The 143,752-nt window shown below is 44.7% G+C and overlaps 8 non-coding genes and 13 pseudogenes across 8 annotated transcripts; all 21 read left to right on the plus strand.

Annotated features, from left to right (window-relative positions):
• Positions 1-5,639: 5,639 nt before the first annotated feature.
• LOC122942772 lies at positions 5,640-5,843 on the plus strand (annotated as a pseudogene).
• Positions 5,844-22,536: 16,693 nt separating this feature from the next.
• LOC122942889 lies at positions 22,537-22,710 on the plus strand (annotated as a pseudogene).
• A 1,443-nt stretch (positions 22,711-24,153) lies between these two features.
• LOC122942865 lies at positions 24,154-24,274 on the plus strand (annotated as a pseudogene).
• Positions 24,275-25,341: 1,067 nt separating this feature from the next.
• LOC122942868 lies at positions 25,342-25,484 on the plus strand (annotated as a pseudogene).
• A 1,370-nt stretch (positions 25,485-26,854) lies between these two features.
• LOC122942692 lies at positions 26,855-27,050 on the plus strand. The gene has a single exon (XR_006390648.1). It is a non-coding gene; the product is annotated as a U2 spliceosomal RNA (small nuclear RNA).
• A 1,039-nt stretch (positions 27,051-28,089) lies between these two features.
• LOC122942872 lies at positions 28,090-28,232 on the plus strand (annotated as a pseudogene).
• A 1,183-nt stretch (positions 28,233-29,415) lies between these two features.
• LOC122942643 lies at positions 29,416-29,603 on the plus strand. The gene has a single exon (XR_006390611.1). It is a non-coding gene; the product is annotated as a U2 spliceosomal RNA (small nuclear RNA).
• Positions 29,604-30,518: 915 nt separating this feature from the next.
• LOC122942903 lies at positions 30,519-30,661 on the plus strand (annotated as a pseudogene).
• A 9,551-nt stretch (positions 30,662-40,212) lies between these two features.
• On the plus strand, positions 40,213-40,421 carry LOC122942765 (annotated as a pseudogene).
• A 10,327-nt stretch (positions 40,422-50,748) lies between these two features.
• On the plus strand, positions 50,749-50,867 carry LOC122942852 (annotated as a pseudogene).
• Positions 50,868-51,949: 1,082 nt separating this feature from the next.
• LOC122942892 lies at positions 51,950-52,124 on the plus strand (annotated as a pseudogene).
• A 5,448-nt stretch (positions 52,125-57,572) lies between these two features.
• Positions 57,573-57,772, plus strand: LOC122942631. The gene has a single exon (XR_006390605.1). It is a non-coding gene; the product is annotated as a U2 spliceosomal RNA (small nuclear RNA).
• Positions 57,773-63,907: 6,135 nt separating this feature from the next.
• LOC122942660 lies at positions 63,908-64,102 on the plus strand. The gene has a single exon (XR_006390623.1). It is a non-coding gene; the product is annotated as a U2 spliceosomal RNA (small nuclear RNA).
• Positions 64,103-71,532: 7,430 nt separating this feature from the next.
• LOC122942749 lies at positions 71,533-71,724 on the plus strand. Its single transcript, XR_006390687.1, has one exon. It is a non-coding gene; the product is annotated as a U2 spliceosomal RNA (small nuclear RNA).
• A 6,294-nt stretch (positions 71,725-78,018) lies between these two features.
• On the plus strand, positions 78,019-78,225 carry LOC122942804 (annotated as a pseudogene).
• A 1,027-nt stretch (positions 78,226-79,252) lies between these two features.
• LOC122942887 lies at positions 79,253-79,464 on the plus strand (annotated as a pseudogene).
• An 8,539-nt stretch (positions 79,465-88,003) lies between these two features.
• Positions 88,004-88,190, plus strand: LOC122942672. The gene has a single exon (XR_006390633.1). It is a non-coding gene; the product is annotated as a U2 spliceosomal RNA (small nuclear RNA).
• Positions 88,191-89,249: 1,059 nt separating this feature from the next.
• On the plus strand, positions 89,250-89,393 carry LOC122942883 (annotated as a pseudogene).
• Positions 89,394-99,529: 10,136 nt separating this feature from the next.
• LOC122942656 lies at positions 99,530-99,718 on the plus strand. Its single transcript, XR_006390619.1, has one exon. It is a non-coding gene; the product is annotated as a U2 spliceosomal RNA (small nuclear RNA).
• A 14,578-nt stretch (positions 99,719-114,296) lies between these two features.
• On the plus strand, positions 114,297-114,485 carry LOC122942931. The gene has a single exon (XR_006390769.1). It is a non-coding gene; the product is annotated as a U2 spliceosomal RNA (small nuclear RNA).
• Positions 114,486-125,435: 10,950 nt separating this feature from the next.
• Positions 125,436-125,609, plus strand: LOC122942775 (annotated as a pseudogene).
• The last annotated feature ends 18,143 nt before the right edge of the window (positions 125,610-143,752 follow it).

Here is a 143,752-nt window from a genome sequence, read left to right on the forward strand (position 1 = left end):
AAGTGTTTGGATATCACCTAAATGCAGTTTTTGGACCTCCACTCCGTGCACCTCTCTTTTGATTTGGGCCTGTTGTGCACACCTGGGCAGTCTGCTGAGTTGTTCCTTTGAATTGACCCTTTTGTAGCAAGTTGGCTTGATGTAACCAATTTTGTTTTCCTAGTGCTTTATTAAATAAGTAAAGTGTGTTTGCCTGTTTTTTCCTTTTTGTGGATCTTTGAAACTGGATGACTTGTAGGCTAAAATGTAGTCCAGCACTTCCTATGTATCAGCAACAGCTGGACCTACCTTGTCTGGCCAATGGACGGAACACTGCATGTGTCACAAGAGGCCTGTCAGGTCAGAGGTCAAGTAAGTTCAGGTCACTGGATGACATCACAAGGGCCCTGACGGAACACTCAACAATGGGGCAGTGACATCACAATCAACAATGCATACAGCCTTTCTTTTATTTTATTTTTTTCTTCACACTACTACTCTCCATTCACTCCTCATGCGTGTTTCTGCTTGGCGTTCTTTGGCACCAGGAATTGCGTGCGACGAAAAGGCGTGACCAGAAGTTGTGGGCGGAGCTATGCAGATACGAAAAACACGAAGTAGAGCATGCTGCTGATTCCAGCGCGTTGGACGCACGTTTTCCCTGGTTTGTGAGAGAAAGAAGCCTCCCGGACTGTGTTTGGGGCTGAGGCCTGTAGACTGTTGCCTTGAGAAGTGCTCTGCGTTTGCGAACAGCGGCCCCGTTGTCGAGACCGAGCGGGTTATCGCTTCTCGGCCTTTTGGCTAAGACCAAGTGTCTGGTCAGAAGGATTCCTACCATGCTCTTGGCCCTGTAGCTTTGGGAGAAGGTTAGATTCCTGGAAGGCGATCTGAAAATGGGCGTAAGGATCGAGTACGCTGGGACCAGAGACTTCCGGGTCCGAAATGCTTTTGGAATTACCGTCGATGAGGAGAGAAAGGACAAGTTTACAGACGACTATCTTGTGAAGGAGGTACTTTTTAAAACCTTGCACGTAAATATGTCGGATGTTCTTTGCTTACAAGACAGAATGGGTGGACGACGTGTGCTAGTCCTAACATCTATTGGAGCTTGCCACAATTTGTATTTGTTTCTGGAATCAAATAAGAATAACCCTAATTTGGACGGCTTGACATTTACTGTTTTATATAACAGGGATGTGCATTTAGTTGTTTTTATGTACAATCCTTATGTTGACACGGACGATATTTTTCTTTTTCTGACGAAAAACTGCGAAAAAGTGGTGTATTCGCATAAAGTAATTGGGACTCATGGCTTATGGACAGGCAAACATAAGTACTTTGTAAGGTTCCGCCCTGACCCGCTGAGTCCTGGTGGAGTGAATCATCCGCCTCAGAGCTTCACCATTGGCAAAGACAGAGGTCTTATTTTCTTTCAGGACGCACCAGCGTATTGCCGAAAGTGTCAATTGTACGGACATGTGCAAGCAAACTGTGAGCGTCTCTCTGTTGTTTGTTCAAAATGTCGCAAAGAGGGGCATGCTACTACGGACTGTACTAACCTAATTGTGTGCAACCTGTGTGAGAAAGAAGGCCATGCATTTTCAGAGTGTCCTTCACGTGGTTTCAGAGCAAGACCTACCTCCTATGCAAATGCAGTCAGAGCAAGGGCTGCTGGGCCGCAACAAAAGAGCGTGGTGCAAGTGCCGCAGACTTCAGCACAGGAGCCTGTTCAGCCACAGACCAGCGTACAGCCGAGTGAAAGTGTCCAGCAACTTACTCCTCCTGTAGTTCCTGAGAATGCGGAAATGGATGTCTTTCGCGCAGATGATTTTCCTTAGCTGTTTGGATCTAGTGCACTTCTTCATGGAGAGGGGGAGGCGCTCTCTCCCTTGTCCGGATCTCCGCCTGCTAGCTGGGATGGAATGGAGGAGCAGCGTGAGGAGGCGGGGCAGGGAGATTTTGCTTCCCCTAGTGATTTCATATCGCCAACTATGAGACCGGCAGAAGACAGACTGGACAATACAGCAAAGAAACCCCGCTTGTCACCTCCACAGTTCAGCGGGGAGGAGCAGAGCCTGATAAGGCATGAGGAGTACCCAGCTCCTTGTATTCCGGACAATGCGGTTTTCTTGGACGAGGCAAGAACCAGAGACTTTGCGTCCGGAGGGCAGCCCCCAGGCGGGATTGGCTAAAAAGACAGTGGGGCATGGGTAATTGTACCCAAATCAAGATCCTCCAATGGGGAGAAAAACTGAAATATCTTTCCTATCTTTGAATGTGAGGCTATTAAAGTCTAAAACTAGACGAACTGCTATTCTTGATTGGGTTAAAAATCAAAGCCCAGATATAGCCTGCCTTCAGGAATGTGGCATTTCGGAACCGGTGCCTGCTGGTGAGTGGTCTTATGGGGACACTTTGTGGTCAGGTTCTTCTGTAAATAGGAACGATGGTGTGGGGATATTATTGTGTCACAAGGATTGTTTTTTTGAGAGTCACACGGTTGTGGAGGCGGGGAGGTGTGTGGTTGCTATAATTAATTATAAAGGGTGGAGGATTAGAGTTATTAATGTCTATTGCCCTGCCAAGAAGAATGAGCGGTTAGAGTTGCTAGAAAAATTAAATATGTTTCTGTTAGGCAGGATGCCGACTATTTTGTTAGGTGACTTTAATTGCACAATGGAGGGGGAGAAGAGGGATGTGACGGGGAATAAGTTATGTAAAATGATTGCAGATTTTTCTTTTATTGATGCTGCTTTGATCTTGGGAAAGCCACTACCTGCTACTTATAAGGCAGATAGGGGGGGTATTACTTCAAGAATCGACTTTGTCCTGTTGTCAAAAAATTTTACTTGTAAAAAAATGTCACAATTTGATGTCTTATTTTCGGATCATATGTGTTTGTCTTGTTGTGTGGAAGGGGATGAAGAGGCTATGTATGGTAGGGGTGTGTGGAAATTGAATGTGGTTTTGTTGGAGGAGGAGATAGTGATGAGAGTTTTTAAGTATCAGTATGAGAGGTGGAAACTGAGAAAGAATGATTTTGTGAATGTGTTACTTTGGTGGGAATGGGTAAAATCGAGAAATAAACTTTTTTTAAAGAAATGGGCGTATAAGAGAGCGAGAAAGCTGAAGAATGAGTATGAGAATCTAAATCATAGGATTGAGTGGTTGAGAAAATTGAATGCTATGGGAGTGGATGTGAGAGTTTTGTTAGATGAAGTGAAGAAGGAAAGGATTTTGTTTATGGATAAAAAGGGAAAGGGGATTATATTTAGGACGAAAGTTGAGGTGATTGAGAAGAATGAGAAGTGCTCTAGATTTTTCTTTAAGAAGGTCTGTGATAAAAGAAAGGACATGTGGGAATTGATGGATAACAGTGGTACGTGTGTCAGTGGTAAAAGTGTGATTGGGGTAGTGGAAGACATGGATTGATGAAAGTTTAATGTGGGAAGTGTTGAAAGCGTTGGATGAGAAACTTTGTGTGGATAGTCGTGAATTGTTGTGTGCGGATATTTCCATAGAGGAAGTAAGAAAGATTTTTTGGAGTTTTAAGAAAAACAAGACGCCTGGTAAGGATGGACTGCCGATAGAATTTTATGTGAGAGTGTGGGAGTGGATAGGAAAGGATTTTTTGGAAGTTTGTGAATACATGTGGAAGAAGGGTGTAATAGGTAACTCAATAAAGGATGGTGTGGTCGTTCTGATTTTTAAAAAAGGTGATAGGAATAAGGTAGAGAATTGGAGACCTATCACTTTATTAAACGCGGATTATAAAATCTACGCTAAGTTGTTGGCAACTTGGATGCGTGATGTAATTGGTGAGGTTGTGAATGAAGACCAGGTTTGTGCGGTGCCAGGTAGGAGTATGAATGGGAATTTAGTTTTGTTGAGAGATGTGATTGGGGATTGTATGTATAGAAAACAGAAGTGTATGTTACTATCAATTGATTTTGAAAAGGCGTATGACAGAGGGGCTCATCGATTTATGTTTATTGTACTGGAGTGGATGGGGTTTCCAAGAATGTTTGTAGAGAGTGTGAAGAGTTTATATAGGAATGTGTCGAGTGAATTCTTGATTAATGGATGGTTGAGTAAAAGGGTGAGTGTGCAAAGTGGTGTGAGGCAGGGCTGCCCTATGTCGCCTGTGCTTTTTATTGCTGTGATTGAAGTGTTGCTGTGCTTGGTGAGAAAGGATAAAGTGATGAAAGGTATGTTGATTCCAGGGAGTATGGGGAAAGTCGTGAAGGTATTAGGATATATGGACGATGTTGTGGTGGTAAGTGATAATCAGGCTAGTATGAGGAGAGTGAGGTTATGGCTGGATATGTTTTGTAGTGTGTCAGCTTTCAAAGTTAATTGGAGTAAGTTTAGTTTCAAATGTTTTGGTGATAGGAGTATCTGTTTCGAGAATGTGAAGAATGAGAGTGGTGATATGAAGGTGTTGGGTATCCGTTTCAATGATGATTTGAAAGGAGATGAGAGTTGGGATGAATGTGGAAGAAAGATTGAGAAAAAACTAAACTTTTGGAGAATGAGAGACCTTTCGCTTACAGGGAAAGTGCTGATAATTAAGGCAGTTATTCTACCAATAATTCTTTTTGTGGCTGGGGTGTATCCTGTATGTTCAAAAAAAGTTATGAAAGCGGAGAGATTAGTGTTTACGTTTCTGTGGGGAAGTCGTATGGAAAGATTAAAAAGAGAGTATGTGTATAAAAGTAGTATGAATGGTGGTTTGAATTTCCCTAAGTTTGAGTTGTTTCTTGGTTTAAATTATATTAAAAATTTTGTGTGTTTAGTGGGAAAACAGAATAAGTGTGCTTATATGGTAAAATATATGGCTGGTTGGATGATGTATGGATTGAAGTGGCGTGAAAGGGATGCTAGAGTGCCTGTGTCTTTCAAGTGCCCGGTATGGTATGAGGTGATCGAAAGGTTTATTAGAAATTTTGATTTGTGGGATGTAGGAATGAATGATTTTAAGGATAAGCGAAAAGTGATGATGAAAATTGAACAAAGAGAGATTGCGTGTGATATTGTGGGGTTGAGGTCGAATGAGGCAGTGAGTGTGTGGAAAAAAGTGTTGATATGTGGTGTATCAAACAAACAGAAAGATGTTGTGTGGATGGGGCTACATAATATCTTGCCAGTTAGAGAGTTCCAGAAAAAAGGGATCTAATTAGAACAGAAATTTGTCCAAGGGAAGGGTGTGGGGGTAATGAATCTGTAAGGCATTTGTTCTGGGAATGTGAGTATGCATCTGAAGTATGGGGTAGTGTGAGTGGGCTAGTAAAAGAATTGACAGGTGTGGTACGTATGGATTGGAAAGCGGGGATGTTCGGTATTGGGGCAAGAGGTAGGGTGAATGAAAGAATGTTGTGGTTCATTATGGTTTGTATTATGGAGTGTTTGTGGGATGTGAGAAATTTGTTAGTCTTTAAAAAAGGATGTGGTGTCAGAGTGTGAGTGTGTAAAGTTATTTTTGTCCAGACTTTATATAATTTATATGTGGGATAAGCAGTATGGTAGTGGCTTGGATTCAGAGGGAATTTGGAAAGTCAAGAAGTGGAGATTTCTGATTAAGTATTGATGTAAATGTATGTTTTCTTTATATGGTAATGCCTGATATTTTGTTTTTGCTTGTTCTGTTCTGTATATATGCATTAACTTTTGTCTTAAAATAAAATTTAAATAAAAAATAAAAATAAAAAAATCTGTTTTTTATCAGTTTAATATCTGATACGTCCCCTATCTGGGGACCATATATTAAATGGATTTTTCGAACGGGGAGATGGAAAAAGAGCTTGCTCTGTCCACTCCACGCATTGACCTGGTATTGCAGTACCTCCAGGACCGGTGCACCCCTTCTATTCCAGTATGAAAAAACAGAATGAAATTGAGTGATGGAGTTCAAGGATCCTTCCAGCAAGCAAGTGGAAAGTTGCTGTGCCCTGCCTGCCTCAGCAGTCCTGCACTTCAGCTTCTCCTTCCTCTGTGAGGTTTTTGCTGTGCTGCATTCTGCATCCCTGGTGCTGCTGCATCTAGCCTGTCAATCTCTTAATTGCATCACCTGTGTGTGGGTTTGTTCCAGCATCAAGCAACCCAGCCATCCAGTCAGTCACCTCTCCTCACAGTCCAAATCCAATCAAGATTGATGGCTTAATTGTTGTGTTAATTGGCTTATCACCTGAATGCAGTTTTTGGACCTCCTTCCACTCTGTGCACCCCTGTTTTGATTTAGGCCTGTTGTGCACACCTGGGCAGTCTGCTGAGTTCCTTTGAATTGACCCTTTTGTAGCAAGTTGGCTTGATGTAACCAATTTTGTTTTCCTAGTTCTTTATTAAATAAGTAAAGTTTGTTTGCCTGTGTCTCCCTCTTGTGGATCTATTAAACTGGATGACTGTGTAGGCTAAAATGTAGTCCAGCACTTCCTATGTATCAGCAACAGCTGGACCTACCTTGTCTGGCCAATGGACGGAACACTGCACGTGTCACAAGAGGCCTGTCAGGTCAGAGGTCAAGTAAGGTCAGGTCACTGGATGACATCACAAGGGCTCTGACGGAACACTCCACAATGGTGCCGTGACATCACAATCAACAATGCATAGATACCTTTTTTTTTTTTTTTTTTTTTTTCTCTCGCTACTCTCCATTGACTTCTTATCTATCATTCTGCTTGGCGCGCTTTGGCACCAGGAATTTCGTGCGAAGAAAAGGCGTGACCAAAAGTGGTGGGTGGAGCTATGCAGATACGAAAAACACGAAGTGGAGCATGCTGTTGATTTCAGAGCGTAGGACGCACGTTTTCCCTGGTTTGTGACAGAAAGAAGCCTCCCGGACTGTCTCTCTCTCTGCAGCTGGGGCCTGTAGCCTATCGCCTTCACAAGTGTTCTGCATTGGGGACCATCGGCCTGTAGGGCGAACCCTTTTCTGGTTATCGCTTCTCGGCCTTTTGGCAAGATATTTCTTGCCTGAGGTTACCTTAGTCATGCCCTTGGCCTTGCAGCATCGCCTTTTTTAAAGGCTTAAGCTGCATGCTGCTTTTGGGGGTAGACGGCGGTTAATAGCGATCATGGGAGTGTGCATTCGTCACGCCAGGGCCGGGGAACCCCGGGTCAAGCACGGATTCGGAATTGCGGTGGAGGAAGCCAAGAAGAACCTTTTTACTTTGGAGTTCCTTGTCCAAGAAGTCCTGTTCAAGACCCTGCTCGTCAGAAGAGAAAATATTGTCTGCCTACAAGACCCCAGGGGAGGTATGTACACGCTGGTTTTGAGCTCTATAGGCGCTTGCCAGAATTTGCATTATCATTTGAAAGAAAATGAGAATAACCCGGCTTTGGATGGTTTATCCTTTATCCTGCTTTATAATGATGTTCCTAAAGAACTATTGCTCATACGTGCATTATTCGCATGCGGTCAAAAACTCACAAGGGTTATGGACTGGAAAATACAAGTACTATGTACGTTTTGCCCAGGACCTGGATGGGCCGGGCGGTTTGCGATATCCCCCCAAAAAAATTGCTATTGGGAGGGATGCCGGAATCTTGTTTTTTTCTAATGCTCCAGAATTTTGTCGTCGGTGTAAAATGTACGGTCACATTCAGGAGAGGTGTACCGAAACTTCCCTGAGATGCAATAGGTGTGGAAAAATTGTTAATTTATCGGGATCATGTACAAACCTCCCAGTATGCAATGTGTGTGGCCAGGAAGGGCATGTTTTTAGTAACTGCCCGGCAAGGAAAGGTAGTCGCCTCTTTACTGATGTGGTAAGAGGGGTAAAGGCTGAAACTTCTGAGGAAGGGGGCGGTACACCCATAGGCCCCATGCACACGGCCGTTGTTCACGGCCGTGTGCGGGCCGTGGAACCGCGGCCTGGATCCCTTCCTGTGAGCTGGAGCGCACGGCGTCACTGGTTGCTATGACGCCGTGCGCCCCCTGCTGCCGGCACAGTACAGTAATACACTGGTATAGATCATACCAGTGTAGTACTGTATTGCGGCGGCAGCAGGGAGCGCACGGCGTCATAGCAACCAGTGACGCCGTGCGCTCCAGCTCACAGGAGGGATCCAGGCCGCGGTTCCACGGCCCGCACACGGCTGTGAAACACGGCCGTGTGCATGGGGCCTTAACCATAGATCGAGGAAGTACAAGAGGAAGGGGAGATGGACCTTTCCCTTGTGGAGGACATGATTCCTCAGGTTTCCGACATTCAGACGGGTTTGCAGGGGGAAGGGGAGGGTTATGTGGACGCATTGCTTTCCAGAACCCCTGTAGTCGGATGGGATGGAGCTGCAACACCTCAGGACGAGACGGGTGGACAAGGGGAGTTCACAAGTGTCACAACGAGACCAGCAGACAAGAAGGTGGGGATGACGCCGAAAAGACAAAAACTTCTATCGTCCCCGGAAGGTGAGGATGTGGCGAGCCCTATTCGGACAGGGGTATACCCAATATCACAAATCCCAGATAATGTTCCTTTTAGAAGATCCCGGGACTGGAATCTTTATCTCAGGTTGCCAGCCTCCCGGAAGTATAGGCTGAGGAAATTGTGGGGCACCGGTAACTATGTGAGAGCCCGAATCAATTTATGGCTACCAATGTTACTCTGAATGCATTATCCTTGAATGTAAGACTTGTTAAGACAAGACCTAGGAGGGTAGCCATTTTTGATTTTTTGAAGAACCAGAAAACAGACATTATTGCTTTACAGGAATGCGGAATTGTGGACAATTCCTGTGCAAGTGATTGGACAGGTGGTGACTAGAGTTGAGCGAACACCTGGATGTTCAGGTTCGAGAACTTCGGCCGAACTTCCCGAAAATGTTCGGGTTCGGGATCCGAACCCGATCCGAACTTCGTCCCGAACCTGAACCCCATTGAAGTCAATGGGGACCTGAACTTTTCGGCACTAAAAAGGCTGTAAAACAGCCCAGGAAAGGGCTAGAGGGCTGCAAAAGGCAGCAACATGTAGGTAAATCCCCTGCAGGGAAATGAATAAAAATAAAAATTAAATAAATAAAAATTAACCAAAATCAATTGGAGAGAGGTCCCATAGCAGAGAATCAGGCTTCACGTCACCCACCACTGGAACAGTCCATTCTCAGATATTTAGGCCCCGGCACCCAGGCAGAGGAGAGAGGTCCCGTAACAGAGAATCTGTCTTCATGTCAGCAGAGAATCAGTCTGCATGTCATAGCAGAGAATCAGGCTTCACGTCACCCAACATTGGAACAGTCCATTGGCATATATTTAGGCCCCGGCACCCAGACAGAGGAGAGGTTCATTCAACTTTGGGTAGCCTCGCAATATAATGGTAAAATGAAAATAAAAATAGGATTGAATGAGGAAGTGCCCTGGAGTACAAAAATATATGGTTAAGGGGAGGTAGTTAATGTCTAATCTGCACAAGGGATGGACAGGTCCTGTGGGATCCATGCCAGGTTCATTTTTATGAACGTCAGCTTGTCCACATTGGCTGTAGACAGGCGGCTGCATTTGTCTGTAATGACGCCCCCTGCCGTGCTGAATACACGTTCAGACAAAACGCTGGCCGCCGGGCAGGCCAGCACCTCCAAGGCATAAAAGGCTAGCTCTGGCCACGTGGACAATTTGGAGACCCAGAAGTTGAATGGGGCCGAACCATCAGTCAGTACGTGGAGGGGTGTGCACACGTACTGTTCCACCATGTTAGTGAAATGTTGCCTCCTGCTAACACGTTGCGTATCAGGTGGTGGTGCAGTTAGCTGTGGCGTGTTGACAAAAGTTTTCCACATCTCTGCCATGCTAACCCTGCCCTCAGAGGAGCTGGCCGTGACACAGCTGCCTTGGCGACCTCTTGCTCCTCCTCTGCCTTGGCCTTGGGCTTCCACTTGTTCCCCTGTGACATTTGGGAATGCTCTCAGTAGCGCGTCTACCAACGTGCGCTTGTACTCGCGCATCTTCCTATCACGCTCCAGTGCAGGAAGTACGGTTGGCACATTGTTTTTGTAGCGTGGATCCATCAGGGTGGCAACCCAGTAGTCCGCACACGTTAAAATGTGGGCAACTCTGCTGTCGTTGCACAGGCACTGCAGCATGTAGTCGCTCATGTGTGCCAGGCTGCCCAGGGGTAAGGACAAGCTGTCCTCTGTGGGAGGCGTATCGTCATCGTCCTGCCTTTCCCCCCAGCCACGCACCAGTGATGGGCCCGAGCTGCGTTGGATGCCACCCCGCTGTGACCATGCTTCATCCTCATCCTCCTCCTCCTCATCCTCGTCCTCCAGTAGTGGGCCCTGGCTGGCCAAATTTGTACCTGGCCTCTGCTGTTCAAAGAGACTGGCCTGAAAGTGCTAAAAATGACCCCTCTTCCTCCTCCTCCTGGGCCACCTCCTTTTCCATCATTGCCCTAAGTGTTTTCTCAAGGAGACATAGAAGTGGTATTGTAACACTGATAACGGCGTCATCGCCACTGGCCATGTTGGTGGAGTACTCGAAACAGCGCAACAGGGCATACAGGTCTCGCATGGAGGCCCAGTCATTGGTGGTGAAGTGGTGCTGTTCTGTAGTGCGACTGACCCGTGCGTGCTGCAGCTGAAACTCCACTATGGCCTGCTGCTGCTCGCACAGTCTGTCCAGCATGTGCAAGGTGGAGTTCCACCTGGTGGGCACGTCGCATATGAGGCGGTGAGCGGGAAGGCCGAAGTTACGCTGTAGCGCAGACAGGCGAGCAGCAGCAGGATGTGAACGCCGGAAGCGCGAACAGACCGCCCGCACTTTATGCAGCAGCTCTGACATGTCGGGGTAGTTGTGAATGAACTTCAGCACCACCAAATTCAGCATATGCGCCAAGCAAGGGATGTGCGTCAAACCGGCTAGTTCCTGAGCTGCAACGAGATTTCGCCCATTATCACACAGCACCAGGCCGGGCTTGAGGCTCACCGGCAGCAACCACTCGTCGGTCTGTTGTTCTATACCCTGCCACAACTCCTGTGCGGTGTTGGGCCTGTCCCCCAAACATATGAGTTTCAGAATGACCTGCTGACGTTTACCCCGGGCTGTGCTGAAGTTGGTGGTGAAGGTGTGTGGCTGACTGGATGAGCAGGTGGAAGAAGAGGAGGAGGAAGCCGAGTAGGAGGAGGTGGCAACAGGAGGCAAAGAATGTTGCCCTGTGATCCTTGGCGGCGGAAGGACGTGCGCCAAACAGCTCTCCGCCTGGGGCCCAGCTGCCACTACATTTACCCAGTGTGCAGTTAGGGAGATATAGCGTCCCTGGTCGTGCTTACTGGTCCACGTATCTGTGGTTAGGTGGACCTTGCCACAGATGGCGTTGCGCAGTGCACACTTGATTTTATCGGATACTTGGTTGTGCAGGGAAGGCACGGCTCTCTTGGAGAAGTAGTGCCGGCTGGGAACAACATACTGTGGGACAGCAAGCGACATGAGCTGTTTGAAGCTGTCTGTGTCCACCAGCCTAAATGACAGCATTTCATAGGCCAGTAGTTTAGAAATGCTGGCATTCAGGGCCAGGGAACGAGGGTGGCTAGGTGGGAATTTATGCTTTCTCTCAAATGTTTGTGAGATGGAGAGCTGAACGCTGCCGTGTGACATGGTTGAGATGCTTGGTGACGGAGGTGGTGGTACATCCCCTGTTGCTGGGCGGCAGGTGCCAACGTTCCTCCAGAGGCGGAGGAAGAGGCCGAGGCGGCAGCAGCAGAAGAGGCCGCAGGGGGAGCCTGAGTGACTTCCTTGGTTTTAAGGTGTTTACTCCACTGCAGTTCATGCTTTGCATGCAGGTGCCTGGTCAAGCAGGTTGTGCTAAGGTTCAGAACGTTAATGCCTCGCTTCAGGCTCTGATGGCATAGCGTGCAAACCACTCGGGTCTTGTCGTCAGCACATTGCTTGAAGAAGTGCCATGCCAGGGAACTCCTTGAAGCTGCCTTTTGGGTGCTCGGTCCCAGATGGCGGCGGTCAGTAGCAGACGGAGTCTCTTGGCGGCGGGTGTTCTGCTTTTGCCCACTGCTCCCTCTTTTGCTACGCTGTTGGCTCGGTCTCACCACTGCCTCTTCCTCCGAACTGTGAAAGTCAGTGGCACGACCTTCATTCCATGTGGGGTCTAGGACCTCATCGTCCCCTGCATCGTCTTCCACCCAGTCTTGATCCCTGACCTCCTGACCTCCTGTTCAGTCTGCACACTGCAGAAAGACGCAGCAGTTGGCACCTGTGTTTCGTCATCATCAGAGACATGCTGAGGTGGTATTCGCATGTCCTCATCATCAGGAAACATAAGTGGTTGTGCGTCAGTGCATTCTATGTCTTTCACCGCTGGGGAAGGGCTAGGTGGATGCCCTTGGGAAACCCTGCCAGCGGAGTCTTCAAACAGCATAAGAGACTGCTGCATAACTTGAGGCTGAGACAGTTTCCCTGGTATGCATGGGGGTGATGTGACAGACTGATGGGGTTGGTTTTCAGGCGCCATCTGTGCGCTTTCTGCAGAAGACTGGGTGGGAGATAATGTGAACGTGCTGGATCCACTGTCGGCGACCCAATTGACTAATGCCTGTACCTGCTTAGGCCTTACCATCCTTAGAACGGCATTGGGCCCCACCATATATCGCTGTAAATTCTGGCGGCTACTAGGACCTGAGGTAGTTGGTACACTAGGACGCGTGGATGTGGCAGAACGGTCACGTCCTCTCCCAGCACCAGAGGGTCCACTAACACCACCACGACCATGTCCACGTCCGCGTCCCTTACTAGATGTTTTCCTCATTGTTATCGTTCACCACAACAACAAAAATATTATTTGGCCCAATGTATTGTATTCAAATTCAGCTGAATATAAATTTGAGGCCTAGTATTTAGGCGCTGGGTGACAGGTATAGATTTACTGACAGAATTAGACTTGGAAATGCACAGTAGCGTGTGTGTGAAGTTATTCAGAATGACCCTATCAGCACCTTGATTCTGATATACCCTTTTAGGGATGTATTTAAAGTAGGCCTGATACAGCAGAAACCACTAAATTAGGAAATTGCTAAAATAAATGCACTTGGTGTGACAGCTTGACCAACCACACTACTGAGGGTTAAATGCACTTGGTGACAGGCGCAGCTTGCCCCTGATGTAGTATATGGCTAAAAAATAAACAGACTATTGCTGGTTAAATGCACTTGGTGTGACAGCTTCACCCTGATGTAGGCTTTAGCCAAAAAGCAACCACACCATTGAGGGTTAAATGCACTTAGTCGCAGCTTGTGCTGGCGCACCACAAGACACGAAATGGCCGCCGATCACCCCAGAAAAAAGTGACTGACAAACGGTCTGGGCAGCCTAAAAACAGTGAGCAATTGAGTATCAGCAGCTCAATGATCCACAGCTGCAGATCGATCAATTAATCAAGTCTTTTGGAGGAGTTAATCAGCCTAATCTCGCCCTACTGTCGCAGCCGCAACCTCTCCCTACGCTAATCAGAACAGAGTGACGGGCGGCGCTATGTGACTCCAGCTTAAATAGAGGCTGGGCCCCATGGTGCTCTGGCCAATCACAGCCATGCCAATAGTAGGCATGGCTGTGACGCCCTCTTGGGGCAAGTAGTATGACGCTTGTTGATTGGCTGCTTTGCAGCCTTTCAAAAAGCGCCAAGAAAGCGACGAACACCGAACCCGAACCCGGACTTTTACGAAAATGTCCGGGTTCGGGTCCGTGTCACGGACACCCCAAAATTCGGTACGAACCCGAACTATACAGTTCGAGTTCGCTCATCCCTAGTGGTGACTCTATTTGGTCCGGATCACCTGGAAATAAGAATGATGGGGTTGGGATCCTGCTAAATGGCAAAAAATTTAGTTTTGAAAGTTATACGGTGGTAGAGATAGGTAGATGTATGATTGCGATAGTGAAATATAGAAAATGGAAAGTGAGAGTGGTGAATATGTATGGTTCAGTAAGAAAAGAAGAGCGCCTGGAATTGTTAGAGAAATTGAGTGTTTTTTTGTCTGGAAGAATGCCTACTATCTTGCTAGGTGATTTCAACTGCACCATCGAAGGAGAGAAAATGGATATAACAGGAAGAAGACTACGTCAGATTTTTAAAGACTTTTCCCTTTCAGATGCTGCAGCATCTAGGAGAGGGTCTCTTTTGCCAACTTATCAGTCTGATGTGGGCAGTGTTTGCTCTAGGATTGACTTTATTTTTTTCAATAAGGGTGTGGTATGTAGGAACTTTGTGCAGGTTGATGCTTTTTTTTTCAGATCACATGGCTTTGTTTTGTTGTATGGAAGGAGATATGGAAGTGATATATGGACGGGGTGTGTGGAAAATGAATATTAGCCTGTTAGAGGATGAAAGTGTAATGGTTGCCTTTAAGAAAGAATATTTGCATTGGAAAAAAAGGAAAAATGAATATGTGGATGTTCTAAAATGGTGGGAGTGGGTGAAATGCAAGATTAAGTCTTTCTTTAAAAAATGGGGTTATAAGAAAGCTAAAATGAGAAGAGAAGAATACAAGGATTTGAATGCAAGGTATGAATGGTTATTAAAATTACGATCAATGGGAGTGGAAGTGAATGATTTAGTGGATGACGCAAGAAAACAAAGAAAAAAGATAGTGGAAAAAAAAGGGAAAGAGATCATTTATAGGTCTAAAGTAGAATATTTGGACAAAAATGAAAAGTGCTCCCGGTTCTTCTTTAAAAGAATATGCAGTACAAAAGCTGATATGTCTGAGTTATTAGGTAAAAATGGGGAATGTATAAGAGGTAAAGAGATAATGGATGCTGTTGAAGGGTTTTACCAGGTTTTATTTTCCAAAAAATGGGTGGACAAAAATGTAATGAATGAAATCTTGTGTCATATGGGGAAGAGGCTCAGTGAGGAAGAATGTGCTGCGATATGTGATGAAATTTCCTTAGATGAAGTTAAAAATGTGGTGATGAGTGGGAAAAAGAATAAAACGCCTGGGATGGATGGTATACCAGTTGAATTGTACATAAAAGCGTGGGAATGGATGGGGGAGGATCTGATGCAAATTTGTAAGTATATGTGGAAGTATGGGGTTCTAAGTGAAAGTATGAAAGAGAGTGTTGTGGTGTTGATTTATAAGAAAGGTGAAAGGAGGAAGTTGGAGAATTGGAGGCCAATTTCCTTATTAAATACAGATTATAAAATTTTTAGTAAATTACTAGCGTTTAGAATGAGGGAGGTAATTGGAAGGGTTGTGGATGAAGATCAAGTGTGTGCAGTGCCAGGTAGAAGTATGTATGATAATTTGGTGTTATTAAGGGATTTGATTGGAGACAGTATGGTTAGAAAACAAAAGTGTATGTTATTTATGATTGATTTTGAGAAAGCTTTTGACAGGGTGGCGCATGAGTTTATGTTTATGGTTTTGCAAAGGATGGGGTTTCCACCCGTCTTTTTAAATTGTGTTAAGTGTTTATATAAGGATGTTAGGAGTAGGTTTTTGGTGAATGGTGTGTTAAGTAAAGTGGTTAGGATTGAGTCTGGAGTGAGACAAGGATGTCCGATGTCACCTATGTTATTTATTTGTGTGATTGAGGTATTATTAGTCTTGATGAGGAAAGATAAAGTTATGCATGGTTTATTGATTCGAGGGAGTATGGGCAAACGTGTTAGTGTTTTGAGTTATATAGATGACGTGGTGATCATAGATGATAGTATGGCTGCGATTAGAAGGGGAAGATTGTGTTTGGATTTCTTTTGTGGTGCGTCGGGTTTCAAAGTTAATTGGGAGAAGTGCATTTTTAAATGTTTTGGGGACAAGAATACTAGGTTGGAGGGTGTAAGGAATGAAGAGAGTGCGGTCAAGGTTTTGGGTGTGTTTTTTAATGAAGATTTAAGAGGGGATGAGAGTTGGGATGAATGCGGCAAAAAAATTGAGAGGAAGTTGAATTTTTGGAGGATGAGAGAGCTAACGTTATCCGGCAAAATTTTGATTATTAAGTCAGTGATTCTACCTATTATTCTTTTTGTATTTTCTATGTATCCGGTAGATGTAAGGAATGTAAGGAGAGTTGAGAGAATGATTTTTACCTTTCTGTGGGGAAGTAGAATGGAAAAATTAAAAAGGGAGTATGTGTATATGTTGGAAGAGAATGGTGGATTAGGGTTGATGAATTTGTATTTCTTTCTAGGTGTTAAATATATTAAGATGTTTCTGTCTGTCTTGGGTAAGAATTGTAAGAGTTCATGTATGATAAGGTATTCAGCTGGATGGATGTTGTACGGTTTAAAGTGGTGTGTACGTGATGCGAGAGTTCTGGTTGCTTTTAGATGTTCGGTGTGGTATGTGGCGATTGAAACTTTTAGAAAGAATGATCTATTATCCATAAGTATGAATGAATTTAAAGATAAGAATAGTGTGGTTAAAAAATTTAGACAGAAAGAGATTGCGTGTGATATTTTGCTCTTGAGAGCGAGTGAGGCTGTGAAGGTGTGGAAGAAGTTATCAATTGGGGGTGTTTCTAATAGGCAGAAAGATATCGCATGGATGAGTTTTCATAATATTCTACCGGTTCGTGAAGTGCAAAAGAGGAGAGATTTGGTGAGGTCTGAGATGTGTCCAAGAGAGGGATGTGGGGAAAGTGAAACGGTTAGACATTTGCTTTGGGAATGTGGGTATGGAAGAGGAGTATGGAAGAAATTGGGTGGTTTGGTTGAGGATTTAACAGGTGTTGCACAAATAAATTTAAAGGTTGCTATGTTTGGAATGGGAGCATGTGGAGCGTTGAAATCAAGAATATTGTGGTTTATTGTAATGTGTGTTATGGAGAGTCTGTGGGACGTAAGAAATTTAGCGGTTTTTAAGAGGAAAGAGGTGTCTATGGCAGAGTGTGTTAAATTAGTATTATCAAGATTGTATGTGATTTACTTATGGGATTGTCAGAAGAAAGGAGTGGATTCCGAGGGTGTATGGAAGCACAAAAAATGGAGATTTTTGGTTAGAGTTTAAAAAAGATTTTTTTTTTTAGTATAGGTTTTCCTTTTGCTTTACCGAAAATAAAATAAAGTATACCATAATGATGATTGATCTGAGCAATAAGTAACTTGTTTTTTATTTTTTTCAATAAGTTATAACGATTGCAACGGTTAACCTGAATGGTAAAAAAAAAAAAAAATCTGTTCTTATCAGTCTGCCTTTTCTTGCCGGCCCAGGTCCTTGTGGGTACCCTCTGCACTCTGCCTTTAAGCATCGTTGATTAAATTCAGCTTCAGCTCACTGCTGCTATTGGGTGTAGGGCTATTCCCCAGGGAACAAGAGTGCTCTGGTCTCCGACCTCCTCTTGGCCTGTGGCTTAATAGTCTTGGTGTACGACGTTAGACAGTGCTTACTTGGATCTCGACAGCCCGAAAACGGCGCCTGGAAGAACTTCTCCGACTGCGATTCAGGAGAAGACTTTACGAAGACTCGACGAGGAACCCCGACGACGAGGACTGAAGACTCCAGCCTCAGGGAACCCCGACGAGGAATAGAGGCACGGCGAAGCCCTCCCCCCCGGAAGAAGCTCCGCCCTTCCCCGGAAGAAGCTCCGCCCAGCAAGAAGACGTTTCTGGGAGACGAAGGCAGGAAGAAGGAAGAAGCCATGGCCTCAACCGCCAAGCCTCCCAAGAACAAGACCAAGACCAAGAAGCCCACCACAGAAGGAAGAAAGGCCACGGAAGAAGCCCTCCAGGCCCCTTCAGCCTCCACTTCATTGGCTACTGACCCGGCGGCGCCCGGTCCTCCTCCGAAACAGCGGGAAGGCCAGAAGCCCGGCCCCGACTCCCCCCCCCTGGAGCCCTGGATGAGGCAAACGGTCGTCCTGAAGTTGAAGGAGGCGGACGGGAGAGTGCCGGACATGAGCCAGGATGTGTTTGGCAAAAAGATGGTCCTGGAACAGGGGTTTGCGAAGCCAGAAGTGGTATCCAGCCATGCATTCTTCACAGGGGTGTTCTGGATCACTTTTGCTTCCGTGGCCATCTGCAAAAGGTACTGGGAGATGGTGAAGCAGCGAGACCGGAATCCCCTTTCATGCGCTTCGTGGGCAGCTGCCCCGTACAGAGGGAAGAAAGGAGAGTGACCATCGCTATGCGGAATCCACACGTCCCAGGCAAAGACATCGCTACCTTCCTGAAGTGGTTCTGCACCGTGGTGAGGGATCCCACCCACATCTTGGATGGAAACGGATTCTGGACCGGCAAGTTGTCCGTCATCGTCCGTCTCAACAAGGACCCTTCAGACCCGGATGGCGTACAGCACCTGCCACAGTCATTTTCCTTGGGCAACTCTTCGGCCCTCGTCTACTACCCCGATATGCCGCAGGTCTGTAGGAAATGCAGCAAGAAGGGTCACCAGATGAAGGACTGCAAGGAGGACGCATGCAGGATCTTCCACGTGGCAGGGCACGACTTCAAGGACTGCCCCAAGAAGACAGTATGCAATCTGTGCGGTCTGGCCACCCACGTCTACAAGGACTGCCCGACGAGGGAGCGCACCTGGGCAGCCGTTGCAGCCAGAGCCCCAGCCCCGACTCTGGTGGCGACCAAACCCAAGGCGAAACCACCAAGGAAGGAGGGTAAGCAGACACCTGCCCTAAGCCATGCTCCCGTCCCCCCCCTCTCCCGCCCCGACTCTGGTGGCGACCAAACCCAAGGCGAAACCACCAAGGAAGGAGGGTAAGCAGACACCTGCCCTAAGCCATGCTCCCGTCCCCCCCTCTCCCGCCCCGTCATCACCACCACTGAGGATTCTCAAATCCAACTGCCCATCACCTCAATGGCACCACCCACCGCCCCCAGCCCAACCCGCCCCACTACCACCACTGCAGCAGCCCTATCTTTGGAGGATTTTCCCCCTCTTGTCTCTCCAGAGGTCAGCCCGAGGAAAGGGAAGAGGAAGGGGAGGGACAGCCCCTCCACCGACCACTCCAAAAAGAAGATGGTCGTTGCCGAGGTAGAGGACGTGGCCTCACCCAACAAAGAGGAAACAGATCAGCAGACGGAAGAACCGGTGGCTACCAACGAGGACCCCCAACAGCAAACCCTCCACCCCCCCGTTAGCCTCGATGAGACCGAGGTGGAGGAAATAGTGGCCAACGGAGCAACCGCCGACCCGATACGGCTACAGATCACTCTAGAAGAGATCGTAGCCAACTTTGCGGTGCTGCAGGGGCAACCCCCAGGCAGCGGACAAGAAACCGAGAAGCCGCCGGACGACCGGAGTGGTAACTAAGATGTATCGTTTCCGCTAACCTCTTTCTTTCTCTCACATGATGGCGAATTTTAACCTTTTTACCATCAATGTTAGGAGCATCAGGGACAGGTTCAGACGTCAGACGGTACTAACCTTTCTTACTGCACAGGTTGCCGACGTGTTTATGTTGCAGGAGTGTTCTTTGCCCCCCTCTAGGTCACACAACCATCTGGCCAGGGAGTAGTCCCACGGCCCCTCCTACTGGTCCGGCGGTGGCGACTGCAAGTCGGCCGGGGTTGCCATCCTCCTCAGGGGAAACGCGTTCACACTTGACTCCGTCCAGGAGCTCGTCTGCGGCAGACTACTTGTCGTAGACGGCTCCTGGGCGGGAGAGCCGGTTAGGCTCATCAACGTGTACGCCTCCCCTGACAAGAATGAGCGACTGGAGCTTTTCCAGGCCCTCCGACTGCAACTCTCTACCACCAGGACCGTAGTGATGGCCGGGGATTTCAACTGCCCGATCGAGGAGGACGGAAGAAGCTCCAGCACTACAAGCAGGCTCGACGTCACTTCCAAGCTGCTCATTGAGATGGTGACTGAAGCATCCTTACAGGACGTTGTGGGATCCATGGGGAAAGGCTCCATTAACCATACGTGGTGCCGACCCAATGGCTCGCTCCGTTCTAGGATTGACTTTGTGTTCACCTCTCGGGCAGTCAGGCTGTGTGGGCACTCTATGGTCCCTTGCTTCTTCTCCGATCACAGGGCCATTCAGGTCCAGTGTACCCTAGGCACCGGGTTTCCCCCCGGCCGAGGGTCCTGGAAACTGAACTGCGCCCTGCTGAATCGCGAGGATGTGCTTGCGGAACTTAGAGAGGTCTACACGGCCTGGCGGAATGTCAAATGCTTGTTTCAACGGACTAGCGACTGGTGGGAGTATGTTAAAGTCCAGTTTCGTTGTTTCTTTCAGGATAAGCAACAACATCAGGCGTGTGAGAAGAAGAAGGCCTTCAGAGCACTGCAACGTGAGTTGCGGTCCCTGCAAGACCTCCACCGGTGCGGCTGGAAGGTTAGAGAGGAGCTGGAGGAAGCAAAAAGAGCCTGAAAAGGCAATTGAGGAGGAATCCAGGCAAATCGTCTTCCGTTCCAAAGTGGAAAACCTGGAGAAGGGTGAGAAGTGTAACTCGTTCTTTTTCAGGAAACTCCACGCCGGCCACACGCCCCTGAACGAACTCCGAGACAAAGACGGCAACATACGTTCGGGGAAGGAGGAAGTAATGGGAGTCGTCACAGACTTCTACAGCGACCTCTACTCCCTGAAGAACACCGACCAGAAGGCTGCCGATAAATTCCTGTCAGGTATCACTAACCATCTTCATCCGGCAGATGCTGAGGCCATGGATGACCCTCTGACGGTGGGGGAGCTGCTCTCTGCCGCTAGATCCTTTAGGTCCGGCAGGACCCCGGGCAGTGACGGCCTCCCAGCGGAGCTCTATGTAGCGCTGGGGGACCTGATCTGTCCGGACCTGTTGGAACTCTATGAGGAGATGGTGGTGGAGGGTACAATGCCCCCATCCCTGAAGGAAGGAATGATCACGATCCTGTATAAGCGGAAGGGGGAGAGATGTGACCTGAAAAACTGGCGCCCCATCTCTCTCCTGAACGTGGACTACAAGATCCTCGCCAAGGTACTGGCCAACCGGCTGAAGGTCGTCATCGGCGGAATCGTCCACCCGGAGCAGACCTGCGGCATCCCCGGCCGCAGGATCGCAGACAGCCTCGCTCTTGTGAGAGACACGGTGCACTACATCCAGGACCGCCGTGTTCATGCCGCCCTGGTCAGCCTGGACCAGGAGAAGGCATTCGACCGGGTCTCTCATGAGTTTATGGGCAAGGCGCTGCGCAGGCTAAGTCTAGGCAGGAGGTTCTGTTCTTTTGTTGACCTAATGTACCTTGATATTTGCAGCACGGTGTTGGTGAACGGTTGCAAGACTGACCCCTTCCCTGTCCTCTCTGGGGTCAGACAAGGCTGCCCTCTTTCACCTCTCCTTTTTGTTTGCGTTATAGAATCCTTCGCGGAGGCTATCCGACAGAATGGGGAGATCAGAGGGATCACCACAACGGGACCAGGACACTACGAGGCCAAGTGCTCGCTGTACATGGACGACGTGACCGTCTTCTGCGCTGACAGGCGTTCGGTGACTGTACTCGTCCAGACCTGCGAGGAGTTCGGACAAGCTTTAGGGGCCAAAGTCAACTGCGGCAAGTCAGAGGCCATGCCCCCTTTCCATTCAACATGAAATCAGACTTCATCAAAATCCTCGGAGTCTGGTTTGGGAAGAAAGGCGCAGCCCTCAAGTCTTGGGAAGAACGCTTGGCCAAGGTGAATCAAAGAATTGGACTGTGGAGCCTCAGACTCCTCACGATCGAAGGGAAAGCACTCGTCCTGCGTAATGAAGTTTTGCCTGTGCTACAGTATACTGCACAGGCATGGCCCCCTCTTGCCACCGTTTTCAGGGCCATCACCAGGACAGTGTTTCGCTTCATCTGGGGATCTAAAATGGACAGAGTGAAGCGAGCCATCATGTACAAAGAGCCCTGCAAAGGCGGAAAGGGCATACCGTTTGGACTAATGTGTCGTCAAACAGGTTAATCAAACGGGCACAAGGACTTGTCATGGATGGCCATTCAGAGAGGACTGCCAATTCGGTCATTCATGCACGCCCGCAACCTGAGCAAAACCCGGCACTGCCCCAGGTGCCCATTCAAGGAGGAAACATCTTATCACTTGTTTTGGGAGTGCCCCTTTTCTCAGGGTCTGTTGGACGCCCTGGAACTTGAACTCAAAGACTCTGTACCCAGGAACAGCCTGCAATACACTTCGGTGCTGTACGGACTATTTCCTGGGATTCACACTGTTGGAGCCATCCAGGAGGCCTGGTGCCTTATGAACTGTGATAAGGACGCTTTATGGCTTGCCAGGAATCGGCTCGTACTGAGGAGGGAGCAGATGTCCGTCCTAGACTGCCGCAGACTTATCCACAGTCTGCTGCGGGATTACAACATCTCCGAGGACGTCGAAGAAGAAGAGGACTGAACCCCTCTCCTCCCCCCCCCTCTCCCTCCGTGTGTTTTTTATGTCAATAAAGCTCCGGGCACGTGATTTCCCTCTCTCTACCCCCTTCTTCCCACCCCCCACACCCACATCACTGTCTGAATGCTTTGTTGAAAGGTTTATGGTGATTGAATAGGTATGATAGTGTAGCATTCATTGAGATGTATAGTGTAGGATAGCCTGTGCTCTACATAACAATGACATGCTCGCAAAGACGAATACTTGTAATTTATTGAGTGCTGTGCTGCGTCACAGCACCAAAGTATGTATGTAAGATGACTGATTGTAATAAAGACGTTTCAATCAAAAAATCTGTTCTTATCAGTTTAATATCTGATACGTCCCCTATCTGGGGACCATATACAGGGAGTGCAGAATTTTTGGGCAAGTTGTATTTTTGAGGATTAATTTTATTATTGAACAACAACCATGTTGTCAATGAACCCAAAAAACTCATTAATATCAAAGCTGAATATTTTTGGAAGTAGTTTTTAGTTTGTTTTTAGTTTTAGCTATTTTAGGGGGATATCTGTGTGTGCAGGTGACTATTACTGTGCATAATTATTAGGCAACTTAACAAAAAACAAATATATACCCATTTCAATTATTTATTTTTACCAGTCAAACCAATATAACATCTCAACATTCACAAATATATATTTCTGACATTCAAAAACAAAACAAAAACAAATCAGTGACCAATATAGCCACCTTTCTTTGCAAGGACACTCAAAAGCCTGCCATCCATGGATTCTGTCAGTGTTTTGATCTGTTCACCATCAACATTGCGTGCAGCAGCAACCACAGCCTCCCAGACACTGTTCAGAGAGGTGTACTGTTTTCCCTCCTTGTAAATCTCACATTTGATGATGGACCACAGGTTCTCAATGGGGTTCAGATCAGGTGAACAAGGAGGCCATGTCATTAGATTTTCTTCTTTTTTACCCTTTCTTGCCAGCCACGCTGTGGAGTACTTGGACACGTGTGATGGAGCATTGTCCTGCATGAAAATCATGTTTTTCTTGAAGGATGCAGACTTCTTCCTGTACCACTGCTTGAAGAAGGTGTCTTCCAGAAACTGGCAGTAGGACTGGGAGTTGAGCTTGACTCCATCCTCAACCCGAAAAGGCCCCACAAGCTCATCTTTGATGATACCAGCCCAAACCAGTACTCCACCTCCACCTTGCTGGCGTCTGAGTCGGACTGGAGCTCTCTGCCCTTTACCAATTCAGCCACGGGCCCATCCATCTGGCCCATCAAGACTCACTCTCATTTCATCAGTCCATAAAACCTTAGAAAAATCAGTCTTGAGATATTTCTTGGCCCAGTCTTGACGTTTCAGCTTGTGTGTCTTGTTCAGTGGTGGTCGTCTTTCAGCCTTTCTTACCTTGGCCATGTCTCTGAGTATTGCACACCTTGTGCTTTTGGGCACTCCAGTGATGTTGCAGCTCTGAAATATGGCCAAACTGGTGGCAAGTGGCATCTCACTTTTCTCAGTTCATGGGCAGTTATTTTGCGCCTTGGTTTTTCCACACGCTTCTTGCGACCCTGTTGACTATTTTGAATGAAACGCTTGATTGTTCGATGATAACGCTTCAGAAGCTTTGCAATTTTAAGAGTGCTGCATCCCTCTGCAAGATATCTCACTATTTTTGACTTTTCTGAGCCTGTCAAGTCCTTCTTTTGACAAATTTTGCCAAAGGAAAGGAAGTTGCCTAATAATTATGCACACCTGATATAGGGTGTTGATGTCATTAGACCACACCCCTTCTCGTTACAGAGATGCACATCACCTAATATGCTTAATTGGTAGTAGGGTTTCGAGCCTATACAGCTTGGAGTAAGACAACATGCATAAAGAGGATGATGTGGTCAAAATACTCATTTGCCTAATAATTCTGCACTCCCTGTATTAAATGGATTTTTCGAACAGGGAGATGGAAAAAGAGCTTGATCTGTCCACTCCACGCATTGACCTGGTATTGCAGTACCTCCAGGACCGGTGCACCCCTTCTATTCCAGTATGAAAAAAACAGAATGAAATTGAGTGATGGAGTTCAAGGATCCTTCCAGCAATCAAGTGGAAGTTGCTGTGCCCTGCCTCTGGAGTCAGTCCTGCACTTCAGCTTCTCCTTCCTCTGTGAGGGTTTTGCAGTGCAGCTTTCTGCATCCCTGGTGCTGCATCTAGCCTGTCAATCTGTTAATTGCATCACCTGTGTGTGGGTTTGTTCCAGCACCAAGCAACCCAGCCAGTCACCTCTCCTCACAGTCCAAATCCAATTAAGATTGATGGCTTAATTGTTGTGTTAATTGGCTTATCACCTGAATGAAGTGTTTGGATATCACCTGAATGCAGTTTTTGGACCTCCACTCCGTGCACCTATCTTTTGATTTGGGCCTGTTGTGCACACCTGGGCAGTCTGCTGAGTTCCTTTGAATTGACCCTTTTGTAGCAAGTTGGCTTGATGTAACCAATTTAGTTTTCCTAGTGCTTTATTAAATAAGTAAAGTTTGTTTGCCTGTGTCTCCCTCTTGTGGATCTTTGAAACTGGATGACTTGTAGGCTAAAATGTAGTCCAGCACTTCCTATGTATCAGCAACAGCTGGACCTACCTTGTCTGGCCAATGGACGGAACACTGCACGTGTCACAAGAGGCCTGTCAGGTCAGAGGTCAAGTAAGGTCAGGTCACTGGATGACATCACAAGGGCCCTGACGGAACACTCAACAATGGGGCAGTGACATCACAATCAACAATGCATACAACCTTTCTTTTTTTTTTTTCTTCACACTACTACTCTCCATTCACTCCTCATGCGTGTTTCTGCTTGGCGTTCTTTAGCACCAGGAATTGCGTGCGACGAAAAGGCGTGACCAGAAGTAGTGGGCAGAGCTATGCAGATACGAAAAACACGAAGTAGAGCATGCTGCTGATTCCAGCGCGTAGGACGCACGTTTTCCCTGGTTTGTGAGAGAGAGAAGCCTCCCGGACTGTGTTTGGGGCTGAGGCCTGTAGACTGTTGCCTTGAGAAGTGCTCTGCGTTTGCGAACAGCGGCCCCGTTGTCGAGGCCGAGCGGGTTATCGCTTCTCGGCCTTTTGGCTAAGATCAAGTGTAGTATCGAGAGGTGCTGCCTTGGTCTTGGCCGGAGGTGCCCCGGGTACCCGGACCCTCGGCCTCTGGCGGAAGCCGCAGTTTATAGCTGCGGTGGAAGCCAGTGCTGCTATTGGGGGGACGGCTTAGTCCCGGGGCAACGAGGAGCGATCACCCCTGCCACCACACATAGGTGTGGGGGGCAGTATTTGGACCTGTGAGGAACCTGGAATTTTGAGACCCTGAAAGAGGATTTTGGGCCTTTGTTACTGCACATAGCTGCGGGGGCTCTGAGGATTTGCAGAATCTGGAATTTGAGCCAGGAGAAGAAATTCTGAAAAATGGATTTCGGGCAGAAAAGGAACTGTCTGCGCTTTGTTTGCATAGCGGATACTTTGAAGGACTGGAGCGAAGGATACGTATGTGAGTTATTGAAGAAAGTTGGAAGAATTGAAAGAGAAGATATTTTTTGTATGCAAGGGAATGTTAAGAAGAGACTGTTTGATGTTACGTTGGTATCTGAAAATAAATGCTTGGATTTTTTTGTTAGCTGGAATGAAGTGACTGATGTGTACCCAGGAGTGGAAGTATTTGTTTCGTGTTTTGGTATTGCAAGGAAATTGGTGATTGGGATGGAAGATCCTTTTGTGGAGATGGAGGAAGTCAAAAGTTTTTTGGAAAGGCATGGATTAATTGTGAAGTTTGAGAAGAGATTTTTGAATGGAATGGGAATTTGAAACGGGAAAAGAAGATTTTGGACTTGGTCAAAAGGTGGAAAGATTGAGTTTATTGCCGGGAAGATTAGTATAAATGGAAAGAATGGGTTTTGTTACTGGGAAAATGGAAAGAAGATGGATGAAACTGGAAAATGTAGTAAGAAAGAAGTGAAAGAAGAAGAAGTACTTGTAGTTGAAGAGAAGAAAATTGAAAGTGAAGAGGTTGTAAGTAAAGAGAATGCAGAAGTAAAGAGAAAGGTGAAGAATGGGAAAAGTACAGGGAAAGAGGAAATTGTAAGCAAAGAAAAAGATGGAAAGAAAGAGGGAAAAGAAAAGGAAATAGGAAATATGTCTTGTTATATTAAAGAATCTGTATGGGAAGAAGTTAAACAGCCGGTGGAAAGAAAAGATAAAGAAGAAAAAGATTATCAAGTTGTAGCAATGGAGACGTTATGGGACTTGGTTCCAATGACTTGTATTTGGGGAGATTATGAAGTTGTTGATGGGAAAAGGCTGGAAGATAAGGAAAAGAAAAAGGCAAAAATGAAAAGTTAAGAGGATGAAGAGTTAAGAAGAAGAATTAGAGTCTTGTTGGTTTTGTGTTTATAAGATGGATTTAAAAGAAGAGAAAGTTTATGTTATGTCATGTTATGTTTGTCTTTCATGTTTAATTTGTAATTATTGTAATTATTATTTTTAAAGAAAAAATAAGGAAAATATAATTAAAAAGTAAAAAAAACTGTTGATCTGGATGATGAGACGCAATACATATTTTGGTTTGAATATAAATATGTGGCGTCTTCTGACGCTATCAACTTAAAAAAAAAAATCTGTTCTTATCAGTTTAATATCTGATACGTCCCCTATCTGGGGCCCATATATTAAATGGATTTTTCGAACAGGGAGATGGAAAAAGAGCTTGCTCTGTCCACTCCACGCATTGACCTGGTATTGCAGTACCTCCAGGACCGGTGCACCCTTTCTATTCCAGTATGAAAAAACAGAATGAAATTGGATGGCAAGGATCCTTCCAGCAAGCAAGTGGAAAGTTGCTGTGTCCTGCCTCAGGAGTCCTGCACTTCAGCTGCTCCTTCCTCTGTGAGGGTTTTGCAGTGCTGCTTTCTGCATCCCTGGTGCTGCTGCATCTAGCCTGTCAATCTCTTAATTGCATCACCTGTGTGTGGGTTTGTTCCAGCACCAAGCAACCCAGCCAGCCAGTCACCTCTCCTCACAGTCCAAATCCAATTAAAATTGATGGCTTAATTGTTGTGTTAATTGGCTTATCACCTGAATGCAGTTTTTGGAACTCTATCCACTCCGTGCACCTCTGTTTTGATTTGGGCCTGTTGTGCACACCTGGGCAGTCTGCTGAGTTGTTCCTTAGAATTGACCCTTTTGTAGCAAGTTTGCTTGATGTAACCAATTTTGTTTTCCTATTTCTTTATTAAAGTTTGTTTGCCTGTGTCTCCCTTTTGTGGATCTATTAAACTGGATGACTTGTAGGCTAAAATGTAGTCCAGCACTTCCTATGTATCAGCAACAGCTGGACCGACCTTGTCTGGCCAATGGACGGAACACTGCACGTGTCACAAGAGGCCTGTCAGGTCAGAGGTCAAGTAGGGTCAGGTCACTGGATGACATCACAAGGGCCCTGACGGAACAGTCAACAATGGGGCCGTGACATCACAATCAACAATGCATAGATACCTTTTTTTTCTTTTTTTTGTCTCTCACTACTCTCCATTGACTTCTTATCGGTCATTCTGCTAGGCGCGCTTTGGCACCAGGAATTTCGTGCGAAGAAAAGGCGTGATCAAAAGAGGTGGGTGGAGCTATGCAGATATGAAAAACACGAAGTGGAGCATGCTGTTGATTTCAGAGCGTAGGACGCACGTTTTCCCTGGTTTATGAGAGAAAGAAGCCTCCCGGACTGTTTCTGCAGCTGGGGCCTGTAGCCTATTGCCTTCACAAGTGTTCTGCATTGAGGACCATCGGCCTGTAGGGCGAACCCTTTTCTGGTTATCGCTTCTCAGCCTTTTGGCTAAGATCAAGTGTAGTATCGAGAGGTGCTGCCTTGGTCTTGGCCGGAGGTGCCCCGGGTACCCGGACCCTCGGCCTCTGGCGGAAGCCGTAGTTCATAGCTGCGGTGGAAGCCGGTGCTGCTTTTGGAGGGACGGCTTAGTCCCGGGGCAATGAGAGGCGATCATCCTGTCACTTCACATAGCTGAAGAGGCAGTTATTTGGACCTGCTAAAATGGATCTGAGAAAGAAGAGGAATTGCCTACGGCTGATTTTGAAAGAGGATGTGTTGGAAGAAGACCGGGATTATTTTGTCCTGAATTTTTTTGAAGAGTCTATGGGAATTGGAAAAGGAGATATCTACTGCATGCAAGAGAACCGTCTAAGAAGGTATTTTGATGTGAGATTAAATATTGAAGAAATGTGCAGGAACGGTTTTGCAAAATGGACAGAGATAGAGGGAAAGATGAGAAAGTATTGTGTATTGCAATCGTCTATGGTCAGTAAGAAGAGAAATTTAGTAGTTGCTATGGAAGATCCCTTTATTGAAACTGAAGAGATATTAGACTATTTAAAGACTTGTTTTCAGTTTGTAATTTTTCAGAGGTGTTTTTTGAATAGAGATGGAGTCTGGAACGGCAAAAGAAGGTTTGTTATTTGGGGAGAAAAGCAAAAAGATGATTTTTTGGACAGTAGGATCGTTATTAATGGAAAAGCTGGTTTTTGCTTTTGGGAAAAAGAGGTTGAGAAACTGCAAGTTCCTAGAAGAGTATTAAGAAAATACGTTTTGGAAAAAGAATGTAAAGAAGTAAAACATGAGGTGGAGATGGAAGTCAAAGGAAAAGAAAGGAAAACAGATGAAAGTGCTAAAGTTAAGAAAGTAAAGTTTTTTTCTGATGTTTTGAAAGAGGAGGAAAAAGTTAAAGAGAAAGGGAAAGATGATGTAAAGTGTCCTCTTATGGGGAAGCTGGTGTGTTTGAAAGCCAATTCTGATGAGTTGGAGCTGGAGAAAGTGGTTATGAAAGCAACACAGGTTGTGGAAGAAATAGAAGAGAAAGATGGAAATGAAGAAAAAGAAGGAATTTCGGCTTTTGGAAAAATGTGGGAAATTTGTTCTGTAGAAAGGAAAAAGAAAAAGGCAAAAATGAAGACTTAGAAGAATAGGAGGTTTATGTTAGAAGAATAGAAAGTTTATGTAATGTTATGTTTTGTGTTTATTTATGTTTGTTAATAATTTTTTAAAGAAAAATAAGAAATATAAATAAAAATTAAAAAATAATAGTTGGTATGGATGATGAGACGTGGGACAAGATTTGTCCAATTCAATTATGCCGCGTCTTCTGACGCATCAACTTAAAAAAAATCTGTTCTTATCAGTTTAATATCTGATACGTCCCCTATCTGGGGACCATATATTAAATGGATTTTTCAAACAGGGAGATGGAAAAAGAGCTTGCTCTGTCCACTCCACGCATTGACCTGGTATTGCAGTACCTCCAGGACCGGTGCACCCTTTCTATTCCAGTATGAAAAAACAGAATGAAATTGTGTAATGGATGGCAAGGATCCTTCCAGCAAGCAAGTGGAAAGTTGCTGTGCCCTGCCACAGGAGTCCTGCACTTCAGCTTCTCCTTCCTCTGTGAGGGTTTTGCTGTGCTGCTTTCTGCATCCCTGGTGCTGCTGCATCTAGCCTGTCAATCTCTTAATTGCATCACCTGTGTGTGGGTTTGTTCCAGCACCAAGCAACCCAGCCAGCCAGCCAGTCACCTCTCCTCACAGTCCAAATCCAATTAAGATTGATGGCTTAATTGTTGTGTTAATTGGCTTATCACCTGAATGAAGTGTTTGGATATCACCTGAATGCAGTTTTTGGACCTCTCTCCACTCTGTGCACCCCTGTTTTGATTTGGGCCTGTTGTGCACACCTGGGCAGTCTGCTGAGTTGTTCCTTTGAATTGACCCTTTTGTAGCAAGTTTGCTTGATATAACCAATTTTGTTTTCCTAGTTCTTTATTAAATAAGTAAAGTTTGTTTGCCTGTGTCTCCCTCTTGTGGATCTATTAAACTGGATGACTTGTAGGCTAAAATGTAGTCCAGCACTTCCTATGTATCAGCAACAGCTGGACCTACCTTGTCTGGCCAATGGACGTTACACTGCACGTTATCGGTCATTCTGCTAGGCGCGCTTTGGCACCAGGATTTTCGTGCGATGAAAAGGCGTGACCAAAAGAGGTGGGTGGAGCTATGCAGATACGAAAAACACGTTGTGGAGCATGCTGTTGATTTCAGAGCGTAGGACGCACGTTTTCCCTGGTTTATGAGAGAAAGAAGCCTCCCGGACTGTTTCTGCAGCTGGGGCCTGTAGCCTATTGCCTTCACAAGTGTTCTGCATTGAGGACCATCGGCCTGTAGGGCGAACCCTTTTCTGGTTATTGCTTCTCGGCCTTTTGGCTAAGATAAGGTGTAGTATCGAGAGGTGCTGCCTTGGTCTTGGCCGGAGGTGCCCCGGGTACCCGGACCCTCGGCCTCTGGCGGAAGCCGTAGTTCATAGCTGCGGTGGAAGCCGGTGCTGCTTTTGGGGGGACGGCTTAGTCCCGGGGCAACGAGAGGCGATCATCCTGTCACTTCACATAGCTGAAGGGGCAGTTATTTGGACCTTCGGTGCTGCACTTGTTTCTGCATCAGAAGGTAGGACCCGGGTACCCTCTCTCTCGGCCTGGGGGGATCGTTCAGGTTCATTGCCTGGACTTCACCCCCCTGCTGCTATTGGGAGAGAGGCTTAGTCCCGGGGACGTCGAGTTGCGATCCCCCGAACCTCTGTATATCCCAGGACTTGCAGGGGAGCATTCGTTTTTTTGCTCAGCAGAGAGAAAAAACAAGAACGCCAGATAACACCATGGCAGAAGACCCCGGTGGAGGAGGAGGAGGGGACCCGATGGAGGAAGGAGGAATCGGAGGAGGAGGAATCGGAGGAGGAGGAATCGGAGGAGGAAAAAGTTCGGAAACCAGAAGTTATGCAGCAGTAGCAAAGGAGAAAGAGGAACCCCAAAAGAAAAACCCTATTGATGGAAGAACCCAAGGAGGAGAAGGAACCAGTGGAGGAGGAACCAGAAGCAGTAAAGAAGAAGGAGATGACCACCAAATCCCAGAATACGCAAGAATAAAAAATACAGTCCGTTTTTATGTTACAGAAAGGAAAAAAGAGCAATATAATTTGATGTATTTAGTTGATGAAGTCCTGTGTGGCGTGTTCGGCATTCAGAAACATGAGATCCTAGCCATACAGGACTATCCTAAGAGAAGAGTATATGATATAACCTTTGAGCAAGTCGGTGTTTTTAAAGATTTTATGGCCAAAATTCCATCCAAATTGAATGATAGTCGCTTAGAAGGTTTGAAAATATATGAGCATGAAACGGACGAAGTTAAAAATATAGTTATTAAAATGTATTGCCCCTTTGCGGATCTTAACGATGTTTTTAACTTTTTATCTCCCCATTTTAAGAAGATCATTTCTGTAAGAAAGGTTTTTAATGCGGCTGGGATTTGGACCTCCAAGTGGGTGTTTAAAGTGATCTGTCGCCGTGACCCAAACCATCCTGGAGGCTTTGAGTTACCCCCTGCCCGTTTTAAACTGGGAGACATGGTAGGTGACATGTTCTTTGATAGAATGCCGTCATACTGCCGAATCTGTAAAAAATATGGCCATGATAATATTAACTGTCCAGGTACGTGTAAGAGATGCGGAAGCACAGCACATGAGAGCAACAGCTGTTCAGCGGGAAGAAAATGTTTTTATTGTGCCAACTTTGGACACTTTGCTCGTAACTGTCCCCAAAAAACAGGTTCCGGGGCGCAACCAGGGCAGCGGAGGCAGCCGGAGGAGCAGACGGAACCGCAACCCCAGAGGGAAGAGCAAGAGAAGCCACGAGAGCACGGAGAGGAGCCAGAGCAGATGGAGGTAACAAGTGGTCCCCCGCAACCAGGTGAACCCAGGGAGAGGCGGCACAAACAGAAGCGAAAGTCCAGTGATCGGCGGACGAGTGACCCCGCCCCGGAAACGGGGAGCGTGGGCCACCCGGATGATGCTGATCCGCCTGGCCCGCACTTAGTCCCTGGGCAGCCTGCAAGCCTGCCAGAGGATCCAGGTGGGGTCGCGGTGTCCAAAAAACGGAAGGACAATGGTAAAGTGGTGGAAGAAGGCCCAGGGGAGAGTGCTGTTGGGGGACCTGAGGTTTGCACCGAGGGTGTCCCACAGATTTCTCTTCCCCGGTCAGACGGTGAGAGAAACACACCAGAGTATACAGTCCCAGAGACAAGTCTGGAGGGGTCCCCCGCCCAGGAGTGGGGGGGGGGGCCCAGCGCCGTGACCCCGATACCTGAGGAAAGGCTGATGAGATCAGTCTGGACTGGCGGGGTGAGGCAAGAGGGGGGACCAGCTGAGTGACGGTAGCTCCTCTCCTGCGAGTACAATGATGTCGGTAACATCTGGGGTTGCGGGCGGTGAGAGTGAAAGGGACTCCTTCGGTGAAGCCGATGCTGTCTAAAGTCATGCCCAGGTAAGAAGAAAAAGCTTCTCTTTTAATTTTTTATCATGGCCATTTTAGAAGGAATTTCCCTGAACACTAGAAGCGTGCACTCGAAGACAAGGAGAATCGCGATTTTTAATTATTTATCTGTTCTTGCCGCTTCAGTGTTCTTTTTACAGGAATGCTGCATCCCCCATAGACGAAACTATAAAAAATACAAAGAAGACTGGAAACCCGGGCCATCAATTTGGTCCGGGTCAAACGAAAACAGTTCGGGGGGTGTAACCATTTTATTCAAAGGGAATGTTTTAATAGACCATGTATGTGAAATTTTATCGGGGAGAATTTTGATAGTAAAGGCTTTTATTGATGGTGTTAGGTGGCAGTTTTTAAATTTTTACGGTTTTACAGAGAAAAAGAAAAGAATAGAAATGCTAGAGATGTTACCTTATTTTATTAATGACTCTGAACCTCAGATTTTAGCAGGCGATTTTAACTGTATTTTAAGAGGTGAGCGCCGGTTCTCAAACGCAGTAAGTAGAAATTATGAGGCCTCCTCCTCTCTGCTAAAAAATATTATTTTAGATTTTAAACTTACTGACGTTTTTAAAAAATGTAACAATACACTACCAGAAGAGGCCGGCGCCACCTGGAGTAATAGAAATTGTAAATCAAGAATTGATTTTATTCTCTGCTCTTATCAGATACTGTCATTTTATTGTAAGCTTTTATCTAATATCTTCTCGGACCATAAGTTATTGTCTTTTAAGGTGCAGTATGGCGGCAAGTACAAAAAGAAAAGAACATGGAAACTAAATGTCTCCCTTTTAAAAGATCCAAAGATTTTATTACATTTTATAAGCGCTGCAGGCGGGTAAGAAACCCTAATATACCTATTGTTAAGTGGTGGGAAAAGATGAAGATCAAAATCAAAACATTTTTTATAAATACAGGGAAATGCAAGGCCCAAGAAAAAAGAGAGCGCTATGAAATGTTAAATACCCGTCTGCAGACGCAGTATAAGCTCTGAGATCTGGGTATGAACATGGAAAAAGAGATCTTAGATAGTAAAAAAGAAATAGCTCAGTACCTGAAGGGAAAAGAAATAATCTTCCGTTCTAAGATTAAACATCTAGAAGAGAACGAGACCTGCTCCAGGTACTTTTTTAAAAAAATACAAGATAAACGTACCCAGATCGAGGAGCTTGGGGGTGAAAAAAATATAGAGGGAACTTAAAAAAAGCCCATGATTTTTATTCTAATTTATTTAATGAAAAGAAAATTGATAAATTCTTTTTAAAGGACTCACTGAAAGGGATCGAAAGTATTTTAGACTGTGAATTACAACAATTTTTATTACAGGATATTACCGAAAAATAAGTCTTAGAAACTATCAAGAGTTTTAAGAAGGAGAAAGTTCCTGGCCCTGACGGTATACCCATTGAGTTTTATGTTACCTTTTATGGCATTTTAAGAGAAGATTTATTTTATCTTTTTAAGGATGTTTTTAGGTCCAAGACTCTCCCGGGATCCTGGAAAAAGGGTGATGTGTCTCTGTTATACAAGAAAGGGGATAAGACGGACATTAAGAACTGGAGACCCATCACCCTTTTATGTTGCGATTACAAGATAATGGCAAAAATATGCGCCAACAGGATGAAGAAGGTAATAAGTAAAATCATCCACCAGAACCAAGTCTGTGGGGTACCCGGGAGATGTATTTGGGACAATTTGAACCTTTTAAAGGATATTATTAATGATGCGAATGAAAGGAAAGTGAAACTGGCTATTTTATCTTTGGACTTCGAAAAGGCCTTTGACCGAGTGTCCCATTTTTACCTTTTTAAAGTTTTAAAGAAAATGGGTATACCGGAGGGGTTTTTACAGTCTTTAAAAGCATTTTATGACCATTGTTCTAGTAAAATTTTAATAAATGGTTTTAGGACTCAGGATGTCATTTTAAAATCGGGAGTGAAGCAGGGGTGTCCCTTGTCCCCACTACTTTTTATATGCGCCATTGAGCCTCTTTTAATCATGCTGAGGAAGAATAAGCAAATACGCGGTGTCCCCCTGCCAGGCGGAGGGGGACTGGAGGCTAAAGTAGTGGGGTACATGGACGACGTTGCGATAATTTGCAGGGACACCCCATCAGTTCAAAAAGCTTCGAAACAGGTAGAACATTTTTGTTTTACCTCCGGTTTTAAAGTTAATTTTAATAAAAGTAGTGTTTTAAATGTTGGCGATATGGTATTAAATGACATTGACATCCCTGAGTCCGAGTCTGTAAAGATTTTAGGGATCTCTTTCAGTGAGTCAAATGATGGCCTCAGGAACTGGGACACGGTGACAGAAAAGGTAAATAAGAAACTGTGTATGTGGAACTTGAGGAAGCTGACGATGGAGGGAAAGGTTTTAATTATCAAAATGATAGTTTTACCTATTTTATTATATTTAAGCATGGTGTTCCCTCCATCGGACCGTATTTAAAAAAAAATCAATAAAGCTTGTTTTTATTTCTTTTGGGGTTCCAAAATGGATAAGTTACAGAGGAATCTGCAACTGGGGCCTGTTTCTGCAGCTGGGGCCTGTAGCCTATTGCCTTCACAAGTGTTCTGCATTGAGGACCATCGGCCTGTAGGGCGAACCCTTTTCTGGTTATCGCTTCTCGGCCTTTTGGCTGCGATCATGGCTTGTCCGGACGCAGCCAAGGCTGAGGCTTGAGAAGGCGATCGACGGACGGACGGCGATCGACGGACGGACGGCGATCGACGGACGGCGATCGACGGACGGACGGCGGACGACGGACGGACGGCGGACGACAGGCGGTGGAGTACGAACGGACAGCTGGAGGATGGGCGTCATCATACGCTCGGCGGGGGACGGAGATTTCCGGGTCCATAATGGCTTTGGCATAGATGTGGCGGAGGAAAAGAAAGGAATCTTCACGATGAAGCACCTTGTGCATCAGGTACTGTTCAAGCTGTTACATGTAAGCCGTGAAGACATATTATGCTTACAAGACCCAAGGAAAGGGCGCTATACCCTGGTGTTAACGAGTGCTGAGGCTTGTCATAACTTACACATGTGGTTGAAAAGCCATGAGAATAATCCGGAGTTGGATGGTTTGTGTTTTACATTGATATATAATGATGATGTGCCGTTAGTTGTATATATGTACAGTCCTTATGTGTCTGTTGACATTATTACACTCTTCCTGAGTAGATTTTGCGAGGTGGTGAGGTACTCACACAAAATCCTAAACTCTGAGAGTTTATGGACCGGGAAGCACAAGTGTTTTGTTAAGATCAGAGGTGACACCTCATGTGCCGGTGGAATGTGCTACCCACCTGAATCGTTTTCTATCGGAAGAGACAGAGGCTTACTGTTTTTTGATGGTGCTCCGAGCTTTTGCCGGAGATGTCGGATGTACGGCCACACTATGGAGAATTGCAGTGTTGCAAGTAAGGTGTGCACCAAGTGTAATAAGGAGGGGCATTTTGCCAGCTCCTGTGTGAACCCGGTGATATGTAATGTATGTGGAAAGTCGGGCCATGTGTTTAAAGATTGTCCGCTGAATCCACGGCCGAGGAAAAAAACCGATGCGGATGCCGCCCAGGGAGTCTCTGGGGGATCAGTTACGGTAATTGCTAAGGTTACGGCGAGATTTCGGAAATCTCAGGAACCTCACCAGGCTCCGGTACCACTGCGGGTGGAGGTGGGTGAGGAGGAGGGAGAGATGGAATGCTCCCACGAGGTGGGGAATCTTCCCCTTCTGTCTGATGAGGCGACTGGCCTCCGGGGGGTCGGGGAGTCAGAGATTGCGGACCCTATGACGCCTATTGTGTGGAGTGACGAGAGCCCTATGGGTGTTACAGGTGAGCAAGGTGATTTCACCAAAGAAAAAAAGTCCGAGGAGGAGGAGGATCAGGCTGGCATAAAAAAAGCCAGATATGCATATTCCCCTCAGAGCGACTTCGGCAGCTCTGGGGATGAGAGAATCTACCCGTCGTCTGACGCCGCTAACGAGATAGCTTTTTTAGACGGAGCCGGGACTGGGGATTATACCTTAGGTGGCCACACTCCCGAAGGGTTCGGATGATTTCCAGATGGAGGATCGGGAAATACATCAATAGATGGCTCAAAGCATGGAAGGACGAACTTCCTTACATATCATATCCTTGAATGTGAGACTGTTGACTTCTAGAGCCAGGAGAGCTGTAGTACTTGATTTTGTCAAAAAATCAAGGCGCGGATATTATTTGCCTGCAGGAATGCGGGATTACAACATCGTTAAGCGCGGATGAGTGGCCTTATGGCGAGTCTGTGTGGTCTGGGGCGGGTGGGAATAGGAATGTGGGGGTGGACATTTTGTTAAATAATAAATGTATGAGTGTGGAATCATATACGGTGGTGGAGCCTGGGAGATGCTTGATGGTGGTGGTAAAGTTTAAAAAGTGGAGGATTAAAGTGGTGAATGTGTATGGATCAACAAAAAAAGAAGAGCGTGTGAATCTATTGAGTAAGTTGGGGGTGTTTTTGGTAGGGAGGATGCCGTGTATGTTAGTAAGTGATTTTAATTGTGCAGTTGAGGGTGAAAAGAAAGATACGTCAGGTGTGCAATAGAAAAAATTGATGTGATTTTTCTCTTCTAGATATGGCTGAAGCAGTAATGGGGAAACCACCACCGAGCACATTCATTTCGGATAGATGGGGTATAGAGTCCAGGATAGACTACATTTTTATTTAAAAAAATCTTAGCTGTATAAGTTTTTCACAGAGCGGGGTGTTTTTCACAGATCATGAATGTCTAAGAGTTGGAGTGGAAGGTGGGTGTAAAAATATGTATGGTAAGGGTGTTGGGAAACTAAATGTAAGTTTGTTAGAGGATGAAAGAATGATGGGTATTTTCAGATTTTAATATGGGGAGTGGAAGAGGAGAATGGGGGAGTTTGATGATATCCTGAAGTGGTGGGAATGGTTGAAAGGGAGGATGAGAGTTTTTTTTAAGAGTTGGGGATGTCAAAAAGCGAGGATGATGAGGAATAAATATAATGAATTGAATATGAGGTTGGAATGGCTGAGTAAATTAAAGGAAATAGGTGTGGAAGTGAATGATTTAATCAAGAATGTTAGGGAAGAGCAAAAACAGTTCATTGAAAGAAAAGGAAAATAAATAATTTTTCGGTCAAGAGTTGAGTGGATGGAGAAGAATGAGAAATGTACGAGATTTTTCTTTAAAAAGGTGTGTGGGAAAAAGGAAGATATGTGGGAAATTTTGAATAAGGCTGGGGTATGTGTGAGTGGGGAGGGAATGATGGGAGAGGTGGAGGAGTTTTATGCAAATCTGTATGCAAATAAGGGGATAGACAAGAGCTTGATGGGTAATGCATTGAATTGTATAAAAAACACTCTATGTAAGGAAGATAGGGAACTGTTGTGCGAGGATATTACGGATGAGGAGATTAAGAAGATTGTGTGTGGGATAAAAAAGAATAAAACTCCAGGGAAGGATGGAATTCCGATAGAATTGTATGTGGCTGCATGGGATTGGATGGGGGAGGATTTGTGTAATGTATGCAGATATATGTGGATAAATGGAGTCCTGAGTGACTCAATGAAAGATGGAGTGGTTGTGCTGTTGTTTAAAAAGGGTGAGAAAAAATGTTTGAGTAATTGGAGACCAATCACTTTGTTGAATGTAGATTATAAAATTTTTAGTAAATGTCTGGCGAATCGTATGTGTGAGGTGGTTGGTAAGGTGGTGCAAGAGGACCAAGTGTGTGCGGTGCCTGGGAGGAGTATGTTAGAGAATGTGTTTTTATTAAGGGATATGATTGGAGATTGTAAAGAAAGGAAAAGTAAATGTATGTTGTTATCAGTGGATTTTGAGAAAGCATTTGACCGAGTGGTGCATGTATTTATGTTTGAAGTATTGAGGAGAATGGAGTATCCTGAGAGGTTTTTGAAATGTGTGAGGATGTTGTATGAAGGAGTGGGAAGTGAGATTCTAGTGAATGGGGAATTGAGTGCTAAGATAAGGGTTGCATCCGGAGTGAGACAAGGGTGTCCAATGTCTCCGGTTTTGTTCATTAGTGTGATTGAGGTTTTGCTGTGTATGATACGGAGTGATAAAGTAATGAGAGGGTTGTTAATTCCAGGGAGTATGGGAAAGTGTGTAAATGTATTAGGTTATATGGATGATATAGTGATATTAAGTGATAACATGGCTGCAATGAGGAGAGGTAGATTGATTCTGGATTTGTTTTGTGGAGGGTCAGGGTTTAAAGTGAATTGGGATAAATGTTTGTTTAAATGTTTTGGGGATAATAGAGTAAGAATGGAAGATATAAGATATGAGGAAGGACCGATCAAAATATTGGGGGTGTTATTTAATGATGATATGAAAGTTGGGTTGAGTGTGGGAAAAGGATTGAAAGAAAGCTGAATTTTTGGAAATTAAGAGAGCTGACTATGACTGGTAAAATTTTAATAGTGAAAGCAGTGGTATTGCCAATCATATCTTTTGTGTTTGGTGTGTATCCTATGAATGTTGTGATGTTTAAAAAGGTGGAGAAAATTGTGTTTTCCTTTTTATGGGGGAGCAGAATGGAGAAAGTGAAAAGGGAGTATGTGCAAAAGTTAAGGGAGAATGGTGGGTTGGATCTTCCGAAATTTGAAGTGTCATTTGGTATAAGTTATGTTAAAAGTCTTGTGGTTCTGATTGGGAAAGAGAGTAAGTGTGCATATATGATGAGATACATGGCAGGGTGGATGTTGTATGGGTTGAGATGGGAGAAGAGGGATGCTAGAGTTCCGGTGGCTTTTGTATGTCCAAAATGGTATATGGTAATAGAGGTTTTTATTAAGAAGTATGATTTGTTAAGTGTTAAGATGAATGAGTTTAAGAAAAAGAAATATGTGTTGAATGTATGGCGAAAGGAAGAGATTGCATGTGATATTGTGGGTTTGGGTTCGGGTGAAGCTGAAAGGGTATGGAGGAATTTTTCAATTAAAGGTATGTCAAATAGGCAAAAAGACATAGTGTGGTTGAGTTTGCAGAATGCGTTACCGGTGAGAGAGGTTCAGAAAAGGAGAGGTTTGATTAGATCTGAATTGTGTCCAAGAGAAAGTTGTGGTGAGAGTGAAAGTGTAAGACATTTGTTTTGGGACTGCAGGTATGCACAAGAAGTATGGAAAGGGGTTGGAGGTTTGGTGAAAGAACTGACGGGTGTTACGCGTATGAGTTGGAAAGTGGCGATGTGTGGTATTGGGGCGAGTGGTAAACAGAACTCTAGATTATTATGGTTTATAATGTTTTGTATGATGGAAAGTTTATGGGATGTGAGGAATTTGTGGGTGTTTAAGAGAGAGGCTATAGATGCGGAGGAATGTGTGAAACTTTTTGTATCTAAATTGTATTTTGTTTATAAATGGGATAGTCAGTACGGTGGTGGTTTAGACAGTGAGGGGGTGTGGAAGTATAAAAAGTGGAGATTCATTCTTGATTGATTAATTAAATAAAAGACCATGATGATGAAGTAGAAGGTACTCTTTATAGATTTGGTGTTTTTAAAGATGCCGAGATGATGTATACTGAGTGCTGTATACGTACTGAAAGGTCTATAATAAAAAATAAAAAAATAAAAAAAAAATCTGTTCTTATCAGTTTAATATCTGATACGTCCCCTATCTGGGGACCATATATTAAATGGATTTTTCGAACAGGGAGATGGAAAAAGAGCTTGCTCTGTCCACTCCACGCATTTACCTGGTATTGCAGTACCTCCAGGACCGGTGCACCCTTTCTATTCCAGTATAAAAAAACTGAATGAAATTGTGTGATGGATGGCAAGGATCCTTCCAGCAAGCAAGTGCAAAGTTGCTGTGCCCTGCCTCAGCAGTCCTGCACTTCAGCTTCTCCTTCCTCTGTGAAAGTTTTGCAGTGCTGCTTTCTGCATCCCTGGTGCTGCTGCTGCTGCATCTAGCCTGTCAATCTCTTAATTGCATCACCTGTGTGTGGGTTTGTTCCAGCACCAAGCAACCCAGCCAGCCAGTCACCTCTCCTCACAGTCCAAATCCAATTAAGATTGATGGCTTAATTGTTGTGTTAATTGGCTTATCACCTGAATGAAGTGTTTGGATATCACCTGAATGCAGTTTTTGGACCTCTCTCCACTCCGTGCACCTCTGTTTTGATTTGGGCCTGTTGTGCACACCTGGGCAGTCTGCTGAGTTGTTCCTTAGAATTGACCCTTTTGTAGCAAGTTTGCTTGATGTAACCAATTTTGTTTTCCTATTTCTTTATTAAATAAGTAAAGTTTGTTTGCCTGTGTCTCCCTCTTGTGGATCTATTAAACTGGATGACTTGTAGGCTAAAATGTAGTCCAGCACTTCCTATGTATCAGCAACAGCTGGACCTACCTTGTCTGGCCAATGGATGGAACACTGCACGTGTCACAAGAGGCCTGTCAGGTCAGAGGTCAAGTAGGGTCAGGTCACTGGATGACATCACAAGGGCCCTGACGGAACACTCAACAATGGGGCCGTGACATCACAATCAACAATGCATAGATACCTTTTTTCTTTTTTTTTCTCTCTCACTACTCTCCATTGACTTCTTATCGGTCATTTTGCTAGGCACGCTTTGGCACCAGGAATTTCGTGCGAAGAAAAGGCGTGACAAAAAGAGGTGGGTGGAGCTATGCAGATATGAAAAACACGTTGTGGAGCATGCTGTTGATTTCAGAGCGTAGGACGCACGTTTTCCCTGGTTTATGAGAGAAAGAAGCCTCCCGGACTGTTTCTGCAGCTGGGGCCTGTAGCCTATCGCCTTCACAAGTGTTAAGCATTGAGGACCATCGGCCTGTAGGGCGAACCCTTTTCTGGTTATCGCTTCTCGGCCTTTTGGCAAAGATTTCTGGCTTGTCCGGACTTTGCTGAGAGGTTGTCCAAGCTTCCTGCGAAGAGTGAGAAGGCGATCCCGTACCAGAAGAAGATGATGGCGATGCACAACGTCCGCTTCGCTTATGACAACGAGATGAGGATTCGTAATTCCGTCTTGGTTGAAATTTCTGAAGATGTGAAAGAGAAAGGAGAGCTGGAGTTTTTTGTGGAAACTATCCTGGAAGGAACTTTGAATGTGAGAAAAGGGGAATATCTTGGCACTGCACGATTCAAAAAAAGGTGTGTTTATTATAACTTTTGACAGCCTTTCGGATTGCCAGAATCTTTATGAACAATTGAAACTGCATTATAAGGATCCAATTCTAAATGGAATAAAGTTTGTTTTGCTCTACTCAACGGGGGAAGTACCCTTGGTTGTACATATGTATAGCCCATTGGTTGAACTGTGTGACATTGAAACTTTTCTATCCGGATATTGCCTAAATATAAAGTCATCTAAAAAATTGATGAACAGACTAAATATATGGACTGGAAAATATCAGTTCCTTGTCACCTTCAAGACGGACCCTGAGAGAATTGGAGGTCTGAAAAATCCTCCATCCAACTTTTCCATTGGACGAGATAGAGGATATTTATACTACCCTGGCATGCCTAGATATTGCCGGAAATGTCAAGAATTTGGGCATGTGCAAACAGAGTGCAAAAATGATAGTCAAAGAACTGGACATAAAACTATGGACTGTCCAAACACAATCATATGCAACCTGTGCAGATCTGAAGGACATGCTTTTAAAGACTGCCCTAAGCGGACAAAGTCTTATGCAGAAGCTGCAAAGCTAAAAAAAACAGAGACTGCTGGGAAACCTACAGCTGGAGTCCCTGTATTAAAGCAACCTGTGACTACAACCTTACCTAAAAAGCTGCCTGAGGCTGGTCCATCCAGAGTGCGGAATAATGAGACCAAAGAGGATCCTGGGAAGATTGCTCCTGAGAGTGCTGTCTCTGCAAAAGTGGTAGGGGAACCTGTTACTGGAGCAGGGATGAAAGGGAGAACTTCTGGAGAGGATGGCATGGAGCTGGAGACTAAAGAGACCAAGAGAAAGGGGAGTAATCCTGAAATCTTTAACAGTAAAAGACCAACTCGACAGAGTGCAGATGAAAGTGATAGTGGCTTAAAGCAAAGTGTGTCCTTATCAAATCCTGCCAATATTCACCAATTTCCTAGTCCAACGTCATCAGAGTTGATTCCACCTTTGTCAAGTAGTTCATCGGATGAAATGACCTAATGCTTAGTATGTCTTCACAAAGTTATCTCACAAAAAGTGAGAAATTCAAAGGGCTCAAGAGAGCTGCTTGTGTATATAAAGAGACTTTTTTGTTATTTGAATCTTATTTGAATGATGGCTGAGTCGTTAAAAAAGCCGTTCCAAAGTAGAAAACCTGGATAAGGATGAGAAGTGCAACTCGTTCTTTTTCAGGAAACTCCACGCCGGCCACACGCCCCTGAACGAACTTCGAGACAAAGACGGCAACATGCGATCGGGGAAGGAGGAAGTAATGGGAGTCGTCACAGACTACTACAGCGACCTCTACTCCCTGAGGATCACCGACCAGAAGGCCGCCGATAAATTCCTGTCAGGTATCACTAACCATCTTGATCCGGCAGGTGCGGAGGCCATGGATGACCCTCTGACGGTGGGTGAGGTGCTCTCTGCCGCTAGATCCTTTAGGTCTGGCAGGACCCCGGGCAGTGACGGCCTCCCAGCGGAGCTCTATGTAGCGCTGGGGGACCTGATCTGTCCGGACCTGTTGGAACTCTATGAGGAGATGGTGGTGGAGGGTACAATGCCCCCATCCTTGAGGGAAGGAATGATCACGATCCTGTATAAGCGGAAGGGGGAGAGATGTGACCTGAAAAACTGGCGTCCCATCTCTCTCCTGAACGTGGACTACAAGATCCTCGCCAAGGTACTTGCCAACCGGCTGAAGGTCGTCATCGGCGGAATCGTCCACCCGGACCAGACCTGCGGCATCCCCGGCCGCAGGATCGCAGACAGCCTCGCTCTTGTGAGAGACACGGTGCACTACATCCAGGACCGCCGTGTTCATGCCGCCCTGGTCAGCCTGGACCAGGAGAAGGCATTCGACCGGGTCTCTCATGAGTTTATGGGCAAGGCGCTGCGCAGGCTAGGTCTAGGCAGGAGGTTCTGTTCTTTTGTTGACCTGATGTATTTTGACATTTGCAGCACGGTGTTGGTGAACGGCTGGAAGACTGACCCCTTCTCGGTGCGCTCCGGGGTCAGACAAGGCTGCCCTCTTTCACCTCTCCTTTTTGTTTGTGTTATAGAATCCTTTGCGGAGTCCATCCGGCAGAACGGAGAGATCAGAGGGATCACCGCACCAGGACCTGGACACTACGAGGTCAAGTGCTCGCTGTACATGGATGATGTGACCGTCTTCTGCGCTGACCGGCGTTCGGTGACTGCACTCGTCCAGACCTGCGAGGAGTTCGGACAAGCTTCAGGGGCCAAAGTCAACTGCGGCAAGTCAGAAGCCATGCTCTTCGGGGACTGGCAACTGGCCTCTTCTGCCCCCTTCCCATTTACCATCAAACCAAACTTCATCAAAATCCTTGGAGCCTGGTTCGGGAAGGAAGGCGCAGCCCTCAAGTCTTGGGATGAACGCTTGGCCAAAGTCAACCAAAGAATCGGACTGTGGAGCATTAGACACCTCACGATCGAGGGCAAAGCACTCGTCCTGCGAAATGAAGTTTTGCCTGTGCTCCAATACACCGCACAGGCATGGCCCCCTCTTGCCACCGTTTCCAGGGCCATCACCAGGACAGTGTTTCGCTTCATCTGGGGATCTAAGATGGACAGAGTGAAACGAGCCATCATGTACAAAGAGCCCCGCAAGGGCGGAAAGGGCATTCCGGACCTGCCCACTTTACTGCGGATCGCCTTTGTTTGTGACAGCGTTCGTCGGACTCTGAGAACTGCTAACGGCTCTGCGGGCAAGGCTATGTCCCGTTTTTTCCTCCTGCCTCTCTGGAGGGGCATGGGCTGGGACAAGTGGGACAGCTCCATCCCTTACAACTGGCACGCTCCCTGGTTCTACGGGGACGTCGTCAGGTTTGTGAGGGAACACCAACTGGAGGGCCTCAAACCCGACTTGTGGAAGCCAAAAACTATCCACAAGCTCATCAGAGCAAAGGACGTGGTGGAGTCAATTCCAGGGATCCAGGACGACACCGTAGAGACAGTTTGGACTAATGTGTCGTCAAACAGGTTGACTAACGGGCATAAGGACTTGTCATGGATGGCCATTCAGGGCGGACTGCCCATCCGGTCATTCATGCATGCCCGCAATTTGTGCAAAACCGGGTACTGCCCCAGGTGCCCTTTCGTGGAGGAAACATCTTACCACCTGTTTTGGGAGTGCCCCTTTGCACAGCGCCTGTTGGACGCCCTGGAACATGAACTCAAAGACTCTGTGCCCAGGAACAGCCTGCAATGCACTTCGGTGCTGTATGGACTATTTCCTGGGATTCATACTGTTGGAGCCATCCAGGAGGCCTGGCGCCTTATGAACTGTTTTAAGGACGCTATTTGGTTTGCTAGGAACCGGCTCATCCTCAGGAGGGAGAACAAGTCCGTCCTGGACTGCCGCAGACTTATCCATAGTCTGTTGCGGGACTACAACATCTCGGACGTTGACGAAGAAGAAGAGGACTAAACCCCTCTCCTTCCCCCCTCTCCCCCCGTGTGTATTTGTCCTCTCAATAAAACTTTGGGCATGTGAATCCCCCTCCCTACCCCCTCCTTCCCACTTCCTCTTCCCTCATCACTGTCTAAATGCTTTTGTTGGGAGGTTTTGTGATTGAATAGGTATGCTAGTGTAGCATTCATTGCGATGTATAGTGTAGGGTAACCTGTGCTTTACATAACAATGCCATGCTCGCAAAGACGAATACGTGTAATTTATTATGTACTGATTTGTGGCCTGTGCTGCGACACAGTACTAATGTATGTATGTATAACGACTGATTGTAATAAAGACGTTTCAATCAAAAAATCGGATGAAATGACCTAATGCTTAGTATGTCTTCACAAAGTTATCTCACAAAAAGTGAGAAATTCAAAGGGCTCAAGAGAGCTGCTTGTCTATATAAAGAGACTTTTTTGTTATTTGAATCTTATTTGAATGATGGCTGAGTCGTTAAAAATATCCTCCCTTAACATGAGGAGTATTAAGGGAGCAACCAGAAGAGCTGCCATGTTTGCATATTTGGAATCAGTGAATTGTGATGTCATCTTTGTGCAAGAGTGCGGAATAGAGTATTCCTTAAACTATGCAGACCTTAGAGAGAGCTGGTCACATGGCCCTTCATTGTGGTCTAGAGAAAATAACAATAAATCTGCAGGAGTGGGAATATTATTCAAGGGAAATAAGTGCCAAGTGAATTCATATATGCAACTTGTCCCTGGAAGAGCATTGCTTGTAAACATCACTGTTAATGGGAAAGAAATGAGACTGTTAAATGTATATGCCTCACCAGATCTTCATGAAAGAGCCGAGCTGGTAGAGGACTTGCAACCATTCATTGTTGGGCAATCACCAATAATCATAGCTGGAGACTTCAATTGTGCTTTAAAAGAAGAAGACATGTAAGGTGATACTGTAAGGAGGAAAGACAAAACAGTGCAACAACTTAAAAATGTGATTATGGACTTTAACCTAATTGATGTATGGAGTAATATGAAAGACAAAGACCCAGGATACACGTGGGGCAACTCCGCAGTTCAATCCAGGTTAGACTATTTCTTTATTTCTAAAACTCTGAAGCCCATATCTATGTCCTTAGAAGAAAACATCTTTTCCGACCATAAGCTGTTACTAACACAAATCCAAATAAGTGAAAGTGGAAAAGGCAAAGGTGCATGGAGGCTAAATGTGAACTTATTAGATGATGAGCAAGTAAAGAAAGACTTTGTCCAAAACTACAAAAGATGGACTTGTTGTACAGAAAAGTTCACATCAATATTACTGTGGTGGGAGTATGTCAAAACCAAAACAAAATAATTTTTCCTTAAAGTTGGGATTAAAAAAGCAAGAGAAAAAAAGCAATGGTTTAAGAATCTGAATACCAAATTACAAACTTACCTGAAGATGAGGAATGGAGGCATCAATGTCTCTAACCTGATTGAGAAAACAAAAGGAGAAATTAAAAAGGCAATTTATCAAAAAGGTAAAGAAATAATATTCAATACAAAAGTGAAACAGTTGGAAGCTGACAAAAAGTGTTCACGATATTTCTTCAAAAAAATAACTGGGCAAAAATCAGTGATATCAAATATAAATGGAGAAACAAAGAAAGAAGGGATGTTGGAAAAAGTGGAACAGTTCTACCAAGAATTTTTTGATAAAAAAACAATAGATGAAAACTTTGTGGAAGATGCCTTAGACGCCTTGGAAAATAAATTGGAAAAAGAAGAACAAGAAATGCTCTGTAAAGATATCTCTATTGAGGAACTGCATACTGTCTTCAAAGGTTTTGAAAAAATAAAACTCCAGGATCTGATGGACTTACAGTAGAATTTTACCTAACCTTTTGGAACATATTGAAAGAGGACTTATTGATCATCTTTAAAGAAGCCTTAAAGTCAGAAGTGTTGCCAGAATCCTGGAGACAAGGTATTGTGACTTTACTGTATAAAAAGGGTGATAGGTCGCAGCTGGAAAATTGGAGGCCGATCACCCTCTTAAATATGGACTATAAGGCAATGGCCAAAGTGTTAGTAAATCGCATTAAAAAGGTGATTGGTAAGGTGATTGGTAAAGTGATAAACAAAGACCAAGTATGTGCAGTCCCAGGTAGAGGAGTGTGGGAAAACCTTAATATAATAAGAGACTGTATTTGGTATCAGAGTGAGAGGAAATAAGATCTTGCCATATTGTCTTTGGACTTCCTTAAAGCTTATGACAGAGTGTCGCATGAGTTTTTGTGGATGGTGCTGAGGAGAATACATTTTCCAGAGGTTATAATAAAACAGATATCACTGCTTTATAAGGAATCCTTCAGCCAAATCCTTGTCAATGGTTTTCTGTCAAAAAATGTTACTTTGTTTTCTGGAGTTAAACAAGGATGCCCCCTGTCACCCATTTTGTTCATTTGTGTTTTAGAGCCGTTACTGTCATTATTACGAAAAGACAAGGTAATTAAGGGTGTTGCAATACCAGGAGGTAATGGACTTGCTGTCAAAACAGGGGCATATATGGATGATGTCACAATTATGTGTACATCAATACCTGTGTTGCGAAGAGCTGTTCAAGTGACGGAATTCTTTTGTCAAGCATCAGCTTTTCGACTTAACAGAGCAAAATGTGACTGTTATGCCATCGGTGACTGGAGTGAAGCCAATATTCCAGACCTTAAAATACAGAAGGAACAAATAAAAATACTAGGAGTTATTTTTGACGATAATAACAACGGACAGAAAAGCTGGGAAGAAGTTAAAGTAAAGGTTCAGAAAAAAGTGGATTTCTGGAAATTGCGCAAGTTAACAATAGAAGGGAAAAACTTGATTATCAAAGCTTTGATCATTCCAATTCTGTTATACCTTAATGTAGTCTTCCCTCCAAGTGAACAATGTCTTGAGTTTTTGCAAAGAGTTATGTTTCAGTTCATTTGGAATTCAAAAATGGATAAAGTTAACAGGGAGACTATGTATAAACAAAAAAAGCATGGAGGAAAAGAGATACCAAACATAAAGAAAATCCTGCATCTACAGTTCTTCTCTCTCTGTTACAGGACGATTGTTAAAGCTGAAAATACATGGTCCTTTTTTCTGAAATATGCAGCAGGTCATCTGTTTCGTAGGCGCCAATGGATACAAATTCCTTTAACTGTGCCTGTATTACTTGTTCCACCAAAACAATATGTATTGGTTGAGAAGACTATTCAACAGTATTCTTTAGAGAACTGTGAAAGGCAATGTTTGGGTAATGCGCAAAAGATCATGCAATATCTGAAGTGTAATGAACAAACTTCTTTGGTGTCAAATTATACAGAAACTAAGTCCATGGAATGCTGTAAGTTATGTAACTGTTCTTACCTTTCTAATTGTTTGAAAGACTTAGCCTGGATGGTGATGCAAGACTGTTTGCCGACAAGGGCTTTTCAACATAGAAGAGGTTTGGTGTCAACAGCGAAAAGTCCTAGGAGAGACTGTGCTATGGACGAAACATCACTTCACGTAATGTGGAACTGTAAATATGCACAAAATTTATGGAAGAGGGTGGGGGTGTTGTTGAAACATACCTGTGATCTGGGTTATCTGAACCATGAATTGGTAATGTATGGACTTTGTTCAGTACCGCAGGCAAGTAAAAAGAGAGTGTTATGGACTATGGTAAACTGTTTAAAAAATGCATTATGGAAGGTTCGCAGTATTTTGTTGTTCCAGGGAGACTTGATTATTGAAAATGAGTGTGTTAAACTTGCTTTAAGTGAAGCTTATGTGTTTTATTTGAGAGATAGAAAATACAGGGAGTGCAGAATTATTAGGCAAGTTGTATTTTTGAGGATTAATTTTATTATTGAACAACAACCATGTTCTCAATGAACCCAAAAAACTCATTAATATCAAAGCTGAATATTTTTGGAAGTAGTTTTTAGTTTGTTTTTAGTTTTAGCTATTTTAGGGGGATATCTGTGTGTGCAGGTGACTATTACTGTGCGTAATTATTAGGCAACTTAACAAAAAACAAATATATACCCATTTCAATTATTTATTTTTACCAGTGAAACCAATATAACATCTCAACATTCACAAATATACATTTCTGACATTCAAAAACAAAACAAAAAAAAATCAGTTACCAATATAGCCACCTTTCCTTGCAAGGACACTCAAAAGCCTGCCATCCATGGATTCTGTCAGTGTTTTGATCTGTTCACCATCAACATTGCGTGCAGCAGCAACCACAGCCTCCCAGACACTGTTCAGAGAGGTGTACTGTTTTCCCTCCTTGTAAATCTCACATTTGATGATGGACCACAGGTTCTCAATGTGGTTCAGATCAGGTGAGCAAGGAGGCCATGTCATTAGATTTTCTTCTTTTATACCCTTTCTTGCCAGCCACGCTGTGGAGTACTTGGACGCGTGTGATGGAGCATTGTCCTGCATGAAAATCATGTTTTTCTTGAAGGATGCAGACTTCTTCCTGTACCACTGCTTGAAGAAGGTGTCTTCCAGAAACTGGCAGTAGGACTGGGAGTTGAGCTTGACTCCATCCTCAACCCGAAAAGGCCCCACAAGCTCATCTTTGATGATACCAGCCCAAACCAGTACTCCACCTCCACCTTGCTGGCGTCTGAGTCGGACTGGAGCTCTCTGCCCTTTACCAATCCAGCCACGGGCCCATCCATCTGGCCCATCAAGACTCACTCTCATTTCATCAGTCCATAAAACCTTAGAAAAATCAGTCTTGAGATATTTCTTGGCCCAGTCTTGACGTTTCAGCTTGTGTGTCTTGTTCAGTGGTGGTCGTCTTTCAGCCTTTCTTACCTTGGCCATGTCTCTGAGTATTGCACACCTTGTGCTTTTGGGCACTCCAGTGATGTTGCAGCTCTGAAATATGGCCAAACTGGTGGCAAGTGGCATCTTGGCAGCTGCACGCTTGACTTTTCTCAGTTCATGGGCAGTTATTTTGCGCCTTGGTTTTTCCACACGCTTCTTGCGACCCTGTTGACTATTTTGAATGAAACGCTTGATTGTTCGATGACCACGCTTCAGAAGCTTTGCAATTTTAAGAGTGCTGCATCCCTCTGCAAGATATCTCACTATTTTTGACTTTTCTGAGCCTGTCAAGTCCTTCTTTTGACCCATTTTGCCAAAGGAAAGGAAGTTGCCTAATAATTATGCACACCTGATATAGGGTGTTGATGTCATTAGACCACACCCCTTCTCATTACAGAGATGCACATCACCTAATATGCTTAATTGGTAGTAGGCTTTCGAGCCTATACAGCTTGGAGTAAGACAACATGCATAAAGAGGATGATGTGGTCAAAATATTCATATGCCTAATAATTCTGCACTCTCTGTATTTAGGTGTTAAAGCTGCTACATTGTGGAAAATTAACATGTGGAATGTGCTTCTTGAGTAATTTTTGTTGTATTGTAATGTAAGTTTTTATAGTTTTATAATAAAAATGTAAAAAAAATATCTGGGGACCATATATTAAATGGATTTTTCGAACAGGGAGATGGAAAAAGAGCTTGCTCTGTCCACTCCACGCATTGACCTGGTATTGCAGTACCTTTAGGACCGGTGCACCCTTTCTATTCCAGTATGAAAAAACAGAATGAAATTGTGTTATGGATGTCAAGGATCCTTCCAGCAAGCAAGTAGAAAGTTGCTGTGCCCTGGCTCAGCAGTCCTGCACATCAGCTTCTCCTTCCTCTGTGAGGGTTTTGCTGTGCTGCTTTCTGCATCCCTGGTGCTGCTGCATCTAGCCTGTCAATCTCTTAATTGCATCACCTGTGTGTGGGTTTGTTCCAGCACCAAGCAACCCAGCCAGCCAGTCACCTCTCCTCACAGTCCAAATCCAATTAAGATTGATGGCTTAATTGTTGTGCTAATTGGCTTATCACCTTAATGAAGTGTTTGGATATCACCTGAATGCAGTTTTTGGACCTCGCTCCACTCTGTCCACCCCTGTTTTGATTTGGGCCTATTGTGCACACCTGGGCAGTCTGCTGAGTTGTTCCTTAGAATTTACCCTTTTGTAGCAAGTTTGCTTGATGTAACCAATTTTGTTTTCCTGGTTCTATATTAAATAAGTAAAGTTTCTTTGCCTGTGTCTCCCTCTTGTGGATCTATTAAACTGCGTGACTTGTAGGCTAAAATGTAGTCCAGCACTTCCTATGTATAGCTGGACCTACCATGTCTTGCCAATGGACGGAACACTGCACGTGTCACAAGAGGCCTGTCAGGTCAGAGGTCAAGTAAGGTCAGGTCACTGGATGACATCACAAGGGCTCTGACGGAACACTCAAAAATGGGGCTGTGACATCACAATCAACAATGCCTAGATACCCTTTTTCTCTTTCTTTTTTTTTTTTTCTCTCTCTCACTACTCTCCATTGACTTCTTATCGGTCATTCTGCTTGGCGCGCTTTGGCACCAGGAATTTCGTGCGAAGAAAAGGCGTGACCAAAAGTGGTGGGTGGAGCTATGCAGATACGAAAAACACGAAGTGGAGCATGCTGCTGATTTCAGAGCGTAGAACGCACGTTTTCTCTGGTTTGTGAGAGAAAGAAGCCTCCCGGACTGTGTTTGTGGCTGAGGCCTATAGACTGTTGCCTTCACAAGTGTTCTGCATTGGGGACCATCGGCCTGTAGGGCGAACCCTTTTCTGGTTATCGCTTCTCGGCCTTTTGGCTAAGATCAAGTGTAGAGATACATAGGATCTTGGCTGGAAGGTGCCTGGGGTACCCGATTCCTTGGCCTTGGGGGACAGCGTGGGTTTATAGCCTGAGTTGTGCCCCCTTACTGCTTTAGGGGATAGGATTAGTCCCCAGGCAACGGGAAGCGATCGCGCCTTTTTGCAGTCTTCGGACCAGAGAGGGCGTACTTTCGGAGTGTTGATTAAGAGCGTGAGGGCGACATTCTTCTCCGGCTTCGTAGCCTGGATCTAGTGTGGCACCGAGAGGTGCTTCCTCGATCCCGGGTGAGAGGTAGTCCGGGGTTCCCGGATCTCTGGCCTCGGGGGTGGGTCCTGGAGGGTCTAAACCCCTGTCGCTGGAGGTGACGGTCGAACCCCTGGACGTCGGACATTTTTGTTGGGCCTGCGATTGCGATCATTCAAGATCTTGACGGTCAGTTTTTCGGTGGCTTAGCGTTTGGAGAGGGCCTGGAAGTGCCTGGGATTCTCTGATCCTTGGCCTGGGGTGAGGTCCCCTGCTTTACAGGGCGGGGTGCTGCACCTGGGGTTTCGAGGTGAAGGGCTTGTCCTCCCCGGGTTACGGAAATGCCTTTCTCCTTCGGTTTCGCAGCCGGGGAGACCCGGTTGCGACAGTCAATTAGAGTTGTGGTAGGGCCAATGGCAGCAAAAGGACCTCCGCTATATAGTAGCAGAGGTCTTGCTAGGCTTCTTCGGGTTCCAAAAAACTGACATCCTGTGTCTGAGAGACCAGGAAATGTATGGAACATACACAATAACCTTTGTTGCCGCGAGTTGTTGTGAGAATATGTTCGAGAGTTTGGGCGTGGCGGATCCTAATGATAAGATGTTGGATGGCCTCGATTTCTCCTTTCTCTACGGTGAGGAAGAGAGATCCTTGATTGTTGGCATGTATAACCCCTTCTTTGCGGAGGCCGACATTCAGACCTTCCTTGGTCGGTACTGTAGTTCCGTTCGCCTCGATAGAAAACTTATGAACGGAGAAGGTCTGTAGAATGGCAAACGAAAATATTGGGTCATCCTGAAAAAGGACCCTAGCGGTATAGGAGGTCTGGCGCACCCACCAGCGCAGTTCTCGATAGGAAGCCACCGTGGCTTCCTCTACTATAACCAGATGCCCACCTTTTGCCGGAAGTGTCTGCGTTTTGGGCACGTTCAAGGGAACTGCGTGAACGCGAAAAAGGTGCGTTGTAATAATTGTGGCAGACTCGGCATGTTGCCGCTAATTGCACAAGTGAAAAGATGTGCTCCCTATGCGGGATGAAGGGACACATTTTTCGTGATTGCCCTGATAGGGCTAGTAAGAAGTCTAAGCCCGACCAGCAGTCAGCAGGGGGTGCGCACTCTTCGGTAAAAGCCCTAGGTATGTGCGTTATTGTTAAGCCCGGAGCTCCAAGGGTGGACTCTGAGGCTGGGCGAGAGAGTGCTTCTGGCCCCTCTGATAAAGCGGTGGATCCAGTAGCGAGATCGGAGCGTGAGTCGGCAGGTGATGTGGTTCATGAACCACCTACGGAAGGTCTGCAAAGACTTTCAAGAGAGAGACGAAGGTCGAATGCGGGTTTAAAACAGGGCCCACCTACCCCAAGAGGGGGTCCTGTGAAAGAACCTGGCGAGATCTTTTCCGAACTCTTTTCGACCCCTACAAGTGGTAAGACGAGAAGTCTGGAGCAAGGACTACCTGCATCCTCAGCAGGAAGTCATGCGAGGAAGGACGGGAGGCAGAGTCGAAGTCAATCATGGGAGAGGCCTGAGCCACAGTCTGGGGCAGCGGTTGCGTCAGACAAAGCGATGAAGACCTCTCGAGACAAATTGGGTTCCGTCTCGAGGAGAGTCTTGTTAGGCTCTTCACAGCCGGCTGGAACATCCCTAAGTGCGGAGACGGGGGCATCGGCAGATGATGACGGGACGACCACTTTACGCGATGAGGATGGAGAGCGGATGGACAGCAGCAATTCTACGAAGAGGCCGAGAGAGGAGGCGGGATCTAGGAAGCAGAGGAAAATTCGAAGTATGGAGGGCCCAGAACCCCGGTCGGACTTCACGCCTGATCCTGATTCTGCTGGTATTTCAGAGTTCCTGACCCCCGGAATTGGAGATGGCAGATCACGGAGAATTGACTACTTTAGCTCACCCGAATCGGACTTTGACTTCTAATGGTTGTCCCCATCAATGTGGTCTCACTTAATGTGAGATCCCTAAAGAGCTCTATTCTGCTTTGTTTGCTTATTTAGAGACTGTGAACTTCGACATTTGCTTACTACAAGAATGCGGGATTGAGAGTGATTTAGAATACGTAAAACTGAAAAAAGATTGGACATTGGGCTCCTCGGTGTGGTCAGGCGCAAACGATTGTCGTTCTGCTGGAGTGGGTTTATTATGCCACAACCGCCAAATAGTAATACAATCTGTTTTAGAAATTATGCCGGGTAGAGCAATTTTAGTTTATTTATCTTTTAAAGGTTTTACTATTCGTGTTTTAAATGTGTATGCACCACCCGCAAAACAAGAGAGAGCGGAATTATTTGAAATTTTACCTTTATTCTGTGTTGACACTTCCCCTTTGTTGGTAGGTGGAGATTTTAATTGTATACGTGATGGAGAGCGCCGACAGGGGGGGAGTGCCACCTCTGGAGACCGTACCTCTTACCTGCTGAAGCATATTTTAGAAGATTTTAAGTTAAAGGATTGCTGGAAGGAACTCTCGCCGTCTGACCTTGCCCCCACGTGGTCCAGCGGGAGGGTAAGTTCCAGAATTGATTTTATCTTCGTCTCGAATGCTTTTAATCCCAAAAGCTGTACCGTCTTGTCTAACATTTTTTCAGACCACAAACTCCTCTCATTTAAGTTGGATCTAGAGGGAGAGTTGAAAACTAAGCAGGGTCCCTGGAGGCTGTATGTTATGCTTCTAGAGGACCCTGGGATAAAGGAGGAGTTTGTGGTTTCCTACCAGTTGTGGCAGTCCCAGAGGCCATCAGATTAGACAGTGCTACACTGGTGGGAAAGTATTAAACCTAAAATTAAAAAGTTTTTTTTAGAAGCAGGTAAGAGGAAGGCCAGAGAGAAAAAAAAAGTGGTATTATGTTTTAAATAAACGGTTGCATGTGCTTTTTAAATTAAAGGAAATTAGTATGGAGGTGACTGATGATATTTTAAAAGTTAAAACTGAAATAAAAAAAAGCTGTGGACGATAAAGGAAAACAAATAATTTTTAACTCACATGTACAATACTTAGAAGAAGGTGAGAAGTGCTCTAGGTTTTTCTTCAAGAAGGTGATGGATAAACGCGAGGCAATTCAGAACCTAGAAGGTGAGTCCACAATAAATGGTATGTTAGATGCAGCTTTTAACTTTTATCAGTCACTCTTTGCTAAGAAAAATATTGATTCATCCTTTTTAGAAGATGTTCTTAATGCCCTTAATTTTAAGCTAGATTTTTTAGACCAAGAAGTTTTAACCCGTGACATTATTTTAGAGGAACTTTTAGTTGTTTTTAAAAGTTTTTCTAATGGTAAAGCCCCCGGAGTAGATGGTCTACCTATTGAATTTTATCTAGCTTTTTGGAACATTTTAAAGGATGACTTACTTTTATTATATAAAGAAGCTTTTATAACTAACAAACTACCCCCCTCTTGGAGACAGGGTATAGTGTCCCTAATTTTTAAGAAAGGAGACAGGAACAGTCTTAAAAACTGGTGCCCCATTACATTGCTAAATGTTGATTATAAAGTCCTGGCCAAATTAATTGCTATGCGTTTTAAACCTTTTATACCCAAAATTATTCATCCTAGTCAAGTGTGTGGGGTGCCAGGTAGATCCATTGCCGAATCCTTAAATATTTTACGAGACATTATATGGTATTTTAAAGACAGAAACCCAAATTTAGTTATTTTATCCCTAGACTTTGAAAAGGCGTTCGACCGAGTGTCCCACAAATACCTTGTCCTTGTTCTTAAAAAGTTAGCTGTCCCTGATAAAATTTTAAGTCGTATTAAGCTTTTATACCAGTCTTGCTTTAGTCAAATTTCTATTAATGGGTTTTTAACAAAAGAAGTGCCACTTTTATCTGGGGTTAAACAGGGATGCCCTTTGTCTCCTCTCCTTTTTATATGTGCAATGGAGCCCCTGTTGGCGCTCCTCAGGAGGGACAAGGTCGTTAGGGGAGTGCCAATACCGGGAGGGAGAGGAGACCGGGTAAAAGTCTTGGGCTACATGGATGATATAACTATTTTATGCTCAGATTCCCCATCCCTGCGTAGAGTCCTTAGGACTACAACCTTCTTTTGTGAGGCCTCGTTTTAAGCTTAATATAGATAAATGCGACTGTTTTAATATCGGTTCCTGGGACTCCTCCATAACCCCTGGAGTCAATGTACAGCAGAACAGTATTAAAATTTTAGGGATAATTTTTAACCAAGCTAACGATGGGGATTTTAAATTGGGATTTGGCAATAGGAAAAATGGAAAAGAAAATTTTAATGTGGAATCTAAGAAATTTAACTATGGAAGGGAAGGTTTTAATAATAAAGGCGGTTTTAATTCCTATAATGTTATATGTGGCAATGGTGTTCCCTCCTTCATCTTTGTATATTAAAAAGCTAACCAGATTATGTTTTACTTTTTTATGGGGGTCAAATATGGAAAAGTTAAGGAGGGAACTAATGTATAAGAATAAATATAATGGGGGAAGAGATGTGCCGAACCTTTTTACCTTCTTTTATATTAAGTATTTCTGTTTCTGTTTTAGATTGTATAATTCCAAGGGCACTTTTAGTTATTTTTTAAGATATGCTGCGGGAATGGTTTTCAAAAGATGGTTTAGAATCCCTCTAGACTCTCCTGTGCTTCTGTGTCCCCCAAAACATTATGCTGTGCTTGAGAAAACTGTCAGGCTCCTGGGGCTCCAGGAATTGGAGCCTGGCATTTTGGGGGACCAGAAGAAAGTTTCCTTGATTTACAGGGAAAAGGAGGAGGTGCTGACTGTCTCAAACTTTTCGCAGGCAAGATCTAAGACGGTATGGCGCAATGTCTTTGGAAATTTCTAGCGAATGTTCATAAAGATCTTGCCTGGGCAATCGTCCACCAGTGCCTCCCTACTCGTGAGTTCCAGCATAGGAGAGGACTGGTGGCGAGAGCCAGGTGTCCGAGACAAAGATGTGGGGACGAAGAGTCAGTCATGCACCTCTTCTGCAATTGTCCTTTTTCACAGGAGGTTTGGAGGAAGATGGGCCCACTTTTAAAATGGATATGTGGTTTAAAAGATTTGAATTTTGAATGTATTTTTTATGGTCTTTTTACCTGCCCTAGCCCAAAGCAGCAGATTTTATGTTGGACAATTATTAACTGTTTTAAAAGTGCCCTATGGAAAGTTAGAAATATTTTAATTTTTAAACATGATTTTATTAATTTGAATGACTGTATTAAAATTGCCTTGAGTGAAATGTATATTTATTATTTGAGAGATAAAAAGGACCTTGGTCAAAGAGAAGCAACAACAATGTGGTGTCTGTCCATTGTACAATAGTAATGTATCCTCAAATTTTATCCTTGTTTATATATATGTTTGTAATTTTTTACAGTTATGATATTTATTTATGTCTTTCTGATTAATAAAATTGAGTTGAAACCTTATCTGTTCTTATCAGTTTAATATCTGATACGTCCCCTATCTGGGGACCATATATTAAATGGATTTTTCGAACAGGGAGATGGAAAAAGAGCTTGCTCTGTCCACTCCACGCATTGACCTGGTATTGCAGTACCTCCAGGACCGGTGCACCCTTTCTATTCCAGTATGAAAAAACTGAATGAAATTGTGTGATGTTTGTCAAGGATCCTTCCAGCAAGCAAGTGGAAAGTTGCTGTGCCCTGCCTCAGCAGTCCTGCACTTCAGCTTCTCCTTCCTCTGGGAGGGTTTTGCTGTGCTGCTGCATGTAGCCTGTCAATCTCTTAATTGCATCACCTGTGTGTGGGTTTGTTCCAGCACCAAGCAACCCAGCCAGCCAGTCACCTCTCCTCACAGTCCAAATCCAATTAAGATTGATGGCTTAATTGTTGTGTTAATTGGCTTATCACCTGAATGAAATGTTTAGATATCACCTGAATGCAGTTTTTGGACCTCTCTCCACTCTGTGCACCCCTGTTTTGATTTGGGCCTGTTGTGCACACCTGGGCAATCTGCTGAGTTGTTCCTTTGAATTGACCCTTTTGTAGCAAGTTTGCTTGATGTAACCAATTTTGTTTTCCTAGTTCTTTATTAAATAAGTAAAGTTTGTTTGCCTGTGTCTCCCTCTTGTGGATCTATTAAACTGGATGACTTGTAGGCTAAAATGTAGTCCAGCACTTCCTATGTATCAGCAACAGCTGGACCTACCTTGTCTGGCCAATGAACGGAACACTGTACGTGTCACAAGAGGCCTGTCAGGTCAGGTCACTGGATGACATCACAAGGGCTCTGACGGAACACTCAACAATGGGGCCGTGACATCACAATCAACAATGCCTAGATACCCTTTTTCTCTTTTTTCTTTTTTTTTTCTCTCTCACTACTCTCCATTGACTTCTTATCGGTCATTCTGCTTGGCGCGCTTTGGCACCAGGAATTTCGTGCGAAGAAAAGGCGTGACCAAAAGTGGTGGGTGGAGCTATGCAGATAAGAAAGAAGCCTCCCGGACTGTGTTTGGGGCTGAGGCCTATAGACTGTTGCTTTCACAAGTGTTCTGCATTGGGGACCATCGGCCTGTAGGGCAAACCCTTTTCTGGTTATCGCTTCTCGGCCTTTTGGCTAATATCAGGTGTAGATCTAGCTGAGGGGCCATGGATCCAGAATTACCCTTTTAAGGGGACACCTGGGAGCCAGCTGAAGACGATCCATCTGCACCATGGGTGTGACTATTGAATTCGCCAGGGCCGATGAATATTGGGTCCGCAACGCATTTGCCATTTACGTGAATGAAGAAAAGAAATCAAAGTTTACTGATGAGTACTTAGTTAAGGAGGTTTTATTCAAGACACTGCACGTGCAGAAGACGGACATCTTATGTCTCCAAGATCAGATTGGTGGACGCCGTACTTTAGTGCTGACCTCCATTGCTGCCTGCCAGAATTTATATTTATTCCTGGAGGCGAATCGGAATAATACGGAATTGGACGGACTCACTTTCACCGTGCTATACAACCGGGATGTGCACCTAACAGTTTTTATGTACAACCCTTATGTGGATATCGACGACATTTATTTGTTCCTGACAAAGTTTTGTGAAAAAGTTGTCTATTCGCATAAGGTCGTGGGCAGTCATGGACTGTGGACTGGGAAGCACAAGTTTTTTGTCCGGTTTCGCCCGGACCCGACTGGACCTGGTGGAGTGCGACATCCGCCGCAGACCTTCACCTTGGGAAAGGACAGAGGGCTAATTTTCTTCCAAGATGCACCTAGCTACTGCAGGCTGTGTAAAATGAACGGACATATACAGGAGAATTGCACGCAGGTGGACCGTGTGTGTCAGAAATGCCTGAAATCTGGACATGTGGCAAGAGTTTGCCCTAATCAGCTTGTGTGCAACCTGTGTGATAAGGAAGGACATGCCTTTAACAACTGCCCTGTCCGAGGATACAGAGCGCGGTCCTATGCAGAGGCTGCCAGGTCCAGACCAGAAGAACCGGCTCAGAGGACTGCCAGTGCGACCCAGAATGAGGGAGAAGACCGGATCCATATCCCCAGACCAGTACAGCAGGACGCCGCCCAGCAGAGCCCAGCAGTGAGCCTGAGGTCGGAGGCACAGAGGATCGTATCTGCAGGGGTCTGTACACCACCAAATCTATCCCTCCGTGCTGCCTCAGCATGAACACAAGACAGCACCGCCCCCTTCACAGTCAGAGCGGCGGGAAAGTGAACAGCTCGGCTCCTTTACTGAGCTTCAGGAGGCCACGCCCCCCCGGTCACAGCAGCGTACACGCCCCCTCCTCACTCAGGATGGACGGCAGGAGCGTCTGCAGTCTGTGATTCAGTATGCTGATTTACGACCCTTATCTTCACAGGCTGGATCGCAGCTTGTCCTTGCCAGTGAGTCACAGCAGGAGACACAGCAGAGTTTGTTTAACACAGCTGAGGATTATATCGCCCCAACAATGGAGCAAGCAGTGGAGATGGTTGCTGCAGATCTGGCTCTGCTCCTAGAGCCCAGTGGAGTCTTACAGGGAGAAGGTGAGAGTGGGCTTATGTCTGATACCCCTTCAGTGTTTAAATGGGATGATATAGAGGAGGGAGGTGAAGAGGACATGGCTACCAGCAGTGCTTTGCCCCTTTCTTGTACAAGAGCAGCTGAGGATGTTACTGACTCTGTTGTAAAGAGACCTCGTCTGCTGCCACCAGAGGGCAGGAGGTGTACCCCCAGCCCCTGATTGCTGAAAACACAGTGTCTTTTTTAGACGTCGACGGACCCTTAACCTCCTGCGCATCAAGAAACATGCCTCCAGGAGGGATAGGTTAAAGCTTTGATGGGGTATTTACAATTATACCTATAATAAAATCCTGCAATGGGGGGACAAACTCAGTGTAATGTCCTATCCATGAACGTTCGTCTTCTTACTTCAAAAGTTCACCGCGCGGCTATTTTGGACTTTGTTCACAACCAGAATCCGGACATTGCATGTTTGCAGGAATGTGGTATTGGTGCACCTGTTTCCGTAGGGGAATGGCCATATGGTGATGCAGTATGGTCAGGCTCCAGCGAAAATAAAAATGATGGGGTGGGTATTTTGTTAAAAACTACGTGTTTGATAGTTATACTGTGGTTGAGCCGGGTCGCTGTGTTATAGCAGTTATTAAACATAGGGGATGGCGATTCCGTATTGTCAATATGTACTGTCCTGCAGTTAGGAAAGACAGGATGGCTTTGCTTGATAAAATTCCGTTTTATTTAGTTGGCAGGTTGCCCACGTTATTATTGGGGGATTTCAACTGTACTAGTGAGGGTGGGAAAGTTGATGGTACTGGCCAAAAATTGAAAAAGATCATATTGGATTTTTCTTTGTCTGATGCGGGGAGGGTGATGGGGAATCCGCGCCATACACATTTAAATCTGATATGGGTGGAATTCAGTCCAGAATTGATTATATTTTTATGTCCAAGAATTTGAAATGCACACAAATGTCACAATGTGAAGTTATCTTCTCGGACCATGTGTGTTTGACTGCGAGGGTGGAAAGTGATGTGGAATGTATGTATGGCAGGGGTGTGTGGAAGATGAATATGAGATTGTTGGATGAGGAGAGAGTGACAAAGGATTTCATGTGTCAGTATGCTAAGTGGCAGGAGAGAAAGGGTGAGTTTGCTGATATACTTGGATGGTGGGAATGGGTGAAATCGCGTTTTAAATTATTTTTCAAAAAGTGGAGCTTTAGGAGGGCAAGGGAGAAAAAGCGCCAGTTCAAGTCGCTTCATCAGTGTTTGGACTGGTTGTGGCGTTTAAGGGATATGGGGGTGGATGTGACGGAGATGCTGGAAGATGCCAGACGGGAGAGGGACTCTGAAATTGACAAAAGAGTGAAGGAAATAATCTTCCGCTCTAAAATTGATACTTTGGATAAGGATGAAAAATGTTCTAGATTTTTCTTTAAAAAAACATGTAGTAAGACTGGGGATATGGATGGATTGCTTAATTGTGAGGGTGAATGTGTTATGGGAAAAGACATAATTGGAGTGGCTGAACAGTTTTATAGGGCTTTGTATGCGACAAAATGGGTAGATGAATCTCTGAGAGCGGATGTGATAAACGCGTTGGATGTGAAGTTAGGAACGGCTGATCAGGATGTTTTGTGTGAGGGTTTTACCGCGGATGAGATTAGGTATGTGGTGCATGCGTGTAAAAGGAATAAAACGCCTGGTAAGGATGGTTTGCCTGTGGAATTTTAAGTGAAAATGTGGGATGTGATTGGTGAGGATTTTTGTGTGGTATGTAAATTTATGTGGGAGAATGGTGTGATTGGTGCGTCAATGAGAGAAGGTGTGGTAGTGCTTATTATAAGAAGAAAGGTGATCGTAACAAGCTGGAAAATTGGCGTCCAATTACGTTGTTGAATGTTGATTACAAAGTGTATACTAAGTTGTTGGCAAATAGAATGCGGCGAGTGGTTGGTACGGTAGTGGATGAGGATCAAGTGTGTGCGGTGCCCGAGAGACGGATGAGTGAGAATTTGTTTTTGTTGAGAGATTTGATTGGGGACTGTCTGGTGAGGAAGCAGAAGTGTATGTTGTTGGCTTTGGATTTTGAGAAAGCGTATGATAGAGTGGCTCATGTTTTTATGTTTGGGGTTCTTGAGGCAATGGGTTTTCCTCAGAAGTTTGTGGATGCGGTTAAAAGTTTGTATAAAAATGTTTCAAGTGTGATTTTGGTGAATGGTTTTGTGAGTGGAAAGGTGCAGGTTGGCAGTGGTGTGAGGCAGGGGTGTCCGCTGTCCCCTGTTTTGGTAATTTGTGTGATTGAGGTGCTGTTGTGTTTGTTGCGGAAGGACAAGGTGATGAAAGGTTTGCTTGTGCCGGGTAGTATGGGTAAGACTGTGAAGTGTCTGGGTTATATGGATGATGTGGTGATTGTCAGTGATAATTTGGCAACTATGCGGAGAGGACCTTTGTGGTTGGATTTATTTTGTGGTGCGTCTGCGTTTAAGGTGAATTGGGGTAAGTCTGTTTAAATGTTTTGGGGATGACAGTGTGATGCTGGAGGATGTGCAGAATGAAAAGGGTGCGGTGAAAGTGTTGGGTATGTGGCTGAATGATGACCTTAAAGGGAATGAAAGTTGGGATGAATGTGCTAAGAAAGTGGAACGTAAGTTGAATTTTTGGCGACTGCATCAGCTATCCTTGACTGGTAAGGTCCTAATAATAACAGCTGTCGTTTTGCCTATTGTTTTTTTTGTGGCGCAAATTTATCCTGGCCGTACAAGAAATGTTAAAAAGGGGGAAAAATTGTTTTTCACATTTCTGTGGGGAAGTAAAATGGATAAGTTAAAGAGGGAATACGTTTATAAAAAATTGCAGAATGGAGGGTTGGACTTTCCAAATTTGGAAGTGTTTTTGGGCCTTAATTATATTAAAATGTTCGTTGTCTTGCTTGATAAACAAACGAAAAGTGCGTGTATGGCGACATACTTGGCTGGGTGGATGCTGTATGGTTTGAGATGGAGTGTGATGGATGCGACTGTACCTGTGTCTTTTATATGTCCTGAATGGTATGCTGTGATTGAGAGTTTTGTTCGGAAGTATGATTTGCTGTCTAAGCTGATGAAAGAGTTTAAAGATAAGAAACGAATGCTGCAGGGTATGAGAGATGTGTGTGTGAATTGACGGGTTGGCGATTAAGGGAGTGTCAAATAGGCAGAAGGATGTTATGTGAATGGGATTGCAGAATGTGTTGCCTGTGAGAGAGGTACAGTAGAAAAGGGATTTGGTAAGAGTGGATGTATGCCCGAGGCCTGGATGTGGTGAGCCTGAATCGGTTAAACATTTGTTTTGGGACTGCGCATATGCGAAAGGTGTGTGGAAGAAAATGGGTGGACTGGTGACTGCTTTGACTGGTGTGACGGTTTTAAATTGGAAGGTGGTGATGTATGGAATGGGTGCAAGGGGTCGTGTAAATGTTCGTATGCTGTGGTTTATCACAGTGTGTGTTGGAAAGTCTGTGGGATGTTAGAAATATTGTTTTTAAGCGGGAGGAAGTGTCAGTAGATGTATGTGTGAACATTGCGTTATCCCGACTGTATGCCATTTACATGTGGGATAAACGGAAAGGTGAGGATATTGACGCAGAAGGTATTTGGAAAGCGAAGAAGTGGAGAGAATTCCTCACTAATTGAGTTGTACTACATATATGTACCTAGTTTTGTACTGATTTGAAAAGTGTTTTTCTTTCATGTATGTACATGCTTTTTTATAAAAATAAAGTTAAAAAAATAAAATAAAAATCTGTTCTTATCAGTTTAATATCTGATACGTCCCCTAACTGGGGACCATATATTAAATGGATTTTTTGAACAGGGAGATGGAAAAAGAGCTTGCTCTGTCCACTCCACGCATTGACCTGGTATTATAGTACCTCCAGGACCGGTGCACCCTTTCTATTCCAGTATAAAAAAACTTAATTAAATTGAGTAATGGATTTCAAGGATCCTTCCAGCAAGCAAGTGTGAAGTTGCTGTGTCCTGCCTCAGGAGTCTTCACTTCAGCTTCTCCTCTGTGCGGGCTGTGCTGTGCTGCTTTCTGCATACCTGCATCTAGCCTGTCAATCTCCTAATTGCATCAGCTGTGTGTGGGTTTGTTCCAGCACCAAGCAACCCAGCCAGCCAGTCACCTTTCCAAACACCCCAAATCCAATTAAGATTGATGGCTTAATTGTTAGGTTAATTGGCTTATCACTAGGGATGAGCGAACCCGAACTGTATAGTTCGGGTTCGTACCGAATTTTGGGGTGTCCGTGACACGGACCCGAACCCGGACATTTTCATAAAAGTCCGGGTTCGGGTTCGGTGTTAGTCGCTTTCTTGGCGCTTTTTGAAAGGCTGAAAAGCAGCCAATCAACAAGCGTCATACTACTTGCCCCAAGAGGCCATCACAGCCATGCCTACTATTGGCATGGCTGTGATTGGCCAGAGCACCATGTGACCCAGCCTCTATTTAAGCTGGAGTCACATAGCGCCACCCGTCACTCTGCTCTGATTAGCGTAGGGAGAGGTTGCAGCTGCGACAGTAGGGCGAGTTTAGGCTGATTAACTCCTCCAAAAGACTCCATCCAGTGATCGATCTGCAGCTGTGGGTCATTGAGCTGCTGATACTCAATTGCTCACTGTTTTTAGGCTGCCCAGACCGTTTGTCAGTCACTTTTTTCTGGGGTGATCGGCGGCCATTTTGTGTCTTGTGGTGCGCCAGCACAAGCTGCGACCAAGTGCATTTAACCCTCAATAGTGTGGTTGTTTTTTGGCTAAAGCCTACATCAGGGTGAAGCTGTCACACCAAGTGCATTTAACCAGCAATAGTCTGTTTATTTTTTGTCCATGTACTACATCAGGGGCAAGCTGCGCTTGTCAACAAGTGCATTTAACCCTCAGTAGTGTGGTTGGTCAAGCTGTCACACCAAGTGCATTTAACCAGCAATAGTCTGTTTATTTTTTGGCCATATACTACATCAGGGGCAAGCTGCGCCTTTCACCAAGTGCATTTAACCCTCAGTAGTGTGGTTAGTCAAGCTGTCACACCAAGTGCATTTAACCATCAATAGTGTGGTTATTTTTTGGCCATATCCCAGTCTAATTCTGTCAGTAAACGTATACCTGTCATCCAGCGCCTAAATACAAGGCCTCAAGTTTATATCCAGCTAAATCTGTCGTTACTGCTGTACTGTTGTGGCTGGGCAAGTTATTTAGTGTCCGTCAAAGCACAGTTTTTGTTCTGGGTTGAAATACAATTCCCAATTTCCTAATTTAGTGGTTTCTGCTGTATCAGAGCTATTTGAAATCTATCCCTAAAAGGGTATATAATATTCAAGGTGCACATAAGGTCATTCAGAATAACTTCACACACATGCTACTGTGCATTTCCAAGTCTAATTCTGTCAGTAAATCTATACCTGTCACCCAGCGCCTAAATACTAGGCCTCAAATTTATATCCCGCTAAATCTGTCGTGGCTGGGCAAGTTATTTAGTGTCCGTCAAAGAACATTTTTTGTTCTGGGTTGAAATCCAATTCCTAATTTAGCAATTTCCTAATTTAGTGGTTTCTGCTGTATCAGAGCTATTTGAAATCTATCCCTAAAAGGGTATATAATATTCAAGGTGCATATAGGGTCATTCTGAATAACTTCACACACACACTACTGTGCATTTCCAAGTCTAATTCTGTCAGTAAACCCATCCTCGTCACCCAGCGCCTAAATACTAGGCCTCAAATTTATATTCAGCTGAATTTGAATACAATACATTGGGCCAAATAATTTTTTTGTTGTTGTGGGGAACGATAACAATGAGGAAAACATCTAGTAAAGGACGCGGACGTGGACATGGTCGTGGTGGTGTTAGTGGACCCTCTGGTGCTGGGAGAGGACGTGGCCGTTCTGCCACATCCACACGTCCTAGTGTACCAACTACCTCAGGTCCCAGTAGCCGCCATAATTTACAGCGATATATGGTGGGGCCCAATGCCGTTCTAAGGATGGTAAGGCCTGAGCAGGTACAGGCATTAGTCAATTGGGTGGACGACAGTGGATCCAGCACGTTCACATTATCTCCCACCCAGTCTTCTGCAGAAAGCGCACAGATGGCGCCTGAAAACCAACCCCATCAGTCTGTCACATCACCCCCATGCATACCAGGGAAACTGTCTCAGCCTCAAGTTATGCAGCAGTCTCTTATGCTGTTTGAAGACTCCGCTGGCAGGGTTTCCCAAGGGCCTCAACCTAACCCTTCCCCAGCGGTGAAAGACATAGAATGCACTGACGCACAACCACTTATGTTTCCTGATGATGAGGACATGGGAATACCACCTCAGCATGTCTCTGATAATGACGAAACACAGGTGCCAACTGCTGCGTCTTTCTGCAGTGTACAGACTGAACAGGAGGTCAGGGATCAAGACTGGGTAGAAGACGATGCAGGGGACGATGAGGTCCTAGACCCCACATGGAATGAAGGTCGTGCCACTGACTTTCACAGTTCGGAGGAAGAGGCAGTGGTGAGACCGAGCCAACAGCGTAGCAAAAGAGGGAGCAGTGGGCAAAAGCAGAACACCCGCCGCCAAGAGACTCCGCCTGCTACTGACCGCCGCCATCTTGGACCGAGCACCCCAAAGGCAGCTTCAAGGAGTTCCCTGGCATGGCACTTCTTCAAACAATGTGCTGACGACAAGACCCGAGTGGTTTGCACGCTGTGCCATCAGAGCCTGAAGCGAGGCATTAACGTTCTGAACCTTAGCACAACCTGCATGACCAGGCACCTGCATGCAAAGCATGAACTGCAGTGGAGTAAACACCTTAAAAACAAGGAAGTCGCTCAGGCTCCCCCTGCTACCTCTTCTGCTGCTGCCGCCTCGGCCTCTTCCTCCGCCTCTGGAGGAACGTTGGCACCTGCCGCCCAGCAAACAGGGGATGTACCACCACCACCACCACCACCTCCGTCACCAAGCTTCTCAACAATGTCACACGGAAGCGTTCAGCTCTCCATCTCACAAACATTTGAGAGAAAGCGTAAATTCCCACCTAGCCACCCTCGTTCCCTGGCCCTGAATGCCAGCATTTCTAAACTACTGGCCTATGAAATGCTGTCATTTAGGCTGGTGGACACAGACAGCTTCAAACAGCTCATGTCGCTTGTTGTCCCACAGTATGTTGTTCCCAGCCGCCACTACTTCTCCAAGAGAGCCGTGCCTTCCCTGCACAACCAAGTATCCGATAAAATCAAGTGTGCACTGCGCAACGCCATCTGTAGCAAGGTCCACCTAACCACAGATACGTGGACCGGTAAGCACGGCCAGGGACGCTATATCTCCCTAACTGCACACTGGGTAAATGTAGTGGCAGCTAGGCACCAGGCGGAGAGCTGTTTGGCGCACGTCCTTCCGCCGCCAAGGATCGCAGGGCAACATTCTTTGCCTCCTGTTGCCACCTACTCCTTTTCTTCCACCTGCTCATCCAGTCAGCCACACACCTTCACCACCAACTTCAGCACAGCCCAGGGTGAACGTCAGCAGGCCATTCTGAAACTCATATGTGTGGGGGACAGGCCCCATACCGCACAGGAGTTGTGATGGGGTATAGAACAACAGACCGACGAGTGGTTGCTGCCGGTGAGCCTCAAGCCCGGCCTGGTGGTGTGCGATAATGGGCGAAATCTCGTTGCAGCTCTGGGACTAGCCGGTTTGACGCACACCCCTTGCCTGGCGCATGTGCTGAATTTGGTGGTGCAGAAGTTCATTCACAACTACCCCGACATGTCAGAGCTGCTGCATAAAGTGCGGGCCGTCTGTTCGCGCTTCCGGTGTTCACATCCTGTCGCTGCTCGCCTGTCTGCGCTACAGCGTAACTTCGGCCTTCCCGCTCACCGCCTCATATGCGACGTGCCCACCAGGTGGAACTCCACCTTGCACATGCTGGACAGACTGTGCGAGCAGCAGCAGGCCATAGTGGAGTTTCAGCTGCAGCACGCACGGGTCAGTCGCACTGCGGAACAGCACCACTTCACCACTAATGACTGGGCCTCCATGCGAGACCTGTGTGCCCTGTTGCACTGTTTTGAGTACTCCACCAACATGGCCAGTGGCGATGACGCCGTTATCAGCGTTACAATACCACTTCTATGTCTCCTTGAGAAAACACTTAGGGCGATGATGGAAGAGGAGGAGGAGGAGGTGGCCCGGGAGGAGGAGGAGGAGGAGGTGGCCCAGGAGGAGGAGGAGGAGGAGGAGGTGGCCCAGGAGGAGGAGGAGGAGGAGGTGGCCAGGAGGAGGAGGTGGAGGAGGAGGAGGAGGTGGCCGAGGAGGAGGAGGAGGTGGCCGAGGAGGAGGAGGAGGAGGTGGCCGAGGAGGAGGTGGCGAGGAGGGGAGGAGGAGGAGGAGGAGGTAGGGAGGAGGAGGAGGAGGAGGAGGAGGTGGCAGGAGGAGGAGGAGGAGGAGGAGGAGGAGGGGTGGAGGAGGAGGAGGAGGTGGACGAGGAGGAGGAGGAGGAGGAGGAGGTGGAGAGGAGGAGGTGGAGGAGGAGGAGGTGGCCGAGGAGGAGGAGGTGGCCGAGGAGGAGGAGGTGGCGGAGGCCGAGGAGGAGGAGGGTGGCCGAGGAGGAGGAGGAGGAGGGGCGAGAGGAGGAGGAGGAGGAGGAGGAGGTGGCCGAGGAGGAGGGGGAGGAGGTGGCGAGGAGGAGGAGGAGGAGGTGGCCGAGGAGGAGGAGGAGGAGGGGGCCGAGGAGGAGGTGGCGAGGAGGAGGAGGAGGAGGTGGCGAGGAGGAGGATGGTGGCCGAGGAGGAGGATGGAGGGGTGGCCGAGGAGGAGGAGGAGGAGGAGGTGGCCGAGGAGGAGGAGGAGGAGGTGGCCGAGGAGGAGGAGGAGGAGGTGGCCGAGGAGGAGGAGGAGGAGGTGGCCGAGGAGGAGGAGGAGGAGGTGGCCGAGGAGGAGGAGGAGGAGGTGGCCGAGGAGGAGGAGGAGGAGGGTGGCCGAGGAGGAGGAGGAGGAGGTGGCCGAGGAGGAGGAGGAGGAGGAGGTGGCCGAGGAGGAGGAGGAGGAGGTGGCCGAGGAGGAGGAGGAGGAGGAGGAGGTGGCCGAGGAGGAGGAGGTGGCGAGGAGGAGGGAGGAGGAGGTGGCCGAGGAGGAGGAGGAGGAGGAGGTGGCCGAGGAGGTGGCCGAGGAGGAGGAGGAGGCCGAGGAGGTGGCGAGAGGAGGAGGAGGAGGAGGAGGAGGGTGGCCGAGGAGGAGGAGGAGGAGGAGGAGGAGGAGGAGGAGGAGGAGGAGGAGGAGGAGGAGGAGGTGGCCGAGGAGGAGGAGGAGGAGGAGGAGGAGGAGGTGGCCGAGGAGGAGGAGGAGGAGGAGGAGGTGGCCCAGGAGGAGGTGGCCCAGGAGGAGGAGGAGGAGGAGGAGGAGGAGGTGGCCAGGAGGAGGAGGAGGAGGTGGCCCAGGAGGAGGAGGAGGAGGAGGAGGAGGTGGCCCAGGAGGAGGTGGCCCAGGAGGAGGAGGAGGAGGAGGTGGCCCAGGAGGAGGAGGAGGAGGAGGTGGCCCAGGAGGAGGAGGAGGTGGCCCAGGAGGAGGAGGAGGAGGAGGTGGCCCAGGAGGAGGAGGAGGAGGTGGCCCAGGAGGAGGAGGAGGAGGCATGGTCACAGCGGGGTGGCACCCAACGCAGCTAAGGCCCGTCACTGGTGCGTGGCTGGGGGGAAAGGCAGGACGATGACGATACGCCTCCCACAGAGGACAGCTTGTCCTTACCTCTGGTCAGCCTGGCACACATGAGCGACTACATGCTGCAGTGCCTGCGCAACGACAGCAGAGTTGCCTACATTTTAACGTGTGCGGACTACTGGGTTGCCACCCTGCTGAATCCACGCTACAAAGACAATGTGCCCACCTTACTTCCTGCACTGGAGCGTGATAGGAAGATGCGCGAGTACAAGCGCACCTTGGTAGACGTGCTACTGAGAGCATTCCCAAATGTCACAGGGGAACAAGTGGAAGCCCAAGGTCAAGGCCAAGGCAGAGGATGAGCAAGAGGTCGCCAAGGCAGCTGTGTCACGGCCAGCTCCTCTGAGGGCAGGGTTAGCATGGCAGAGATGTGGAAAAGTTTTGTCAACACGCCACAGCTAACTGCACCACCACCTGATACGCAACGTGTTAGCAGGAGGCAACATTTCACTAACATGGTGGAACAGTACGTGTGCACACCCCTCCACGTACTGACTGATGGTTCGGCCCCATTCAACTTCTGGGTCTCTAAATTGTCCACGTGGCCAGAGCTAGCCTTTTATGCCTTGGAGGTGCTGGCCTGCACGGCGGCCAGCGCTTTGTCTGAACGTATATTCAGCACGACAGGAGGCGTCATTACAGACAAACGCAGCCGCCTGTCTACAGCCAATGTGGACAAGCTGACGTTCATAAAAAAGAACCAGGCATGGATCCCACAGGACCTGTCCATCCCTTGTGCAGATTAGACATTAACTACATCCCCTTAACCATATATTATTGTACTCCAGGGCACTTCCTCATTCAATCCTATTTTTATTTTTATTTTACCATTATATTGCGGGGCAACCCAAAGTTGAATGAACCTCTCCTCTGTCTGGGTGCCGGGGCCTAAATATATGCCAATGGACTGTTGCAATGTTGGGTGACGTGAAGCCTGATTCTCTGCTATGACATGCAGACTGATTCTCTGCTGACATGAAGCCAGATTCTCTGTTACGGGACCTCTCTCCTCTACCTGGGTGCCTGGGCCTAAATATATGACAATGGACTGTTACAGTGGTGGCTGACGTGAAGCCTGATTTTCTGCTATGACATGCAGACTGATTCTCTGCTCACATGAAGCCAGATTCTCTGTTAAGGGACCTCTCTCCTCAGCCTGGGTCTAAATATATGACAATGGACTGTTACAGTGGTGGGTGACGTGAAGCCAGATTCTCTGCTATGGGACCTCTCTCCAATAGATATTGGTTAATTTTTATTTATTTTATTTATATTAATTTCCCTATCCACATTTGTTTGCAGGGGATTTACCTACACGTTGCTGCCTTTTGCAGCCCTTTAGCTCTTTCCTGGGCTGTTTTACAGCCTTTTTAGTGCCGAAGTTCGGATCAGGTTCGGATCCCGAACAAAAACTTTTTCGGGAAGTTCGGCCAAACTTCTCGAACCCGAACATCCAAGTGTTCGGTCAACTCTAAACGCCTTTTATGTGCCACAAGTGGTTTTTAAGGGAATGGGGCTCAGTCATATGATTTTAAAAAAACCTGTAATTTTTTGTTACCTGTAAAAACGGTTTTATAATTCTTATGTAATGTAATATTGTTATAATTTTAATAAACGATTTTTACCCCTTGATGGGTAAATATCAACTTAAAAATATATATATCTGTTCTTATCAGTTTAATATCTGATACGTCCCCTATCTGGGGACCATATATTAAATGGATTTTTCAAACAGGGAGATGGAAAAAGAGCTTGCTTTGTCCACTCCACGCATTGACCTCGTATTGCAGTACCTCCAGGACCGGTGCACCCTTTCTATTCCAGTATAAAAAAAACAGAATGAAATTGAGTGATGGATTTAAAGGATCCTTCCAGCAAGCAAGTGGAAAGTTGCTGTGTCCTGCCTGCCTCAGGAGTCTTCACTTCAGCTTCTCCTTCCTCTGTGAGGACTGTGCTGTGCTGCAGCTGCATCTAGTCTGTCAATCTCTTAATTGCATCACCTGTGTGTGGGTTTGTTCCAGCACCAAGCAACCCAGCCAGCCAGTCACCTCTCCAAACACCCCAAATCCAATAAAGATTGATGGCTTAATTGTTAGGTTAGTTGGCTTATCACCTGAATGAAGTGTTTGGATATCACCTGAATGCAGTTTTTGGTCCTCCACTCCGTGCACCTCTCTTTTGATTTGGGCCTGTTGTGCACACCTGGGCAGGCTGCTGAGTTGTTCCTGTGAATTGACCCTTTTGTAGCAAGTTGGCTTAATATAACCAATTTTGCTTTCCTAGTGCTTTAGTAAATAAGTAAAGTTTGTTTGCCTGTGTCTCCCTCTTGTGGATCTTTTAAACTGGATGACATGTAGGCTAAAATGTAGTCCAGCACTTCCTATGTATCAGCAACAGCTGGACCTACCTGGTCTGGCCAATGGACAGAACACTGCACGTGTCACAAGAGGCCTGTCAGGTCAGATGTCAAGTAAGGTTAGGTCAGTGGATGACATCACAAGAGGCCTGTCAGGTCAGAGGATGACATCACAAGGGCCCTGACGGAACACTCAACAAAGGGGCCGTGAGATCACAATCAACAATGCATACCTTTTTTCTTTCTCTCACTACTCTCCATTCACTCCTTATCGGTCTTTCTGCTTGGCGTGCTTTGGCACCCGGAATTTCGTGCGAAGAAAAGGCGTGACCAAAAGTGGTGGGCGGAGCTATGCAGACACGAAAAACACGAACTGGAGCATGCTGTTGATTTCAGAGCGTAGGACGCACGTTTTCCCTGGTTTGTGAGAGAAAGAAGCCTCCCGGACTGTCTCTGCAGCTGGGGCCTGTAGCCTATCGCCTTCACACGTGTTCTGCATTGAGGACCATCGGCCTGTAGGGCGAACCCTTTTCTGGTTATCGCTTCTCGGCCTTTGGCTAAGATCAAGTATATGTGTTTCTGATTCTGCACTTGGTCTTAGTTGAGGGCACTCGCGTACTCCTCTCCTCGGCCTTGTGGGATCCTCCGGGAATTTATTCCTGGGCTTCACCCACTTGCTGCTATTGGGGAGAGGACTTAGTCCCAGGGTAACGAGTTGCGATTCCCCGGCCTTCTGGTAGTTTTATACATACCAGAGGGTGCAGCTTCGGTTTTGCGGTTGCGACCATGGATGGCGAACCCGGCTCCGTGCCGGAATACGCCAGACTAAAAAACTCAGTGAGGATTTTCCTCACTTGAGGTGTCCGCCAGGATTCTAAATCGGAAGGGTTGCGCTATGTTGTAGATACGGTCCTGAGAGATCTCTTACGGGTTCAGGGAAATGAGATTCTCGCCATTCAGGATTACCCCAAGCGAGCCATTTACGACGTTACTTTTGTGGGAGACGGCATTTTCCGTGATGCTTTAATACAAGCTGAGAAAATAAAGGATGATCCCAGGCTTGGGCGTACCCGCATCATTGAGCACGCTTTTGAGGAAAGAAAACTCGTCGTGATTAAAATGTACTCCCCTTTTGTGGACCAGAAAGAATTGGAGAAGTTTCTATCTTTGTACTTCAAAGAGGTCCAATACAAGGGGAAGGTTATGAACGAGTACAACATATGGACATCTAAATGGAAATTTTTAGTGACTTATTAAAGATGCCGCCTTTTCCTCCGGGATTAAATTGCCACCTGCCCGTTTTAAACTAGGTCAAATTAATGGCGACCTCTTCTTTATGGGAATACCTAATTTCTGCAAATTCTGTGGGGTATATGGACATACAAATGAGAACTGTGATGCCCAGTGTAGGAACTGTGGAAGCACTCAACACACAAATAAAGAATGTCCTAGCGCAAAAAAATGCACTGTCAGAGAACTGGGCATCTATACAGATTTTGTGCCCACAGGAAAGAAGAGCAACCCAAGGCGCCCCCACAGGAGTCAGCTGACCAGACCCGCCCTCAAGGAGAGGAACAAACAATGGATGAAGAGGTAAGGCAGGAGTCCGAAGCCCCTGATGCGAGCGATGTAGGGGCTGAGGCGGAAGCTATGGAGCAGGATTGCTCGGGTGATCCTACAGACGCAAAAGAAAAGCGGAATGCCAAGCGAAAAGCGGAGCTGGTGGCGCGACTTAAAAAATCTAGAACTCCCCAAAAGAGCGATTGTTCTGGGGAGTCCAGACAAGCTCCGCAACCTGGGTCCCCTAAGCCTGACGATAACCCTGACGAAGGTCCGTGGGAAATACAAGGGAAAAAGAGGTGGGGGAAAAAAGGGCGTTCTCCGAATAGAGAGATGGAGGAGCCGATGGAAACATCCGGCCATCACGAACAGGCGGATGTGGCTCCTCCGGCAGCTTCCCCCCCACCGGATAAGGTGGTTGGGGAGGTGAGTACCTCCCTGGAGACGTCCGATTCCCTGCCTTGTGCACACCCTAACCCTGAGAGGCCTGGGACCTCCCAGTGCCAGGGGGGAGGAACGGATCCGGTCGGTGACCCACCAGACGAAGGCGATGAGGACCTAAATGGTCAAGGTATGGGGACCCAGGTGAAGCTATCAGAGGCTGGCTTACCCGATTACCCGAGCATGACAGCGGGCTCCTGCCTGAGTGATGGAAGTTCCTCTCCGGAGGGCTCCCTTATAACGATTAGTTATGAAGAGGGCGGGAATGGAAGTTGAAACGAGTTTTCTGGACATGCTGAATCCTCCTAGAGAAATCATCATGGATTCTGTAATAAAAGGGAGTTTCCCTCAATGTGAGGGGCGTCAAGTCTAAACATAGACGGGTTGCTCTTTTTAATTTTTTAACTACAATAACAGCATCCGTGTTTTTTTTTTTGCAGGAATGTGGCATTCCCCATACAAGCTCATACAAAAGCTATAAAGAAGATTGGCAACACGGACCATCCATTTGGTCTGGATCCAACGAGTCCAGGTCAGGTGGGGTCTCCATACTTTTTAAAGGGAACGTTTTAATTGATGATTTTAATGAAATTTTACCAGGTAGGATTTCATTGGTCAAAGCTTTTATCAATGATATTAAATGGCAGTTTTTAAATTTTTATGGTTCTCCTGATAAGAACGAAAGAGCTGAAATGCTAGAAATTTTATCTGTTTTTATTAACACCTCTGAACTATGTGTTGTTGCAGGAGATTTTAATTGTATTATGAAAGGGGAACGCCGGCAAACTTCATCTACCAGTAGTAACTACGACAAAACCTCTGGGATGTTGAAAAATCTGGTGGATGATTTTAAACTTCTTGATGTGTAACAAAGATGCCCCAGAGGTTGCCGGTGTTACCTGGAGTAATGTTAACTGCAGTTCTAGAATAGATTTTATTTTTTGCAATGATCAGCTACCGCCTTTTAAATGTGAGCTTTTAACCAATGTTTTTTCAGACCACAAAATCTTATTATTTATTATTAAACATAATTTTAATAAGGTTCCTGGTAAAAAATCATGGAAATTAAATGTTTCTCTTTTAGACGATCCACAGACTATTATTGATTTTAAAAGTTTTTATATGAGATGTAAATGGGTAAGGAGTCCAAATATCTCTATTAGTAGCTGGTGAGAGAAAATGAAAGAAAAAAATAAAAAGTTTTTTCATAAATAAAAGTATCCAGAAAGCAAAAGAGAAGAAGGACTCCTTTAAAGATCTCAATACCCGTTTACAAACCTTGTATAAATTCAGAGACAATGGAATGGATGTTAAGAATGACATAGAAAATCTTAGGAAAGAAATTACGAAGTGTATAGAACAAAAAGGGAAAGAATAAATTTTTAGATCCAGAATTAAGCATATAGAAGAAAATGAAAAATTTTCCAGATATTTCTTTAAAAAAATTAATAGCAAAAAAGAAGTTATCAATGAAATACAAGGTATTTTAAATAAAGTACATTGTTTTTATTCTGAACTTTTTAATGAGAAGTCTGTAGATCAGTCTATTTTACAGGACTCACTGAAGGAGGTCACTGCGGTTTTAGATCCTGCCTCGCAACAGATTTTATCCCAGGACTTAACGGAGCAGGAGGTTTTAGAGACAACAAAGAGTTTTAAGACGGGTAAGGTACCCGGCCCCGATGGTATACCCATAGAATTTTATCTTAAATTTTATGACCTTTTAAAAGATGATCTTTTTAGTCTTTTTAGTGAGGTTTTACCCAAATCCTGGAGGAAGGGTGAGGTCTCCTTATTGTACAAGAAAGGAGATAAGGCGGATTTGAAGTATTGGAGACCAATAACCCTTCTTAACACAGACTATAAGATCATGGCAAAAATTTGCGCTAATAGGTTGAAAGGAGTAATTTCCAAAATTATTCATTTTAACCAAGTCTGTGGAATCCCAGGAAGAAGTATATGGGATAACCTTAACCTTATTAAAGATTGCATTGATGATAATAAGTCTAGAAAAGGTAAATTAGCCATTTTATCTATTGATTTCGAAAAGGCTTTTGATAGAGTATCTCATTTTTATCTTTTTAAGGTTTTAGAAAAAATGGGTATACCTGAGGGGTTTTTATTGTCTCTTAAAGCGTTTTATAACAAATGCAAAAGTAACATTTTAATAAATGGTTCTAAGACACAGGAAGTAATCTTAAACTCCGGAGTGAAACAGGGGTGTCCCTTGTCCCCACTGCTTTTTATTTGCGCACTAGAGCCTCTTTTATGCAAGTTGCGGGAAGATAAGGCGATATGTGGAGTACCCTTGCCCGGTGGAAGGGGACTAGAGGCCAAAGCAGTGGGGTATATGGATGACGTGGCGGTTTTATGTAGGGATGCCCTATCACTCGGGAAGGCTTTAGAGCATATTCCGTTTTTTTGTAATGCTTCTGGTTTTAAAGTGAACTTCAACAAGAGTAACATTTTAAATATTGGAAGTATGGTTTTACATGATATTGATATTCCTGTGTCTGATTCTATTACCATTTTAGGTGTCTCCTTCAGTGAGTCTAATAATGGTTTTTTAGTTGGGGCATGGTGGAAAAGAAGGTAAATCAGAAAATAAACATGTGGAGTATGAGGAAACTTACAATGGAGGGGAAAGTTTTAATTATTAAAATGATCGTTTTACCCCTTTTTATTATACCTAAGTATGGTGTTCCCTCCTCCCATGAATATATTTAAGAGAATTAATAAAAGCTGTTTTACCTTCTTCTGGAACTCAAAGATGGAGAAGTTGAAAAGAGAAGACGTCATGAAAACCCAAGGAAAAGGCGGCAAAGATTTTCCGGATTGTAAGAGATTTTTATTGATTACGTTTTTTAGTTTCTGTTTTAATGCTCTTTTTAAAGAACACTACTGGTCTTATTATGTTCGTTTTAATACAGTTTTTTTTTTTTTTTTAAGTTTAATTGGTTCAAAACTATTTTATCAGTTCCTTATGCTTTTAATCTACCAGTAAGTTATAAGATTTTAGAGGAGATAGTGTCAACTTTTAATTTAAAGAAGAAAAGTATAAATGAGCTAAAAAACAGTAAACAACTAATAAAATAAATAGAAATGAAGGAGTTAACTTGTGATATAAAGAATTTTAGAGAAGATAAATGTAAAAGAATCTGGAAAATCATTAACATCTCCTATCTTTTTAATTCCCAGAAAGATTTGGCGTGGAATTGTGTTCATCAGTGTCTTCCATGCCGGGCATTACAATACCGAAGAGGCTACGTAAGATCTGCCATCTGTCCGAGGAATAATTGTCAACAAGATGAGACAGTTCAACATCTACTGTGGTCATGTCCGTTTGCGCAGGAATTCTGGAAAAGAGTGCTTCCACTTCTAAGGAAGATGGCAGGCCTGAGTGATTTTACCTACGATATGATTTTATACGGTCTTTTGGAATGCCCAACAGCCTGCCAAGAGTCTGTGGCATGGAAGACGATGAACTGTGCAAAAGAAGCCCTCTGGAAAGCAAGAAATATTTTGGTTTTTAAAAGAGAGGTTTTATCCGTCAATGATGTTCTGGGGTTTTGTTTTAGTGAAATGTATATTTATCTTTTAATTGAGAAAAAAGTAAATACTGCTGTAGAAAACAAATGGTTTTTAAGTTTCTAAGGAATTCTATAATATGAGATCATTTTATTCCTTTTAATGCCATTCTTTTGATTTATTTTTTCTTCTGTATTTATGTAAAAATTATTAATATTTTGTAAATTCCTTTAATAAAAATGACGTTCCTGCGAAGGGATAGTCAACTTAAAAAAAAATCTGTTCTTATCAGTTTAATATCTGATACGTCCCCTGTCTGTGGACCATATATTAAATGTATTTTCCGAACAGGGAGATGGAAAAAGAGCTTGCTCTGTCCACTCCACGCATTGACCTGGTATTGCAGTACCTCAAGGACCGGTGCACCCTTTCTAAACCAGTATAAAAAAAAACTGAATGAAATTGAGTGATGGATTTCAAGGATCCTTCCAGCAAGCAAGTGTGAAGTTGCTGTGTCCTGCCTCAGGAGTCTGCACTTCAGCTTCTCCTTCCTCTGTGAGGGCTGTGCTGTGCTGCTTTCTGCATACCTGCATGTAGCCTGTCAATCTCCTAATTGCATCAGCTGTGTGTGGGTTTGTTCCAGCACCAAGCAACCCAGCCAGCCAGTCACCTCTCCAAACGCCCCAAATCCAATTAAGACTGATGGCTTAATTGATGGGTTAATTGGCTTATCACCTGAATGCAGTGTTTGGACCTCAACTCTGTGCACCTTGGTTTCGATTTGGGCCTGTTGTGCACACCTTGGCGGGCTGCTGAGTTGTTCCTGGGAATTGACACTTTTGGTAGCAAGTTGGCTGGATGCAACCAATTTGCTTTTGTAGTGCTTTATTAAATAAGCAAAGTTTGTTTGCCTGTGTCTCCCTCTTGTGGATCTTTTAAACTGGATGGATGACTTGGAGGCTAAAATGTAGTCCAGCACTTCCTATGTATCAGCAACAGCTGGACCTACCATGTCTGGCCAATGGATGGAACACTGCACGTGTCACAAGAGGCCTGTCAGGTCAGGTCAAGTAAGGTCAGGTCAATGGATGACATCACAAGGGCCCTGACGGAACACTCAACAAAGGGGCCGTGACATCACAATCAACAATGCATACCTTTTTTTTTTTTTTTTCTCACAACTCTCCATTCACTCCATATTGGTCTTTCTGCTTGGCGTGCTTTGGCACCAGGAATTTTGTGCGAAGAAAAGGCGTGACCAAAAGTGGTGGGTGCAGATACGAAAAACACGAAGGGGAGCATGCTGTTGATTTCAGAGCGTATGACGCACATTTTCCCTGGTTTGTGAGAGAAAGAAGCCTCCCGGACTGTCTCTGCAGCTGGGGCCTGTAGCCTATCGCCTTCACAAGTGTTCTGCATTGAGGACCATCGGCCTGTAGGGCGAACCGTTTTCTGGTTATCGCTTCTCGGCCTTTTGGCTAAGATCAAGTGTAGTATCTTGTGTGCTGCACTTGGTCAGACGTCAGAAGGTAGCTCTCAGGTACCCTCTCTCTCAGCCTGGGGGCATCGTCCTAGATTCATTGCCTGGACTACACCCCCCTGCTGCTATTGGCAGAGAGGCTTAGTCCAGGGGGCATCGAGTTGCGATCCCCGTTACCCCTCGAAGTCTCCGGACGGCTAGGGAAGCATTTGTATTTATTGTCCACAGAGACATCGCGCCAAAGGTCCATCTATGGCTGACGACCCGGGAGGAGGAGGAGCCACTGGAGTCGAAGGAGGAGAAGGAGTCGGAGGAGGAAAATATACCACAGTGGAGAAGAAGAAGAGCGGCGAAAAGAAGGAAGAACCCCAGAGGAAGACTTCCAAAGATGATGGAGCTAGAGGAAGAGAAGAATCCCGAGGAGGAACCGAGAACCTGAGAGAGAATATATCCAGACAAGAAGAGGAAGAAGAGCACCAGATCCCGGAGTATGCTAAGATAAAAGATACAATACGCCTTTATGTTACAGAGAGAAAGAAAATTGATTATAATTTGGAGTATTTGGTAAAGGAAGTCTTGTATGGTGTCTTTGGTATACAGAGATATGAGATCTTGGCCATACAAGACTATCCTAGGCGTCGGGTGTATGACGTGACATTCACCCAAAATGGTATTTTTAAAAGTGATTAATATTATTACTGCCTTTTTAGCTACATATTTTAAAAAGATCATAGCTTTTTGAAAAATCTTCAATACTGCCGGGATCTGGACATCAAAATGGCTATTCAAAGTCATCGGTTGCCGTGATCCCAAACATCCAGGAGGTATCATCTTGCCCCCAGCCCGTTTTAAATTGGGAGACATGGTAGGAGACATGTTTTTTTCTAGGATACCGCCATTCTGTAGAAACTTTAAGTTATACGGTCATTACACTGATGATTGTGAAAGCACTTGTAAAAATTGTGGCAGCACTGAACATGAGGCGAGAGAATGTGCCTTAGGCAAAAGATGTTATGCGTGTACAAAATTTGGCCATCTCTCCTGTGACTGTCCTTTTAAATCTTATTTTAGGGCACAGCCAGGGCAGCAGAAGCAGCCAGGGGAACAGGTGGATCCAAGAAGCGAGAAGGAAAAGAGCGGACAAGCTGAACCACAACCCCAAGGAGAGGAGCCAGAGCATATGGATACCTCAAGCAGGTCCCCCCAACCAGGTGAACCAAAGAAGAAACGAAATAAGCGCAAGTCCAGTGATCAGCGGACAGACAAAACCCTTTCACCAGGAGGGGAAAATAAGAGGGGACTGGATGATGCTGATCCGCCTGGGTCGGACTCGGTCCCTGGGCCCAGCACTATGGAGGATCCGGGTGGGGCTGCGGCGTCTAAAAGAAGCAGAAGTTGGGCAGGGGTGGTAAAGGGTGACCCAAAGGGGACGCCAACTGGGGGACCAGTGGCAGATCCCAAGGGCACCCTACAGGGTCTCTCTCCTCACCCAAGCGGTGGGGTGGGGGCCATCAATACCATCCCTGAGACTGATATGAATGAGACCTCTGCCCCGGAAAGGGATAGGGACGGCGCTGCGGCCCTGATACCTGATGCTACCCTATGTTCGGTTTTGGACTTCACTCCGGAGAACGTGCTGGGATGTGAGGGGGGCCAGCTAAGCGATGGTAGCTCCTCTCCGACCGGCACAATGGACTCTGTAACATCTGGTGTGTGAGGTGGTGAAGAGAGCGGTAACGAGTACCCTGGTATTGCTGATGCTGTCTGAAGCTGTGCCCAGTTAAGATAATGAAAACTCCCCTTTTAATCTTTTATTATGGCTATTTTAGAAGGTATTTCCCTTAACACCAGGAGCGTGCACTCGAAATCTAGGAGAGTTGCCCTTTTTAATTATTTATCACTTTTATCAGCTTCGGTGTTTATTTTACAAGAATGCTGCATCCCCCATAGACAAAACTATAATAAATATAAAGCAGACTGGAAGGACAGACCTTCAGTGTGGTCCGGGTCCATGAAAATAAGTCTGGGAGTGTAGCTATTTTATTCAAGGGAAATATTTTAATAGACCATATTAATGAGATTTTACCGGGGAGAATTTTATTAGTTAAAGCTTTTATTGATGGTATTAGATGGCAGTTTTTAAATTTTTATGGTTTTACAGATAAAAAGGAAAGAATTGAAATGTTAGAGATTTTACCCCTTTTTATAAATGATTCTGAACCATTGATTTAAGCAGGAGATTTTAATTGTATTTTAAGAGGTGAACGCCGGTTCTCTAACGCAGTGAGCAGGAACTATGACAGATCCTCCTCTCTGCTTAAAAACATCGTCATAGATTTCAAGCTCACTGACGTTTTTAAAAAGTGTAATAGTCAGTTATCTGAAGAGGCCGGCGTCACTTGGAATAACGCAAAACTGCAAATCAAGAATTGATTTTATCTTCTGCTCTTATCAAGTACTGCCTTTTAGTTGTGAGCTTTTAACTAATATTTTTTCTAATCACAAATTTTTATCTTTTAAGGTACAGTTTGGTGGTAAGTGTAAAAAGAAAAAAACACGGAAACTAAATGTCTCTCTTTTAAAAGATCCAAAGGTTTTATCTGCTTTTATTACGTTTTATAAGCGCTGCAGACGGGTAAAAAACCCCAGAATGCCAATCACCGAATGGTGGGAGGCAATGAAGGGGAAAATAAGAACCTTTTTTATTGACGTAGGTAAAAGTAAAGCTCGAGAGAAAAGAGAGTTTTATGGGTATTGATATGAAAAAAATTTTAGAGAGCAAAAAAGAAATAATACGGTGCCTGGAGCAGAAAGGTAAGGAGATTATATTTCGTTCCAAAGTCAAACACCTCGAGGAGAATGAAACCTGCTCCAGGTATTTTTTTAAGAAAATCCAAGATAAACGTACCCAGATTGAGGAGCTTGGGGGAGAAAAAAATATACAAGGTATTTTAAAGAAGGCACATGATTTTTATTCAGATTTATTTAACGAAAAGAAGATAGACAAATCCTTTATGAAAGACTCACTGAAGGGGATTGAGAATATTTTAGACCTTGACTCTCAAAGATTTTTATTACAGGACATTACGGAACAAGAAGTTTTAGAAACAATCAAAAGTTTTAAGAAGGAGAAAGTGCCTGGCCCCAATGGTATACCCATTGAGTTTTATATTACTTTTTATGGCATTTTAAAAGAACACTTGTTTTATCTTTTTAAGGAGGTTTTTAGGTCCAAGGTTCTCCCGGGCTCCTGGAAGAAGGGCGAAGTTTCATTACTATATAAGAAAGGTGACAAAAGTGATATCAGAAACTGGCGGCCCATTACCCTTTTGTGCTGTGATTACAAAATAATGGCAAAGTTATGCACAAATAGGTTAAAAAAAATTATTAATAAAATTATCCATCAGAACCAGGTCTGCGGGGTGCCCGGGAGAAGTATCTGGAATAATTTAAACCTTTTAAAAGATATTATTAATGATGATAATGAAAGGAGTGGAAAAGTTGCCATTTTATCTTTAGATTTTGAGAAAGCTTTTGACCGTGTGTCATATTTTTATCTTTTTCAGGTTTTAAAGAAAATGGGTATACCAGAGGGGTTTGTACAATCTTTGAGAGCCTTTTATGACCATTGCACCAGTAAGAATTTAATTAATGGTTTTAAGACTCAGGATGTCCTTTTAAAATCAGGGGTGAAACAGGAGTGTCCCTTGTCCCCACTACTTTTTACCTGCGCCCTAGAGCCTCTTTTAATCCAGATAAGAAAAAATAAGCTGATACACAGAGTCCCCCTGCCGGGCGGGGGTGGACTAGAGGCAAAAGTGGTGGGGTACATGGACGATGTTGCGGTAATTTGTAGGGACACCCCTGCAATCCAGAAAGCCTCCAAACAAGTAGAGCATTTTTGCTGTGGCTCCGGTTTTAAAATTAATTTTAACAAAAGTAGCGTTTTAAATATCGGAGATATGGTTTTAAATGATATCGACATTCCTGAGTCTGAGTCAGTTAAGATTTTTGGAATCACCTTCAGTGAGTCGAATGATGGCCTCAGGAATTGGGATGCGGCAACCGAAAAAAAAATAAAAAATTATGTATGTGGAATTTAAGGAAGCTGACGATGGAGGGAAAGGTTTTAATTATTAAAATGATAATTTTACAGATTTTACTGTATTTAAGTATGGTGTTCCCTCCATCTGACCGTGTTTTTAAGAAAATTAATAAAGCATGTTTTAATTTTTTCTGTGGTTCGAAGATGGACAAGCTACAAAGAATCACAGTAATGCTTCCAAAATATAAAGGGGGAAAGGATTTCCCCGATATTAAAACTATTCTTTTAGTCAAATATTTTAGCTTCTGTTTTAATGCCCTTTTTAATGATAATTATTGGTCGTATTTTATGCGTTACAATACTGGATATTTTATGAGGAAGCATGGTTGGTTTGAGACGGTTTTAAACTCTCCATATTCTTTTAATCTATCCGGTTCTTATAAGATTTTAGAAAACGTAACAAATTCTTTTAACTTAAGCCAAAAAAGGGTAGATATTTGAAAAAACAGTAAAGCAATTTTAAAGAAAATTGAGAATGAAAAGTTGACATCCCCTATTAAGAATTTTAGTGAAACCAGAGTTAAGCAAATATGGAAAGACACTAGTATTAACTATCTTTTTAATTCACAGAAAGACCTGGCCTGGAGCTGCGTACACGAGTGTCTTCCATGCCGGGCATTCCAGCACCGAAGAGGACTAACGAGCACCGCGGAGTGTCCCAGGGGAGCATGCAGAGAGGAGGAGGATGTTTTTCATCTGTTTTATTATTGTTATTTCACCAAAAAATTATATACTAAAATGCTCCCCTTGATGAAGAAGATTACTGGACTAAAGGCTCTAACAATGGACGGTGTTTTTTATGGGAGCCTGGAATGCCCATCAAGAATCAAAAGCACTATGGCATGGAAGATTACTAACTGTGTCAAGGCAGCTCTGTGGTCGACCAGGAACATTTTATGTTTTAAAAATGAGATTATTACAGAAGAAAATGTTTTAAAGATGGTTTTAGATTAAATGGATTTATTTTTTTTAATCAATAAGAAGAATGCTCCTTTTATGTGTCACAAATGTTTTTTAAGAGAATGGGGATCAGTTACTTAATTTATTTTAAAAAAAATTATCTCTTAAATTAATGTTATAAAATTAATAATGAGTTTTTATTTCTGTAAAATTGATTGTTTTTAATAAAATGGGGTAGTCAACTTAAAAAATAAAAAAAAAATCTGTTCTTATCAGTCCGGTCGAGCCTGGCTCCTGGACTGTAAACCCCACCCATACAGGGCATACCCGAGGGTTGCAGTATGGACTGGGGGAGAGCAGGGAACCACACAGCATCCCAAGCGTGTATGGCCCGGGTTTCAAGGTACCCTGGCTAGGTGACGAAGGGCACTGCTGGATCGAAGCCAGAGGGCTGAGTTGTTTGGAAGCCCGAGGTGCAATAGTGCCCCAGGAGTAGTGACCCTGGGGTGCCTGAACTCACTGGGGGTGGGAGTAATGGCACATTTGCACGCACTTCTCTTTCTCACATTTTAGCAGAAATGGGTCCTGGGGGTCATTCGGATGATGCTGATCCGCCTGGCCCGCACTTGGTCCCTGGTCGGCAGGTAAGCTCTGCAGAGGACCCGGGAGGAGCTGCGGCCCCAAAAAAAACTAAAGGGTACGCTGATGCGGTGAAGGGAGACCGAAGGAGAGGATCTGCTGGGGGACCAGTGGTCCAACCCTTAGGTCGACATCCAAGTCTCCCTCCCCAGCCCGATAGGGAGGGGGAGGATGCTGGAACCGCAGCGGAGCAGAGGGCTGTCCCTGAAACAGCCCCGGATGGAACCCCTGCCTCAAAAAAGGAGGGGAGTGGGGTCGCGGCTCTGAGTCCCGACGCATTACCCAGCAGACAATTTGGTCCAGTACCGTGCAGAGTGCGTTATGAAGAGGGGGGTCAGCTGAGTGACGGAAGCTCCTCTCCTGGAACAATGGAATCGGTGGACTCTGGCTGGCTGGCTGGAGGAGAAGACGAAGCGAGCGACATCTCTGGCTTAGCTGACTGATGTCTGAAGCTGTGCCTTAGGTAAGAAAACACATTTTTTTAAACTCCTACCATGGCTTTTTTAAGTGGCATTTCTTTTAATACCTGCAGCGTGCATTCCCGATCGAGAATATTAGCACTTTTTAATTATTTATCGGTTTTAACTGCAACAGTTTTTTTCTTACAAGAGTGCTGTATTCCCCACAGGCAAGAATATAAAAAATATAAGAGACTGGAAGCAGGGGCCGTCAGTGTGGTTTGGGTCTAACGAATCCAGATCTGCGGGAATAGCGATTTTATTTAAAGGGAATGTTCTTATTGATAGTATTAACGAGATTTTACCTGGTAGGATTTTATTGGTAAAAGCTTTTATTGATGGTTTTAGATGGCAGTTTTTAAACGTTTATGGTTTTACCGATAAAAAGGAGAGAGCTGAAATGCTAGAGATTTTATCCCTTTTTATCAACGACTCTGAACCTTTGATTTTAGCAGGAGATTTTAATTGTATTTTAAAAGGGGAGCGCCGGCTCTCAAACACGGTTAGTAGGAACTACGATAAAACCTCCTCGATTTTGAAAGATATAATTACAGATTTTAAACTAACTGATGTTTTTAAGAAATGTAATAGGGATTTATCTGAAGAGGCCGGCGCAACCAGGAGTAACGCTACATCTAAGTCTAGAATCGATTTTATCTTCTGTTCTTATCAAATACTGCCTTTTAGTTGTGAGCTTTTATCAAATGTGTTTTCAGACCATAAATTATTGTATTTTAAAGGTACAGTATGATGGCAAAGAGAAAAAGAAAAAAAGTTGGAAGAAAAGTTGCGGGGTACCCGGGAGAAGCATTTGGGATAATTTAAATCTTTTAAAGGATGCCATAAATAATATTAAAGAGAGGAAAGGTAAGGCGGCAATTTTATCCCTTGATTTCGAGAAGGCCTTTGACCGTGTTTCACACTTTTATCTGTTCCAGGTCTTAAAGAAAATGGGTATACCGGAAGGTTTTATACAATCTTTAAAGTCTTTTAATGAAAACTGCTCAAGTAAGATTTTAATTAACGGTTTTAAGACTCAGGATGTCTTTTTAAAATCAGGTGTAAAACAAGGGTGTCCATTGTCCCCACTGCTTTTTAACTGCGCATTAGAGGCTCTTTTGTGTACCTTAAGAAAAGACAAACAAATAAGAGGAGTCCCGGCCAGGCGGGGGAGCGGGTGGGCGGGGAGGGGGCACAAGAGGCCAAAGTAGTGGGATACATGGACGACGTAGCAATAATTTAGAGACTTTTTGTACCGAAAGGGTGTCTCTACAAACAGGTGGAATACTTTTGCTGTTCCTCTGGTTTTAAAGTTAATTTTAATAAGAGTAATCTTTTAAATATTTGAGACATGATTTTAACAGACATTTCTATTCCTGAGTCTGAATCTGTGCAGGTTTTAGGAGTCACCTTCAGTAAGTCTAAAGACGGGCTTGAAAGTTGTGACGTGGTGACAGAAAAAATAAACAACAAAATTTGTATGTGGAACCTTAGGAAGCTCACTATGGAAGGTAAAGTTTTAATTACAAAAATGATTTTATTGCTCATTTTACTCTATTTAAGTTTGGTCTTTCCACCCCATGAGCGTGTTTTAAAGAAAATTATTAAGGCTTGTTTTAATTTTTTTATGGGTGTCCAGGATGGAAAAACTGAAAAGAGAGTTGGTGGTGATTCCTAAGAATAAAGGTGGGAAAGATTTCCCAGATATTAAAAGTTTTCTCTTAATTAAATATTTTAGTCTTTGTTTTAATACCCTTTTTAAAGACAATGCTTGGTCCTATTTTATCAGATATAATACAGGTTTTTTTATGAGAAAGCATAACTGGTTTAATACGGTTTTAAACTCCCCATCTGCTTTTAATTTACCTGATTCTTATAAAATTTTAGATAAAATAGTATCTCTTTTTAATCTAAATGGGAAAAGGGTAGAAGAATTAAAGAATAGTAAGATGATTTGAAAAAATATAAAATATAAGAAAATAACAGCCCCAATTAAGAATTTTAATGACGCAAAATGCTAAAAAATATGCAAAGATGTGAATATTAATTATCTTTTTAACTTGCAGAAAGATCTGGCCTGGAGCTGAGTGCATGAGTGTCTTCCATGCCGGGCATTTCAGCACCGAAGAGGACTTGCAAACTCCGCAGAATGTCCCCGAGGAGGTTGTAGGGATGAAGAGGATGTATTCCACCTGTTCTGGTACTGCTTCTTTGCGCAGAAGATCTGGACCAAAGTGTTTCCCCTATTAAAGAAAATTACGGGACTAAAGGCGATAACCATGAACGGAGTTTGCTATGGTGACCTGGAATGCCCTTCAAGAATTAAAGGAGCAATGGCATCGAAGATCACTAATTGTGTAAAAGCAGCTCTATGGTCAGCCAGAAATATTTTATGTTTTAAGCATGATTTTATTTCTGAAGAAAATGTTTTAAAGATGATTTTAGATGAAATGTACCAATATTATTTAATTGACAAAAAGAGAGCTCCTTTTATGTGTCATAAGTGGTTTTTAAAAGAATGGGGTTCAATCATTTAATGTTATTTAATCTTTTATGTATACTGTTTTTTAAGTTTAAATGGAAAAATTTAGTTTTATGTGTTGTAAATTATTATTGTCTCAATAAATATACCCCTTTGGGGTTATAAACTTAAAAAAAAAATCTGTTCTTTTCAGTTTAATATCTGATACGTTCCCTATCTGGGGACCATATATTAAATGGATTTTTCGAACAGGCAGATGGAAAAAGAGCTTGCTCTGTCCACTCCACGCATTGACCTGGTATTGCAGTACCTCCAGGATCGGTGCACCCTTTCTAATCCAGTATAAAAAAACAGAATGAAATTGAGAGATGGATTGCAAGCATCCTTCCAGCAAGCAAGTGTGAAGTTGCTGTGTCCTGCCTCAGTAGTCTGCACTTCAGCTTCTTCTCTGTGAGGGCTGTGCTGTGCTGCTTTCTGCATACCTGCATCTAGCTTGTCAATCTCCTAATTGCATCAGCTGTGTGTGGGTTTGTTTCAGCACCAAGCAGCCTAGCCAGCCAGTCACCTCTCCACACACCCCAAATCCAATTAAGATTGATGGCTTAATTGTTGGGTTAATTGGCTTATCACCTGAATGAAGTGTTTGGATATCACCTGAATGCAGTGTTTGGACCACTCCACCCACTCCACGCACCTTGGGTTTGATTTGGGCCTGTAGTGCGCACCTGTGCAGGCTGCTGAGTTTTTCCTGGGAATTGACCCTTTTGTAGCAAGTATGCTGGATGTAACCAATCAGCTTTTCTAGTGCTTTAGTAAATAAGTAAAAAGTTTGTTTGCCTGTGTCTCCCTCTTGTGGATCTTTTAAACTGGATGGATGACTTTGAGGCTAAAAAGTAGTGTAGCACTTCCTATGTATCAGCAATAGCTGGACCTGCCTTGTCTGGCCAATGGACGGAACACTGCACGTGTCACAAGAGGCCTGTCAGGTCAGAGGTCAAGTAAGGTCAGGTAAGTAGATGACATCACAAGGGCCCTGACGGAACACTCAACAATGGGGCCGTGACATCACAATCAACAATGCATACCCTTTTTCTTTTTTTTTTTCACTACTCTCCATTCACTCCTTATCAGTCTTTCTGCTTGGCGTGCTTGGAGACCAGGAATTGCGTGCGAAGAAAAGGCGTTACCAAAAGTGGTGGGCGGAGCTATGCAGATACGAAAAACACGAAGTGGAGCATTCTGATGATTCCAGAGCGTAGCACGCATGTTTTCCCTGGTTTGTGAGAGAAAGAAGCCTCCCGGACTGTCTCTGCAGCTGGGGCCTGTATAGGCTATCGCCTTCACAAGTGTTCTGCATTAGGGACCATCGGCCTGTAGGCCCTTTTCTAGTTATCGCTTCTTGGCCTTTTGGCTAAGATCAAGTGTATGTGATTTTATCTTCATCACTTGGTCTAGTCAAAAGGTATTTGGGGGTACCCCTCTCCTCGGCCTGATGGGATCGCCCGGGTTTATAGCCCGGGCTTCACCCACCTGCTGCTATTGGGGAGAGGGATTAGTCCCCTAAATAACGAGTTGCGATCCTCCCCGGCCTTCTAGTGGGTCTATCCAGATCCAGAAGGTGCTGCGTCGTGTTGCGAGCATTGTTGGCGAGCGTTCCGAAGCTACCATGGGCGACGATCCCGGCTTCGTGCCGGAATACGCTCACCTCAAAAACTCTGTGAGAGCGGTTCTCACTGGAGGAGTACATCCGGACAAAAAGAAGGAAGTGCTGAGAAATCTGGTGGAGATTGTGTTGCTGGGTGCCAAAAAAACAGAAATCCTGGCGATTCAGGACTACCCCAAGCGAGGTATATACGATATTACCTTTACGGGTGATGGAAATTTCAGGGATGTCTTGAAAAAGGCTGAGGAAATAAAGGATGATCCCAGGCTGGTGGTTTCCGAATCAATGAGCACTCCTTCGATCAGAAAAAAACTCGTGATTAAGACCTATTCCCCTTACGTAAAAGTTGATCAAGTAGAGCGTTTTCTGTTCGTCTACTTTAAGGATGTCATATGTAAGGGGATGATTATGAACTAGTGTAACATCTGGACATCAAAATGGAGGTTTTTAGTCACTTGTATTAACCACTTCAGCCCCGCTAGCTGAAACCCCCTTCATGACCAGAGCACTTTTTACACTTCGGCACTACACTACTTTCACCGTTTATCGCTCGGTCATGCAACTTACCACCCAAATGAATTTTACCTCCTTTTCTTCTCACTAATAGAGCTTTCATTTGGTGGTATTTTATTGCTGCTGACATTTTTACTTTTTTTGTTATTAATCAAAATGTAATTATTTTTTTGCAAAAAAATGACATTTTTCACTTTCAGCTGTAAAATTTTGCAAAAAAAACGACATCCATATATAAATTTTTCGCCAAATTTATTGTTCTACATGTCTTTGATAAAAAAAAAATGTTTGGGCAAAAAATAAATGGTTTGGGTAAAAGTTAGCACCTGTCATGATTCCTGAGGTTCTACAATGCCCAAACAGTAGAAAAACCCCACAAACCCATTTCGGAAAGTAGACACCCTAAGGTATTCGCTGATGGGTATAGTGAGTTCATAGAACTTTTTATTTTTTGTCACAAGTTAGCGGAAAATGATGATGATTTTCATTTATTTTTTTTTTCTTACAAAGTCTCATATTCCACTAACTTGCGACAAAAAATAAAAATTCTAGGAACTCACCATGCCCCTCACAGAATACCTTGGGGTGTCTTCTTTCCAAAATGGGGTCACTTGTGGGGTAGTTATACTGCCCTGGCAATTTAGGGGCCCAAATGTGTGAGAAGAACTTTGCAATCAAAATGTGTAAAAAATGACCGGTGAAATCCGAAAGGTGCACTTTGGAATATGTGCCCCTTTGCCCACCTTGGCAGCAAAAAAGTGTCACACATCTGGTATCGCCGTACTCAGGAGAAGTTGGGGAATGTGTTTTGGGGTGTCATTTTACATATACCCATGCTGGGTGAGAGAAATATCTTGGCAAAAGACAACTTTGCCCATTTTTTTATACAAAGTTGGCATTTGACCAAGATATTTATCTCACCCAGCATGGGTATATGTAAAATGACACCCCAAAACACATTCCCCAACTTCTCCTGAGTACGGCGATACCAGATGTGTGACACTTTTGCGCATCTAGGCAGCAAAAGTGCCCAAATTCCTTTTAGGAGGGCATTTTTAGACATTTGGATCCCAGACTTCTTCTCACGCTTTAGGGCCCCTAAAAAGACAGGGCAGTATAAATACCCCACATGTGACCCCACTTTGGAAAGAAGACACCCCAAGGTATCCAATGAGGGGCCTGGCAAGTTCATAGAATTTTTTTTTTTTCGCATAAGTTAGCGGAAATTGATTTTTATTTTATTTTTTCTCACAAAGTGTCACTTTCCGCTAACTTAGGACAAAAATTTTAATCTTTCATGGACTCAATATGCCCCTCAGCAAATACCTTGGGGTGTCTTCTTTCCAAAATGGGGTCAGTTGTGGGGTGTTTGTACTGCCCTGGCATTTGAGGGTCTCCGCAATCATTACATGTATGGCTAGCATTAGGAGTTTCTGCTATTCTCCTTATATTGAGCATACAGGTAATGAGATATTTTTTTCCGTTCAGCCTCTGGGCTGAAAGAAAAGAATGAACGGCACAGATTTCTTCATTCGCATTGATCAATGTGGATGAAAAAATCTCAGCCAAAAAAAAAAAATGGAGGGGAAAGGCGTCTGCCAGGACATAGGAGCTCCGCCCTACATCCATACCCACTTAGCTCGTATGCCCTGGCAAACCAGATTTCTCCATTCACATAAATCGATGTGGATGAATAAATCATTGCGGGGATTTTTTATTTTTTTTATATATATATACAAAGTGTTTGCCAAAGCATAGGAACGCCGCCTCCTCCTCAGCTCGTATGCATCGGCAAACGTATCTGTTACTGCAGAGTAGAAATCTCGTCTTGCAGCGCCGCATACACTGACTTGCGTGTAATCTGACAGCAGCGCAATGCTTCTGTCAGAATGCACATCAGTGCTGCAGCTAATCGATCGGTTGGTCCACGTGGAAGGTAAAAAAACAAAAAAATAAATAAATAAATAAACCAGGCCGCAACGCAATAATTTTATTAACTTTGCAACAGAACATATAACTTTAACTTTTTTAACTAAACATTAACTTTTTTGCTTACTGGTGTTTTTTTACCTTTATAGAACAAACCTCTCCTTCCCCATGGGTCAATGTGCAAAGCGCAAATCGCCCAAAGATGTGGCGAAGTGCGTTATGCACTTTGTCCCAGGTGAAAGGAGACGTTTGCAGCAGCTGTGTGAGTGAATGGGCCCTAATAGCCCTGTGTGCCTATCCTGGTGAGATGATCCCTATGCTAATAGTGTACCTGTGAGTGGTACTTCCGGAAACACTCTCCAAAGCATAGGGCAGGGTGGTCAGGACAGTCAGGACAGAAATAGCGGGTGTCACGCCTTATTCCACTCCTGCTACAGACACAGCATCTTTTTCGGGGTGACGGTTGGGTTGAGGTACCAGGAACGACATTGGGGAAATGTCGCTCGTGTAGACGGCTAACTACACTGGTGGATGGGGCCACGGAACCTCCTGGATACAGGAGGTTCTCGATGATCTCTTCCTGAAATTTGAGGAAGGATCCAGTTCTCCCAGCCTTACTGTAGAGAACAAAACTATTGTACAGAGCCAATTGAATTAAATATACAGACACCTTCTTATACCAGCGTCTGGTTCTGCGGGAAACTAAATACGGAGACAACATCTGGTCATTGAAGTCCACCCCTCCCATGTGGAGGTTATAGTCGTGGACTGAGAGGGGCTTTTCAATGACACGGGTTGCTCGCTCAATTTGTATTATCGTGTCTGCGTGAATGGAGGAGAGCATGTAAACGTCACGCTTGTCTCTCCATTTCACCGCGAGCAGTTCTTCGTTACACGGTGCGGCCCTCTGCCCCCTTGCAAGACGGGTGGTAACGAGCCGTTGGGGGAAGCCCGCACGACTTGTTCGCGCGGTACCACAGGCGCCAATCCGTTCTAGAAACAAATGCCTAAAGAGGGCCACACTTGTGTAAAATTGTCCACATAAAGATGGTACCCCTTGCCGAATAAGGGTGACACCAAGTCCCAAACTGTCTTCCCACTGCTCCCCAGGTAGTCAGGGCAACCGACCGGCTCCAGGGTCTGATCGAAATTTGTGGGTATAGCCTGTGGCCCTTTCACAGAGCTTATACAATTTGACCCCATACCGGGCGCGCTTGCTTGGGATGTATTGTTTGAAGCCAAGGCGCCCGGTAAAATGTATCAGGGACTCGTCTATGCAGATGTTTTGCTCTGGGGTATAAATATCTGCAAATTTAAGGTTGAAATGGTCTATGAGGGGCCGGTCAAAAGCAGGGTGGCCTCTGGGACGGGAGGTGCTGTTATCACTAAAGTGCAGGAAACGCAGGATGACCTCAAATCGTGTCCTGAGAACATGGGCATGTGATGAATCGGGTTCGTGGACCAATATGACCGCAATTCATGCTTTTTTGTCAGGCCCATGTTGAGGAGGAGGCCCAGAAAAGTTTTATTTTCGAAAACTTGGACTGGTTTCCACCGGAAAGGCTGGGCATAATAGCTTCCCGGGTTAGCGGTGATAAATTGTGTGGCATACCGGTTTGTCTCTGCCACAACTAAGTCTAAGAGCTCCGCAGTCAAGAAGAGCTCAAAAAATCCCAGGGCCGAACTGATCTGAGCTGTCTCAACCCGAACTCCAGACTGGGCGGTGAAAGGGAAAACTACAGGTGCGGCTGAAGTTGGGGACTGCCAATCAGGGTTTGCCAGCACTTCTGGGATTCTAGGGGCTCTACGGGCACGTCTTTGCGGTGGCTGCGACGGGGTCACTACTGCACGTGCCACCGTACCAGCTTCAACTGCCCTTCTGGTGCTCGCTACTTCACCAGGTTGTACGGCAGTGCTGGTACTAGGTCCAGGAAGGGCTGGGCTGCTGGTGTATGCCTCACCACGTAATCCGACAGCACCAGCCCCACTCTGCTGCTCTTGAAGCGGATCCTGCGCAACCTGCGGTCTAGCGACACGGGGCCGGGTACGCCCGGTGGTATCAGGGACCTCAGCCTCCTCGTCCGAACTTTGGGTCAGAGAGCCACTGCTTTCTACAGGTTCGTATTCTGACCCGCTGGATTCATCAGATGAGGGTTCCCACTCCTCATCCGACTGGGTCAGAAGCCTGTAGGCCTCTTCAGAGGAATACCCCCTCTTAGACATGTGGGCAACTAAATTTAGGGGTATTCCCTGAGACTACCCAAGAAAAAAAAGCAAGCCTGTCTTACAAAGGGGAGGCTAGCGAAGTACCGGAGGCCGCTGTGGTTAATAAAAAATATCAAAACTGATTTTTTTATCGCCGCAGTGCGTGTAAAGTGAATGTGCAGCGATCAAAAAAAAATTTTTTTTTTGTCACTGCGGTGGGGCGGGTGTGGGCGAGCGATCAGGCCTGATCGGGCAAACACTGCGTTTTGGGTGGAGGGAGAACTAAAGTGACACTAGTACAATTATAGATCTGACCGTGATCAGTTTTGATCACTTCCAGATACTATAAAAGTACAAATGCTGATTAGCGATACGCTAATCAGCGAATAACGGACTGCGGTGCGGTGGGCTGGGCGCTAAGCGATCCCTAAACTACCTAACCAAGGGGCCTAAACTATACTGAAACCTAACGGTCAATACCAGTGGAAAAAAAAAGTGACAGTTTGCACTGATCACTTTTTTCTTTTCACTTGTGATTGACAGGGGCGATCAAAGGGGTGATCAAAGGGTTAATTGGGGTTCAGGGGGGTGATCTGGGGCTAAAGTGTAGTGTTTGGTGTACTCACTGTGAAGCCTGCTCTTCTGCTGGATCCAACCGACGAAAAGAACCAGCAGAGGAGCAGGCAGCCATATAACAGATCATATTTACAAATATGATCTGTTATCTGGCTTCTGATTGGATTTTTTAAAAATCAGCAACCTGCCAGCCAATGATCACGGCTGGCAGGTTGCTGACGAAATGGTCCTGAACGAAATGCCGGCGCGAACTGCGCATGCGCGGGCGCATACTTGCGTCATCTCGCGTCTCGCGAGATGACGCGTATATGCGTGACTCTGCGCAGCGCTGCCACCTCCGGACCGCACATCTGCGTTAGGCGGTCCGGAGGTGGTTAAAGATTAAAGTTTTTATACTGGTTTTAAGACGCCCCCGACACGTTTTAAAATTGGTCAAGTGAATGGCGACCTCTTCTTTGCAGGGATGCCAAACTTCTGTAGGGCATGTGGGCAATATGGGCATGATCAAACAAAGTGTGGGGCCAAACGTAAGAACTTTGAAAGTACAGAACAAGAAAATAAAGATTGTCCACAGGAGAAAAAAATGTAGTTTCTGTCAAGAGCGTGGTCATCTTTTCCTTTCATGTCCTCACAGAAAAACAAAGACACAAAACAACCCAAGGCGCCCCCAGAAAATCCAGCGGGACCACCCCACCCTCAGGGAGAGGAACAGATGCGAGATGCCGCAGGTGGACAGGAAACCGGTGCCCAGGAAGGATGCGAGAAAGAAGATGAGACCGAAGGCTGGCAGACCCAAGGTAAAAAGGGAAAGAAATCCCAGGATAAGAGATTATCCAAAAGGAAACATGACAGGGAGCAGGTAGGCGGGAAATCCGGCGTACCCCGGAAGGACGTGAAGGAGGGGGAAACCGGGCCTGCTCCACAGTCTGACTCCGACTCATGTGAAAGTGAGTCGGAACAGGAGGGTCCCCGAAAGTGTGGTAAAAAGAGGTGCTCGGTAAGAGGGACGGATGGGGAGGAGCATATGGATATGTCTGGCCCGGTTGCCAAGGCAGACATGGCTCCTCCCGAAACCTCCTCTCCGCCTGGCCAGGTGGAGAGGGAGGGTATGGATACCCAAGAGACCTCCGATTCGCTGCCCTGTGCACAGCCTCCCCCTGTTGAAGGGCCCGACCCAGGACGGGACGAGGTGGGAACGATGGAGCCCGCTGGGGACCCAGCTGATAATTATGAAGACCTAAACGGTCAGCAAATGGAGCCCCAGACGAAACTGTCAGGAGCGGGTCTGCCAGACTATGCGAGTTTACGTATCGGTGGTCAGTTGCCGGGCGCCGGTATCTGTCTGAGTGAAGGAAGTTCCTCTCCTGTGGATTCTATGTACACGGTATCATCAGAGGGTGAGGATGAAAGTGCAAGCGAGATGTCTGGTCCTGCTGGTCGCTAATACTAGGAGTTTGTTTCTTTCTCAAATAAAATGGAGAACGAATTAAAAGGGATCACTCTAAATGTGAGGGGCGCCAAGCAGAAAACAAGAAGGGTTGCTCTTTTAAATTTGTTATCTTTGTTTTCTGCTTCCGTTTTTTTCCTACAGGAGTGCGGCATCCCACATGCTATATCTTACCAGAGGTACAAGGAAGATTGGCAGCACAGGCCATCCATCTGGTCTGGATCAAATGAGTCCAGATCAGGTGGGGTTGCCGTTCTTTTTAAGGGAAATGTTTTAATTGATGTTATTAATGAAAATTTACCAGGACGTATTTTATTAGTTAAAGCTTTTATAGAAGGGGTTAAATGGCAGTTTTTAAATTTTTATGGTTCACCTGACAAAAATGAAAGAATAAAAATGTTGGATATTTTACCGCTTTTTATTAATACATCTGATCCTTGTATAATTGCAGGTGATTTTAACTGTATTTTAAGAGGGGAACGCCGGCTGTCGAGTTCCACAAGTAGGAATTATGACAGAACCTCCGGGCTATTGAAGAATATGGTAAATGATTTTAGACTCTGCGACGTTTATAAGGAATGTAACAGAAGCAGCCCGTAGGAGGCCGGCGTGACCTGGAGCACTGTAAACTGCAAATCAAGGATTGATTTTATTTTTTGTAATGAACAATTACTGCCTTTTAAATGTGAAGTTTTAACTAATATTTTCTGATCATAGACTTTTATATTTTAATATAAAACATGATCTTAATCGATTTTATGGAAAAAAGTCCTGGAAAATGAACATTTCCCTTTTAGACGATCCACAGGTTTTAACTGATTTTAATGAATTTTATAAAGAATGCAGACAAAAAAAAGATCTTAATACCCCCATTGGAGTATGGTGGGAAGCCATGAAGAAAAAAATTAAAGGCTTTTTATTAAAAATAAGTATAAACAAAGCAAAAGAAAAAAGTTTTTTTTTCAAAAATCGAAATATACGTTTGCAAACTTTCTCTGAATTTATATAATGTGGTATAGAAGTTGGAAAATAAATAGATGATTTAAAGAAAGAAATCGCCAAGTGTCTGGAACAAAAGGGCAAAGAATAAATTTTTCGTTCTAGGGTGCAACACGTGGAGGAGAACGAAACTTGTTCCAGTTACTTTTTAAAAAAAAAACAAATACAAAGAATATAATAGAGAATATAGAAGGAGAAGAAAACATGCAAAATATTTTAAATAAAGTCCATGATTTTTATTCCTCCCTATTCAGTGTAAAACCTGTGGATCAAAATTTTATGACTCATTGAAGGAGATTACTACCTTTTTAGATCCTGTTTCCCAGCAATTTTTATTACAGAATTTGTCAGAACAAGAGATTCTGGAGACAGTTAAAGTGTTAAAGCAGGTAAAGTACCTGGGCCAGATGGTATACCCATTGAATTTTGTGTGAAATTTTATGACCTTTTAAAAGATGATTTTTACAGTCTTTTTAACAATGTTTTTAAATTCAAGGTTTTACCCAGATCCTGGAAGAAGGGTGAGGTCTCCTTGCTGTATAAAAAAGGAGACAAGACCGATTTAAAGAATTGGAGACCAATAACCCTTCTGAACACTGACTACAAAATCATGGCAAAAATATGTGCAAATCGGTTGAAAGCGGTAGTCAGTAAGTTAACACACGCTAACCAGGGAGGAGCATCTGGGATAACCTGAATTTAATAGAAACAACAAACTGGCTATTTTATCAATTGATTTTGAGAAAGCCTTCGATAGAGTCTCTCACTTTTATCTTTTTAAGGTTTTATCGAAAATGGGTATACCAGAAGGTTTTTTATTGTCTTTAAAAGCATTTTATAAAGATTGTACAAGTAAAATTTTAGTTAACAGTTTTAAAACACAGGAATTTTTTTTAAAGTCCGGGGTAAAACAAGGGTGTCCCTTGTCCCCACTGCTTTTTATATGTGCATTGGAGCCTCTATTGTGCACAATTAGACGCGACAAGCAAATCCGAGGTGTCCCCCTGCCGGGAGGGGGGAGGGATTGGAGGCAAAAGCAGTGGGGTACATGGATGACGTTGCGGTACTTTGTAGGGACACCCTATCGATCCAAAAAACATTAAAACAGATCCAGTTTTATTGCTGTGCCTCTAGTTTTAAAATAAATTTGAGTAAAAGCAGTATTTTAAATATTGGAGGTATGGAGATAAGAGATGTACCAGTTCCTGTGTCTTATTGTGTAAAGATTTTAGGTATCTCCTTCAATGAGTCCAACAGTGGTCTTAATAGTTGGAACATGGCGGCACTAAAAGTCAATCAAAAAATTTGTATGTGGAATATGAGGAAGTTAACTATGGAAGGTAAAGTTTTAATTGTAAAGATGGTTATTTTACCTATTTTATTATATTTAAGCATGGTTTTCCCTCCCCCAGCAATGCTTTTAAGAAAGATAACTAAAACTTGTTTTACTTTCTTCTGGAGTCCGAAAATGGAAAGGCTGAAAAGAGAGATGGTAAAGGTTTTTTTTATGAGAAGGTACGGCTGGTTCAGTACAGTTTTATCCATTCCGTATGCTTTTAAATTACCTGTTAGCTACCAACTTTTAGAAAAAATAGTGACCGATTTTAACCTTAAAAACAAAAGCGTTAGTGAATTAAAAGATAGCAAAAAATTAATTAAGGAAATCAAAGGAAAAGAAGCAGTTTGTGAGATAGAAAACTTTAGTGAAGATTTGTGTATTAATAGTTGGAAGATAACCAATATTTCATACCTTTTTAATTCACAGAAGGACCTGGCCTGAAGCCGCATTCACCAATGTCTTCCATGCCGGGCATTCCAATACAGAAGAAGTTATACAAGAACAGAAACGTGCCCAAGGGAAGGATGCGGAGAAGTGGAGTCCGTGCGCCATCTTCTGTGGTCCTGTCCCTTTACCCAAGACTTCTGGAGGAAATTGCACCCCTTGCTTGGAAGAATTACCGGAATAAAGGTTTTTAATTACAACGTGATTTTATATGGACTAATGGAATGCCCAACGGCTGCTCACAAAATAAAGGCATGGAAGACGGTGAATTGCGCAAAAGAAGCTCTATGGAAGGCCAGGAACATATTGGTTTTTAAACATGATGTTTTATCTATCGATGATGTTTTAGGTCTTTGTTTTTGTGAGATGTATATTTATTATTTGATTGATAGGAAAGTCAATGCCACCCTTGCAAGGGAATGGTTTTTAAAAGAATGGAACACGATGACTTAAGGTGCAACCATGTTTTTTTATTAACTGTATGATTTGTAACCTTTTTTACTTTTTTTAATGTGAAAATTGTACAAATGTATTAGTGTTTAAATAGAAATGTGTTATCTCTGAATAAGGGATTACCAACTTAAAAAAAAAATCTGTTCTTATCAGTTTAATATCTGATACGTCCCCTATCTGGGGACCATATATTAAATGGATTTTTTGAACAGGGAGATGGAAAAAGAGCTTGCTCTGTCCACTCCACGCATTGACCTGGTATTGCAGTACCTCCAGGACCGGTGCACCCTTTCTAATCCAGTATAAAAAAAAACAGAATGAAATTGAGAGATGGATTGCAAGCATCCTTCCAGCAAGCAAGTGTGAAGTTGCTGTGTCCTGCCTCAGTCTGCACTTCAGCTTCTCCTCTGTGAGGGCTGTGCTATGCTGCTTTCTGCATACCTGCATCTAGCTTGTCAATCTCCTAATTGCATCAGCTGTGTGTGGGTTTGTTCCAGCACCAAGCAGCCCAGCCAGCCAGTCACCTCTCCTCACACCCCAAATCCAATTAAGATTGATGGCTTAATTGTTGGGTTAATTGGCTCATCACCTGAATGAAGTGTTTGGATATCACCTGAATGCAGTGTTTGGACCTCCACTCCACGCACCTTGGGTTTGATTTGGGCCTGTAGTGCGCACCTGTGCAGGCTGCTGAGTTTTTCCTGGGAATTGACCCTTTTGTAGCAAGTATGCTGTATGTAACCAATTTGCTTTTCTAGTGCTTTAGTAAATAAGTAAATTTTGTTTGCCAGTGTCTCCCTCTTGTGGATCTTTTAAACTGGATGGATGACTTTAAGGCTAAAAAGTAGTGCAGCACTTCTTATGTATCAGCAATAGCTGGACCTGCCTTGTTTGGCCAAAGGACGGAACACTGCACGTGTCACAAGAGGCCTTGTCAGGTCAGAGGTCAAGTAAGGTCAGGTAAGTAGATGACATCACAAGGGCCCTGACGGAACGCTCAACAATGGGGCCATGACATCACAATCAACAATGCATACCCTTTTTTTTTTTTTTTTTTTCTCACTACTCTCCATTCACTCCTTATCAGTCTTTCTGCTTGGCGTGCTTTGACACCAGGAATTGCGTGCGAATTAAAGGCGTTACCAAAAGTGGTGGGTGGAGCTATGCAGATACGAAAAACACGAAGTGGAGCATGCTGTTGATTTCAGAGCGTAGGACGCACGTTTTCCCTGGTTTGTGAGAGAAAGAAGCCTCCCGGACTGTCTCTGCAGCTGGGGTCTGTATAGGCTATCGCCTTCACAAGTGTTCTGCATTGGGGACCATCAGCCTGTAGGGCGAACCCTTTTCTGGTTATCGCTTCTCGGCCTTTTGGCTTCGATCGTGACCGGTTGAAGCCAGGAGGCAGGTGTGCTGCTGTGAAACCCTACCCTCGGCCTTGCTTGTATTTACAGGCTTGCTGCTATTGGGGGTGGGAGGAAGCAGTAGTTTTCACCTCTCAGGACGTCGGGATTCGGAGGATCGTAGAGGAATCTGCTGGACTATGGGACCTGTCGACTGGGCGGAGGCGATCCCAGCCTGTCGTGGGCTGTTTTTTTGGAGTAAGAAGAGGAAAGTGGAATTTTCGGAATGGCGTCTTTTGGTGGAGGCCGGAGGAACGTTGGGGATGGATACCGTCCTCCTGATTTTTTTTTCAGAGGAATACGGATTAAAAGATACCATCCGTTTTTTTGTGGCACCAGAACACCGTCAAGGTAAAGACCTTTCATACATTTATCGGCATATTTTGTGCCCAATTTTCCATTTGGAGAAAGAGAACTATTACTGTGTGTAAAGTTTCTTTTCTAGGGGAATATATGATGTCACCCTAGTAAACTTGGATCTTTGTGAAAATACTTTCGCCCTCTATGAGAGGGATAGAGGAGGGGAAGTCTTTGAGGGTTTAAAAGTACCAGACAAAACTTCTGACAATTCAGATGTATAGTCCCTTTGTTTCTGATCAATAAATAATGGGTTACCTGTTACAGTACTGTGAAAAGGTTATATTTAAAACATATGGGAAAACAAATTTCGGGGTGTGGAACGGTAAGCGGATCTATACAGTCCTGTTTAAAATGGATCCAAATGAAGAAGGAGGAGTGGCTAGACCGCCCCCGATTGTATATATAAATAGATGCCGTGGGTATCTTTGTTTTTCAGGTATGCCCAAATATTGCAGAAGTTGTAGAAAATATGGACATGGTGATATCGATTGCAGAAGGTGTAAGAACTGTACTGATGATGTTCACCAGGAGGATCAATGTCCTCATAAGGAAAAAGAGCAGGAGGACAATCAAAGTAATATAGAGGATGATTTTTCTCTACAAGAAAATGAAGGAGGAGTTGGTGCAATGGAGGCTGAGGTGGAGGATGAGCGAGATTTAGGAGGAAGTCAGGTTGCGGAGAATGAGGCGGAGGAGAATACAAATGGAGGGAACCATGATGTGCCAACTGAAAGTACAGTGGAAGCATCTGCAGATGTTAAATATAGGAAAAGACAAAAGAAAAAAGGGAAGGTGGTGAAGGAGGTGGTGGAACCCCCAAATGTGGAAATTCCACAGGAAGTGAAATATAGTGGAATAACGGATTTACAAAAGGAAGTGGAAAGATTAAGTCAAATAGGTGGCAGTAATGTTGAGGATTTGAGTTTACCATGTGGTCAAATGGAGTGGAATGTGAAAAGTTTGAAGAGGGGTCCTAGTGAAAAGGAGGAGTCCAGTGAGGAAGATAGTGGTGGTGAAGAAGAGAATAAAAGAGCAAGGGAGGTCCTGGGATCTGTATCTCCTAGTTCCACTGATTCAAAAAATGATGAAATGTGTGGAATTAATAAGGGCCAGGGAGTTAGCCCTACAGCAGGCGTTAGCTGATGGTAAAATGTGCTTCCTTGAATGTTCAAGGTTTAAACAAAAATTATAAACAAACTGCACTCTATGAATATCTTGAATCTGAGAATATAAATTGTATCTTTCTACAAGAGTGTAACTTAAAGAAAAAGGTTGATTATGAGTATTTAGGGAATGATTGGAGTGGAAATTTTGTTTTCTCAGGAGGTAATGAGTGTAAAAGTGATGGTGTTGGTTTCTTATGTAAAAAAGAGTGGGAAATAGAAAGGTTTGAAGAGGTAATCCCAGGAAGAATCTTAATGGTAGTGGTAAAGAGAGGAAATTTAAGAATAAAATGTTTGTGTGTGTATGCTTATCCGGAAAAAAAGAAAAAGGTAAGAATAATTTGAAGTGCTGCAATTATTTATCTCAGGTACGGAGCCTATAATTATTGGTGGGGATTTTAATTGTTGTTTAGATCGAAAAAAGGATAGTTCTGTTTCTGTTTTAAGGGGGATTTTAGAATCAGGAAATGTGAAGGATGTATGGGTAGCTTGCGGTAGAAAAAAAGAAGACAAAATTACATGGAGAGGTAGAATGGTTGAATCTAGAATAGATTGTCTGTGTGTCAGATCATTTTAAAGCAACCAGTTTTAAATCAGAGAGTTGTTGTTTTTCAGATCATAATTTAATTAAGTGTAAGCTGACTGTGGAAGAAAAGGAGTGTAGGAAACCGACTCACTGGAAACTTAATGTATCGTATTTGGAGGATAAGGATGTTAAGAATAGCTTTTGTAGGTTTTATAGGAAGTTAGGTTTTAAGAAGAAAGATTTTAAGAATATTCTGGAGTGGTGGGATTTTGTAAAGGAACAAATTAAAATATTTTTCAGAAGGATTAGTAAGAAAAAGGCAGAAGAAAAGAAGAAATTATATTTATTGTTAAATGCTAGGTTGCACAGCTTTTATGAGTTTAAAAATAGTGGTTTGAATTTTGATGAAGACATTGAATTAGTTAAAGGCGAAATTAAGAGAATATTAGATGAGAGAGGGAAAAAAATAAAAATAAAAATAAAAAATAATAATTACCTCAATATATATATATGGCAAAATGGGAAAGAGGAATAATATATTAATTTCCACGATGATGGTTTTTGGAGTGTAAGTTTCAAAATTACCTTATTTGAGATTTAAAACATGAGACTTAAACTGAGTGGAAAGAAAAACAAAAAAAAAAAATCTGTTCTTATCAGTCTGCCTTTTCTTGCCGGCCCAGGTCCTTGTGGGTACCCCCTGCACTCTGCCTTTGAGCATCGTTGATTAAATTCAGCTTCAGCTCACTGCTGCTATTGGGTGTAGGGCTATTCCCCAGGGAACAAGAGTGCTCTGGTCTCCGACCTACTCTTGGCCTGTGGCTTAATAGTCTTGGTGTACGACTTTAACCACTTCAGCCCCGCTAGGTGAAACCCCCTTCATGACCAGGCCACTTTTTACACTTCGGCACTACACTACTTTCACCGTTTATCGCTCGGTCATGCAACTTACCACCCAAATGAATTTTACCTCCTTTTCTTCTCACTAATAGAGCTTTCATTTGGTGGTATTTTATTGCTGCTGACATTTTTACTTTTTTTGTTATTAATCAAAATGTAACGATTTTTTTGCAAAAAAATGACATTTTTCACTTTCAGCTGTGAAATTTTGCAAAAAAAAACGACATCCATATATAAATTTTTCGCTAAATTTATAGTTCTACATGTCTTTGATAAAAAAAAAATGTTTGGGCAAAAAAAAAAAATGGTTTGGGTAAAAGTTATAGCATTTACAAACTATGGTACAAAAATGTGAATTTCCGCTTTTTGAAACGGCTCTGATTTTCTGAGCACCTGTCATGATTCCTGAGGTTCTACAATGCCCAAACAGTAGAAAAACCCCACAAATGACCCCATTTCGGAAAGTAGACACCCTAAGGTATTCGCTGATGGGCATAGTGAGTTCATAGAACTTTTTATTTTTTGTCACAAGTTAGCGGAAAATGATGATGATTTTTTTTTTTTTTTTTTTCTTACAAAGTCTCATATTCCACTAACTTGCGACAAAAAATAAAAAATTCTAGGAACTCACCATGCCCCTCACAGAATACCTTGGGGTGTCTTCTTTCCAAAATGGGGTCACTTGTGGGGTAGTTATACTGCCCTGGCAATTTAGGGGCCCAAATGTGTGAGAAGAACTTTGCAATCAAAATGTGTAAGAAATGACCGGTGAAATCCGAAAGGTGCACTTTGGAATATGCGCCCCTTTGCCCACCTTGGCAGCAAAAAAGTGTCACACATGTGGTATCGCCGTACTCAGGAGAAGTTGGGGAATGTGTTTTGGGGTGTCATTTTACATATACCCATGCTGGGTGAGAGAAATATCTTGGCAAAAGACAACTTTTCCCATTTTTTTATACAAAGTTGGCATTTGACCAAGATATTTTTCTCACCCAGCATGGGTATATGTAAAATGACACCCCAAAACACATTGCCCAACTTCTCCTGAGTACGGCGATACCAGATGTGTCACACTTTTTTGCTGCCAAGGTGGGCAAAGGGGCACATATTCCAAAGTGCACCTTTCGGATTTTGCAGGGCATTTTTTACACATTTTGATTGCAAAGTTCTTCTCACACATTTGGGCCCCTAAATTGCCAGGGCAGTATAACTACGCCACAAGTGACCCCATTTTGGAAAGAAGACACCCTAAGGTATTCCGTGAGGGGCACTGCGAGTTCCTAGAATTTTTTATTTTTTGTCACAAGTTAGCGGAAAATGATGATTTTTTTTTTTTCTCTTTTTTCCTTACAAAGTCTCATATTCCACTAACTTGCGACAAAAAATAAAAAATTATAGGAACTCGCCATGCCCCTCACGGAATACCTTGGGGTGTCTTCTTTCCAAAATGGGGTCACTTGTGGCGTAGTTATACTGCCCTGGCAATTTAGGGGCCCAAATGTGTGAGAAGAACTTTGCAATCAAAATGTGTAAAAAATGCCCTGCAAAATCCGAAAGGTGCACTTTGGAATATGTGCCCCTTTGCCCACCTTGGCAGCAAAAAAGTGTGACACATGTGGTATCGCCGTACTCAGGAGAAGTTGGGGAATGTGTTTTGGGGTGTCATTTTACATATACCCATGCTGGGTGAGAGAAATATCTTGGCAAAAGACAACTTTTCCAATTTTTTTATACAAAGTTGGCATTTGACCAAGATATTTTTCTCACCCAGCATGGGTATATGTAAAATGACACCCCAAAACACATTGCCCAACTTCTCCTGAGTACGGCGATACCAGAGGTGTCACACTTTTTTGCTGCCAAGGTGGGCAAAGGGGCACATATTCCAAAGTGCACCTTTCGGATTTTGCAGGGCATTTTTTACACATTTTGATTGCAAAGTTCTTCTCACACATTTGGGCCCCTAAATTGCCAGGGCAGTATAACTACCCCACAAGTGACCCCATTTTGGAAAGAAGACACCCCAAGGTATTCCGTGAGGGGCATGGCGAGTTCCTAGAATTTTTTATTTTTTGTCGCAAGTTAGTGGAATATGAGACTTTGTAAGGAAAAAAGAAAAAAAAAGAAAAATCAGCATTTTCCGCTAAATTGTGACAAAAAATAAAAAATTCTAGGAACTCGCCGTGCCCCCCACGGAATACCTTGGGGTGTCTTCTTTCCAAAATGGGGTCACTTGTGGGGTAGTTATACTGCCCTGGCAATTTAGGGGCCCAAATGTGTAAGAAGTACCTTGAAATCAAAATGTGTAAAAAATGGCCTGCGAAATCTGAAAGGTGCCCCTTTGCCCACCTTGGCTGCAAAAAAGTGTGACACATCTGGTATCGCCGTACTCAGGAGAAGTTGGGGAATGTGTTTTGGGGGGTCATTTTACATATAACCATGCTGGGTGAGAGAAATATCTTGGCAAAAGACAACTTTTCCCATTTTTTTATACAAAGTTGGCATTTGACCAAGATATTTCTCTCACCCAGCATGGGTATATGTAAAATGACACCCCAAAACACATTCCCCAACTTCTCCTGAGTACGGCGATACCACATGTGTGACACTTTTTTGCAGCCTAGATGCGCAAAGGGGCCCAAATTCCTTTTAGGAGGGCATTTTTAGACATTTGGATCCCAGACTTCTTCTCATGCTTTAGGGCCCCTAAAAATCCAGGGCAGTATAAATACCCCACATGTGACCCCACTTTGGAAAGAAGACACCCCGAGGTATTCAATGAGGGGCATGGCGAGTTCCTCGAATTTTTTTTTTTTTTGCATAAGTTAGCGGATATTGATTTTTTTTGTTTTTTTTCTCACAAAGTCTCACTTTCCGCTAACTTAGGACAAAAATTTCAATCTTTCATGGACTCAATATGCCCCTCACGGAATACCTTGGGGTGTCTTCTTTCCGAAATGGGGTCACATGTGGGGTATTTATACTGCCCTGGCTTTTTAGGGGCCCTAAAGCGTGAGAAGAAGTCTGGAATATAAATGTCTAAAAATGTTTACGCATTTGGATTCCGTGAGGGGTATGGTGAGTTCATGTGAGATTTTATTTTTTGACACAAGTTAGTGGAATATGAGACTTAGTAAGAAAAAACGAAAACAAAAACAGACAAAAAATTTCCACTAACTTCTGCCAAAAAAAATGGCTGAATGGAGCCTTACCAGGGGGGGAGTGATCAATGCCAGGGGGGTGATCAATGACAGGGGGGTGATCACCCATATAGACTCCCTGATCACCCCCCTGTCATTGATCACCCCCCCTGTAAGGCTCCATTCAGACATCCGCATGATTTTTTACGGATCCATGGATACATGTATCGGATCCACAGAACGCATGCGGACGTCTGAATGGAGCCTTACAGGGGGGTTATCAATGACAGGGGGTGATCAGGGTAATCAGGGTGATCACCCCCCTGTCACTGATCACCCCCCCTGTAAGGCTCCATTCAGACATCCGCATGATTTTTTACGGATCCATGGATACATGTATCGGATCCACAGAACGCATGCGGACGTCTGAATGGAGCCTTACAGGGGGGTTATCAATGACAGGGGGTGATCAGGGTAATCACCCCCCTGTCACTGATCACCCCCCCTGTAAGGCTCCATTCAGACATCCGCATGATTTTTTACGGATCCATGGATACATGTATCGGATCCACAGAACGCATGCGGACATCTGAATGGAGCCTTACAGGGGGGTTATCAATGACAGGGGGTGATCAGGGTAATCAGGGTGATCACCCCCCTGTCACTGATCACCCCCCTGTAAGGCTCCATTCAGACATCCGCATGATTTTTTACGGATCCATGGATACATGTATCGGATCCACAGAACGCATGCGGACATCTGAATGGAGCCTTACAGGGGGGTTATCAATGAGAGGGGGTGATCAGGGTAATCAGGGTGATCACCCCCCTGTCACTGATCACCCCCCCTGTAAGGCTCCATTCAGACATCCGCATGATTTTTTACGGATCCATGGATACATGTATCGGATCCACAGAACGCATGCGGACATCTGAATGGAGCCTTACAGGGGGGTTATCAATGACAGGGGGTGATCAGGGTAATCAGGGTGATCACCCCCCTGTCACTGATCACCCCCCCTGTAAGGCTCCATTCAGACATCCGCATGATTTTTTACGGATCCATGGATACATGGATCGGATCCACAGAACGCATGCGGACGTCTGAATGGAGCCTTACAGGGGGGTTATCAATGACAGGGGGTGATCAGGGTAATCAGGGTGATCACCCCCCTGTCACTGATCACCCCCCCTGTAAGGCTCCATTCAGACGTCCGCATGATTTTTACGGATCCATGGATACATGGATCGGATCCGTAAAAATCATGCGGACGTCTGATCACCCCCCTGTCAGGCTCCATTCAGACGTCCGCATGATTTTTACGGATCCGATCCATGTATCCATGGATCCGTAAAAATCATGCGGACGTCTGAACGGAGCCTGACAGGGGGGTGATCAATGACAGGGCGGTGATCAATGACAGGGGGGTGATCAGGGAGTTTATATGGGGTGATCATGGGTGATCAGGGGTTTATAAGGGGTTAATAAGTGACGGGGGGGGGGGTGTAGTGTAGTGTGGTGTTTGGTGCGACTGTACTGACCTACCTGAGTCCTCTGGTGGTCGATCCTAACAAAGGGGACCACCAGAGGACCAGGTAGGAGGTATATTAGACGCTGTTATGAAAACAGCGTCTAATATACCTGTTAGGGGTTAAAAAATTCGGATCTCCAGCCTGCCAGCGAGCGATCGCCGCTGGCAGGCTGGAGATCCACTCGCTTACCTTCAGTTCCTGTGAGCGCGCGCACCTGTGTGCGCGCGTTCACAGGAAATCTCGCGTATCGCGAGATGACGCGTATATGCGTGACTGTGCGCAGCCCTGCCACCTCCGGAACGCACATGTGCGTTAGGCGGTCCGGAGGTGGTTAAACAGTGCTTACTTGGATCTCGACAGCCCGAACACGACTACTGGAAGATCTTCTCCGACTGCGATTCAGGAGAAGACTTTGCGCAGACTCCACGAGGAACCCCGACGGCGAAGACTAAAGACTCCGGCCTGAAGACTCCGGCCTCGGGGGACCCCTACGAGGAAAAGAGGCTCGGCGAAGCTCTGCCCCGGAAGAAGCTCCGCCCAGCAAGAAGACGTTCCTGGGAGACGAAGGCAGGAAGAAGGAAGAAGCCATGGCCTCAACTGCCAAGCCTCCCAAAAAGAAGACTAAGAAGACCGCAGAAGGAAGAAAGGCCATGGCAGAGGCCCTCCAGGACCCTTCAGCCTCCACTTCATCGGGTGCAGACCCGGTGGCGACCGCCCCTCCGAAGCAACAGGAAGGCCAGAAGCCCGGCCCCGGCTCCCCTCCCCTGGAGCCCTGGATGAGGCAGACGGTCGTCCTGAAGCTAAAGGAAGTGGACGGGAGAGCGCCGGACCTGAGCCAAGATTTGTTTGGCAAGAAGATGGTCCTGGAGCAGGGATTTGCCAAACCGGAAGTGACGAGCATCCACTCCCTCTTCGCTGGGGTGTTCTGGATAACCTTCGCTTCCGTGGCCATCTGCAAGAGGTACTGGGAGATGGTGAAAGCCGCACAGCCAGACTCCCCGTTTCGACGCTTTGTGGGCAGCTGCCCAGTCCAGAGAGAAGAAAGGACAGTAACCGTCGCCATGCGGAACCCACACATCCCAGGCATAGATCTCGTCACCTACTTGAAGCGTTTCTGCACCGTGATGAGGGACCCCACCCACATCCTTGACGGAAACGGCTTCTGGACCGGCAAGTGGTCAGTCATCGTCCGTCTGAACAGGGACCCCACAGACCCGGACGGAGTGCAACACCTACCCCCGACCTTCTCGCTAGGCAACTCCCAGGCGCTCATCTATTACACCGACATGCCGCACACCTGCAGGAAATGTGGCAAGAAGGGGCATAGGCTGAGTGACTGCAAGGAAACGGTCTGCTGGATCTGTCGTGTGGCAGGGCACGAAACCCGGGACTGCCCTAAGAAGACGGCATGTAACCTGTGCGGACTGGCTTCACACATCTACAAGGACTGCCCACAAAGAGAACGCACCTGGGCAGCAGTCGCAGCCGTAGCACCGGCCAGCTGGAAACCCACTGCAGCCGCACCTCCGGCAGCAACAAGACCCAAAGTGAAGGAGTCCAAACAGAAGGAGGGTAAGCAGACACCTGCCCTAGGCCACGCTTCCGCCCCCCCCCCCCGCCCCGTTGTCACTACCACTGAGGATTCCCTTATCCAACTGCCCATTATCTCAGTGGCACCCTCCACCGCCCGAAGCCCAACCCGCCCCATTGTCACCACTGCAGCAGCACTAACCCCTCCTCCAGCTGCTGCAGCCCTCTCTTTGGAGGATTTTCCCCCTCTTGTCTCCCCAGAGGTCATGAAAGGGAAGAGAAAGGGGAGGGACAGCCCCATCGCTGACCACTCCAAAAAGAAGATGGTCGAGGTAGAGCACGGGGCCTCACCCGACAAAGAGGAAACAGAGCAGCAGACAAAAGAACCGGTGGCCACCACCGAGGATTCCCAACAGCAAACCCTCCACTACCCCGTTAGCCTCGATGAAACCAAGGTGGAGGAAATAGTGGCCAATGGAGCAACCGGTGACCCGATACCACTACAGATAACCCTAGAGGAGATCGTAGCCAACTTTGCGCTGTTGCAGGGGCAACCCACAGACAGCGGACAAGAAATAGAGAAGCCGCCGGACGACCAGAGTGGTAACTAAGATGTATCGTTTCCGCTAACCTCTTTCTTTCTCTCACATGATGGTGAATTTTAACCTTTTTACCATCAATGTTAGGAGCATCAGGGACAGGTTCAGACGTCAGACGGTACTAACCGTTCTTACTGCACAGGTTGCCGATGTGTTTATGTTACAGGAGTGTTCTTTTCCCCCCTCTAGGTCACAAAACCATCTGGCCAGGGAGTGATCCCACGGCCCCTCCTACTGGTCCGGTGGTGGTGACTGCAAGTCGGCCGGGGTTGCCATCCTCCTCAGGGGAAACGCGTTCACACTTGACTCCGTCCAGGAGCACGTCTGCGGCAGACTACTTGTCGTAGACGGCTCCTGGGCGGGAGAGCCGGTTAGGCTCATCAACGTGTACGCCTCCCCTGACAAGGGTGAGCGACTGGAGCTCTTCCAGGCCCTCCGACTGCAACTCGCCACCACCAGGACCGCAGTGATTGCCGGGGATTTCAACTGCCCGATCGAGGAGGACGGATGCAACTCCGGGACGTCAAGCAAGCTCGATGTCACTTCCAAACTGCTCATTGAGATGGTGACCGAGGCGCGTCTGCAGGTCGTTGTGGGCTCCATGGGGAAAGGCTCCATTAATTACATGTGGAGCCGACCCAATGGCTCACTTCGTTCTCGGATCGACTTTGTGTATACCTCTCAGGCAGTCAGGCAGTGTAGGCACTCTATAGTCCCTTGCTTCTTCTCCGATCACAGGGCCATTCAGGTCCAGTGCACCCTAGGCACCGGGTTCTCCCCCGGCCGAGGGTCTTGGAAACTGAACTGCGCCCTGCTGAATCGCGAGGATGTGCTTGCGGAACTTAGGGAGGTCTACATAGCCTGGCGGAATGTCAAATGCTTGTTCAAACAGACTAGTGACTGGTGGGAGTATGTTAAAGTCCAGTTTCGTTGTTTCTTTCAGGCCAAGCAACAACACCATGCGTGTGAGAAGAGGGCCTTCAGAGCGCTGCAGCGTGAGCTGCGGTCCCTGCAAGTCCTTCACCGGTGCGGCTGGAGCGTTAGAGAGGAGCTGGAGGGGGCCAAAAAGAGCTTGAAAAGGCACTTTGAGGAGGAATCCAAGCTGATCGTCTTCCGTTCCAAAGTGGAAAACCTGGATAAGGATGAGAAGTGTAACTCGTTCTTTTTCAGGAAACTCCACGCCGGCCACACGCCCCTGAATGAACTCCGAGACAAAGACGGCAACATGCGTTCAGGGAAGGAGGAAGTAATGGGAGTCGTCACAGACTACTACAGCGACCTCTACTCCCTGAGGAACACCGACCAGAAGGCCGCCGATAAATTCCTGTCAGGTATCACTAACCATCTTGATCCGGCAGGTGCGGAGGCAATGGATGACCCCCTGACGGTGGGGGAGGTGCTCTCTGCCGCTAGATCCTTTAGGTCCGGCAGGACCCCGGACAGTGACGGCCTCCCAGCGGAGCTCTATGTAGCGCTGGGGGACCTGATCTGTCCGGACCTGTTGGAACTCTATGAGGAGATGGTGGTGGAGGGTACAATGCCCCCATCCTTGAGGGAAGGAATGATCACGATCCTGTATAAGCGTAAGGGGGAGAGATGTGACCTGAAAAACTGGCGTCCCATCTCTCTCCTGAACGTGGACTACAAGATCCTCGCCAAGGTACTGGCCAACCAGCTGAAGGTCGTCATCGGCGGAATCGTCCGCCCGGACCAAACCTGTGGCATTCCAGGCTGCAGGATCGCAGACAGCCTCGCTCTTGTGAGAGACACGGTGCACTACATCCAGGACCGCCGTGTTCATGCCGCCCTGGTCAGCCTGGACCAGAAGAAGGCATTCGACCGGGTCTCTCACGAGTTTATGGGCAAGGCGCTGCGCAGGCTAGGTCTAGGCAGGAGGTTCTGTTCTTTTGTTGACCTAATGTACCTTGATATTTGCAGCACGGTGTTGGTGAACGGTTGGGAGACTGACCCCTTCCCTGTCCTCTCTGGGGTCAGGCAAGGCTGCCCTCTTTCACCTCTCCTTTTTGTTTGTGTTATAGAATCCTTCACGGAGGCTATCCGGCAGAATGGGGAGATCAGAGGGATCACCGCACCAGGACCTGGACACTACGAGGTCAAGTGCTCGCTGTACATGGACGACGTGACCGTCTTCTGCGCTAATCAGCGTTCGGTGACTGCACTCGTCCAGACCTGCGAGTTCGGACAAGCTTCAGGGGCCAAAGTGAACTGCGGCAAGTCAGAAGCCATGCTCTTCGTTGCCTGGCAACTGGCCTCTTCTGCCCCCTTCCCAAATACCACCAAATCGGGCTTCATTAAAATTCTGGGAGTCTGGTTCGGGAAGGAAAGCGCAGCCCTCAAGTCTTGGGAAGAACGCTTGGCCAAGGTGATTTAAAGAATTGGACTGTGGAGCCTTAGACACCTCATGATCGAAGGGAAAGCACTCGTCCTGCATAATGAAGTTCTGCCCGTGCTACAGTACACCGCACAGGCATGGCCCCCTCTTGCCACCGTTTCCAGGGCCATCACCAGGACAATGTTTCGCTTCATCTGGGGATCTAAGATGGACAGAGTGAAACGAGCCATCATGTACAAAGAGCCCTGCAAGGGCGGAAAGGGCATACCGGACCTTCCCACTTTACTGCAAATCGCCTTTGTTTGTGACAGCGTTCGTCGGACTCTGAGAACTGCTAACGGCTCTGCGGGCAAGGCTATGTCTCGCTTTTTCCTCCTGCCCCTCTGGAGGGGTCTGGGCTGGGACAAGTGGGACAGCTCCATCCCTTACAACTGGCACGCTCCCTGGTTCTACGGAGACGTCGTTAGGTTTGTGAGGTTACACCAGCTGGAGGGCCTCAAACCCGACTTGTGGAAGCCAAAAACTATCCACAAACTCAGAGCAAAGGACATGGTGGAGTCAATTCCAGGGATCCAGGACGACACTGTAAAGACAGTTTGGACTAATGTGTCGTCAAACAGGTTGACCAACGGCATAAAAACTTGTCATGGATGGCCATTCAGGGCGGACTGCTCATCCGGTCATTCATGCATGCCCGCAATCTGTGCAACACCAGGTATTGCCCCAGGTGCCCTTTCGTGGAGGAAACATCTTATCACCTGTTTTGGGAGTGCCCCTTTGCACAGCGCCTGTTGGACGCCCTGGAACATAAACTCAAAGACTTTGTACCCAGGAACAGCCTGCAATGCACTTCGGTGCTGTATGGACTTTTTCCTGGGATTCATACTGTTGGAGCCATCCAGAAGGCCTGGCGCCTTATCAACTGTTTTAAGGACGCTATTTGATTTGCTAGGAACGGCTCATTCTCAGGTGGGAGAACAAGTCCGTCCTGGACTGCCGCAGACTTATCCATAGTCTGTTGCGGGACTACAACATCTCGGACGTTGACGAAGAAGAAGAGGACTAAACCCCTCTCCTTCCCCCTCTCCCCACGTTTGTATTTGTCCTCTCAATAAAGCTTTGGGCATGTGATTCTTCCTCCTACCCCCTCCTTCCCACTTCCTCTTCCCTCATCACTGTCTAAATGCTTTGTTGGAAGGATTTGTGATTGAATAGGTATGCTAGTGTAGCATTCATTGCGATGTATAGTGTAGGTTAGCCTATACTTTACATAACAATGCCATGCTCGCAAAGACGATTATAAGTAATTTATTATGTACTGATTCGTGCCCTGTGCTGCGTCACAGTACTAAAGTATGTATGTATGACGACTGATTGTAATAAAGGTGTTTCAATCAAAAAATCTGTTCTTATCAGTTTAATATCTGATACGTCCCCTATCTGGGGACCATATATTAAATGAATTTTTCGAACAGGGAGATGGAAAAAGAGCTTGCTCTGTCCACTCCACGCATTGACCTGGTATTGCAGTACCTCCAGGATCGGTGCACCCTTTCTATTCCAGTATAATAAAAAACTGAATGAAATGGAGTGATGGATTTCAAGGATCCTTCCAGCAAGCAAGTGGAAAGTTGCTGTGTCCTGCCTCAGGAGTCTGCACTTCAGCTTCTCCTTCCTCTGTTGGGGCTTTGCTGTGCTGCTTTCTGCATCCCTGGTGCTGCTGCATCTAGTCTGTCAATCTGTTAATTGCATCACCTGTGTGTGAGTTTGTTCCAGCACCAATCAACCCAGCCAGTCACCTCTCCTCACAGTCCAAATCCAATTAAGATTGATGGCTTAATTGTTGGGTTAATTATCACCTGAATGCAGTGTTTGGACCTCCACTCCGTGCACCTCGGTTTTGATTTGGGCTTGTTGTGCACACCTGGGCAGGCTGCTCAGTTGTTCCTGTGAATTGACCCTTTTGTAGCAAGTTGGCTTCACGTAACCAATTTTGCTTTCCTAGTGCTTTAGTAAATAAGTAAAGTTTGTTTGCCTGTGTCTCCCTCTTGTGGATCTTTTAAACTGGATGACTTGTAGGCTAAAATGTAGTCCAGCACTTCCTATGTATCAGCAACAGCTGGACCTACCTTATCTGGCCAATGGACGGAACACTGCACGTGACGGAACACTCAACAATGGGGCCGTAACATCACAATCAATAATGCATAGCCCTTTTATTTTTTTTATTTTTTTCTTACTACTCTCCATTCACTCCTCATCGGTCTTTCTGCTTGGCGTGCTTTGGCACCAGGAATTTTGTGTGAAGAAAAGGCGTGACTAAAAGTGGTGGGCGGAGCTATGCAGATACAAAAAACACGAAGTGGAGCCTTTTGGTGATTTCAGAGCGTAGCACGCACGTTTTCTCTGGTTTGTGAGAGAAAGAAGCCCCTCGGACTGTCTCTGCAGCTGGGGCCTGTAGGCTATCATCGCCTTCACAAGTGTTCTGCATTGGGGACCATCGGCCTGTAGGGCGAACCCTTTTCTGGTTATCGCTTCTCGGCTTTTGGCTAAGATCAAGTGTATGTGTTTTTGATTCTGAACTTGGTCTTAGTTGAGGGCACTCGGGTACTCCTCTCCTCGGCCTTGTGGGATCGTCCGGGAATTTATTCCTGGGCTTCACCCACTTGCTGCTATTGGGGAGAGGACTTAGTCCCAGGGTAACGAGTTGCGATCCCCGGCCTTCTGGTGGTTTCACACTTCCCAGAAGGTGCAGCCTCGGACCAGGGCGTTGCTGCTGCCAGTCGGAACATGGACGGCGATTCCGGCTTCGTGCCAGAATACGTCAGGCTAAAAAATTGGAATTTTCCATGATGTTTTAAAAAGAGCTGAGGAAATGAAGTTAGGATCCCAGGCTTCAGGGTATCTGGATTGTTGAGCACGACTTTGATAAAAAAAAAACTCGTAGTGATGTGGACCAGAGGGAATTAAACGTTTTTATCTCTGTATTTCAAAGAGGTCCTATTTAGAGGGAAAGTGATGAACAAGTTTGGCATCTGGACATCAAAATAGACGTTTTCAGTAACTTTTATCAAAGACGCCACATTTAATTCCGGCGTAAAGTTACCGCCTGCCTGTTTTAAACTAGGACAAATTAATGGTGACGCCAAAATTCTGCAGAACCTGTGGGGTATATGGCCATACTAATGAGGATTGCAAGGCACAATGTAGAAACTACGGAAGCACCCAACACTCTAACAAGGAATGCCTACACAATAAAAAGTGCACCTTTTGCCAGAGAGTTAGCCATTTATATCGTTTTTGTCCCCACAGGAAGACAGAGCAACCTAAGACACCCCCACAAGAACCAGCTGACCAGACCCGCCGTCAAGGAGAGGAACAAGCAATGGACGAAGAGGTAAGCCAGGATGCCGAGGCCCAGGGGGCGAGTGGTGAAGGGGCCTCAACCGAGAGTATGCAGCAGGAGTGCTCGGGTGGTCCAATAAACGCGATAGAGAGGCAAATCAATAAGAGAAAAGCCGAGGTTGAAGCGAGGCTAAGAAAACCAGTGACTCCCCAAAAGGTTGGGCGTTCGGGGGAGTCCGGGCAACCTCGGCAGCCTGGGTCTCCTAGTTCCTATATTAGTCCTGAAGACGGTTCTTGGGCAGAGGTGGTTGGAAAGGGAAAAGGGCGGGGGAAAAAGGGGCGGTCTCCAGATAGGAGGTCTGAGGAGCCGATGGAAACGTCTGGCCAGCAAGATCCAGCAGACGTGGCTCCTCATGTAGCCTCCCCCCGCCTGGTAAGGTGGTTGGGGAGGCGAGTGCCTCCTTGGGGTCCCCCGATTCCCTGCCCTGTGCGCAACCTCCCCCTGAAGAAAGGCCTGGGACCTCCCAGTGCCCGGAGGGGGGAGAATCGGAACCAACCGGTGAACCTCCTGACGTAGGGGACGAGGACCTAAGCAGTCAGGGAATGGAGACCCAAGTAAAAATTTCTCAGGCCGGATTACCGGACTACCCTAGCATGGCTGCATGCCCCTGCCTGAGCGATGGAAGTTCCTCTCCAGACGGCTCCCTAATTACTATCGGTTCGGAGGGCGGGGAAGTGAATTCAAGTGAGTGTTCTGATTATGCTGGTATCTCTTAAACATCTACCATGGATGCTAACCTAAAAGGAGGTTCCCTTAATGTGCGGGGCGTCAAGTCTAAGCATAGACGGGTTGCTCTTTTTAACAACTTTTACAGCATCCGTGTTTTTTCTGCAAGAATGTGGCATTCCCCATATGAGCGTTACAAAGAAGATTGGCAGCACGGACTATCCATCTGGTCTGGTTCTAACGAGTCCAGATCAGGTGGGGTCGCCATTCTTTTTAAAAGGAACGTTCAAATTGATGGTTTTAATGAAATTTTACCAGGTCGTATTTTATTGGTTAAAGCTTTTATTGATAGTGTAAAATGGCAGTTTTTAAATTTTTATGGGTCACCTGATAAAAATGAAAGGGCAGACATGTTAGGAATTTTATCTAATTTTATCACCTCATCTGACCCTTGTATTATTGCAGGTACTAAAAGGAAAAACAGTCGGCACTCCTCTTACAGAGTCGTGGTGCTCGCGTCTAGGGTATGAAAAGCCCACTTACAATATAGAACAGAAGACCGGCACTTCACAGGTAGAATCTTCACTTTTTTATTTCAGCATGGAGGAAACAGCGCAGATGCGACACGTGTTTTGGCTCAGGTATGAGCCTTTGTCAAGCATAGTAAATCATTGCGTGAAACACATTTAAATAGCCCGCCTACATTGGCGTCAAACGTTATGAACATCACCATGGAGACGGAGATACACAAATCATAGAGTGCAACAATTCTATACATTGTTGCAACAAAGTACTATGCTGCAAATGATACAATTGCATCTTTAAGGATATCACAGAAAAGAGAAATTAGTGGTAGACATGGGATACAAAAAATCTAATAATTACAATAAACATATTACATGTAATAATGATAATCATCCATCTGAGAACTAGATAACCCCCTGGCTATATAAAGATATAGATATGTTAAATCTTGCTGCTTTTTTCAGTTGCTTCATTATTTTCATTTTTTCTGTGACTGAATAAATACAAAATACATATTGTACATTAAAATACAATGACAATAATTGTCCATTAGAATCCCCAAAAATTTTTGGAAGTCAAAAATTCCTTTAGATCTTACAGGAATGCACTCAAATTATATTCTCGATTGAAACCTTTCGGTTCAATGGTCTGCAGGGTATGAATCCAAAAACTTTAGCGTTTTTTCAGTAATAGCAACCAGTTGCCACCTCTGCACGGTGGCAGCACCTGCTCAATTATTTGAAATCTTAATTGTGAGACATTGTGAGCACATCTGTCAAAATGAAGGGGAACAGGCAATAGCAGATTTTTCTTGCGTATGGTAGATTTATGATTACTGAACCTATCCTTCATTCTGACAGATGTCTCACCAATGTACAATAAGCCACAGGGGCATTTCAACAGGTACACAACAAAGTTGCTATCACAGGTAAAGAAACCTTTTACTGGGAATTTTTTACCAGTATGTGGATGAAGAAAGGATTCACCCTTAATTACCGCAGAACAGTGAACACACTGTAAACAGGGGAAAGAGCCTCTTTTTGGTGTGGAAAGAAAGAGTTGACAGGGCATGTTAGTAGTACCACCTATGTCCGCTTTCACTATAGTATCTCTAATGTTCCTAGTTCTCTTGTAGCAAATCATAGGGATATTATGGAATTTGTCAACATCTGGATACGCTGCGCGCATGATCCCCCAGTGTTTATTGACCACATGACGAAACTTATTAATCCAGGGGTGATATTTGACAATACATGCACCTGTATGTGATGGTTTAACATTAAGCCAATTTGGCTTGAGATTGAAAAGTCATTTTCAACCTCCTAAAACACAACATCCAACAGAGGCTTACATATCTCTAGTGCAAAGGGATTTTGATGTTATTTTGGCGGATATACAACATGATGGTTTAACTGTAGCGCACAATTTATCAAAGGAAGAGAGACAGGCATTACGTACTATATTGGATGACAAATCTGTAATTTTTAAGCCAGCAGATAAAGGTGGCTCTCTAGTTATGCTAGATAGAGAGTATTACATCTCAGAAATGTTGACACAACTTTCTGACAGAGACACTTATCAACCCTTAAACAGAGACCCTGTTTATGATATTAAACACAAATTAACTACTATTGTTCATAAATATAAAGAATTGGGTCTGCTTGATGAAAAATTGTGTCAATTTCTGATAACTCAACATCCTGTTACACCAGTCCTATATACGCTGCCTAAAGTTCACAAATGTATGACAGCCCCCGCGGGACGGCCCATTGTAGCATCAAATGACTCCATCTTATCTGCACCAGCCATGTTGATTGAAAAAGTCCTCACCCCATTAACGAAAAAAATGCCATCTTTTGTATTAGACACTAATCAATTCTTGTCAGATATAAAAAATTTACAACTTGAGGTAGGAGATTTATTTGCAATATTTGATGTATGCAGTCTTTACACATCCATTGAGCACACAAAAGGTCTTACTGCTGTAGAATGGATCCTGGAACTGTCAGAATACTCTGTTCAAGAGAAACAATTTTTTCTACAATTATTGGAACTGACTTTGCAAGAAAATTACTTTTTATTCCAGGATACATTCTTCCAGCAGAAACGGGGTACCGCGATGGGCTCGCATGCAGCACTGCCATACGCAAATAGCTACATGTCGTGGCTTGAGGAGAAATTCATATATGCAAATCCATTATACACTACGTGCAGAATTATTAGGCAAATGAGTATTTTGACCACATCATCCTCTTTATGCATGTTGTCTTACTCCAAGCTGTATAGGCTCGAAAGCCTACTACCAATTAAGCATATTAGGTGATGTGCATCTCTGTAATGAGAAGGGGTGTGGTCTAATGACATCAACACCCTATATCAGGTGTGCATAATTATTAGGCAACTTCCTTTCCTTTGGCAAAATGGGTCAAAAGAAGGACTTGACAGGCTCAGAAAAGTCAAAAATAGTGAGATATCTTGCAGAGGGATGCAGCACTCTTAAAATTGCAAAGCTTCTGAAGCATGATCATCGAACAATCAAGCGTTTCATTCAAAATAGTCAACAGGGTCGCAAGAAGCGTGTGGAAAAACCAAGGCGCAAAATAACTGCCCATGAACTTAGAAAAGTCAAGCGTGCAGCTGCCAAGATGCCACTTGCCACCAGTTTGGCCATATTTCAGAGCTGCAACATCACTGGAGTGCCCAAAAGCACAAGGTGTGCAATACTCAGAGACATGGCCAAGGTAAGAAAGGCTGAAAGACGACCACCACTAAACAAGACACACAAGCTGAAACGTCAAGACTGGGCCAAGAAATATCTCAAGACTGATTTTTCTAAGGTTTTATGGACTGATGAAATGAGAGTGAGTCTTGATGGGCCAGATGGCTAAATTGGTAAAGGGCAGAGAGCTCCAGTCCGACTCAGACGCCAGCAAGGTGGAGGTGGAGTACTGGTTTGGGCTGGTATCATCAAAGATGAGCTTGTGGGGCCTTTTCGGGTTGAGGATGGAGTCAAGCTCAACTCCCAGTCCTACTGCCAGTTTCTGGAAGACACCTTCTTCAAGCAGTGGTACAGGAAGAAGTCTGCAAGGTAAGAAAAACATGATTTTCATGCAGGACAATGCTCCATCACACGCGTCCAAGTACTCCACAACGTGGCTGGCAAGAAAGGGTATAAAAGAAGAAAATCTAATGACATGGCCTCCTTGTTCACCTGATCTGAACCCCATTGAGAACCTGTGGTCCATCATCAAATGTGAGATTTACAAGGAGGGAAAACAGTACACCTCTCTGAACAGTGTCTGGGGGGCTGTGGTTGCTGCTGCACGCAATGTTGATGGTGAACAGATCAAAACACTGACAGAATCCATGGATGGCAGGCTTTTGAGTGTCCTTGCAAAGAAAGGTGGCTATATTGGTCACTGATTTGTTTTTGTTTTGTTTTTGAATGTCAGAAATGTATATTTGTGAATGTTGAGATGTTATATTGGTTTCACTGGTAAAAATAAATAATTGAAATGGGTATATATTTGTTTTTTGTTAAGTTGCCTAATAATTATGTACAGTAATAGTCACCTGCACACACAGATATCCCCCTAAAATAGCTAAAACTAAAAACAAACTAAAAACTACTTCCAAAAATATTCAGCTTTGATATTAATGAGTTTTTTGGGTTCATTGAGAACATGGTTGTTGTTCAATAATAAAATTAATCCTCAAAAATACAACTTGCCTAATAATTCTGCACTCCCTGTACAATCGTGTATTGTCTGGTGTCGTTTTACAGATGACATTTTTTGCGTATGGCGGGGCGGCATCGAGTCCCTTGAACAATTCACCCAGTACATTAACAATATATGGCCCGAGTTGTGCTTTACAGTGCAGCATGACCATGACAAAATTAATTTTTTAGATACTTTAGTGATAAGGGGTCATGATGGTTGTGTACAGACTGATTTATATATCAAAAGAACAGACAAGAACAGTTTGTTATATTACTCTAGCAACCATTCACCTTCTGTGAAAAGGTATTTACCCTCCTCACAGTTTAAGCGTATCAAGAGGATTGTGTCAGATCCATCAGTGAGGGAGGTCAGATTCAATGAAATTGCAGAAAAATTCTCTTTAAGGGGATATCCTAAACCCCTGTTAGATTCTGAGATAGAAAAATGTAAGATGGAGACATTTAAGCCCCATGTTGACAATAAGCGGTTACCGTTTATTGTCAAATATCACCCCTGGATTAATAAGTTTCGTCATGTGGTCAATAAACACTCGGGGATCATGCGCGCAGCGTATCCAGATGTTGCCGAATTCCATAATATCCCTATGATTTGCTACAAGAGAACTAAAACATTAGAGATACTATAGTGAAAGCGGACATAGGTGGCACTACTAACATTCCCCGTCAACTCTTTCTTTCCACACCAAAAAGAGGCACTTTCCCCTGTTTACAGTGTGTTCACTGTTCTGCGGTAATTAAGGGCGAATCCTTTCTTCATCCACATACTGGTAAGAAATTCCCAGTAAAAGGTTTCTTTACCTGTGATAGCAACTTTGTTGTGTACCTGTTAAAATGCCCCTGTGGCTTATTGTACATTGTTTGAGACATCTGTCAGAATGAAGGAAAGGTTCAGTAATCATAAATCTACCATACGCAAGAAAAATCTGCTATTGCCTGTTCCCCTTCATTTTGACAGATGTGCTCACAATTAAGATTTCAAATAATTGAGCAGGTGCTGCCACCGCGCAGAGGTGGCAACAGGTTGCTATTACTGAAAAAACGCAAAAGTTTTTGGATTCATTTACTATGCTTGACAAAGGCTCATACCTGAGCCGAAACACGCGTCGCATCTGCACCGTTTCCTCCATGCTGAAATAAAAAAGTGAAGATTCTACCTGTGAAGTGTGTGTCTTCTGTTCTATATTGTATTATTGCAGGTGATTTTAATTGTATTATGAAAGGGGAACGCCGGCTGACTAGCTCCACTAGTAGAAATTACGATCAAACCTCTGGGATGTTGAAAAACCTAGTAGATGATTTTAACCTATCTGACGTCTATAAAGAATGTAATAGAGGTATTCCAAAGGCAGCAGGCGTGACCTGGAGTAATGTCAATTGCAGTTCTAGGATTGATTTTATTTTTTGTAATAATCACCTACTGCCTTTTAAATGTGAAGTTTTAACCAATGTTTTTTCTGATCATAAGATTTTATCGTTTGTTCTTAAGCATGACCTGAATAAGGTCCCTGGTAAAAAAAATCTTGGAAGTTGAACGTTTTAGATGATCTACAGATTGTTTTAGATTTTAAAATCTTTTATGAAAAGTGCAACCGGGTAAGGAGTTCAAATTCTTCCACTAGCTCTTAGTGGGAGAAAATGAAAAAGAAAATTAAAGACTTCTTTATTAAATAGAGCATCCAGAGAGCCAAAGAGAGAAAAAATGTTTTTAATAATCTCAATACCCGGTTGCAGACATTATATAAGTTCAGGGATAATGGTATCGATGTCAAACTAGACATAGAAAATCTCAGAAAAGAGATTACCAAATATCTGGAACAGAAGGGCAAAGAAAATTTTTTTAGATCTAGAGTTAAACACGTTGAAAATAACGAAACCTGTTCCAGATGTTTTTTAACAAAAAAGATACCATTATCGAAATAAGCGGTGAAAAGGATATGCAGAACATTTAAAATAAGGTACACCTTTTTTATACTAAACTTTTTAATGTAAAATCTGTGGATCAGTCCCTTTTAGAATACTCACTGAAGGAGGTCACTGCTGTTTTAGATCCTGTCTCACAGCAGGTTTTATCGCAGGAGCCAACTGAGCAGGAGGTTTTAGAGACAATTAAGAGTTTTAAAACAGGGAAGGTACCTGGACCTGATGGTATACCCATTGAGTTTTATGTAAAGTTTTATTACCTTTTTAAAGATGATTTTTTTAACCTTTTTAATGAGGTTTTTAGGTCAAAATTTTTACCTGGATCTTGGAAGAAGGGTGAGGTCTCCTTACTATATAAAAAATCTGCGCGAACAGACTAAAGAATGTTATCTCCAAGACGATCCACCACAACCAAGTCTGCGGCATTCCTGGGAGAAGCATATGGGACTATCTAAACCTGATAAAAGACTGCATTGAAGACACAAAGACAAGGGGGTGGGGGTAAATTAGCCATTTTATCCATCGATTTTGAAAAGGCCTTTGATCGTGTCTCCCATTTTTATCTTTTTAAGGTTTTAGAAAAAATGGGTATACCAGAAGGTTTTTTATTGTCTCTTAAAGCGTTATGATAACTGTACAAGCAGAATTTTAGTGAATGGTATTAAGACACAGGACGTCATTTTAAACTCTGGAGTAAAGCAGGGGTGTCCCCTATCCCCACTGCTTTTTATCTGTGCGTTAGAGCCTCTTTTATGTGTATTACGGAAGGATAAAGAAATCCGTGGAGTCCCCCTGCCCGGTGGAGGGGGACTCGAGGCCAAAGCAGTGGGGTATATGGATGATATTGCGGTATTGTGTAGGGACGCCCCGTCGCTCCAGAGAACTTTAGATCAATTTTTATTGCCGTGCTTCTGGTTTTAAAATAAATCTTAATAAAAGTAATATTTTAAATATTGGTAGTATGGTTTTAAGAGATATTGACGTTCCTGTGTCTAATTCTATTACCATTTTAGGTGTCTCCTTCAGTGAGTTCAATAACGCTTTTTATAGCTGGGGCATGGTGGAAAATAAGGTAACACAGAAAATAAGTATGTGGAGTATGAGGAAGCTTACGATGGAGGGGAAAATTTTAATAATTAAAATGATTATTTTTTTTATTGTATTTAAGTGTGGCGTTTCCCCCTCCCGTAGATATACTCAAAAAAATTACCAAAAACTGTTTTACCTTTTTTTGGAGCTCTAAAATGGAAAAATTAAAAAGAGAGCATGTAGTAAAAATAAAAGAGAAAGGTGGTAAATATTTTCCGGATTTTAACAGGTTTTTATTAATAAAGTATTTTAGTTACTGTTTTAATGCTCTTTTTAAAGAACACTATTGGTCTTATTTTATACGTTTTAATACTGGTTATTTTATGCATAGATTTAAATGGTTTAAAACTATTTTATCCGTGCCTTACGCTTTTAATTTACCAGATAACTATAAGATTTTAGAGAAAAGTGTTGAATTTTAATTTAAAAGGAAAGAGTATTGAAGAATCAAAAAACAGTAAAAAGTTAATAAAAGATTTGAAAGAAAAGGAGATGACATGTGATATAAGCAATTTTAGAGAAGAAATATGTAAAACAATATGGAAAAATATTAATGCCTCCTATCTTTTTAATTCCTAGAAGGACTTTGCCTGGAGCTGCGTTCACCAGTGTCTTCCATGCCGGGCATTCCAGTACCGCAGGGGATACGTAAGGTCTGCCATCTGCCTAAGAGAAAGGTGCCAAGACGACGAGACAACTGTACATCTGCTATGGACCTGCGGCTTTGCTAAAGAGTGTTGGAGAAGAGTGCTTCCGCTGATAAAGAAGATGGCAGGCCTAAGAGACATTACTTATAATATGATTTTATACGGATCCCTGGAGTGCCCAACAGCCTCTGAAAAGGCTGTGGCATGGAAGACGGTGAACTGCGTAAAGGAAGCTCTATGGAAAGCCAGAAATATTTTAGTTTTTAAACATTATATTTTATCAGAGGATGATGTTCTGTGATTGTGTTTTAGTGAGATGTATATTTATTTTTTAATTGACAAAAAAGTTAATACTACCGCGGGAAGGATATGGTTATTAGGCGAGTGGAATTCTAATATATGATTTTATTCCGCCTACCATGTTTTTGTAACTATTTATATTTCTCTTTTTGTAATATTGTGAAATTTGTGCTGTTATTCTTTTAATAAATATGGCGTCCCTGCGAAGGGATAGTCAACTTAAAAAAAAAATCTGTTCTTATCAGTTTAATATCTGATACGTCCCCTATCTGAGGACCATATATTAAATAGATTTTTCAAACAGGGAGATGGAAAAAGAGCTTGCTCTGTCCACTCCACGCATTGACCTGGTATTGCAGTACCTCCAGGACCGATGTACCCTTTCTATTCCAGTATAAAAAAAGAGAATGAAATTGAGTGATGGATTTCAAGGATCCTTCCAGCAAGCAAGTGGAAAGTTGCTGTGTCCTGCCTCAGGAGTCTGCACTTCAGCTTCTCCTCTGTGCGGGCTGTTCTGTGCTTGCTGCTTTCTGCATACCTGCTGCATCTAGCCTGTCAATCTCTTAATTGCATCACCTGTGTGTGGGTTTGTTCCAGCACCAAGCAACCCAGCCAACCAGTCAGTCACCTCTCCTCACACCCCAAATCCAATTAAGATTGTTGGCTAAATTGTTGGGTTAATTGGCTTATCACCTGAATGAAGTGTTTAGACCTCCACTCTGTGCACCTCTGTTTTGATTTGGGCCTGTAGTGCACACCTGGGCAGTCTGCCGAGTTGTTCCTTTGAATTGACCCTTTTGTAGCAAGTTGGCTTGATGTAACCAATTTTGTTTTCCTAGTGCTATATTAAATAAGTAAAGTTTGTTTGCCTGTGTCTCCCTCTTGTGGATCTTTTGAACTGGATTATTTGGAGGCTGAAAAGTAGTCCAGCACCTCTTATGTATCATCAGCAGCAGCAGCTGGACCTACCTCGTCTGGACAATGGACGGAACACTGCACGTGTCATAGGAGGCTTGTCAGGTCAGAGGTCAAGTAAGGTCAGGTCAGTGGATGACATCACAAGGGCCCTGGCGGAACACTCAACAATGGGGCTGTGACATCACAATTAACAATTCATAATATTTATCTTTTTTTTTTTTTTTCACTACTTCTCCATTCACTCCTTATCAGTTTTTCTGCTGGGCGTGCTTTGGCACCAAGAATTGCATGCAATGAAAAAGCGTGGCCAAAAGTGGTGGGCGGAGCTATGCAGATGGTAAAAATACGAAGAGGAGCATGCTTGTGATTCCTGAGCGTAGGACGCACGTTTTCCCTGGTTTGTGAGAGAAAAAAGCCTCCTGGACTGTGTCTGCAGCTGGGGCCTGTAGGCTATCGCCTTCACAAGTGTTCTGCATTGGGGACCATCGGCCTGTAGGGCGAACCCTTTTCTGGTTATCGCTTCTCGGCCTTTTGGCTATGATCAGGGCATGCCCAGACGAATCCAAGGTTGAGGTCGGGGAGGCGATCATAGGTGTCACCATCCGCACAGCTGGGACCGGAGAATACCGGGTCAAGAATGGCTTCAAAATCGACATTGAGGAGACGAAGAGAGAGAAATTTAAGAGAGGCCAATTTACGCTGGTACTAACAAATGTTGCATCTTGTCATAATTTGCTGCTTTTTCTAAAGTTAAGTAAACAAAATTCGGACTTGGATGGGGTGGTTTTCACTCTTTTGTACAATGATGATGTTCCACTTGTTGCATTTATGCACAATCCCTATGTGCCTATGGAAAATATTCTGTTTTTTTTTAGACTGTATTGTGAGGAAGTGCGTTTCTCTCAAAAAGTGCTAAACTCTGAGGCCCTGTGGACGGGAACATACAAATTCTTTGTAAAATTTAAAGTGGATCTGTCTAGCCCAGGTGGCATGCGTTACCCCCCATGACCTTTTCCATAGGGAGAGAGAGGTTTTTTATTTTTCCCAGGGAATCCACGCTATTGCCGACAATGTAAGACTTATGGTCATTTTGCAGAGGAGTGTAAAGAAACTCCCTTGAGATGCTCTAATTGCAACCAGGAGGGTTATCTCGCCAAGTCTTGTAAAAACTGGTAGTTTGCAATGTTTGTGGCAAGACAGGTCATGTGTTCAGAGATTGTACTATGAATATCAATCCTAAGTCCAAAGCAAGAACCTATTCTGAGGTGGCAAGGTCTTGGCCAAGGGAACCCTATGTCAGGGTACATTTAACTCAATAACATAATTTTTAAACAAAAAAAATGTTTTAGTGTCTTCATATTCTGAGAGCTATGTTTTTTTCATTTTTTGGGCGATTGTCTTAGGTAGGGGCTGCACTAAAGCTAGGAGAAACTACAAGCCTTAAGCTAAAAATTAGTTTTCCAAAGGCCACAGACCAACCGGGTTGTAGCATGCCATACTCAAAAAATGTCTTGGGTCGGTCTGTGCATGATCCAACCTGGGCATGGGCATCCAACTTCACAGAAGGGGATAATGATACTTATACACAGAAAGGAGCTATTACTTATCTTGGGACTGAGTATAATCATAGTGATGCTTCACCATGCACGTGAGAAAAATATCACAGTCCCATGGGGAGCAAGACAAGTACACCTTGGGGCCTTTTCCACAATTCCCTGAGGCTAGTAGAGCTAGCAGATATGTTGGTGCACTATAGAAGCAGCGCATTTACGCTACCCAAAGATGTCTATAGTGTATGTGGTCATAATGCATGCAAGTGGTTAACTTTGGGAACAGAGGGATCCTGTACTCTGGCTAGGCTAACTTCTGCAACTTGGGTATGGAAGAATATAGATTTTTTATACGGTAACATCCCCCAGCACATGCTATATAAGCAAGAGAGTAAGGCAAAGGAACTGATGCATGTTCCCTGGCACGTACAATTTAGCATATCCTTGAACTTTATAGGTCTGTCAGTACTCATAACATAGAAAAACTGGCAGAATTGTTTGATAATGTTACAGAGTATATTTTTGACGCCCTAAACGTAACATCATCAATCACGAGGCAGCTGGCATTGTTATCTAACCAGCACAACCTGGTGCTGGATTCCTCAACAACCTTGCAAGGTATTATTTGTTAGGTGGTGGGTCCTGCCTGTTGTCATTACATAGATCCCTCTGGTCTTTTGCAGGTCAAGCATGATGTTGAACAATCTAAAAGGTTAAAAGGAAGAATTTAGAAAGCTAATTCAATGGAGGACTGGAATTTTCAGTGGCCAAGTTGGGTCAGTTTTGTTTTGATGCCGGAACTAAGCTTTTGTTCTACTTGTCTTAAAAAGGTGTGCAAAGAGAATGTCGGAAAGGAGGAACCAATACAAGTCCATGTGGTCCAAACAAAGTCCAGTCCAGGGGGAGATGATTAAAGAAGCTGAAGTCACTTTTGAACCCCTGGAGTTTGGTGCCACATATTTACATCATACCATTCCAGTGTTATATGATGTGACATCAAGCTAATCCCATTAATGTAGTGGTATATCTGGTCTGCTGGAGCTCAGCCCACTTCTGTTTGGTCAGAGCCCCCATATTAGTGAATGACATTCAAGTATGTCCTGGTCCAGGGGATCTGGCCAGAAGTAGCTACAGTATGCGGGTGCAATGACCAGCCTAAAGAGCAATACCTATTTTAAAAATGAGGAATGTGTACCTAAGTGAACATAAGTATTGACAGATGCCAGTAACCTTTGACCTTGCTATATATGAACACATGGGCCATAGTCTTTAACATGTACACTATTGCAGACAGATGCTGCTTGGTCTCAGGTTTTGTTATGGACATATATGGTAAAGTCCTATGTTATCTTTTTTCGCTGTAAGAGGAAGGTCCAGGTTATTTTACTATAAATAAAGCAACTGAGATCTCATGGATAAGGGACTCTGTTTAACACCCATCACCTGTGTGCTTTGTTTTGTCTCTTCCTGGCCAGCAATTTTATTACCACCCCTTGGGGGAGAACTCAGCTTCAAATTTGGTACCCGCAGACTATGAGGGCGCCCTAGTTTAGGCGGGGTCTCATTGGCTTCCATACATCATACAGTTTCTTAGTCAGAATTGCCCTTTTTATCTCGCCTACATCCACTCAGTCACAATTTCTTATAATTTTTTCCTATATCCTACATACAGTTATGCACCAGTACTCCTTCCACTTCTAGTCATTTATATCCCGTTTTCTCCCTCAACCATCTCATTAAAATGTGTGCTGTCCACATCAGTTGCTCCGTTCCGTGGCCCCACAAAAAAAAACAACATGTCCAATTCTTGTCCCCGCTTTGCGGACAAGAATAGGCAGTTATATTAAAGGCTGTCCGTGCCGTTCTGTAAATTGCGGAACGCGCACGGACGCCATCCGTGTTCTGCGGATCCGCGATTTGCAGACCGCAAAACACACCACGGTTGTGTGTATGTAGCCATAGTCTCATATATATGTCTGTTCTGTTGCTTTACTACATTTATTGAAGGTCACATATCAAAACATGCTTTTTATGCAGCTCTTTGATGGCCCCCGAGCTGCTGGAGGATGTGCCTCGTCATAAACTATGCGCCTGGAAATGGTGTAAGGCCTCTTTCCCACGAACGATACAGATTGTGACCAAGTTCATTCAGTTTTGTCTGCAATTGCGGTCAGTGTTTCAGTTTTTTCTGCACGGGTGCAATCAGTTTTGATGTATTAATCACGCACGTAAAAAAATAAAACACTGAAGATTTACTAACATCTCCTACCAACCATCATTGAAAAATGCATTGCATTCGGATGCAATGTGTTTTTCACTAAAGCGCCATTCACTTCTATGGGGCCAGGGCTGCGTGAAAAACGCAGAATATAGAACATGCTGTGATTTTTCCTGAATGCAGAAATAATGTGTGAAAAACAATGCTCATGTGCACAGACCCATTGAAATAATTGGGTGAGGATTCAACATAGGTTCTATGTGTTCACTTCATGCATTGCACCCGTACGGGAAAACTCACTTGTGTGAGAGAGGACTAAATGTTTGTGAATATGGAGGGGCCTCCCCAGTGGTGAGAAGGGCATAAAAATATTGCCTCATAAGTGTTTAAAAAGCCACAAAAGTGAGTATTCTGACTTTAACACAGAAAACCTTTTAAGTAAATGAACCCCATTCAGTTATTCCCAGCAGTCTCATACACAGGGAGGTCTGGGGAGAGAAGCTGCTCAGCCCTATGTGATCTGTGTCTCTTTACTACATGTAATCAGTCACAGCAGTCTCATAGTTGTCTGTTCTGTCTCTTTACTACATGTAATCAGTCACAGCAGTCTCATACATAGGGAAGTCTGGGTACAGCCCTATGTGCTCTCTCTTTACTACATGTAATCAGGCAGTCACAGTAGTCTCATATATATGTCTGTTCAGTCTCTTTGCTTCATGCAACAACTCACAGCACTCTCATATGTGTCTATTCTGTCTCTTTACTTTATGTAACCAGTCATAACAGGCTCATAGTTGTGTCTGTCCTGTCTTTTGACATGTAATCAGTCTCATATGTCTGTTCTGTCTCTTTACTACATATACTTAGTCACAGCAGTCTCATACACAGGGAGGTCTGGGGACAGCCCTATGTGCTCGGTGTCTCTTTACTACATATAATCAGGCAGTCACAGCAGTCTCATAGTTGTCTGTTCTGTCTCTTTACTACATGTAGTCAGTCACAGCAGTCTCATAGTTGTCTGTTCTGTCTCTTTACTACATGTAGTCAGTCACAGCAGTCTCATAGCTGTCTGTTCTGTCTCTTTACTACATGTAGTCAGTCACAGCAGTCTCATAGTTGTCTGCTCTGTCTCTTTACTACATGTAGTCAGTCACAGCAGTCTCATAGTTGTCTGCTCTGTCTCTTTACTACATGTAGTCAGTCACAGCAGTCTCATAGTTGTCTGTTCTGTCTCTTTACTACATGTAGTCAGTCACAGCAGTCTCATACACAGGGAGGTCTGCGGATAGACACTGCTCTGCCCTATGTGCTCTGTGTCTCCTGCCCTGACTGAGCTCATTAGTCTTCCAGCTGATATCTCTGCCTCTTATTTACCACACGGCCCCTGACACTATTCTAGAACACCAGGTCCTGAGCCGCACACAACACTCTCACACCCCATGTCTATGGCATCTTGATGCCGGCTTTTTACATGTTATCTCTCATTTTCCCTGCTCACAAAATGGAGCCCCCAGCACTCACACATGACTACAGCCACCTGCCCACACCCAGGCTTCTTATCAGGTCAGCTCCTCCCTGCGGGTGTCACCCAATTGTGAGGGACCAGTCAGGAAGGTAGATGAATCTCAGGACACCCCCCTGACCAGGCTGTATGTCCACTCATCATATTAACCCATGGAGAGACGCTCCAGGCATCACTACAGGAACATGATGGCGCTTCATACACTGCAGGTTTTATTGCAAAACAGTTTTATTCATCTGAATGGGGATGTTTTGGCAGAAAGCACATGGATTTCTGCAAGATCCAGTCAAATGAATGGAACTAATATTCAGTTACAGAAGTTTCTGCAACAAAATCTGCAGTGTTTCATTTATTTGTTTCCCCTCTGCACTGCCGGAGGATTCGCCTGATTTATGACGGGGCGTAAACATCATTACAATATAGGCCCACCTCCGGCAGTCCTGGAGTAAAAACTACTTTAGCCCCTGACTGGAGTAGTATTTGCACCTATTTAGGCTACATTCACACGACTGTAAGAATGAGTCCATCTCCGTTCCACAATTTTTTACGGAACGGTTGCAGACCCATTCAATATAATTAGGCCACAAAAGATGCGGACAGCACACGGTGTGGTGTCTGCATCCGTAGCTCCATTGTGCAGGCCGGTAAAAAAAAAAATTGATGTCCTATTTTAGAATAGGTCTTTTTTATGATAGCGGTGGCATGTGCGGCACACATGTGCTGGTATCCGTGTTTTGCAGATCGAATATTTGCAGATCTGGAAAACACCACGGTCGTCTGAATGTAGCCTTAAGGCTAGGGCTACAGGGTGATATGTGTCGCACGACAGCAGGTTGTGTGACAAAAAGGTGTGCAGCTACTTAGCAACTACTTAGCAACAACCAGAGAGCGAGGACGCCGAGAGTGAGCGGTGTAGTAAGTGATCAATTCGGCGGCTGCAAATTCGCCCAGGACGCTGGAAGTGAATGACGCAGCGAGCAGGACAAACCGGACTGTCTACAACATTGATCGGAGGGTAAGCAATATCTACCCCTAATAGATTGTATATTAAGGCCGAGATTCCAACGGGCCAAAGGACCGCTATTATAAGTGTTATATCTAGAGGAGTGATATCCTCCAACGGCATATCTATAGACTTTCCAACTAGTGTCTGCCCTTGTTGGATCCGGAACAAATGAATATATAGACTGTGGATATTAAATAGGAGACAACAGGCTTGACGATTTATGCCATTTAACATCTATTATCCTTAACAGGAGTATTTTACATGTATCGTCACTATTATTATCATTTTTCCTAGGAGGCCCTGTTTGTATATGCTCATAATCAGAGTATTTTATTATTTTTAGAGGGGATTTGATGTATACTTTTAATTTATAAGTTGTTAAATTTTATGTGTTGCTGTCATCACTCCATTGCTGAGGAGGCAGTGAATAAACTATACGTTTGATGTGTACCATATAGCGAGTGCCAGTCGTCTCTTTACTCATTTTTCCTATACTATTGGACTGTTTGAGTGAGCAGTCCTTCGACTAGAGCACCCTTACCATACTGAGAAGGGAGGTGAGCTATCCACTAAATCTTACACTTAGCAACATGTGTTGTACGACTTCTTGTTGTCGAAAAGCCGCACAACATTTTTGGCGAATGTCGCAGTCACATCATGTGGCATGTCACAGTGCGACACCATTGACTATCATTACAAAAAATGTTGCGCAACTTTTTATCCCTATACCTGGAAATAGAAAATTTGCCGGACCCCACCACGCTTGCCACTTCCAAGTGGTGAGCATGATGCAAAAAGGCCAGTGCAACAAAATATTGTCGCACAGGCACTTAAGAAGTTGCAAAAAGGGTCTTGCAATTATTTTGATTCCAAAAACTGGTGTAAAAATGTTATATATAGCTTACAACTGGTGTTTTATTAATTGCATTTTTCCCGTTTAGAGAAGGTGTTGTCAAAATGTGTGGAAAAACACTTAAAGGAACAGCATATTATACACAGGCCTCCAACTAGCATCTGGACCTAGAAAAAAAAAATGCACGCGGCCATTGCCCGGCAGTGGCCGTATTGCAGGCCACAAACAGCTGGTCCGCAATATGCAGGCACCGGCCGTGTGCTTCCCGCATCACGGATGCGGACCATCCACTTGAATAGGTCCGCAATCCGGAGCTGAGGTGCAGAACGGAGGCACGGAACCCCACAGAAGCGCTTCTGTGGTGTTTTTGTCCGTGCCTCTGCACCGCAAAAAAATAGAGCATGTTCTATTTTTTTTGCTGTGCGGACAGATCACTGACCCTTTCAAGTTGAATGGGCCTCGATCCATCCCGGCTGCCGCACGGAAGTAGCCCCTGCATTGGGGACAGCGAATTGCAGTCCCCAATGCATGGAACGGCCGCACAACTGCCTGTGCATAAGGCCTAATGGTGAATTTTTTAAGCAAAAGAACAGTACCTCCAGGTGTTTCATGGAAGTCTTTGGAGACTATTACCCTTTGAGGACATCAGTCATACATATACAGCGGATGTCCACACTATAAGGGCTCATACACATGGACGTTAAGGGCTTTGTGCCTATATTGCAGACCACAAACAGCCGGTTCACAAGATACGGGCATTACCCATATGCACTCCGTGCCACTGATTCATTGACTTGAATGGGTCGGTGATCCGCAAGATATGGCGAAAGATAGGGTATGTCCTGTTTTTTGTGGGACGGAGGCACGGGTCAGAAGCCGACGGAAGCGCTTCCATGGACTTTAGGGTCCATGCTTCCACACTGCAAAAAATAGGACATGTCCTAGCTTTTGCAGTATTTTGCAGATTGGTGGGTCCGCACCGCAATATGGATTCACAAGACTGGTGCACACTTACTGCGGACCGCTATTTGCGGTCCACAACACAGGCACGGCAGTCATAGTGTCACGTGAATGGGCCCTTAGGATTGGAGCAAGCACCATAGCCGCTAAGTTTATGCTGTTTCATAGAGAAGACTAATGTCTGCAATCGGTGATAATACCGATCACAGACATTTAACCCCCTCTGAAAACCTAAGAGTGCTGCACTCCTGGGTATCGAACAGCTCTCCCCATGATGTGATCAGGGAGCCTTGGTCCCTTTGAGTGATCCGAGGCAGCCATGTGCAGGCTATGTACAAATTTCACATAGACTATAATGCTAATACATTGGAGTCTGTGCGAGAAGCAACCTTATGATCGCTTGATAAAGTTCACTAGAGTAACTTTTAAAAAGTGTTAAAAAAAAAGCAAAAAATGTTTTTTATAAATATAAAATTAAATTCACCCCATTTCCCAATAAAAAATAAATTAAAAAATAAACATCATAGGCATCACCACATCCCAAAATAGCCAAATTGTTGATTCGCTGTCTCTTCATTACTTCTCCTCCCCTTCTCCCCTAATAAATTGAATAAAAAATGATTAAGCACACTCCAAAATGAAAGCAACAGGTTGTCCTGCAAAAATGAGCACTAACACAGCTCCTTAGACATAAATATGAAAAGGTTATGGGGGTCAGAATATGGTGATGAAAAGAAAAAACTTTTTTATTTTTTTAAACTATTAAAACACAAGAAAACTATACAAGTGTGGTATTGCTGTAATTGTACTGACCCAGAGAATGAAGATACCAGGTCAGTTTTACCATAAAGGGAATATTGTAAAAGCAAAACCCATAAAACTATGTCAGAATTCCGTTTTTTTCCCAATACCTTCCCATTGGGAATTTGTTGCCAGCTTCCCATTACTTTATATGCACTATTAAATGGTGCCCTTAACCCCTTGAGGACACAGTCATTTTTTCACCTTAAGAACCAGACCATTTTTTTGCAAATCTGACACGTGTCACTTAATGTGGTAATAACTTTAACCCTTAAGGACCCGTGATGTATATGTACGTCATACCTGGACGGGACTTAAAGAACAGTGATGTACATGTACTGTACGTCACAAGGTCCGTAGGGCGCTGGGGCACGATCGCAGGGGAATCGCGTCATCATGGCTGCTCTTACCAGCAGGCAGCCATGCTGGGTAAGGGCAGCATGGTGCTGCAGCTCCAAGCGCTGCGATTGGCCGGTCAATGAAGACCGGCACATCGCAGCGCCGGAAGCTGTAAGAAGCATCGGGGCGGGGGGAGGTGGCCGATGCTGAACTAATTAGCACTGGTCACCTCCGAGTTAAGGCAGGGGACACCAGTGTTTGGGGTCCCGTGCAAGCGTTGCGATTGGTTGGAACAACGAGTATACTCAGCTGAAGAAGCATACGCCATGCTTGCCTCCGATTCTGAGTCTGCCAGTGAGGGAGAAGAGGATGCCACTTTCCTCTACTCCTCTGCCCCCTCATCATTATCATCATCCGCTGATGAGGGACCCTCTAGAAGGCGCCCCAGGGTAGCAGTGGAGGCAGCCCCCCAGATTGAACCCTTATGGAAGCTGATTATCAGCCACAAATTCCGGATTTTAAGGGCAGGTCCGAAATGCAGATAGTGCGGGCTGCACTAAACTAGATTTTTTCAAAGTCTTCTTCTCTGAAGATTTTGTAAATTTAATGGTGGCCCAAACCAATTTATATGCCCAACAATTTATTGATCAGAACCCTACTTTGCCATATGCTAGACCCCTAGGTTGGACCCCAGTAAATGCAGCAGAATGAAGTTTTGGGGACTCGTGCTGCATATTGGTGTTGTAAAAAAAAAAACATTAGACAATATTGGAGTACAGACATTTTCTACCAGACTCCAATTTATAGTACAAATTATAGTAAGACCATGCCCAGGAGGCGATTTGAGTCAATTAGGAAATTCCTACGGTACAGCGAGAATGCACAGTGCCCACCCCAAAATGACCCAACATTTGACCGTCTGTTCAAACGGGCAAGGTATGGCATAAAAACATTCAAACTTTGTGAGAGTAGCTCCAGGTACACCCACAAGTTCGAAATTTCGAAGGCAAAGATTCCCAGATAGGACCCCCAGAATGACCCCCCCCCCATCCTAGGAGTTAGTGGGAAGATTGTGTGGGACTTACTGTACCCACTGCTGGATAAGGGTTACCACCTCTATGTGGATAACTATTATACCAGCATACCCCTATTCAGGTCTCTATCCAGAGGTACTGTGGCTTGCGGCACGGTACGCAAATACCAGAGAGGCCTGGTAGATCCCTGGTAGGGCAACCACTGAGAAAGGGTGAAAGTAGGGCTCTCCTTCATGAGAACATTTTTAAATGTGACATGGCACCTAAAATCCATGTCTGCCAAATCAGGCCTGTCAGCAAAATCCATATTTTCCTGTTTGCCTGCTTTTGTACACTGATTGTACGTACGATGGAATAAAGATGATGCAGCGTTTTAGCATACTACGTGCTGGACGTTTCTTCTGTTTGGTCTATACTGAGCCAGCCTTGGCTTGTCCGCGCAGTGTGGATTATTGTTGAGCTGAACTTTTACTCTTTCTATTGTTCACCTAAAATCCATGTCTGCAAATTCAGACCTTTCAGCAAAATCGATATTTTGCTGTTTGCCTGCTGTGCGCCCATACAGCAGGCTACAAGCACATATGGGGTGTTTTCTTAATGGGAAGAAAATGGGAAACACATACTGGGGTACATTTTCTTCTTCAACCCCTTGTAAACTAAAAATTGAGGTCTGCTAATAATTTTTTTTCTCTCACAAATATGTGCTTTGAAATACTTTAACAAGAGTTTCTGCCTTCTGTGAGACACCTGTTGTCTGAAAAGTAACCTTTCCACCACTTAAAATGTTCATACGGGGGTGCTATTTCCAAAATGGGGTCATGTCTTGGGGGTCTTTATTTTCTGGGGACCTCAGAAATTTTTTTAATGCGACATGGCACCTAAAATCCATGTCTGCCAATTCAGGCCTGTTAGCTAAATCCATATTTTCCTGTTTGCCTGCTCTGTGCCCATACAGCACATATGGGGTGTTTCCTGAATAGTGAGATAATTGGGATCACATACTGGGGTGCATTTTCTCCCTTAACCCCTTGTGGAAAAAAACATTGGGGTCTTCTAGTAATTTTATTTTTTCACAAATATGTGCTTTTAAATCTTTTAACAAGTGTTTCTGCCTTCTGTGAGACACCTGTTTGCTAAAAAAGTACCCTTTCACCACTTAAAATTTTCATACGGGTGTGCTCTTTCCAAAATGGGGTCACTTTTTGGGGTCTTTATTTTCAAATGTGATATGGCACTTAAAATGCATGTCTGCCAATTCAGGCCTGTTAGCAAAATCCATATTTTGCTGTTTGACTGCTGTGCGCCAATACAGCAGGCTGCAAGCACATATGGGGGGTTTCCTGAATGGGTAGAAAATGGGAAACATATTTTCTGGGGTATTCAAGAATTTTTTTATGTGGCATGGCACCTAAAATCCATGTCTGCCTACTCAGGCCTGTTAGCAAAATCCAAATTTAGCTGTTTGCCTGCTCTGTGTCCATACAGCAGGCTACAAGCACATATAGGGTGTTTTCTGAATGGGGAACATATACTGGGGTGCATTTTCCCCTTGTGAAAAAAAACTTGGGGTCTGCTAGTAATTTTTCATTTTCATAAATGTGTGCTCTAAAATCATTTTACATGTGTTTCTGCCTTCTGTGAGACACCTGTTTGCTGAAAAGTACGCTTTCCACCGCTTAAAATTTTCATACGGGGGTGCTATTTCTAAAATGGGGTCACTTCTTGGGGTTTTTAATTTCTGGGGACCTCAGGAATCTTTTAAATACGACATGGCACCTAAAATCAATGTCTGCCAATTCTGGTTAGCAAAATCCAAATTTTGTTGTTTGACTTTAGATCCCTTTTGTGCGCCCCCATACATAATTTTTTTAGCACATATTGGGTGCTGCCGTATTCGGGCGGAAATGGGGAACAAAATGTAGGGTGCATTTTGTCCTGTTTCCCATTCCGCCAGTACAGTAACAAACAGGAAAGGTATGGCATAAAAATATACAAACTTTGTGAGAGTAGTTCCGTGTACACCCACAAGTTCCGAATTTACGAAGGGAAAGATTCCCGGATAGAACCCCCAGAATGACCCTCCCATCCTAGGAGTTAGTGAGAAGATCTTGTCGGACTTACTGAACCCACTGCTGGATAAGGGTTACCACCTATATGTGGATAACTATTATACCAGCATACCCCTATTCAGGTCCCTAACTGCCAGAAGTACTGGTGCTTGCGGCACAGTACGCAAGAATCAGAGAGGCCTGGTAGATCCCTGATAGGGAAACCACTGAGAAAGGGTGAAAGTAGGGCTCTCCTCCATGAGAATATGCTTGTGGTTAAGTACAAGGACAAGAGGGGCGTCCTTGTACTGACCACCATTCACACTAACGCCAGCATCCCTGCTCCTGTATGAGGTACCACAACCACTACCCCCAAACCAGTTTGTATCCTGGACTACAAGAGACACATGGGAGGGGTGGATCTTTCAGATTTACTTCTGAAGCCCTTGGACTGGGAGAAAATGTCTGTATGTGGGTAAGTAACTGGCTTAATGATAGAAAACAGAGCGTGGTTATTAACGGTACACACTCAGATTGGGTCACTGTCACTAGTGGAGTACCTCAGGGTTAGTAATGGGCCCTATTCTATTCAATATATTTACTATGCAAGCCTTCTACAAGATCATTAATAAAGTATCAATTTTAGCAGATGACACTAAACTGTGTAAAGTAATTAACACTGAAGAGGACAGTATACTACTACAGAGGGATCTGGATAGATTGGAGGTTTGGGCAGATAAGTGGCAGATGAGGTTTAACACTGACAAATGTAAGGTTATGCATATGGGAAGGAATAATGCAAGTCACCAGTACATACTAAATGGTAAAACACTCAGTAACACTGACATGGAAAAGGATCTAGGAATTTTAATAAACAGCAAACTAAGCTGCAAAAACCAGTGTCAGGCAGCTGCTGCCAAGGCCAATAAGATAATGGGTTGCATCAGAAGGGGCATAGATGCCCGTGATGAGAACATAGTCCTACCACTTTACAAATCGCTAGTCAGACTACACATGGAGTACTGTGTACAGTTCTGGGCTCCTGTAAACAAGGCAGACATAGCAGAGCTGGAGAGGGTCCAGAGGAGAGCAACTAAAGTAATAACTGGAATGGGGCAACTACAGTACCCTGAAAGATTATCAAAATTAGGGTTATTCACTTTAAAAAAAAGACGGCTGAGGGGAGATCTAATTACTATGTATAAATCTGGGGTAAGTACAGAGATCTATCCCATCATCTATTTATCCCCAGGACTGTGACTGTGACGAGGGGACATCCCCGTCTGGTGGAAAGAAGGTTTGTACACAAACATAGAAGAGGATTCTTCCCATAAGAGCAGTGAGACTATGGAACTCTCTGCCTGAGGAGGTGGTGATGGTGAGTACAATAAAGGAATTCAAGCGGGGCCTGGATGTATTTCTGGATATTACAGGCTATAGCTACTATAGCTACTAGAGAGGGGTTGTTGATCCAGGGAGTTATTCTGATTGCCTGATTGGAGTCGGGAAGGAATTTTTTATTCCCCTAAAGTGGGGAACATTGGCTTCTATCTCACAGTTTTTTTTTTGCCTTCCTCTGGATCAAATTTCAGGATGACAGGCCGAACTGGATGGACAAATGTCTTTTTTTGGCATATGTACTGTTACTATGTTAGCATTCCACACCAAAAACGCAAGTGTGGTACATGTGTGGTACATCTGGCATGTGCATGTGCTATTTCAATCTGCAGACAACAGAAGAACTTTCCTAAAAAAAAGGCCACAGAGGAACTTTTTGGGGTTTTTAATTTCTGGGGACCTCATGGATTTTAGGTGCCATGTTGCATAAAAAAAATTCCTGTCTGCCAATTCAAGCATACAAGAACCATATTTTGCACTTTTCCTCTAGAGCCCTGCTATGCGCCAGGCTACAAGCACATATGGGAAGTGCCCTGAATAGGGAGAAAATGGGGAACATATACTGGGGTGCATTTTCTCCTTGTGAAAAAAAATTGGGGTCTGCTAGTAATTTTACATTTTCACAAATGTTTGCTTTAAAATGATTTAACAAGTGTTTCTGCCTTCTGTGAGACACCTGTTTTCTGTCAAGTACCCTTTCCACCACTTAAAATGTTCATACGGGGGTGCTCTTTACAAAATGGGGTCACTTCTTGGGGTTTTTAATTCCTGGGGACCTCAGGAATCTTTTAAATGTGACATGGCACCTAAAATCATTGTCTGCCAATTCTGGTTAGCAAAATCCACATTTTGATGTTTGACTTTAGAGCCCTGCTGTGCGCCCCCAATACATCATTTTTTTGAGCACATATTGGGTGTTGCTGTATTTGGGGGGAAATGGCAAACAAAATATGGGATGCATTTTGTCCTGTTACCCCTTTGTGAAAGTGAAAAATGTGGGTGTAAAGCAACTTTTTATGGAAAAAATTGAAAATTTTCCTTTTCACTGCCAAGTGTTTCCTAATTCTCTGAAATTGCCAATAATTGGGACGTAACCTGGGTAAGGTTTATTAAATAATTTATTTACAGATGCCTATACAGGCGTTGAACCTATCTTGCCCCAGGTGAAAATTAATACTTCACTTTTATTGTTGCTTGAATTAAAAAACTAGATGTGAATACCTTAATTTAATTTTAATTAATGAACCAAAGTAAATTTAAAATTACAGTCAAAACTCCACTGTATAATCAAGATTTGTTCTGTGAATCCAGAGGAAGAGAATGTGCACTATCTCTTACTCCTGTCACTTTATAGGCAAATTGATGCCTTTGTGCCGCTTATAGTATCACCATCAACTACATTAGAAGCGTGGGAGCAAGGAGCCGTCAACCTACTACAAACACAACACATTAACCTCCTCAGGACCGCCGTACGCAGGATTGCGTCCTGGAGGCAGCCCTGTTATTCCGGGTGGACGCGCCGGAGCGCCATCTCGCGAGACGTGAGATTTCGGGCAAAGCCGGCCCGTGCATGCGCATCGTGGGCCGGCAAAAGTTACAGGAGTATTTCGTCACCAGCCTGCCAGCCAATGATCGTGGCTGGCAGGCTGGCGATTTTCAAAAAAATCAAATCAGAAGCTAGTTACCACTTTATATTTGCAAATATAAGGTGTTAAATGGCTTCTCTGCTCCTCTGCTGGTCCTTTTGGTCGGTTGGTCTCAGCAGAGGAGCAGGCATCACAGTGAGTAGCCACCAAACACTACACTTAGCCCCAGATCACCCCCCAGCACCCCAATTAACCCCTTGATCGCCCCTGTCAATCACCTCGTGAAAGGGAAAAAAGTGATCAGTGTAAACTGTCACTTTTTTTTTCACTGGTATTGACTGATAGTTTTAGGATAGTTTAGGCCCCTTGGTTAGGTAGTTTAGTGATCGTTTAGCGCCCAGCCCACCGCACCGCAGTCACTGATTCGCTGATTAGCGTATCGCTAATCAGCATTTCACTTTTATAGTATCTGTAAGTGATCAGAACTGATCACAGTCAGATCTATAAAAGTATTAGTGTCACCTTAGCTCACCCTCCACCCAAAACGCAGTGTTTGCCCGATCAGGCCTGATCGGTTGCCCACATGTGCGTTCACCCACGCCCGCCCCGCCGCAGTGACAAAAATGTATTTATTTTTTGATCACTGCACAATCACTTTACAAGCGCTGCGGCGATAAAAAAATCAGTTTTGATATTTTTTATCAATCGCAGCGGCCTCCGGTACTTCGCTAGCCTCCCATTTGTAAGACAGGCTTGCTTTTTTTCTTGGGTAGTCTCAGGAAATACCCCCTAAATTTAGTTGACCAAATGGCAAACAGGGGGTATTCTTCTGATGAGGCCTACAGGCTTCTGACCCAGTCGGATGAGGAATGGGAACCCTCATCTGATGATTCTAGCGGGTCAGAATATGAACCTGTAAAAAGCAGTGGCAGTCTGACCCAATGTTCGGATGAGGAGGTTGAGGTTCCTGATAGCACCAGGCGTACCCGGCCCCGTGTTGCTAGACCACAGGTTGCGCAGGATCCGCTTCAAGGGCAGCAGAGTGGGGCTGGCTCTGTCAGATTACATGGTGAGGCATACACCAGCAGCGCAGCCCATCCTGGACCTAGTACCAGCACTGCCGTACAACATGGTGAAGTGTCGAGCACCAGAAGGGCAGTTGAAGCTGATACGGTGGCACATGTAATAGTTACCCCGTCGCAGCCACCGCACAGACAGGCCCGTAGACCCCCTAGAGTCCCTGAGGTGCTGGCAAACCCTGATTGGCAGTCCCCAACTTCAGCCGCACCATTAGTTCCCCCTTTCACCGCCCAGTCTGGAGTTCGGGTTGAGACAGCTCAGATCGGTTTAGCCCTGGGATTTTTTGAGCTGTTCTTGACTGCGGAGCTCTTGGACTTAGTTGTGGCGGAAACAAACCGATACGCCACTTAATTTATAGCCGCCAACCCGGGAATCTATTGTGCCCAGTCTTTCCGGTGGAAACCCGTCCAAGTTTCCGAATTTAACATTTTTCTGTGCCTTTTCCTCAACATGGGTCTAACCAAAAAGCATGAATTGCGGTCATATTGGTCCACGAACCCAATTCATCACATGCCCATGTTCTCTGCTGCCATGTCCAGGACACGATTTGAGACCATCCTGCGTTTTCTGCACTTTAGTGACAACAGCCCCTCTCGTCCCAGAGGCCACCCAGCTTTTGACCGGCTCCACAAAATTCAGCCCCTCATAGACCACTTCAACCAGTAATTTGCAGATTTGTATACCCCTGAGCAAAACATCTGCGTACACGAGTCCCTTATACATTTTACCGGGCGCCTTGGCTTCAAACAATACATCCCAAGCAAGCGCACCCGGTATGGGGTCAAATTGTATAAGCTCTGTGAAAGGGCCACAGGCTATACCCACAAATTTTGGATCTATGAGGGTAAAGATCAGACCCTGGAGCTGGTCGGTTGCCCTGACTACCTGGGGAGCAGTGGGAAGACTGTCTGGGACTTGGTGTCACCCTTATTTGGCAAGGGGTACCATCTTTATGTGGACAATTTCTACACAAGTGTGCCCCTCTTCAGGCATTTGTTCCTAGAACAGATTGGCTGCTGTGGCACCGCGCGACCTAGTCGCAGGGGCTTCCCCCAACGGCTCATTACCACCCGTCTTGAGAGGGGGGAGAGGGCTGCCTTGTGTAATGAAGAACTGCTCATGGTGAAATGGAGAGACAAGCGTGACGTTTACATGCTCTCCTCCATTCACGCAGACACGACAATCCAAATTGAACAAGCAACCAGTGTCATTGA

Source organism: Bufo gargarizans, chromosome 6, assembly GCF_014858855.1.
Source record: "Bufo gargarizans isolate SCDJY-AF-19 chromosome 6, ASM1485885v1, whole genome shotgun sequence".
Lineage (NCBI taxonomy): Eukaryota > Metazoa > Chordata > Amphibia > Anura > Bufonidae > Bufo > Bufo gargarizans.